The following is a 125,540-nucleotide window of genomic DNA, read 5'->3' on the forward strand; positions in this document are numbered from 1 at the left end:
GAAAAATTCCCACTGCAAACAAGATCCCCAAAAGACTACTGAATTCTAGGATCCCACTTCTCTTGGGGTGAGCAACAAGGTTTCAGGGAAATTCCAAAAAATGTTACATGCCACAAAAGGAATTTTTAGACTTGATCTGACAACCTGAAGCACAAAACTCCATAATTAAGACTAGTCAAGTAATTACAGACAACATGGCACCAAATATCAGCAAGGACTTAAAAAAAAAAAAAAAAAGAGTGAATTTATTTCCCAAGTTGAAGTGAAGTGACAGCGTGGGTGAAAGAAAGAGAAATGCATTTTCACGTTTCCATTCATTATCTTAGCTGCACTTTTAGTTCCTATTCACATTAATTTAGAGAAATCTTATTTAGGACAGTCTTTATGTTCTGTAAATGATGATCAATGTCATTCAACCTGAGGCCAAAATAATAGTGATGATTAAAGATTACAGATTATTCACAATTTGCAGAGATCTGAAAGTTGCAATTCTCTTGTAATAGAGTACACTGCATTCTCAAAAAGGGACAAAATTCAAACAAATGTCAGCTTCATCAACAATGCTTTTGTCTTTAGGATTTTATGAGAGATCTTTCAATGCATAAATTCCCTGCCCAAGTAATTCTCTCCTAACACTGACAAAAAGATATATATATATATTTCTTTCATATTTACACAGTATACATATTTACATTTTTAATACTACAACTGCAGAGGAAAAAAACTGTACAGATTTATTATCTGTCTTTAGATGCTGCAACAGTATTTTTTTCCTTTGAAAAATTTACAAGTCTTTTTCTGGCCCGTTGATAGCTAGATGCAGTCCACGTTGTGCAGGCCTCCATCCATAGTCAAAGCACCAAATCTAAAATAAATAAATAAATAAAAACATTAAAACTCACATCCCAACATACATATTATTATCCAATTATTACATCAGAGAATAATAAAAATATAAATAGATAAAATGGTTTAACTTGAGGCTAAGCTCAGCTCTACCAGCACTTTGCCACAAAGCTTTTATTAGATGATGATCGTATTTTTTTACCAGCATGATCTTCATCATTAGAAAGATTACCCACTGCTGACAGCTTCCATCTGCAATAGCTTCCTTAGAATGCAAAGTATTTCAGCTGTTCAAACAACAGCAAAAAACAAAAAAACAGCAAAACAAAGATCATTCTTTACATGATAATGAAAATACTCTCCCAGTATTGTAAGAAATACATCGGTTTTTCTCTCTTCAGTTTACGTAAGTAACCTGCAAAATGGATTTAATTCAGGCTGGTATAGTTTCACAGCTGTTAAAAGTTGCATCTAGAAGTGAAGAGTTAAAAGACCCCAGCAGACTGCTGAGGTACCAAGTTCAAATTCAGAAATACTGAGTTTAAATTCAGAATTAACCTTGCTGTATAGAAGATATTTCCATTAGCTAAACAGAAGTTACCTTAAACAAGAATGACATGACTGCTGTGTCAGACCCGTCTTACAGTAATGTTTCAAGGTTCTGAAGAAAGCTTGTTACATCTTAGATCAGCAGTTCAAAAACATGTTTCCTGTCATCAAATAGATTACACAATTGTCCCTTAAAATGCTTTCTGGATCTACCACATGTACCACGTTACGGCTGTTCCAAACATCAGTCAGAAAGGAGAATGGTGGCTTGCCTTTCCAAAATGTGATTGTTCTCAGCCAGCTCTTTAACAACCCCTTCCATTTCCTCCTTCAGTTTCTTCATACTGCAGTAACAAGAAGTGAAAGGAAGGTCATAAGAACAGTCGTCTACTATAACCACTCATCACCACGAAGCTTTCAGAAACTTGCTATTACATGCAAAAGAAGGGAAAGATACCAGGCTGGTTATTCAGCAAAAGTGATTGATAGGTAGATACATTAGCATTGTCCCCTACTAATTTTCACCACTTTAACAATGTAAAGGTTTTTTTCTCCTGCAATAAATACAAAGTTCTTGCTCTTGACAGCGCAGTCACTTAAGCTTTGCACTTGCAAAGCGGTAGTCTACCATGAAAAAAAAAATATTTCACCTATATTAAAGATACAGAATATTACATTAATCCAACTAAGAAATTCTTACCCCAGAGTCATTTCCACCAATGTGTTTGAACTTGGATAGACTGGATTGATTCCATGTTTCATCCCACTGGAAGCTGCAAACAATTTTTGTGGCAGAGCATCTTGTAACTACAAAAAATAAAAAAAAATAAAAAGCAAATATAAATTACAAGGTGACTTGTCGCATGTATCTTGGTGCCCGCCTCAAAATATTCTGTAAATTCTCCATTGCCATGATGCCTCACAAAATCACTGCAAAGGGAAGCATTTGACAGCTTGCAAGTGCAGCTCAGCATGGTAGGTTTTGCATTGGTGTGACCTACAGTTTCCTAATTTGTTCCATCTTAACTACCTTATATTTTGATAATAAACTCTGTGAAGGAGGGGTTATCTATCTGCTATGTTTGTAGACATCCTGAGGCAGCAGGAGCTTAATAACTGACATCTGTAGTGCTACCAAAATAGAAACAAGTAAAACGCTGCTTTCCCCTGTTCCTTACTAGCCTCTACATCATCTTTTTTTTTTTCATTTACATATCCTTAATAAAGAAGAGTAATTTTATTTCATGAAAATTTTGTGTGTCCTAAAATTATTTTTTTATTGTTTTATTTTTTGGAATCACTGTTCAAACATTACAAAATATTTTCATTCATGGCACCAGCAGGATTACATTAGCATGTATCCTTAAGTCTCTGTCCTCAGCTTTCAATACTAGAGTAACGCTTTTGTTTCACAGAAGTATTAAAATAATTCTCTAGGTGCCCAGATACTGCGGAGTTACTCAGAATGTTTCTTGATGAGTCCAAATCCACTTGCACAGACTTTTTTTTTTTTTTTTTTTTTAGGGACTGCTAGCCCTACAAAAACAAAAAAGTCAGATTCAAAATAAGGCTGACTTCTATTCTACTCTTCCACCAGCAGTGAATCTACTGCAGCCAACCTTAATACAGCCAAGCACTCCTATATTTCATTTAGACTGTACTCATGTAATTAAGACACAATATAAACACCACTGGTAGTAAATGACATGGAAAACAGATTTTTATTTCCTCAAACACTTGACATAATTTAGAAGCATTCTACCTCATTTATATAATCCTGGTATTTGGATACCTCCATTTCAATATCAAAACACTGGTTGCTGAGAGCCAGTAACTGTTTCCTTATATGAAGCATTTTCCTAGAGGAAAGAAAAAATTAAATTTAAAAAGTGCTGCAGTCAACGTTGTCAGATATTAAAAAAATTAGTATCTTGCCTTGTCCAGTCCTCAGCCTTGTCCAGAAATATCTCATATTTGCTGACACATTCCTCTTTGAACAAAGATACAGCTTTTGTAGCATGCAAATACAGCTTCTGCCTGCAACACAGGAACAACCACAACATGGTTATACTGTTTTCAGAAGCCCATTCCCCTCATTTGCAGTCTGAAATGTGGAGAACTTAAAATCCCTCCAGCCAACTTTCACTCAGGTTGTTTTAATGCATGAGAACTCAGCACACGGCATGAAATGCCAGGTTATGTTCCAAAAACAGACCTTGGCAGAACAAAAAGCTTTATCTGTAGCATTTAGTTTCAGTTATTTGCATGTGAACAATTTGTCAAATATCTTCCTGCAGTCAACATTCACCCATGCAAGTATATTTAAAGAAAAGAAAACCTAAACTGAAAGCACAGACACTTTCATTACTTTTTATTTGCCTTGTGCAGGCTCTTGAAACCTTCACCATACGCAAGTAACCCCTCGTGCTGAGCAACACACATGCAACAGAGACCCCCGTTTGGGGGCCAGCTTCAATGTGTGAGGAGCCAAAAGTGCAAGGGAAGGGCAGGAGAACAAAACGGAGCGCCGCGCTGCACCGGGGGGTGAAGCTCCCGGCTCTGCCCCTGCCCTCTCACCGCGTCCAGCGAGGCACCCACTGGCTAACGGCGTGCGACTGGTTTGCCACATCATGTAGCACAGAAAACGGCCCGTTTGAGAGCTGCTCCCGTGCCTATCCGGGGGCAAGCACTACAAAGACCAGCCACTCGGGGGGAAATGTTGTGAAGACCTGTCACTCTTGCTAATGGAACAAAGTTCTCAAGCTTCATTTTTCAGATGGGCAGAGCTCGAGCTACAGCAGTGCAGGACAGCAGGTCACTCACACAACCCACTGCAGTTTCTCTGTGCGGTCAGTCAAGTAAAATTGGATGGAATTGGGATCTCAATCCTGAGATGACACTGCTTTTCAAAGCGATGGAAATGAAGCCTATTTCAAGTTTTCCAGATACGAATGTAAAGACACATTTTGATTGCTAAAAAAAATGTCTTAAAAGCCTACTTTGCCTGAGGGAGTACAGCTTTAAAATGAGCTACAGATTGCGTCCCTTTGCTGGCCAGTTTTCCAACCATCTCCTTAAGAACATAAGGCTGGAAATTCTCTCTTACACCATTAAGTTCAATCCCTTGCTATTGTAGGCAGTCGTGTTCAAGTCACTTTCAGTTTGTCAACATCTGCCTTAAAATTAATTAGGTTTCTTGCCCCTGCTGTGCTTTATCTTAAGGGGATGTCTCCTCTGCTTGATAGTCACCCCATTTAGCATTCTCTGGGGCAAAATCAAGTAACCCGGTGGGGAATGTACAGTGTCTTCTGCAAGTTACAAAGTCTCTTAACTGCTATCTGCATTTTTTACTCCCTAAGAAAAACAAACAAAAAGACCAAAACAGTAATATTTTTTTCCTAAAATAGATATGTCCAGATAAGGAACAAGTATTAACACCTGCATTTAAGAGGCCCATCAGCAAATGAAATTCACTGCAAGAAGCCATGTCATTGTAACATGTTCATTTTTCATGTATTTACAATGTTTGAAGAAAGTTCAAAATAAATCCATTTCCTGAAGAGCTCAAAAAAAGCTTTAAAATTAATAGCCACTGACAGAAGAGGTTGTTGCCAATAGCACCCGAGGGACCTGCACAGAACAATGGTGTTTCCTAAAGGTAACTTCGAAAACACTTACTTGTCAAACTTGTGAATTTGTTCTTCATTATAAGAAAGCCCTAGAATTAAAACAGATAACCAAATATTGCAATTTAATTCTGTTAATTGTATTTATATAAAATTCCAATAAATTTACTCATTTGCTATGTGTTTTCCTCCTCCTGTTCTTGCAGGTAACGGGCAGTAATATACTTTCTTCCAGTGGTGCTATTTGAATTTCTGAAACTAACTGTTCTTCTATTCATCCAGGCTTTGAGATAGTACTCAACTGAAACAGCACTAGAGATACACCCACTCTTGCTGATTGTTTCCCCATGGCTACCATAAACAGCTTAGTAGATCAAATATTGACCTGCCTTTTACATTATAATTTATGTTAAAAGTAAATCAAGTTACTTACTACGTTCTGCTTTGTCTTTTTTGAACTGATTATAAATATCTGTGATGGAACATAGCAGTGCCTGCAGCCTCTCTGGACTAGAATGACAACAGAAAGAAAATGACATTTTATATATAAACTTAAATACATATTGATGAGTTTTATGAACTACAACTCAATGTAAAATTCAAAATATTTTAAAAGAACAAACTAGTTACTTACTTTCTGTCTTTTGGATGCATGCCTTCCTGGTTTGCCCAGTTGTCAGCCAGTAATCCACCAGGAGAAAGTTTGTTTTTAATATCTTGAAGACTGGTTTCAATTGTGCTCTGAGAACTGGTGAGCTACATAAGAGCAACAAAGTTCAATCTTACTGGCTAAGGTGAAAAATAGCTTCAGGCTGAAAACATACCGAGTACCTTAGTGCTATAAACTCATTTTTTTAACCAATATTAATTAAAGCAACATGCCCAGTCACGTACAGAAACTCTGCCTAAGTTTCTCCAAGACCAAATAATATATGGCATTATTTCAAAAATCATCTTTGAAGCTGTCATTCCAACTAATTAACATTTGTTTTCATTCAAAATCCTCAACAATAAGTTTCTTCCTTTCATATATCCTCTACTTGCTTCTATACCTGCTCTTTCAGTATCTTAACAATTCGCACAATGACTATTAATATAATTTGAAACAACCAACTCTCATACTTCAAACAACCAAGACAAAAGTGCACGAAACACCTCATTTTCTACAATAGAGAACTTTATAGTTGTTTTCCCCAGAAAACCAGTGTATAAAGTAAGTTTCATTTTTCCTTACTTGTCTAAAAATTAAGATACAAATTTTACAGTAGATCACACTGAAGTGTGTGTGCATGTACCATTTTAGAAAGTTAATGAGGTAGCTCAGTATTCTTCAAGTAAAGGTAAAAAACTGCTTCCAATTGAAAGATACACTTGGCGCTTTCATTTTTTTTTTAGCTGGAGTGTTGTAGTTAAAGGGATTGTGCTTACAAGGACCCTGGGCTAACAACAGGATGTACTCTTTTTTTCAGAAAAATATTCACAGCTCAGCACTGGCATTTTAACCACCCCTGGCAGCACAGAAGTAACGATGACAATTCAAAATCCCCACGTGACTCTGTACGTGGATTTTTCTCTAGAAAAAACACATTTTGGGAATGACACTAGTTTTGTAAGATACTTACACGCAGTATTTTTGTATGTATCTCTGAAATTTCATCCATTTCTGATGTTTCCAGGTTGATCTGCATTAAATTCTCATATCTAACCACAAAAAAAAGAGTGCTTTGAATACATCCAAATATTATTTGGATCTAAAGATTAACAAAAACTACCACTCTCCTTATATGAATTAAATATTTATCCACCAACTATAAAAGACAAACAACCTTAGAGGTCATAAATAACAAAGGAAACATTTTAGCTCAAGAATTCTTTTTTTTTTTTTTTCATACATTCAGACTGTTAGGAAAGTCATCTGCAATTAAACAGCCTGAAAAGCCTGTCCCTTCGTAAAAGGCTGGAACAGGACTTGCTGGCCAGGCCCAGCTCTCCCAGCCTCTCTCTCCAGCATGAAAGATGCTCCAGTCCCCTAGTCATCTTAGTGGTCCTTTGTGGGACCTGCTCCAGTAGCGCTGCGGAGCCCAGAACCGGACCCAGTGCTCCAGCTGCGGCCTCGCCAGGGCTGAGCAGAGGGGAAGGATCCCCCCTGGACCTGCTGCCAACGCTCCTCCCAACGCACCCAGGAGGCCCTTGGCCTTCTTGGCCACGAGGGCACATCGCTGCCTCATGGCCACTTCGTGGTCCACCGGGACTCCCCGCTCCTTCCCCGCAGAGCTGCTCTCCAGCAGGTCAGCCCTGGCCTGCTGCAGCACCTGGGTTACTGTTCCCCTTTCCTGAACTTCCTGAGGTAAAGGAGATGCTGCTGGATGCACAGGACCTGGAAACTGTCCCCTAAAGCAGGGAAATGCTCTCTCCTGAAGTCCAAGGGGCCTTCTGCTGGGTCCCTGCAGGATGAGGAACAGGGAGGACATTCTGTGCAGTGTACTTTTGGCTTCCTTACGTGCATGGTCTGTGACAGGCAGAAAGTGGGTCAAATGCTATTTTTTCCAAGGGGTCTATTTTACAGAGCTCTACCTCATTCATTAAAGATGAAAAGGGACTGCAATAAAAGCAAGAATAACACTGTAAGATAGTGCAAGTCATCTAAACCAGAAATTCCAGATTATAAGATTTAGTCTTTTATGTTATGAATGCTTGATATACGACCAGTTTTGATCTTCAGGAGCAAGTGCTCATTGCTACAATTAAGGGTTAAGGAAACTGTTTTTAAGCACACAAAATAATATGTAATAAAGCAATTTGAAAAATCACGGTCTGAGCACCTCCGTTTGACACCAACTGTGTCTGTGGATATTTCTGAACTTCATTTCTATACATTTTGAGAATAAAAGTCTCAACAGCTTGCAACAAGTAAGACTTTGCAACCTTTATAACTTTACTGGTGATCTCCTAATGCAAATTCGTAGAAATATTTAGAGCTGTTGTATCTCCTATATATAGGACATTAAAATTCCTTCCATGGGAGAAGTGCTAAGATCTTAAAGGTGTGAATTTGACAGTATTTAAATTCATTCTTAATAAATGCACACAAGCAAAATATGTGGCAAAAGCCCTATGATAAGGAAAGGTGCTATATCCTTTGGTCAGACTTTACCATAGCTCCTAAGGTCAGTAGCAGCAAGTGAGCTGTGACAGAGAAGAAAGGAGAAAAAGAAGATACTCTAGCCAATAGTAACTACTACTTCTCACTAAGTAAAGGAGCAAAATTAACACTCAAGTTGGAGCAAGCTGATTACTCGAGCTGGTGTTTAAGTCACTGCCACTAGCAAATCCATTCCAATTCAAATTTAAATTTTGTGTGGAAAAAAAAATCTGTAAATAAACATAACTTAAAATACAGTTGTCACTGAACACAGAAAAAACACTGCATTCAGTGCTTCTACTCACACTTTCTCAGCTCTCTCAATGTTTCTGCTGCAGAAATCCAGCTTGATGACAACCTCTGCTTTTCTATGAACCAATTCATTGTAATCGTCCTTGATTATTTCTCTGGAAAAATGAAGGACTAATATATAATAAAAAGTATTTAACTGCCATATTACCAGCAATCAGTAATGCAAGAATGTATCTACAGTTGTGACTGCTAGTAGAAGTTACTGACATTTAGAATTGCTTTAGCAGTACTGTCATACAAGACTATCTTGTGCAAGCCATACAAGTTGTCCCTGCACATTACTGAAGATTATATTTAAATTAATCACAGAAGAAAGTCAAATAGAAAATTTCACAATTTCACAATTACGAAAATTCATCAATACATCATGCTCAGTGCAACTCAGGCAAGTGCTTACATTAGCCATCGTATTCCTTTTCGCATCAGTTCCTGGTAAAGCAGCAAAGAACTGGCCACTCTGCAGGCGTAACACACGATGCCTGTTATTGCCTGGGGGAAAAATAAGCAATATTAGTTCTAACCTGGTATTCTCTTAAGAATCTTTTAGAGTCATTTAATCACAACGAAGCAACACAGATTAACAAAAGAAAGAGTAACATGAAGATGGTGGTACAAAACACATAACTTGGCCCAAACATTAGTGAGCAGACAACTAAACACTCCTTATGGAGGCAGAGCTAGACATGATAAATGAGTTTTTCCAGCTATGCTGGAATATCAGTTAGGGATCAAAATAAGTCTCTGAATGACTCCTTACTTATGTCAAGGTTTACTTTAATTTTCTGGAAAGTCACAAGTACATTTGTTCAGGTATTAAACACATACATCAAAAGAAACTTATAAAAATGATACATTTCTAAATCCAAAGGCTAGGCCTCTCTTCTAATACCCCACTCACCTAATTCCCCATTTACAGGCTTGCTGTACTACTTAGAAATTATAATTTAAAATATTTTAAGTAACTAATATCAAATGACAACTTCCTACTTAATAATTTGAACGACTTCTTGCTTTCAGAAAAACATATGCTTTTAAGACTACTCTTCCTGAACACAATATACGACCATAAATGATAGTCGCAAAGTTAACTGGCAATGCACATTCGGTTGTTTTAGAATAACAACAAAAAATAAAACTTCCACTAATTTTCTCCCTTAGAGATTCTCAACATCTGCAAGAGAGGCCAATGAAAATTTACTCTCCTGAAGAGTCCTAGAGATTCCTCTCTGTTGAGGAGAGAAAAAAAAAAATTTCCATGTTAAGTATTTCACCATCTCAGGGGAACACAAATCTGCTGTGAAACTGGCTAACGTCAGGACTCCCAAAAAGCAGGAAGCTACTCCCTTCCCTACATCAATGCATTACATAGTAACAAAGCATTGGGACTTTAGAAGATTAATTAAAAAAAAAAATCAAGAGAGATAAAATAATCTTTCCATTGCAAGGATTTCTCAGTAGGTGACGTTTTATGATTTTTCAAAAGCATGCTTGGATAAAGTTAATGCTGGTCTAAATACTAATTGCTAAGAAAGGTGAAGTCGGACATTGCCACACAGAAAACAAGCTCCTCACATAGCAGGAAAGCTCCTCCCCTTAGTAGGAAAACGAAAGTTTCTTTTAAACCTATTGGTACTAGTAAGAACACATCTCATTGCACTGGAGGCAAGCCCGTGAACACAGATATCAACACGGACTCTCCCCTTCCTTGCAGGGGAAATTTTGTTTAAGTAACGACTTGCGGAAACAGTCCTTAGCTCTTTGTGTGTTTGATTTCCAAAGAAAACAGTCAAATAAAGTTGAGGACTTACACAGTTTGGAGAGAAATAATATCACATTTAAGCAGTTAAGTAAATATTTTGTAAATAAAGTCTGGCTTTAGCAAAATACACTTTCAAGACTGCGTTAACAACTAGTAATACATACATCTCTGTCAATCAGAATCCTCACTAGCACATTAAAATAGTTTTATTAGCGCTGTTAATCTCAAAAATCAAGCAGCTTTTATTTTGGTATTGTTATCTGAGACAGCTACATAAAATAAAACAGTAACAACTCACTTTTGCCATACTGGCATCCCCATCCAAATTATAACGTTGGTGTACTTTAGGAAGCAAGACTGAAATATAAAACAAATATATCTGTATTTTCTTATTTTCAGCAAAAGACCTAAAAGAACCTTAATACAATAACATATTAGTGTATTTTGCATATAAAAATAAATATAAATACTATATAAACAGTAATATACCTCAGAAATACTTACTAAAACTCACAACCACAGCTGAGTCAGAAGCCAGGACTGTAAAGAGCCTCCCATTTTGTTCCACTGCCTCTATAACGCACACTTCTACAGGAGAAAGCCTTGCTGGGTCACCCAGCTCGGCATCCTCTGCAGCTGCCAGCAGCAGGGGCTTAGGGAAGCATGCAAAGAACAGGGGAAAAGGGAATTCCTTGGAGAATTCCTCGGAGGATTCTCCCAGCTTCCCACAATTTGTGGTTCAGAACTCCCCAAGAACCAGCGAATCAGCTCCACTGATTTACTTATATCCTTCAGCCCTATGCTTGCTCTTACGGGACAAACTCTCTTTTCTCTTATGCCACTGCCATTTAGTGTCACTAGGACTCCTGGGGACAAGAGGACCTCACTTATACCTTTAAAAACTCTCAGCATCCAATACCAACCAGATCTCCTTTAACCACATGCCAGCTCCCCGCAGGGAAAGGGGGCCTCCAGCATGGGGTCTTCTCTGCACCCCTCACAAATGCAAAAACTTCCTTTTTTCTGCCATGGTATTATCTTCCTTAAGCAAGGGCAAGTTGTTAGCATCTCCTCTGGTAATAGACAGACTAACCACATTCAATAGATTTGAATCCTTGGCATTTTCAAAAAATAAAACATAAACTGACATAAAACCAGATGTCAACTGGTAACTAAACAACCAAAACTACTTGCAAAGGAGAGCTCTAAGACGGAGGAAATGACTCCCACCTACCTTCCTCATAGATGAGTCCAACAACGGTCAAAGCCTCCCTGCTCACTACAATGATAGGATTCTCCTCGGTAGTTCTGGGGAAGAGCTGTGCCAGCCTGCAAGGCTCCAGCACTAAACGCCGACCTTCGTATATCAGTTCTTGATTCTGAGATGGTATTTTGGTCTGTTTGTAGACCAGCTCGTGAAATATAGCAGCTCTACGGTACAAACAATATACTCGGTACTGATGAGATTCACTAAAATACAATAGCTTAGCAACTCACAGCTTTTACATTACTTTTTAAAAAGCTCTTATTTCTGTTGAATTAAGAGTTGCTTTTAGGTATACAGCGTTTGCTTTGTAAAGAGAACAAAGAAAAAAGCAGTGCTGCCTACGGCTACAGCTTCCTCTGTTAAAAAATTAAAAGCCATTTCCTGCAAAATATAAAACTCCCCTCTACACCTCTGATTTGCCACCAAAGCACATTTTTTTTGTAAATGTCTTTGTAAACAAACTTGCTTTGACTTGGAATTCTGAAGGTTGGTACAAACAGGCAACGGCAAATGAGAAAAAGGAAGCACGCTCCCCTTTTAACACCAGTGCTTGATGATCATAAAACAAAGTCCCCATAGCTCAGGATCCTAAACACCTACAGCTCCTCTTGGAAGCGCTGACGTTCACGTCCGAGACAGGTGATGCTCGTGTCTTATATCTCAGATGGCAAGATAAAAGGGTTTTGAGCACGCTCATTGAAAAACTATCTTGCAAATAAAAGGATTTAATAGTAGCATGTATGAAGCTGGGTTAGTAAAACTCAAGCACTGTAACACATAAAGGATTAATGTGTTCTGTCACTGATTAAGACTGAGTTGATTCAGCCTTCACTTGCTTTATTTTTACTGGAAATACTTTATCATCAACATTGCAACTTACACCTAGAAAAACTGTCAAGGAAAGGCAAGTGAATTTGTTACATTGGTGACTTTGGGCCGCACTACTACTAGACTGAATAAGCGTAAGGAAATGAAAATACACAGAGCAGAGAATACTTACGTATTATAGCTGTGAATATAAATTTTGTGCAAGGTCATCTGCTGTAGTGAGAAAATGTGGATTATTACTCGGTGCAGTATGTCACTTGTCTCTGCAAAGAACTGGTCAAATCCCCAGCATTTTTCCTGGTCTGCTTCAAGAATATTTGCAAGGACAGGCGTGAGAAGCACTTGCAGACCCCTAGAGTACACCAGGAAGAGAGATGACAAACTGCAGTATTTCACTGGACCTCTGTCATGAATGTAAGTCTATCTTTTACCACTTGACCAACACTCCAGAATTCTTCTTGACCCCCCACTCTGCTCAATGACAGAATGTTCATACTTGATCTATTTTCCTTTTAGGCCTGACTAGGAAGTATATTTTCTCTGGTGTTTTTCTTCTGTTCATACCACTTTATATCCATAGGTGCTAATTTGCAAATCAGACGTCATAAAATTATTTGGATAGTTTGGAAAAAAACAAACCAATAACGCAGGGATATATTCTATAGACCTATAGAAAAGTTCAAAGAAAACAACTGCAGCAGCCAGACCTCTGTTCTAAAGACCTGATACTGAGGGAATAACAAGAAAAGCCAAAATAAGCAGCACCGAAAAGCTTAAATGAGCAGTTCAGACTTACTTTGAAAGACTACAAGAAATGGGCATCTCCCAGCTCCACTCAATTGGTCCATTTTCTGCTTTCTGAATTCCAGAAATAGCTCCGGAAGGCTTTCCAGTGATTATTTTATACCTGTGATATATTAAAATATATATATATATAAATATTCAATTACTACCTCCAACATATAGGTCTAGAAAACTTATCTTAAAAAGGGAATTAATAATCTAAGTATACATTCTGAACTGAGAGTAAACATTAGGCTACGCTGCTGTTAAAGGGTGATACAAGAATTAGGGAGTTTTATTTACAAACTGACAGTCAGGAGTGATGCTAAGAGTAATCTTAATGAAAAGGAAACAATATGGGCTGTGCTAGGGAGACAATTTTGTCCATCTCAGATTTGACAGAAATTTAGGAGACTTAGCAAAAGAAGCTGAAGTTTTTCTCACCAGTGTTAATCAAAGTTAGATTTCCAAAGCTGTTCAATTTCGGCATTTACCTGACCAATTTCTAGCAAGTTCTGTCACAAGAGAGAACATTTAGCTACCAAAAAGTCACTTGGGGAGGAAGAAGAGTGATGGAAGGAATGAATATTAGCCAAGCTCTGAAAAACTGTTTTAGCTCACATAAAATTTGGCATTTGCCCAACTTTGTACCTAACAAGTTGGTTTTCCTCAGATTTCTCACTAAATGAATCAAGAGCTTTTTCCAACAGAAAAGTTCAATTGGGCTCTTCTTTTCAGAGGATGAGTTCCATCCACAGCATAATCCAGATCCTTGCTTATATATAAGTGTATAAGACAATAACAAGAACATCTGTGGGAGAACCACAGGATGGGCCATTCCTTAAACCAAGAAAATGGGAGTCAGCTATGACAAGGACTACCAGCACAAGGGAGCTACTGGCAAACCAAGAGTTCCTAAATACCTTTGATTAGATAAATAGTATCTAGTTAGCTTTAGCTCTAAATACAATGCAGAAAAAGAACAGAATAGAATTATATTATGATGAGGCACAACTTCTGTTTCACTTTCAGGCTGTATCTCAATTTCAAGCACAGTTCTGTGAATAAGCCTGTTATGTGAAGCATTAAGTAAAAACATGATTCTGCTACTAGTAAAACATCAATTTAAGGGTAGTGCATGTACTACAAGGCTTTCTGAAAGGACAGTCATTCAAAGGGCAACAAAAATGTGCAGCACTAAAAGAACACATTTCAGAATACAGCAACTTGGTCTGAATATCCAAGTTATAAGTGCCACGGAGCAAGGAACCAGGCTGGTGCAACAGGGAAGGAAAGATGTCTGCAAAAACACCACTATTTTCAGCAAACTCTCACATTTAACTCCAAATGTCCCCCGCAAAGTAAATTTGCTAAAGAAGAACATTAAAGAATGCTACACTTTAAATATTTCCACTATTATCATACTGTTCACTGAGTGAGCATCAGAAGTATTCTAATAAAAGACTCTCATGAACTTTTCCTTATTTATGAATAGGTAAAATTATCCTTCTAAATTACCTACATCACTTCCTTATTTCTACGAGGTCCTTCAAAAGGCCGGAAAGGCAAACTCCCTGTTGCAGCATGGTAGAAGGTCACCCCTATGCTCCACAGATCAACTGTTGCTCCGTATTTTTTCTGATGCTCTTTCCTCAAAACTGCTCGCTCATACATATCTGGATGCTGAAGAGAAAAAAAAAATCAGATAAAAAGAACTTAGAATTCCTTTATAAACAGTACAAAGAACAAAATCCCAACCTAACTCGCCATTCTGAATATTTACTTCTTCGATCAAAGAGTGAAGTTATTTTGCATTGTAGAATTTGCTTAAGTTTGCACAAGCTGTTCCGACAGAGTTCCAAAGGTGCTCACTATGACAGCCATCCTTATTAATGTTTCCCAAGCAACTTTTTTTTTTTTTTTTTAAAAAAAAAAAGGACGTAAAATTAGGCTAATGGAATAAAACATTAAAGATGAGAAAAACAGTAATCCTCCAGATGGATTTGAAGCAACACATTAGTATTTAGTATTAGATTTACAAAAGGTCCATAGCAGAGGACAGCACCAGTTAAGATATTAAGTATGAGAAAGCGTTTTTGGGGACTGGCAGGAAGAAAATTTAGTCTAAAATGCTTGAATTGATGCCTCAACCAGGGTGAAAAAAGTAGAAAGTTATAAAAACAATTACAGTATGAAGATGTGAGTATTAATTCCCAACAGTCTGAACTTCAGCTATTCAGCTTTAACCACAGAAGACCCCAGGCTTCAAACATTACTGCACCATAAAGTAAGATCAGGCGGGCTTACTAAATACTCCTCTGTGCCATAGAGAGAAACAAACTGTTCATCATCTTCCAGCTCTCTTGCAGCACCAAAGTCTGTCAGCTTGTAAACAGACTGCCCATCTTCGCCTATAACACGCATGATGTTGCCTGGCTTGATGTCGCGGTGCACTATCCCGTTCTCCCGGAGATGATTCATCCCGGCCACTTCAAAAAGAGCAATCCAGAATTACGTGGAGGCACATGGACACAGACTGCACAAGCTCCAAAACTCAATGCAAGTAAGACAATGCATTTTACTTCCCCATGGGGAAAGGAGGACAGGAAAGGACAGCAGATTAATCACAAGAACAGAGAACAATGTAAGCATCTTGGCTTTTCTTCACTCCAGAAGTTAAGTAACAGTAACTTTGGCTCTCAGAAACATCTTTCCCACAAAGTAACTGAAGAATTTTTTTTTTTTAAGAGCAGGCAGACAGGAGTAAACCTCCCTATTTCTTTAATTCTGAGACAAGCTATCACAAGAGAACAGTCCAATGCATAACAATCTGAAACAAAAAAACCATTTAACCAGTGTTTTAAGCAAAAATGGCTTCTTAGTGCAGCTACTTACACCAATTTGAATAAAGGAAGTGACTCTCTATGAGCATATTCATTTGTTAAATTAGTTGACTGTCATTCAAATCCCCTGTCTCTTGTTATTTTAAGATAAACACAGCTGGCATGAGTTTGTTTTAATCAATACATTAGACTAAAATACATACCCACATCTCTCAAAACAATCAAGAACTCAGTCTCTGGCAAACCAAAGGCATTAGACGGCTCTTCTAAAACAGTATATAAACTCCCACATGGACAAAATTCCATAACCAGTACTTTATGTCCAATTGTTGACTGGAAAACGACAAAAAAAAGTTTATGAATAACGTAAAAATGGTATCAGAAATCACGTACAGGCACAGAAGCTTATTTTCAACTACAACAAAAAAATCAATAGCTAGATTTAAAGACAACTAACAGCCTGGGACTCGAAACAATGTAAAAATCAGTTTGCACCTCTTTACATTTATTTTTTTCCCCATTCAAAATCAGAATAAGAAAGCTTCCAAGCCTAGGTCCATAGGGAGCAAGTAACAATGGAAAAACAGGAAACTGCAAAAGGAAAGAGCAGAGAGCAGCATTTCTTACTCTTTTCTCTAACTTTACCAGCTCTGCATCTGGTGATTTCAACTGATCCATCTCAGTTTGAGCACTATGATTGTAATTCATACCTAGACACAATTCCACACGTATTATGCCCTTTATTCAGTTGGTTACAAAGCAAAACCACAAAATTGTCAGGAGTACTTAAATATCTCTATGGCTTTCACATGTTTACTGTACTTGAACTATACTTATCGTGTTCACTCTCTGTCTTAGCAGTCCATATTACATAGTTATATATATAAATAACTTTAAAATCCTAATTCAACATAAATCTTAGGAGGGCAGCTTCTTGAGCTGGCTCTGGTGAATCAGAATCTACACCTAAACACTGAAAGCCAGCATATTCTTGCAAAAAAAAAAAAGGAGAGGGAGTCATTTATAAGAAAATGTAAAATGAAATGTAAAACTAAAAATTTACTTTATCCTTTATAAGTGAGGCTATAAACAAAAAGAACAGTTGTTGTGGTTACTGCCGTATACTTCGGACCACATCATTACCTCTTCTTCAATAGCAAACAATTTGACTATGTTTTTATGATTCAGTTTCTTCAGTACTTCGAACTCTCGCATCTGAACATCCACAGGACGAAGGAAGCTTATGCTGTTAAAGACTTTGACAGCATATAAATCCCCATTTTTCTGTTTGGAAAAAAAAAATCAAGTTGTTAATAAAACAGAAGCATGAGATGGCAAGTGCACACATACCCAGAATCCAAGCCTTCCAAGAAGTATGTACCAGCATAACTAGATTGGAATCTGCACAAAACAGTATTTTGTGTAAAGTTGCAAATCAACATGCTAATAAATATATATGTGTATGTATGTATCAGTCTAGCTTAAAGTAGACTAGAAGTAAGGGGAATAGCAGAAGGGAAACTCAAGATAAATCCACAAAATCTAAGTTTTTGTTTGTTTGTTTGTTTTTAATACTAGCTAGAACAACACAGGCCACATATTCCAGAATGACCCATAAATTCAGCTGAAAAAGAAACCTGTACCCACCACAGAGACAGGCAGCTACTACAATTAAGAATTTTGGCCTGCTTGAGTTAGGAGACAACTTTAGGAAGCTGAACGTTACTCTCTTTATTCTTAACACTTACAAAGCGGTATTTTACGTTTTTAGATGAAGGCAGTGCCTAGCACTCATGCAAAACCATGAATGGAAGAAACAGGTACCCAAGCATTTCCAGCCGTTCCTGGCAAGTGCTAGGGGCACAGCCAAGAGCTGAATCAGAAAACCAAAGCTCTTGACTGAGACGAAGCCCTAACTCTTTTGCACGCCCACGCCACCAGTTTGGTGCGCGACTGCAGCCCGTTTTAGAGCGGCACACGGTGCCCACATTAGGGACGGGCTGACACCAGCAGCCTTGTGTGCAACAGCTTCTTCTCAAGGTCTGAGCTTTCCTGCCTTCTCACCAGGCCTGCAGAACAGCACCCTCGGGGGCATCGCTGCTGCCCAAGGACTTCTCTTCTCCCCTTGACAGGAAGGGCGAGCTGTCTTCTCAGAGCAGCAAGGACCACGAGGTGCAAGCACAAAACTGTAACAAGCTGCTCCGAGGGAATCCCTGCGTGGGAATTCTCTGGGCCAGGGAAGCACACAGCGCGCTAGCTACTGCGCTGTGCTCCTTTACAGACATAGACATGGAAAGCAGAGAGCACGGCAGCTGATTGGAGGAACCTTCACATTGATTTCAGAACGTGACCGCTAAAAACGAACCTCACCACCACAGCTGGGTTCAGCTCCACTTTGTGACACATACCGGGAAACTCCAAGGAATTAAATGGCTTACATAACCAAGGCCATATTAGCTCCTCTGGTTATAATACAGGTAGCAGCACACAATTGATATGGCAAAATTGCTAAAAGATGCGCTGCTTTGTACGGGTTAATCAAGGTATGTGCCACCCACGAAACAAAGTTTCAGCCACACTGCAGACATGCACCAAGAACCGACTTAAATAATACACAGCCACTTCCCTAGGCATGGTCTTGTACCACAAATGAAATGTTCTTAAGCTGTTATAAAACCACAGAAAACATGTTTGAAATAGAACCAGAAAGACAGCAAGAGAAGGTAATTTAACAATGACTAAAACAACATATGATGCAATAAAAAAAGCTAAGATTCTGCAGCAAGGAATACTTTCTTCCATAAAACTGAAAAATGAAGAGTGAAAAAATAACTTTAGTTATTAGCATCTTAAGGCTAATAATACAAATTATAAACAAAACAAAAAGAAACAACCGTATAGTAGTCTAATTCAATGGATGAACACATCAACAATTAAAAACTACCGATCCGTTTTATAACTGAATAGTTATAAAAACTTAGGCCTAGATCTTAAACAGCTTTTCCTGATTCCACGACGCTACTCACATATGAAAACCTTTCAGCTTTACATGCTACCCAGCCAGCAATTCCTCACAGACCTTGTGTCGGCCACGAAAAACATTTGCGGTCGCTCCCTGTCCTAGGATGTCAGATAAGAGCCAGAGATAATTTGAAGTGCTCTGCATCTTTGCTCTGGATTAGGCAGTTTTCTTCTTGACCTGAAAAAGGTTAAATAAACACAATTATAATTTATTAAAATACATAAAGAGGACTTTTAAATTAGAAGAACTGAAACGCAATTCCAAAAACAAACTGAAGAAGTTAGGAACTAAAAAATTTGGTTTTACAGGGGTTAGGTAATAACTAGTCACGACGATGATCAACTTGTTGGAACCATCAATCCGCACGAAAAGAAATTAAAAGACGTCTCTCCCTTGTTTCTAAACTCTGCCCCGTGGCAGCCTGCGTTAATGGCAGTCGCTGAAGGAAATAAGCAGCAGCTATGTGGTATTAAAAAGAAAGTAAAACCAAAAGCCTTCCTGAACACAGAAACATCAAGGAAGTGGTGCAATTGTGCTCCAGCCTCCCCAGGGTTTCTATCACACCCAGGCAGCACCGCAGAGAGGCAGAAACCATCACGCCATTTCAGCTGAACACGTTTCTATTTGTTGCAGTTTCTGAAGTTGGATTTTCATCTGGCTACTTCCTCCTTGTGCTGGATGTGCAGTTTCTCATAAACCTGTACCAGGTTACTCCGGCAATTTTGGGTAACAGAAAGCACAGACACAAGACTAACACTTGACCTCAGTCCAACATAAAATTCAGGACAACTGGCGATTACTGTAGATGTCCAAGAACTGTATCACACAGGCATCTGCATCCAGGGAGACATCTGCAAGAAACCTTAATATATAGCCCACTCTGAGCACCACTTGAAATATGACCTCTGAATACATTTTTTTTTTAAAAATGTAATTAAACCTAATTGTAACATGCCAGGTGGCACATTACAAGCAAATGTATTTTGTCACCTAGTTAGATGCAGTATTCATCACCTTATACCAAAACTCAGACACACAACAAACCCTTTCTAAACAGGCAAGTATGAAGAAGGATCAAGCAAACACAGTTTCTTTTCCAATATCTCTTAAAATCCTATAACTTTAGCAGTCAATTAGAAATGAATCATCACATTGTGTATAAGCTATGACAGAGATGTCCTGGTTTATACATGAGATCAGCTTTCTTCACCCTCTTGCTTTCAAATTAAATTTGCACTGGGATCAACGGGTGAAAACAAATAAAAATGATTTCATCCATTAGACTAAAAGGAAAAAAAAACAGTAATTACTAGTGAGTTCTCAAGATTCACCCTTTTTAGTAATGAAACTAGATACATTTAGATCAATGTTAACCTCAGGAACATATCCAGCTCCAGAGTTGCACTATTACACTTGGCTGCCAAAATATTGTTGTAATAATAGCAAAGTCACGGCCTTCAATTCAAAAACATAAAGTCTCCTCCAGCTTTGACTTTCATCTTCAATTTATACCTACATATATACATATAAAGCAACTACCACAACGTATTAGAAACCTTTACCTCTGTTTTCTTCCCTCTCCCACTCTGCAGTCACAATCTCCCTTTTTACCTTAATTCAGTCCTCAGCACTCAGCGTTTGCTGACATGCTTTTCTCTCCACATCGACCATTATCTACCCAAATTCCTTCCCTCACCAGGAGTTTCGCATTATAAGACGTTAATAGTAAGTCCCTAACTCCGCGGCTGGCCCCTGGCCGAGTTTAACCCCGAAGTTCTCGTTTCCCCGCGGCACCGGGGCGGGCGGCCGCTGCGCTCGCGGATCCAAAGGTCCCCCCTGCCCGCGCGATCCTCCCGGTGACTCAGGGCTATTCCGGGGCTCCAGGGGCAGCTTCTTCTCCTAACGTTTTCCCGCTCCTCCCTCGCACAGGCCGCAGCAGCGCTGCGATAAACACGGAAAATTCGGGAGTTTCCCGCGGGAGGAGGAACTTCCCGGTGCCGGCTCCCCAAATCCGCGCCCCCGCTCCAGGCCGGGGCTTCCCCAGTCCGCGCCCCTTCCAGCCCGCGAGGGAGCGATGGGGCCTCCCCACGCGAACGCGACCTGTCGGTTACTTGTGGACGGCAGGTATTGCGTTAAGGGGCAACGGATGCCATTTTGACGGCGGGGCCGGGCCGGGCCTGTCCGCCCCGCGCCCCCCGGGGCTCCCGCCGCCGCCCCCGGCCCCGCGGCCCCACGCACCGAGGCTCCTCGCCCGCCCGCGCGCCGCTTCCGGCTTCCTGGGGCGGCGCCGGCGCACGCAGGGCGGGGCGGGCCGCGCGCCGGGAGGGGCGGGCCGCGCTCCGCGAGGGAGGGCCGCGGGATCGGTGTCGGTGGCGACCGGTACCGCTCAGCCGCGCCGACGGCGACCGCCCGCCGCCCCAGGGGGTGTCGGTGGGCGCCCCCCGTGGGGTCCGGACAGACCGCGCTCCGGGCGCAGGCAGCGGGCGAAGGGGAGCCCGCGCGTGGGGCCTCGGTACCCGCCCCTGCGCGTGGGCCGCGGCGGCCCCCGCCGCCGCCAGGGACCGTTACTGAGATGTTTGCAAGCAACTGTAGGCAATAAACAATGTGCACGACTGAGGGCGTCAGCAGCAGGAAAGCAGCAGCACGGGGAACCTGGCTCTTGCGCTCCCTGCCCTTGGCAAGGGGCAGGGGCAGTTCATGAGCAGCAGTGGTAAAAAGCACCTGGATTTTGGATACAGGGGGAATGCTGCTGCTTTCCCTTCATATTCCAGTGATTTTTAGCTTCCATACAAACACCCACACTCCTAGGGCAGTAAAAGTGTAACAGGGGGGGCTGCTATAGGTTGCAGGTATTGAAGAGGTGTCAGACAAAAGTCACTATGAAAGCTTTAATACCGAATGTCAGCATACTCCGGACCACGCCAGGCTGTGGAGTATTGCTGCAATTACAGTCTTGGTATAGATTAGTGCTTTAAAATGGCTATTCATTACAGGAATGCTTTTTTAAGGGCTGCAGTTTGATATAACTCAACCAGGGTTGTTAATTCAGTTTGTTAATTCATTATTTAAGGCAAGATTTTACTTTCCCTCCCTCCACTCCTCACTTTACACTACAACTCTAGAGAGGTAAGAGGGAAGAACTGTTCCTACAGCAACTTGAAGTCTGGATTCCCCCCAGATAATATCGAGCACAGTGTCTTAATATCTAAGACCCTGAGCTTTAACCCCTAACATTGAAGGTCCTCAGCTAAAGAACCTCAGGATGGCTCACAGTTTTTGTGGCTCACAGCAGATGTGCAATAGTAAGAAAAATAAAACACACACACACACACACACACACACTCATTTTACACTGGGAGCCTTCTAGCAAGTCACCAAATATCTGAAATATGATTAAGTGATCCTAATTTGTCCTGGACACAAGGATTGTTATTTCACTCGGAAAAGGGAAGGGTCCAAAGGCTGTGGAGCAGGAGTCCCCCCATCCCAAGTCTTGGCTTCCCCGGCCCTGCGGAGCATTTGAGCAGGCCGAGACCCGCAGCGGGCCGCCCCACGGGCGTGAGGCAGTTCTGCCTATGCAGGCAGGGCAGCTGCAGTCCCTGAAGAGGCTGCACTCACGGGACCCTGGCGGAAGGGAAGCGAGGGGACAGCAGCACCAACAGGGTGGCTACAGGGCTGTCACGCTCCCAGCCACCCCGCTAACCCTCGCCAGACCCATTGCCGAACCAGCTGTTCACATGCAAGAGGCCCAGGTAACCACGTGTGCTAAGGGGCTAGTACAATCTTCGTCACAGGGAGCGCTGCTCTAACAGGGCCTACAGTTAACTGGGAATATGCACGAGATCAGAGCCTATCGCCTCAACCCACCCACAAACGTCAATGCCAAATAACTTCAGAGAAAGAAAATGGTTTATTCACCATCCTCCTCCTCCTCCCTCTCCCCCAACGCCTCCTCATAAATTTTAGACACTTGGAGAAGATGTGGAGAAATCCTTGAAGTAAAATGGACATAATACCATCCCCTGCACTAAGAATAGGTTGTTTTTTTTTTTCTTTTCTACACCTTGGATTATAGCAGACACAAGCACCCCCAGGCACAAGTCAATGATAACAAGTTACTTCCAGAATCACAGAGAAAAGCAAACCAGCTGGTAAACCAAAGCTTAAGACCATTTCATTAACAGATCCCCAGTGAGCTGCCTCTTGCAAGAGCCTAACAGCACTAGGGCTCATCTCATCAGCACGCACAGCTAAGAGCTGCACGAAGCAGAACTGCAGGACGCCTAAAGCTACTAACAGCAGGAGCAGGAAGTGCTCCCAGACTGCAGCACCACCCCAAGGCACCTCCCCAAGGTCAGCGGTGGAGGAAGGCGCAAGGCTGCTGTCCACTGCATGCTGCTCTACCACAGCACTCCTACCATCTAACAGGAAGTCTTTTTCAGTCCCATCAGCCCATAAGTTGCTACAACTTTTCTCAGTACAAAGTCAAGCTTTCCACACTCACTTTGAGGATCTATGGAAGCAGCATAGCATATTTGGGATTCTTCCCTGTTCTTCATTGTTTCACTCTGTCTACGCTTCCTGCATACCTGGATGGCTTCCCCTTGTTTGCCAGCCTCTTGATAGTGCTTCTTTGTAGGCGCTCCTAAAAAAATCCTGTCCCTACTATCAAGAATACTCCTGTGACTCTGGAAATGCCCAGGTAACTTTATATACATAAGCACAAATCATGCACTGCAAACCTTCAAGTCCCTGAATTAAAGCATTAGCTCTAGAACATGAATCTAAGCCTGATCTTAAAGAGTTGATTTCCCATAATATTCCTATATAAAAATGCAACTGAGATGGGTCTAGAGAAATGAATAGGTTATCCTTGAATTCAATGAAAAGAGAAGCTGTCTTGCAGACAACTATTTGGTATTCAAAAGCATTTTAAAATAGTACATAGAAAAAAATATCCTTGTATTTATGTGACATTAAAATTACTTCAGAAATTTATCTAGGAAGGTTCATCTTCTCACTTCTGGTTGTTCCCCTGCACTTACCTTCTAATTCATCTTCACCTTACAGTTGGGATTACCTTCTAATGCATCTTCACCTTACAGTTGTGAATAACCTATACCTGTCAAAGGTGGGCTAAAAATGAGCTTTCACATATGAGTCTTCAGCAGGAAAGGTGAACAGCACACTGCTTCCACAGACTGATCATTCTCTCGCTCAGCATTAAAGTGACTCCAGTATTGAAAAATTCTTTTCAGGTAAGCTTCAGCTGAAAAGAGAAAAATGTTTCTCCATTTATTTTTCTCTAGATTAAGACAGCTGATAGTGTCATTTGCATGGTTGTGTTTTTTAACAGTCAGGAAATGAAAAATACTGCAGCAGTGATAGTTTGCTGCAGCTCTACTGAAGAGAAAAAATTGTTTTTAAATGGCTTAAATGAAAATTTAATTAATCCAATCACTACTCATGAAGTTACTATTTTAAGCACAGAAGTAGTAGTAACATAAACTTGTGTTAAGAATCACTGTGCTTTCCTGCTGAAGTCAGTTTTCCACTTATACCACTAAGCTAGTATTTTGTTTGAATGAGTCAGATTATCTTCTCCCCCTCCATCATTCAGCACTATTACCTACAATTTTTAAAAAAATCTTCAAAGTCCCCAGGAGAGATCACCAATTTAAACCACCAGCATAACCAAGGGTATTGATCTTATTGATCAATATTTCAATATTAATCATATTTCATTCTTCCCACTGAAGCTTTGTGAAATGCCAGATAAAAAGCCTAGTTCATTTCTTAATCTTGATGCCTTCTTTGCAACAAATGGAATACAAAACATGTATGGAAAGGTTTCTACTGTAGAAAGCAGTATATTCTTCCTGGCAATTCCACATTTCCCATGCATTTTGTTTCTTGCTCAGTAAAAAGCCTGAGCTGCTCTACGGAATATATAAACGCCACATATATACAGAACATAAAAAGGCCATGTATAAAACTAAACATGGCCATGTATTTTAACTAAAACAATATGGACTAAGAGCCAATGGAGAAGGAACACTGACTGGGTTTCCCTTTTCATCTCCAAGCAGGCAAGAAACCATGAGGGCAAGAGCACCTGCCCTTAACTCTTGATGAAAATTTAAGGCTTAAGGTCTCCAAAGAGACTGGGCATTCTGTCACAAAGTCACTGTGCAGAAAGGCAAGACCAGAAATACCAGTCATGAGACAAGCCTAAGAGCAGAATTTTTAATGCCATAAGCCCCTAAGCGTATCAAGGCTTTGCATTTTTGGTAACAGCAGAACGAGTAAAATAGCATCACACAGTAAAATAACTCATGTGCCTACGTGTTGCTCAAAAACATGAAATATTTATCAAATTTTAAAGATAAATTTTGAAAAAATATTTGATAGCAGCCACCATTATCATACTTGAGGGTGTTTTTAATAAGAAAACCTTGTATTGTTAGAACCCACATCTTCACCCTGAGCTGTACTACTGAAGTCCAAAGAAAACTGGTTCCTACTACAACTATGAATGGATTTGAGCCTTTCTGGTACTGGAAGTCTGCAGAAGAGTCAGGAATGCCATTAACCTTGGTAAATACTGGAAGTTTAAAGTAATTGTCTCAAACATGAAAGCTGCCATAAAGACTTAGGTACAGACTCAGGCCCTATTACCCTACACTGAAATCAGTATTTCCCACTTTTCTCCCTTTTAACAGAAGTTCAGCTTCAGAAAAGTTACATTTTTGAAAATCTTTGGCAGTTATGTCATCGACTATGCCTCAAACTCAAAAACCCCTTTTTTCACGGTCTTCATGGCATCTGAGTGAAGTTATTGTCATGGAAAGTATTGCAGTTCTCTTGTAATGGCTTGGCACAGAGTATGACAGAGTCAAGCCCATGCGGACAGCCTATGAGTGGCTCAAGAGGCTGACAGAACCTCTGCAACCTACAATACCACGTACTTCCCATTACTGAAATAGTGCTATTAATGGGAATTGTTGCTACAGGGCAGACATCCAGATACTTAAGGCAAGAGGAAGAAAACATTTTGAGATGTATTCTACAGTTACCAGTGGGAAGCTCAATCCCATTCTCTTACTTTTTGATCAGACAGAAGTTTTTTGTTTGAAACATCAGCTTATATTGAAAATATCTTTGTATAAACAACTATAATACTACAAAGTAGTATCGATACAAAACACATCAACATCAACTGTTCTTTAAACTGTTAAACTTTATTATAAATTAAAATTTCTTTACAAAAAATTGCACATAATTGACCACTCTTAGGTTCTGATGCACTGGCATTTGCAATAGTTTCTTTAATCTTCAAGTTTAATAGTCTCTGCCGTGAGTCCAATGCAGAAAAGGGCAGTAAGCAGCCCTCTTAGAGCCTTCAAGTGCAAGAAGCATACTTGTGGCCACGGCAGTTACACTTTCCTTAAAGAGCGGCTGCTTTTGTTTTAAATCCTGTAATGAAAAAGTCTCAAAAAGGTTTAAAAAAAAGGTAAAACCCAAAGTGGACTACTCATTTTTGTTTTTGTTTTTGTTTTTTTTTTTTAAACTGTAAACACAGCCCAGTAAATTAATCCCAAACACAGATCTCTCAGGCATCAGCGAGAGTGTCAAGTGAATCAGGAACAGCAAAACAAAGAAAACAGAAAATAAAAGGAAAACATAAAAAAAAAAGTCTGTCATTTTGATTAACTATACTTACGTACATGATGTTATGAGAATCTGGCAGGGCCCAGAAGCAAGGCCAGACAGGGAGTTCATTTATCCAGACAGGAGGCTCGTGTTACTTGTTTCCAGGTTCAAAGAAAGCAGGCTGGAGACTTGATATGCTCAGCAATACTCATCTGCCTTACACAGATCTTAGGCATGGATCAGCCTGAAGAATCATTCAATTGATTTTGGCATTTAATAGGACTTGGGGCTGACCACACTCAGTGTTCAGTGATTCTTGCTTTCTGTTCTGTATGTGTTTAAATTTAAAAGCTCATCTAGGCTGACTCCAACCTCTTGGCACTTGGAAACTAGTTTTCTCAGGTTATCAGTTTTACCTCCTCCTGATGCTTCAAACAAGAGTTGCTGCAAAAGATGGGGAAGCAGATATAAGATTTAGCCAAAGCTTGAGCATCACCACATCTATGGATATGGGATATGCAGAAAATTTGTATGAAACCTCAAACTGAAAACAAAAGGAGAAAACATTACATCTTTCCACAGTGTTGCACACAGAGGTAACTTCTGCAGGGCTCTCTGATATAAATGGTGGACCTGTAAAATAAAAACAAATATTAAGTCAGCACAACTTTGTATATGCAAAACATGAGTGATTTGAAGCACAGAGAAAAATGGTTGCAAGATTTTTTATACAGTTAAAAACACAGGTTGCAAAGTTGAGCATTAGGTTGCTACTAAAAACAACAGCTAGTTTATGGCTGGCCTTAATTCTGATCCCTGCATGCACATGGCTGATTCCAGGAGGACATCCTACTTTTCTTCACAAGACTCTTCCTTCATTCATATTCATTGCACAGAACAGAGCACGTTCATGGAATGAAGCAGCTAACTCAGTATTTTTCTTTCTGCACTCAATATGTAGTCCCAAGGTCTTGCTTCCTGCATACCATCCCAACTCTGTAATGACAATAAGTGTTTCCATAGGCTTTTTCCCCTACAGTATCTATCCGTGTTTTAACAATCACTATTTAACTGCAACACCCTAAAACAAGACTATTTTCTAAAATTAAAAACAAATTTAGAGCTAGGAACGTAGGACCAAGGACTTTAATGCATAGGTGTAATGGAGCTATATCTAACATTTGACCTTAAATCTAACAGGCTAATTTTCTATGCAAACCTTTTATCTTCACTTTCAACAAAAAAATCTTCCAATTTTGAAAACAAATAAAGCAGGGATCTTGTAAGTCAACAGCCTCATTAGGCTCAATGGCTTAAGTGGTGTCCATCTAATACAATGACTGAAACAGGAATCTGTGACTAATTACAGCAAACACTACAGAGACAGAATTAAGGCCGAATAAGCAATCATATCTTTGGTATCTCTTGACTTTGAGCTATTTGATTTTATAAACTGAATAATAAGCTAGTTGGAGGTGCCTTTTTTTCAAAAAGGAAAAAACATACAAGGAAAAAAGAAAGGTTTCACTTGTGAATCTAACAGCTATGCAACCCATCGTGAATCCACTAGAGCTTCAGTACTGTTTCAAAAGTAAGGCTTGCAGAAGGAGGGTGCCAAGAGGCAACTACTACAAGAATGACATGTATCAACATACTGTATTACACAATGGCAGAGAAGTAGCTTAAACACCACAAACAAGTGGTGAGTCACAAGCACAGGGCCTCACAATCCCCCAGTACAGAGCATCTGTATCCGCAGGCAAAACAGTGCTCTCATGGGAACAGCAACAGCAAGAAGATCCAGTCCACTTGAACTGAAACGTGATTCATATAAGGTGAATATTTTCCCCCTGAAATACTAGAAAGCAAGCCTGTGGGCTTTGAGGGAAAAAAATCGAGGGTTTGCAAGAAAAACTCTCTAAAAGATGAGATCCTCCCTACATATATTTGCTTGTCAGACCCATCCTTTCAAATGCAGTCGTTAGTAGCTTCCAGCACAACGTTGCCCCTTCACTCTACTGCACTTTAGTTCTAGCCATCTCCTTCAGGAGAAAAATAGAAGTGGGAGAACACCATGAATCTCCAGTAAAGGGAAGACACACATGAACAGCAAGTGCAGGTACTAATAATATACCCCATTCTAACTCGACTGACAAAGGCATTTTACACTTCAATCATTTCAGGGTCTACACAATATTTCAGCTACCCAGAACTCTTGGGTTTGAGTGCTCATGACCAGTGCTCTGGATAAAGTCAAGGCATGAAAAATCTTTAGAGAGTTTAATGATTACTCATTTTAGCAAGCTGTGTTGACTTACTTCTCTTTGTCCCATTAGAAAGCATTCGGCAGCAATGGCTCTGAGAAAAAGAAATATATAGAAATATTTATTCTTGAATGATTTTAAATGCCATTAGTGGCAGAACACTAACTGTGGAATGGAATTACAAATTCCTTGAGCAGAAACTGACTAACCTCCAATGATCTATAGCGAAAAGAAAAAAATAACCATTTTTTAAAACAACCTTACATGAGCAAGACATTTCAGTGGTTCCCCATTATGAACAAACACTGAAGAAAAAGAGCAGTTCAGCATCACTGGATAATGGAGATTACTGCTATTGTGATATATAAAGGGGAGGGTAGAGAGGAGACAGAAGTCAATAATTGAATTATAAAGACACCTTGTAAACACATTATTCGTATTTTATCTGCATAGTATCCAATTACATGCTTCCCCAAGAGGGGAATTCAAATTCTCACTTAAAGAAGCAACAGTACCTCTTTTTGTTGTAATGAACAGTTACTGTTTAAATAATAAGATGAGACTTCTAGTACAAGCCCAATTTGAAGGACATTTCAGATTTACCTTTGTGATGTAAACCTTACAAACAAAAGCAATATCTATGAAAACAGATGTATGACTGTTGCATTACATTTTCCAGATGGCCAGGCATGTTGGGATATTATATGTAAACATCTTGGCTTGCAGTTTCAGAATTTGAACATTGCTCTCCTCCCAGTATCGCAGAAGCAGCCTGTAAAAAGCATTTGTGAGAAAAAAATATCACTCTAATCACTGGGAACAAAAAAGCAATCTAAAGACACAAACATATTACACAAAGTACATTATACCTAAATCCAACCAAAAGCTGCAAGTGAGGAAAAGAGCCAAAACAACAGCACATAGTATTGATTGATCATGTTCAGGAAACAAAAAAGGAATAGTTTGGAAGAATATCTATAGAGAAATCAAAGAAACCATGAGTTTGGCACACTGCAGAACCCATCTTTAGCATGTGTAAGGTAACTACATATCTGCAGGAAGGCTAATCAGTTTTGAGGTTGGCATATACTGCACAGTCAGAACTCTTCACTCATTTGATATGTCCACATTGTTTAAGGAAGCCCTGTGTTCCTCCTACACGGAACCACAACTTGGATAAGAGTTTACATTAACGTTTTTTGTTTTCCATTCATAAGATTTTTCAAAATTAAGGACAGTGCCTCTTTGCCAAACTGAAGTCAAGTTAAAGCTCAAGGTAGCACTATTACACACCAGCATATCCATTTTGTTTGATATATATTTTGGAACTGTTTTAAATAACTCATGAACAAATAACAAGATTTTAGCAAATTTGGTTCTTTACACAACTGAAATTTTGACGATTTGCACTCATATATAGTATACTATAGTGAAGGTTATTAATAATTCCTTTACATAATTATAGTCTTTCTGCATCTGAAACAGAATTCTGTCAAAGGTAAAGAGACTGAGATGTCAAAAAGCACAATACGCCTCAAGTAACTTGTACTAACAGATTTTTTTGTAGTACAAAACACCATGCAAACCTTGCATAAAAAACACCCATTGCTAATAATAACATCTAACAGCCAGAAGTTTGTCTTAATTACAAGTATTTTCACATACCTCAATGCGAGTCCAGGATTAGTAGGCATGATAGAACAAAACCGTTCCAAGGTTTTGGAATGCTGAGACTTTGGAATGCAGCTCAAGTAAAAAAGAATTACCTGTAAAATTGGAATTTTAAACATTAGTATGTTTTATAACTGTCTAATTGTGAGAAAGCCATAGAATTAGAAGCCATAAGCATTATGACTAAATTCAGTTACCACAACAGAAATAATTTCAAGTACAAACCTCACCCCTCAAGGATAGCAAAAATCAATTCATGCAAGTAATAAATGCCAACTCCCTAATACAGATTACAGTCCCTCCAGGTTTAACAGGTGAAAAAAAATACTGGATGCAAATAATATGGAACCTAGGATTTATACAAACAAAATAAACTTCAGAAGTGCTCAATTCAGGCTCCTTCCTCTTGCCCTACTTTATTTCTCAACCACTATAATTTCTAATATCAAAACTAACAAATTGTGTCTCCCCTTGTTACAACTCTAAACTCCATCCTCTCTTCCTTCCCTTATGCAGTTTTTCTCCATCTAAGAAAGAATAGTTTGTCATTAACAATTCTGTCTACACAGAGTCAAAACAAGTTTTCTTTTTAACTTTCATTTTGCCTTAGAACACCCTTTGTCCAAAATATTGATGCTAGCTAGTCCTTAGCTACTGACTCAGAACACTACTCTCCTCAGGTCTTTGTTTCTTTTTCTAGTAATTCCTAGCTGTCAGTGTGCATAAGTTAGTGGTGCTTTATTGCAATAAGTATGCTATATCAATCTCTCTGAAGGTCATCAGTCCTTTAGTTTAATTAAAAATATCCAAAGAAACATTCCTACCTTATTATGAAACTCATAATTAGTCCAATAATCAGCAGTACTAAAAGGAATTGGGTATCGTGTGGGGACTGTAACCAAACATCTGTTCACTAGGTCAGTAAAAAGCTTGAACTCTTGAACTTTGTTGTTGGATCCAACAACTTTGCTATTGATAAAAACAAGGTAACTAGAAAGGAAAAAAAAATAAAAATAAAAAAGATGTTTCTGGTGATCTTCACTTCATTGCAAGATTAAGCTATTTTCCTTCCTTGTGAACTTACTCCAGCCAAATGTTCTGAACTGTTTCCTGCTGCATCACTGCTCCCAGAGCTGCTTCAAAAGCATCCAGTGCTTCACCAACAGTAGCATGAAGTGACTGGCACAAACTGTTCATAAAGGTTAAAAAAAAGAGCTGTAACACAAAGCTTGTTAAAAAGTAAAAAGAGTAGGAAACAATTAAGAACTTGATATTTCAAGATGCAAGAAAAAAACACCCTTTTCAGTTTAGCATCATTACAGACTTTTTTTTTTGTCAGTCAACTTATTAAAATGGTAAAGTATTAAAATGGTAAGTATTACTGCATGTAATACACAGTACAGAAACGACACCGTTTAGATATATATTTTTTTAAACTTTGTTTAATAGAAACAAAAACCTACCTATTACCGTCTACACTGACAAAGTACCTTTTTACTAATCCTTACAACATGGAGGTTCTGACTGCTCCAGAACAGAGACAGATATTGAGCTTCCCTCTGGAAAATCCAAAACAGTCAATTCCAAAGTTACATTAAAAAGAAACCACACTTGAGAAATGGTATTGCAAAGTGGAAGGAAGGGGAAAAAAAAAAAAAAAAGAAAAAAAAAAGAAAAAAGAAATCAGTGTTCTGAAACAAATACTCCTGGGGAATAGGGGTAAAAATATGCTGACAGAAGAAAGAAAAAAAAAAAAAGCCACACACACAGCCTAAACACTTGTTCCACATCTCAGACCAACATAGAGGACCTTTTCAAAAATGGAAGCAGAAGGAATTTTTTGTCCAAGATTCAGTCAACAATCTTTATTTCAAGGTATAATGAACAAAGGGCAAGACTGTCATTAAGTTGCAAGTGAAAAAACATCCTGAGGAAGACGACGAGATTACAGAATAGGAAAGGGCTGATGGGGCTACCTTGCTACAGCCTGTAGAAAGCAGAGGCATTCTGCCCAGGGCCACACAGACTATCAGAATTCCTGACCATAGCTCTAGGGGAAAGCAAGACAATAAACTAAATCACCAGGGTGCTAATCTTGCTTAAAAGGAATGTAAAATACGGTTCCTTAATCTTTTCAGGCTCTGATAATTTACTCAGACTATTTTCAGAGTGATAAAAGACAACTTTGCCATTTGGCCTCTACTCTTGAAAAGACAGATGGCACAAGCTCAAATCCATAAGCATTTTATTGTGACAAAACTCAAGCAAGGAAGCACTCAGCTCTCCATCAGCTTCTTAAGTAATTTAGGGATTTATTTCAGGAGTACCAATTTATTTCTTACAATGAGGTGCCTAAAAACAGATGCATCTGAGCTTAAGTTCTTTAATAACAAGATAATAATAACCCCAAGTGTCCTTCTAACAACATTTCTAATATGCAAGTATTAACCTTTAAAAAAGTGTACTTGCAAAGAAAAGACAACTAGGCTCAATTCATTTAAATTGGAATTCATGGACAATACCAGAAGAAAGTATTAAGATAATTTAATTGAACCTTATACAAAGATGTTCTTTGAAAACACTCCCCTTCAGCTGTCCAACAGTTAAAAACCATCAGTAACAGAGTTGAGAGAGTTCTAAGGAGTCCTCAAATCAGTATCTGAAAAAATATTCCTATCTTTGTCCCTTCGTTTGTCTGGAAAGCCAAATAGCTACTTCTGAAAATGGCAAACGCCCACTTCTTAAGCAGTAGCATAAATCAGCATCTCAGCAACCACTTCAGAAACTAGTAAGTTTTCTTTAACTGCCATCAGGGTAACTAATACGATCTGCCAGGCAGTCCCAGATATTCTTGCTATCAAAAGAAATGGTGGGAGAAACAAAGAGGAAGAGAAAAAGTTATCTTTACACGACAACAATCATTCACCTTTACACATCACTTCTTGAGATGAGGTCACTTGGCCATACTCCTGTAATAGGCAGGATCATTTGTGAAGAGTTCCGACTTTTATAGCCTGTGGTTACAAAATCCATTAACAGCTCAAACAGTGGGTCAAGAGAGATGGGAAGACCAAAACTAAGCAGAAAGTTAATAGGGTGGAAGTAGGAACTATGGAAGAATAAAAGACGACAACTGACAGCAGGAATAAATACAAGGAAGGTACTGCAAGTGACTTAAACCAGAAACCTCAACTGATGATTTTATGAAACGAACACACCTGTCACTGGCCAAAACATGGAATAATTTCTGAAAGATTTCTCAAGTGTAGAATTTGTGGTGATGTGCAATTTAGTTCCACAGAACTGTCTCTGTTCTGCACCAGCCAGGTAGCTTCTCTAAGGATTGGCAAACCACTTAAAGCACCTGAAGTGACATACTTCAGCAAATAATGATCATGTAGTTTCACACTTAAACTAAATTTACTCAGACCCAATAGTTACTCCACAAATACTTTAGAAAGTCTCACCAGTAGATCTGCCACAGATACGGGATTTGCTGATTTACAATGTCATCCGTGAGATGTTCTTTATAGAGGGGTGATGTAAATTCTATTGGCATTGGAAAATTCAGGAGATACCTACAAGAGAAAGTAACATGTGATTATTCACTACATGTAAGGAACAATGAAAAAAAGCAGATGTAAGACTTATTTCTGAAATATAATTCATAAAATGTACTAAAATAGTAAAAAAAAAAAAAAAAAAAAAAAAAAAAAAAAAAGACTCACTATATTTTTCTTGGATTATAACTTAACTCTCTCCAAATATATATTTTAAAGCATTTACTCATTTTTTCCTTATGCATAAGGTTAAGTATTTCTTTAAATCTGACACGTCATTTTTCCGCATAAAACACATCAACTCCTAAGATACACTTATCTACCAAAAAAAAAAAGTGAACTGCATCTAGATTAACTTTAGTACTGACACTGAACTTAAGAGGAATAAAAATTAACACCTAACTTGGCATAAGTTTAAGTAAAGATGGTCTTTCTTGGAAGCCTCGGAAGAGGCATTTATCTTTCTTTGACTATAGGGAACATTTTAGAACTTCAAGGAGTTTCCCTCAATCAAGGGTTTAAGAGCCAGGGTCAAATTCAACAGACTGAAGACCAACCTGTGCCTCTTCAGCATAACAGTCCTAATTGAGAGTGTGCATGTATTTACAAACTTAGGTCTTCTTCAAGTGCTTAGATAAAGAATTTCAGGCATGCTGTTTTTGGCCCCCAGCTTGGGGGGAAAAACAGCACTGTGGTGCAGATAATCAACAAATTTCCATCCCCCAAATCCAGGCATTAAACTTGCTGATTATTTTATCTCCAAGTTCTTATGTTTTAGATATTTGTGCAACACCACCAAATCATAATTTGTTCAAGCTTTAGGAAACTTGCCAAGTTAAAAAACAGTCTCAAGAGCTCTAAAAGTCTCCCCAAATAAAAAACACACCTAAACATACCTTAAGAGATCCATGGGACTGTGTTCTTGACATGCATTCTCAAAGAAAGCTGCCACAAAATCTTGCAACAATGGAAGAATACTGTCTGACCTTCCCTGTTTTTTTAAATTAAAGAAAATGTAAAACAGACATCACATAAGATATCAGCCTAAAAATGACAAGAAGAATTTAAGCACCATAAATAACAACTCCTGTCCCTATCTCTGCAGTGCTCCCTTGCCCTCACTCTCTCAAGAATGAAATCCTACTTGCTCGCTGGCAGAAAACAGCTGAAAACATACTACAGTCTCACTGTTAGGATTTTTTATTATTCTTGCATAAGGCTACTGTTAACACTGGATTAGAACCAATGATCTTGGGTCTAAATTCATGTTAGTTAAAATACCTCTAATTACCTATTAAGGGGTCATAAAATTTGTTAATTCTACTTTTCACATCTATAAAAAGGAGTGACAGGCATTATAAAAGTATTATACACATTAATATATTTGATAACTGTTTTGAAAACACAAGCTACATAAAGCCACAAGACTAACGCAAAAGGGTTCTGTGATAAAGTATTACCTGAGAGATGAGGAATTTACACATTTGATAAAAAATTTCTGCATTCTGAGGATTCCTCTCAAATGCTGCAATCCACACTTCATAGGCCCTGTCACTCTGCTCTATGTGCAAATACAAGGAGGCCAAACTCTCCAAGAGCTGACAGTTGTTAGGGCAGAGCTCCAACAATGATCTACAGAGTTCTATAGCAGACTCCCACCTCAAATAAAAATAAAGGTAAGATTAAAGAAAACAGAGTTCAATACTCTTAAGTGAAAAAAATGTTTAAGAACAACTTACCTTTCAAGAAGCTTCAGCAAAGCTATTTTATTTCTGTAGAGAGGAAAGCAGACAGCTATTCTTTTGTCAGCGTCAAGGCTTTCATCAGCACATGTTTTAATTGCATCTTAAAAAGAGAGGAAGAAAAATCAAGCCCTTAAATTTCAAGTACTTTCCAACCTATTTGAAGCTGTCACATCAAAAATCTGCAATACATAAACATGTAAATTATTTTCATGAATACTGCTCTTCTAAGCTATGAAGAAGGGGAGATGACAACCTTTGGAAAAGGTCTTTACGAATCGCCACCCTGAGACCAAAAAAAAAGAAGTCTTCCAGAAGTATAATCCACCATGTGTTTAAATCCATCCTATCAACATAGTGTTACAGCTACATTACAGATGTAGAACAGAACATTTTATTTAAAAGTATACGCCAGTATTTCCAGCATGGGTGTCGAAAGCTGTTGTCTCAGTAAAACTGCTAATATAGGCTATTCTGTTATGCTGGGGAACAAAACAAAGTTACCCAGTACTGAACCCTGCACCTACCCTCAGGTCTTTGTGCCCTGCACTATCATCTGCAGCAAAGCTGCTTTCTCAGCAGCAATCCCAAACTGCTGCTCACTAACACACAGCAGGTGCTGGTGTTCAGATGCCAATATGAAAAACTATCAGGTCCCGGCGCAAGTCAACAGTTTTTCTCCCAGTATTTCACTTTGAAGACAAGCACAAGCTTTGGCCTGCCTCTTCTCAACAAGCACACACTAATCTTTCAAAGAAATAGCTTTCCAACGGACATACCTGAAAATGCACAGGCATAGGGAGAAGAAAGGGAATAGCAGTGGAAGCTTGGGGGCTTTCCTCACTTTCATGTTCAAATCACAATGAAGTATTTACAGGATGGAGCATGATGGCCTGCAGTATTCAGCAGCAATGCCACACTGCCTTTAAATTGCAAAAGGTGGAGAGTATTTCTTGATTTGTAACAAATGAGCAATGTACTGACTAGTTTGCTTCCCTACACTTACCTTCAAACACAGCCAGCAGCGTATCAGGATCTGTTTTCACATCTTGAATCGTTTGCCAGGGTATTACAAATGGCTCTTTGCTCATTATCCTTGAAGGACTGGCATTTGCTGGATCGTAGAGCTTGGCAGGGAGAACGTGGAACTCCATGAGGTGCACATAAACCAGCCAAGCCAGGCAGCGGTCGCTCCCAGTAAGGCGCTCCGACACTGGCTTCTCATTTGCTGATTTTAAAGCATTCTGTACAAGTTAATAGGAATCACAGGATTACATTTTAACCATGAACTCTGTAAGATCTAAGAATGAGAAAAAGGAACAAGAAGTTGAAATATTCTAGGTATTTAATATGCAAGGACGGGGAATAAGCAATTCCCTAGAAGATTTTTGGAAGTAGTGCTCTAACTATTAGCTACTCAGGTAGCTAATAGAAAACCAGGGAACAAAGAAAAAGGTACATCCAAAGTTTACACTGCCATCATACTTTGCAACAGAAGTCTCTAAGAATTTCAGCAACTAAAGAGCTGAGGGAAGAGCTCTTCCAAAGCTGCAACTGCTGGAGGCACAGGCACCACAAAGACAAACATGGGAAGCCAGTTAATTTGGAGGTTACCTGCAGCAGAGCAAGAGCATTCTGATGCCTTCCTGTGAAAAGGCTTAAGTGAACCCGGTACAGAAGAGTCTCCAGCAGCTCAAAGGACAGAACATCGGGGTTTTCTTCTCCCCCTGACCTCTCCATTAGGAAACGTAACATCCTCCCACACACATAGTCTTTTCCATCAAAGGAATTCTCCAGATTCAAAAACTAGAGAGAAATTTCATATAAGGAAGTCAGAATAAAGTTTCCAAGTTAAAGTTTAAAAAGCAGAAGAATCACACCACAGCTTTGTATGAAGATGGCTTCTGCCACCCTACAAACTGTACTTCCTTCTACACATCAAACTGTCATACTAGGTCTCAAATTTCAGCTTAAAAATTAGATCAAAATTCAGGTTACTGATCCTTAAAGATCAAATACTTAGAGCCATAGAAAATTAAGGTAAAACAATGTACTTTTTCAAGAGAAACCAAACCACCCCCTATTCCCCAAACTTTTCCTCAAGAAATGCAACACCTTGATTTTTGAATATCTGAGAAAAAGTGGCAATTTCTACAAACATCCTTCAAATGAAACTTTGAAATACTTCATTTTCTGAGCAACATCTGCAGTTTTCAGAAGACTCTGGTGTTAACTTAAATCAGCCTTTCCCTTTCATACTTTTTCCATTGTACATGCAAAAATCCCAGGGCTTCTACAGCACAGATATTTCACAGGCCTATTACTTACTGTCCACCAGATTTGATAAGAAGGAGCATATTCCACTGCTGTTTCACACATTTCCTGCATCTCTTCCTTGGTTCCTCTTTTTGAAAAGAGTCTGAGGTAATGACACCAAATCTCAGAATTTTCTTTGTTGTTCTCAAGGGCTCGAGCCAAAACATTTAAAGCAGAATCTAAACATTCAGATGATGAGCTGTAAAAAGGAAAAAAAAAAGTCACACCCACTGAATTGCTCCACTACATCATAGTTTTGTTAACAGGACTCATACAAGATGAAATACAAAAATAGATGATTGTAACTAACAGGACAGTGACAGCTGGTCATTAGGTTAACACATGCTGTTCTTTACACCATAAATTCTCTAAAAAATATGAATTATAGGGCATGAAAAGTTTTTTTTTCTTTTTAAAAGAAAAAATCTGATTCAAAGGTGCTACTAATTCAATTAAAATGGGTAATATTCATCCATAAGCAGAAGTCTCATTCTGAATCTGTATAAAGGGACAATTCAGATCATATTCAGATCATATTGACTCAAAGCTTAAGTAAAAATATTTCCAAGAGTTAGTCAGGTAAGTTAGATGATTTTTGTTAAGATTTAATTCACATTCTGTATCCACCAAAGCAAGCCTTTATTCCAAGTTTCTATGCATGTCATACAGGTTTTCTTTGTTCCTAGGGTGCTACTTTTTGAGCTAACTCATGAGCTGGTACCACTAAAGTCATACAAGATTAGCTCAAACAGCTGACTACACTGCAAACCACGCAGCTAACCCTTAGTTTATAAATATCAAACTTCCATAAAACCACAGAAAACTTCTGAGGCCACACATACTCTAAAAATAATTCTGCCTAGACAGTTAGAATGGAAAAAAATGTGTTTCAAAATAAGACTAAAAATGTACAAGACTCAAACCTTTGTTCTCTCTTCTCAGCACTGCACATTCAGAAAAAACCTTCTTTTCTTTGGCTTTTTCCAGCTACACTTCACCTCAAACGAAGAAAAACACCCACGCTCTTCCCCACTTTTTAGATTATTCTGTTTTTTTTTCCTAAAAGAAATCTTTTAGATTTTCTTTAGAAACCCAAAAGTAAAGAAAACTACAAAAAAAGAAACTGAGTGCTCAGTGGGTGATTTCTACATAGAGCGAGCTCTATGGCAGAATTGTCCTTGTCACAAATCCTATGGATACAAGTTGTTTTAAACATTTCAACCATTCACACTGCAGAGAAGACAAACTCATTTAAAGTTCGTTGATCTGTCTTATCCCCAAAAGAAAAATACTGCACTGTAATCTTGGGAATCCATGAGACTGCGCTCTTTTCAAACTCAAACAATGATCGCTCCTGATCCACTTCTATTCTGAATCAAAACCTACCTATACTGCCAGTGCAATTTATTACCCAAGTACCACACTTCACAGAGTAGAAAACTTATTTTAACCTGCCTTTAAAGTGATAAATTGTTATTTTGCCACTGAAAGTTCTTTCACATCAGAAAAATTGATTATAATAGCCAGAGTAAAAGGAAAAAAAAATGCAAATCTAAAAATGCCAAAGACTTACCCTTCATTTTGATTTAAGTATTTGTATGCAAGTTTAATCCAAAGTTGTACATCACAGGGGTTTTCTTGAACACTTGCCTCCAAGTTGGAAATGTCATCAGTCTCACTTGTAAAATATCGAACATCATCTGGAGTCACCACAGCATCAAGAGCTGGAACCTTTGTTTTATGTTCCGTGGGGTGAGCTGCAAATAAAAGTGGTTTCTTTTCAAAATGCAAACAGCCTGTCAGGTTAGAGCTGATATATATATATTTTTTTACAGGTTTCAAATACACCATCAACCATGGTGAAATACAGTTATTTCTGCACCCTCTAAAATTCTGTATTGCACAGAAAACTAGTTGTGCTTCCAAGATGAGGGCAAGAAATTAGTAGCAAAAAGGTGCTTTTATCAAAGCACACACACTGAGGCAGCTCATTGGGTAACATTAGATAGGGAAGAGATCTGACAAAGTTTATTTGCCTCAATTCTGAGCCTCTCAAAATCCTTCTTATAGGATTTGCAGGCAGAACCTAAAGCGCTCACCTGCATGAGTCACAAGCAAAAACTTGTGATGCTCAAAGCAACATTCAAAACTTCAAATACTGAAACAGCTTTTCTCTCCTGGCCTCAATTCGAAATACTAACTTTATCCAGTGTAAACTGACCAAATACATGGAACTTGATCACTTCTTATGGTTCTGAAACATCAACTAAGTCTACAAACAAAGCTGCAACACTCTAGGGAATGATTGCTTATGCTCCTTTCAAGAAGGTCTAAATTAAAATTCCATCTAAACTTCTAAATGTGTATTCTATTAGCATAAGTTAGAGTACATATAATTTCTTTAGAATGAATTAGGGTCAAAACTGCACTCAAAAAGCAAAGGCAAAGGGAAGTTTGCATGAACGAAGTAAGAAGCAAAAAAAGAAAAAGAAAACAAAAAATTTTCACTGAAGGACAACTTTAAAAGTTACAAGTTGGGAAAAAGCAGGTTGGTATTTTGTCCTTTGTGTGCTACACTTTTGGATTACCATATTTAATAGGTCCGAGGAATTGTTCCTCCTCACTGCTGCTACTCTCCAATGGAGGTTTTCTCCAGTACTTGGGTCTCCATTTCCTCTTATCTTTCCACGTTGTAAAGGGAGGTGCTGTATACAACCAAAGTAGTAGAAATTGTCTTTTACTTTCCCATACTCAAAATGAAGACTTTTTTCTGATAATAATATTAGACAAAAACATTATTTGAGGACTACAGAAGAACACAAGTTTCACTAAGGCTTAAACCTGTTAAGGTTAAGTGCATGTTTATAAGTGCATATTTTTAATGTAAATGTCATAGAATCATAGAATGCTTAAAGTTGGAAGGGACCTCTAGAGGTCATCTAGTCCAACCCCCCTGCACATGCAGGGTCACCTAGAGCACGTGACACAGGACTGCATCCAAGCGGGTTTTGAAGATCTCCAGAGAAGGAGACTCCACAACCTCTCTGGGCAGCCTGTTCCAGTGCTCTGTCACCCTCACGGTTAAAAAAATTTTCCTTAAGTTCATGTGGAACTTTTGGTGCTTCAGTTTCCGGCCATTACCTCTAGTTCTGTTGGTGGCCACCAGGGAAAAGAGACCAGCACCATCCTCCTCACTGCCTCCCTTGAGGTACTTATAGACACTGATCAGATCCCCTCTCAGCCTTCTCTTCTCCAGGCTGAACAGGCCCAGCTCCCTCAGCCTCTCCTCATAGGGCAGATGTTCCAGGCCCCTGATCATCCTCGTAGCCCTGCGCTGGACTCTCTCTAGCAGCTCCACATCCCTCTTGTACTGTGGAGCCCAGAACTGGACACAATACTCCAGATGCGGCCTCACCAGGGCTGAGTAGAGGGGCAGGATCACCTCCCTCGACCTGCTGGAGATGCTCTTCTTAATGCAGCCCAGGATCCCATTGGCCTTCTTGGCCACGAGGGCACACTGCTGCCTCATGGTCAACTTGTCGTCCACCATGACACCCAGGTCTTTCTCCGCAGAGCTGCTCTCCAGAAGGTCGGTCCCCAGCCTGTACTGGTGTCTGGGGTTATTCCTCCCCAGGTGCAGGACCTTGCACTTGGCCTTGTTGAATTGCATGAGGTTTTTCACCGCCCAGTTGTCCAGTCTGTCCAGGTCCCTCTGGATGGCAGCACAGCCCTCTGGGGTATCGGCTACTCCTCCCAGTTTGGTATCATCAGCAAACTCGATGAGGGAGCACTCTGTGCCTTCATCCAGGTCATTGATGAATAAATTGAACAGGACTGGACCAAGGACTGACCCCTGGGGGACACCAATAGCCACAGGCCTCCAACTAGACTTGGCACCGCTGATCATCAACCTCTGAGCTCTGCCATCCAGCCAGTTCCTAATCCATCTCACTGTCCACTCATCTATCCCACACTTTCGGAGCTTGCCCAGGAGGATGTTGTGAGGGACGGTGTCAAAAGCCTTGGTGAAGTCGAGATAGACAACATCCACCGCTCTCCCCTCGTCTATCCAGCTGGTCATTCCATCATAGAAGGCTATCAGCTTAGTCAAGCAAGATTTCCCCTTGGTGAATCCATGCTGACTACTCTTGAGCACCTTCTTGTCCTCCATGCGCCCGGAGACAACGGCCAGTATGAGCCGTTCCATCACTTTTCCGGGGACGGAGGTGAGGCTGACTGGCCTGTAGTTGCCTGGGTCCTCCTTCTTGCCTTTTTTGAAGACTGGCATGACATTGGCCTTCTTCCAGTCCTCCGGCACCTCCCCCGTTCTCCAGGATCTTTCAAAGATGATGGAGAGCATCTTAGCTATGACCTCTGCCAGCTCCCGCAGCACTCTGGGGTGCATCCCATCAGGGCCCATGGATTTGTGGGTATCGAGGTTTCTTAGGTGCTCTCTGACCCAAACGTTTTTCACACTAGGCTCAGAAATTATTACATTACTTTATAACAACCCTACTGTCTTGAATTTACTGTAAGTACAATTTACTATACTGAGACAAACGAAGAGACAAAGAAAGGAATATTCTTAGGTTATGAAGTCATTAAAGTATCTATATAAACAAAAACCCAAGTCTATTGTATTTAATGTATGAAGAAAGTTACTTACTATGACCTTTACTCTCATTGACATTGCTAGCCAGAAGAACAGCCATCTGATCCACTGACATTCGATCTCTGTTTATACCAAAAAGTTTTTCAACATATTTTTCTGAAATAAGAAATTTTTTTTATCTTAAACACATAAATGAAAGCAGGTAAATCAAGAGCAATTCAACCACCCAGGCCTCACCAGTGAATTTTGACTGCTTTAAGCAGCATGGTAGTTTAACATCCTAGAACACAAAAATGAAAAGTGAACAAGTTATGGTTAGGCAGTTTGCCTGTGTCCCAACAACATTACTACATAATTCCAACTTTACCAAAAAAGATTAGTTCCAGAGTCACATAACACATTCCCTCATGCATCCCGATCCCTTATTCTGAAAGCCACACTGGATATGTATTTTTTTTCAGCACTATCTTACACATTGCATTATATTAATCATTAAAATTCTTGAACTCAAATCTTTTAGGAAGGCCATTCCCTCCAGAAATCAATCTCTGAAACTAAAAGTGAGGAAAGTATTATTTAAAAACCTGTTGCAGCGCTGATTTCATCATCAGTGCTTCTTTCGGAACAACCGATCAGCTCTAAGTTGTAAGACAGAATATCTTGAAACAGCTGCTTTCGGCTAAGAGTGCAATCTTTCATGTGCTGCCTGAAATAAACAAGAAAATAAGAAGTTAAAATAGTTTAAATCACAGTTATAATTTTAAAAGGCCTGTAATTAGAAAGTTGCTTATAGTATGTATGCAAGTGATACTCATTGAAAGCAACATAGTTTGCTCTGAAATTTCTAATAAAGATTTCTAGGCCTTCTCTAAATTCAAGTTTGCATCATTACTTAAATGTAGTTCTCATTATTTCAGTACAGCCCTGTTCTTTGAAATAAATCTCTACTTTTCTAGAGGTCTGGTTTTCTACCGATGCAACACAGCATAACTATGTTTATCTGAACCAGAAAAGTCTAAAAAAAACCCAAAACCACAGACCACTGTGGATAAAGGATTCAAAGTTTTATTTGATACAGCTAGAGCTGATTCAAAAACTCTGACACAAAGAGGAGCAGAAGACAAATGACGTTTACTGCTATTGTATTGTTCCAATAGCTACGAGTTTCCAAATTGAGATTGATTCACATCTATTTGTTCTTGTATGAACTTCTTTTAATATATTGGACTTGGTTCTTCAGCAAAATATTTTTAAATCTGATTTATCATTAGGCTTCAAACAAGCAACCTTAGCCAATATTTTCCTGGAAAGCCTGAATTCCAGTATTACAATCACATAATATTCACTGCATGGTTTATTTTGCTTAAGAACATGAGATATATTCCTACTGTGCTTTGCAGTACTGATCACTCCCTTTTGTTCCATTATAAGTCCGCAGTTACACTGACGCTACAAAGCAAGGAGTCCACTCTAGAGTACCAAGTACTGAAATAGTGAAGTATTCTCTAGCAGTCTCTACTTTGAAAAAAATAAATTATACATTTTTATATATATTATAAATATATATAAATACATATACACACATATACATAAAGGGCCTTCTTTCTTCACAGACTAGTTGCAACCTTCTTTCCCTTCCAGCTAAGTATCTGCAGCAGGGTATGAGCATTTTAAAGTTACTTTTCTAGAATCTGCCCATAGGCTCATAAACTCAAACCTTTCAAATAAACGAAGAACATGTTTATTGGTCTGCAAGCCAGATAGATATCTGCAACAAACATTTACATCAAATGAACAAATTAAACAGAACTCACCATTGACAATCATCATCATTACACGTGCCCGTTAAATCAAAACGGCAGAAACACTGTTTTGGCTCAATCATATTGCTATGAGTTACAGAACTGAGGTATAGCTTTTCCTTGGTTCGAAAATATGGACTAAACCTAAAATTAAACAGTAAATTATTACGACAAAGCATATAAACCAAAACATCATTTTTATTAAACTAAAGATTTTAAAAAGTTAATATGTCATCAGTACTAAGTCTCATATTTCCCAAACTGTACTACAATCAACATTGCAGACTTTTGAGGAGGAGATGAAGAAAAGGTGGGAGAAGGAAGAAGAGGAGAGGGAGAAATAAACTATTTCTCAAATTACAGATTCTGCTCTATCACCTTGTTCTCCCTTAAAAATAAAAAACAGTCTGAGCTGAGGAGAGAGATACTTGTTTTTAATCTGTAGCTCAAGTGGATATTGTCAAGTTCAAGACTCCTAACTCCTTCAGGAAGCAAGGTTTTCATAAACTACATTAAACACACTTGTTTACAGATAACCACTGCTGTTCTAACCACTGCTATTGAATTCAGTTACTCCAGAGAGCAAATCCACTTACAAGAACCAGAATGCAATAAACTATAAAACCAGCATACTATACAGAAGTAAGGAACCCCACATAACAGGTAGAAAGTAGCTACAATTATAAGATTCTCTGAATGAGAGTTGTCTCAGGATAGTCAAATTTCTAACTAAAATTTATCTTTAGCATCAAGATGTGTACAAAAGAAGAATAGTGAAGACTTTGACAAAACTATCGCATATACACAGAGATAGAAAGAACTGTTATAAACCTCATACCTGTAGGATTTAAATACTAGAAGGGGGCTATGATATGGTCCAAATGGAAACGGTTTAATTTCTGTTTGTTTGTTTTGCGATGTAACAAAATCCATATCCACTGAAATTTCCTAAGAGGCAGATGAAAAAGATAAATAGCAATCACAGTAATACCTAATTAAAAACAAACAAACAAAAAAAACCACCACACACACCGCACACACTCACCTGACCACACAACAGGTCTTCCTTAGGCATTACAAAGGCAGTACTTTTTATTAGCAGCTCTTTCAAGCTGTCAGCTTTAGCATAAAGTTTTTTCAATTCTTCAATGTTCAACCCAAGGAATAGCTCAGGCTCCTCCGCTGCCTTTTTAGAAAGTTTATTCATAGTTTCTTGTTTTGGGGTGTCCATATGTTTAAGATTTGGCTTAGTAAAAGAATTGGATTCTCTGAAAGATCTCCTTCGTTCTCGGTTTGAATTAGACAAAACTTCATCATCAAAGTAATTTTCTTCACTGTCCAAAGAGAGTTTATCCTGCGTAAGATCATGAAGTGATGGCTGAGGTAATGCAAATTCAGATTCCTCTTCTATGTGAGGGACAGTATTTGATTGCTCCTTGTTTTGAAGTGCCCGAGCCTCTTTTAGCTTCTGAATCTTCAGAGCATATTCATGCTCCAGCTGCTGCAGTCGTTTTTTCTCTAGTGCAATCAGTTCTGCTGAATGCTTTTTTGGACTTGATGCAGGGGAATTCTCCAATTTCAACATTTTGCTTGGCTGAAAAGAAAGAAAAGTTCCCTGAATTTCACCTTCATATTTACTAATCTATTGAGAGGAGGCAAATTAGACATAGGCAACACATTTTACTCAGTTTATAAGACCGTATTTCAATTCTCTTGGCAGATGATTTCAATAAATGGCATGAAAACCACGAAGTTATAATTCCATTGACATACATGCAGATCTACATCATGTAGAAGTTCTCTGAAGAATTCTGATCGCATTTTAAAAGTGTGAGTTACAAAATACATAAAAGAAAAAACCTGATCAAACATTTACATTGTTTTACTATATTTTGATTTTCAGAAGAAAGAAATTAGAGCCCACTTCAGTGTCTTTAATACTAGACAGTTTTAACATTGTGCTTGAGGGCTACAGGCTGGGAAGTTATGTCCCTTCAGAGAAATACAACTTCTCTTATTATCAATCTATTTATGGCTTTCCCCTAAAAAAGAAATGGGAGCTTAGAGCAGTTTGGTTTTTTTTTTATTTAACTGTTTAATGCTTTTTCTGCTCAACTATTTAAAAATATGGATCAAAGATTAAGATTCTTAAAGGGCTTTTGGAAGTTTTTTCCCTATTTGCCTGAAATACCATTTGAACTACATTTCGTATCTAAAATTGCTACTGCTTTTCAAGTACAGTGTGGCTTAAGAGCATGCAGCAGACTTACTCCAAGATGCTCCTGCTCCAGTTTTCGTTTCCCTATTTCTTTACTTGCTACTGCTTTTGCTCGAGCAAGTTCTTCCCCATACTTTAATGCCAAAGCTTTTTTTACTGTAACTCGTTGCTGTACTTTATGAATCTGAAAAAAAAAAGAAAAAAAAAAGAAAAAAAAAAAAAGAAAACGATAGTAAGATGCAACTTTCAGGCATCATCACATAACAAAATGTAATAAAAAGACATTGGAATTGACATACTGATTAATCCAAAGAAAGCCTAGTTCCCCCTCAAATCAAAGTTTCCATTCCAACATTTGTACCTAAGAACACAAAGACTGCAAAATTAAAGTTACTTGTTCCTGAAGTTTCTTGAGAAACATCTTATTAGCATTTAGGATCTTCTCTGTTGCTTGTAGCTGTTCAGCCAGCTTGTTAATCTTATTTTCAGCAATTCTAACATTTTCTCTCTTCTTTGCCTCTTGCTGCAACAAGTGTTTCAAGACAGATTCATCCTTCATCAAAAGGAGTCTAAAAATATAAAAACCATAACAAAAACTTTCAGAGTGGACCTTGTGTCTACCATTGCTTACCCCAAATCCTCCTTATCTAAGCAGGAAGCTCATTTTCACCTATCAAACAAAACTAAGTTTGTCAAGACAGTCTTAACATCTACAAGACAGTATATATTGACAGTAGACACAATTTCAGAAGTCAACTCAGCCACTCAGTATAAATCAGGTTTCAACTGTAAGGGCAGGCAGAGGATAAGCGAGCGGCAGAGTTCTCACGCTGGATTTACTTTTACAACAACCCCAGAACCTACCTGCTTACTCAAAGAAACAACCTGACCCATTCCTAGGGCACGTGCGCCCCCTCCCAGAAGACCACAAGCCATTATTACAAGGCCACAGCAACAGTGTTTAAAGATGCATCAAAAAGAGCAACACTCAAGACGAAGTGGGTGGATGAAAGCAGGGAAAGCTTGTGCCTCAACTTTTCTCCAACAAAAAACTTGTTCGCAATTCCACACAGCAATAACCATGCGACAAGAAAAGCAGAAAAGGAGTTGACAAAGCACCTATTTCCACAGTAAGTTGGAGGAAGGGTGAGAAACAAAGCAGCATATTTAAGGAGAAAAGGAAACATTTCAAACAATATACCTATTATGAAGAAAATACTAATTCATTTAAACCCAACAACCGTAGCTCAGAAGCAATGAGACATTTTATTCTCAAAGCAAGTGCATGAAGTGAAAAGCATGTTTGTGTTTTCCTGTTTCATAGTTACTGTATTAATGAAGTTCTAGACATGGAATGAAAACAGTGGAAAATAGTGTGAAAAGTCTTATTTACAGGTTACCATCAAAAAAAAGTGACAGCATAGGCTGACTAGTTCAAGAAAACAGAAAAGCAAGGCTAGTTCTATTTTAAAAGTTATTCACTGAAAAATGTATTTACAGATTCATTCCTAGGCAAAGACAAGAGTGAAAGACTTACTTGTTTTTCTTAAGCTTTGCTTCTGCTTCCGTAACTTGCTTTGTCACTACTGCTATTCTACCAATTCCATCAACTTCACCATCAGAATTTGCAGGGGATGTGTTGTTCCTCAGTGGGTCAGTTTTAATTAAACGTTGTTTCTCACGACTACAACACAGATGGTAAAAGCAAAGATGTTCAGCAATTTCACCAACATTCACTTTGTTGGCTATTCCAATTGCTTTACTATCTCTGAAACACAAGATTTTTAGCTAAAGAAAGCTTTCCAGAACTACATTCAACTACTGTCAAGTTAGTTCAAAACCAAAGACTTTCTTTGGTATTACTAAAAAATCGAGGAGAAAATTGAAATAAAGGTAATGGTAAGAATTTTGGACTGTTTTTCTTCCAATTGCCAAAGCAGATGAATAAAGTACTACAAACAACATATATTTTAATTTAGTAACAATAAAACTGATTCATACTTGGCAATCTCTTCTTTTAGGAGTCTGTATTCTATCTTCTTATCTTCTGGTAAAGCCTCTGGAGTTCTCATGGGATCATTTTCTTTTTCTGATTTTGAAGATGCTTTCATTTTTGAGGCCTGTTATAGAGAGGTCCAAATTAATACAAGTCACAGAAGTTCAAAATATAAGTTTAAAATACAGCTATTTCTAAATCATTTCAGCACAGATTGAAGGTTGTTCAAGGCAAGCTGTTCATCTTTTAAATCAGACGAGTTTTTCTCCCTTCCACCAGCAATTAAAAATAAATTCTGGTTTAACCAAAAGATATATATACTTTACAGAAAGTATCTTTCATAAACAAAAAATGCTTCAATTGGCTTGTAAAATACAAATTACAAGGTAATGATCCAGACTATTGTAGTGTATTCTTTCTTCCCCTTTCTGATATAATCCAGCATTTATCAACACAGTTCTAAGCTTTACACTCTCAATGAGCAGCAAAATCATTACCAAATCACTACCAATCATTTTAAATAAGCAAATACTGGAATCATTTACCTCAACATTTCTCCTTGCTTCTTTTATCATAGATTCTAGTCCTCCAAATACACTATTAGTTGAGTCAGAGGGCTCTCCATCAGACTCGCTATCATCCGAATCATTTAATGTAACCACAACAGACTTGTGCTTTGGAAGCTGTCAGGGAGGAAGGCAAAGGAGAGGGAGAAAAGAACAACGCTTTATAGCAAGAACAAAATATGAAAGTAGGTACAAGTGAGTACATGCTTACTACAAGACAAGAAAATAAGGAGGTTAAATCCCTTTATTAGCGTATGGCACAGCATGACACACCAATTGCAGGCTGCACCAAAAACCAGTAAGATGTGCAACCCCACTAACGATCTAGTCCCAATACTGCAACATGAACATTTGCAACGTACTCCCAGTTTTTTGTAGCATTTTTATGGCTCCACTGTCAGAAATTCAGACTTTCCTAAATTTACACTTCATAATTTGTTTCAGTGATAAGGAAAATTAACATTTGCAAGCAAGTTTTGTAAGCAACTGAAAAGTAACAATCAAGCCTGCATGAGCAATGCTGGGGCAGATGTGCAGGAACTCTCCTCGCTTTGCCACACGCTTCTGATGCCTCCTGGGCAAAAGTTGGACTTAGCTGATTTGGCAGCAAGCTGCTCAGGCGGTTAAATTGGCAGAACACCAACTGTACTTGAAGAACACATGTAACAAGATTAAACACTTTTTGGCAACACTGCAAGCTGAACCAGCTCAATGAAGATCAGATGACCGCCAACCCCAGCACAGAAAGATGGAGAAACAGTCAGACTATCTTCATTAACTTAAGAAGTTATGTAGCTGCAGCCTGAAAAGAGGTGATTTCGAGTCACATTTCAAGTCTTCTTCCTCAGGTGCCTCTGGCAATTAAATTCAGTTACATAAGCTTAACCTCCAAATCAGAACAGGAAGTCTCCAAGTGTCTTTTAAAGCACAAAATAAAACCTATTTTTAAACTGGGAAATATCCGCAGGTGTAACGAGCCTCTTGATGCTGTTCTAGGACATGGCTTCAGTCTGTAGTGAACAGATTCCAAATGTCCAGGGAATGCTAAAATGTCCAAATGCTAAAAATGCTTGCAAGAGATAACTGAATAAGCAAACCCATGTCAGGAGGCTATTTCACTAGACAGAGGTCTTCAACTGCACAGGAGAAGTGCCAAAGTCTGTAAGTCAAAACCTGTTCTGAAATATGGTACTGCATACTCAAGCATGCAAAAGCTATAAAGCTCCCCAAACTACGTAATCAGATTTCAGAAGCCTGAAGAATCTGCATTTCAGCAATCTTATTTTTAAACTCCTGTGCATATCTAAGTACTGACCACATAGCAAAACTATCAATTTCTAAATCAAAAAATAGGTTCTCATGAATTCTTGTTACTAAAGGCTCTAGTAAGAAATACCAAAGACTATGACAGTTAATAAAAACCATAAACAACACAAATGATTTCAGTAGGGCTTAAGCTAATAGGAGTTACTGTTATTGTTTCCACATTGAATTGTTTTCACAGTGAAACCTCTTTTGACTGGTCTCCTGCCAACATTAGCTTGACCATAGCTTCTTTGAAATAGCTTGGGATATAGAAAATTTTTATATTCAAGATGTGTGCATTTTAAACAGATTAGTATTTTTAGCCAGTGCAAATTAGTCAGCTCTACCAGTTATCATCTATACTTATACTAGCAATCATCAAGTTAATTAACAGTTCATATGTTTAATTGATGCTCCAGTGTTCTGCACTGTATCACTACAAAAGCTTTTATGTATTTGCTTGTTCAGTAGAACAGGAAGCAATGTCTTTTTTTTTTTTTTTTAATAAAACAACAAAACAAATATTTGCTTACTGTGATCACTGCTCGGGGAGGCCTTGGTACTCTGACAAACTTCGTATTTTGGACCCGTGGCTGAGACACGGTATTAATACTGACTGCGGACAGATTGCTTCTTGGCACAGACTGCAAGTGCTCTGGAACAGGAGGTGAAGGCGGACCACTGTTACTTGAGGTTTCCTATAAAATAAAATAAAAAAAACAGTCATTAAAACACACATTATACATAGCTATTTTAAGTAGTATGCTTAAAATAGATGCACCCTAATCATAATTCTGAGTTCTAAGAAACAAATGAAACACTATAAATAAATCCTGTGATTATGCCAAAAATGCATGCAAGAACACAGAACTCATTCCCAGGCCAACTACACTAAAGACCTGTGACCTCAATGCTGCCAAAAAAAAAAAAAAAAAAAAACCCAAAAAGCAACAAACAAAAAAGCTCTAAATTTTCAAAACCATTTTATGCTTCTCTACCTTCAAGTTTCAGAATTCCTTCAGGAACAAACAGAAGCTGAAACTTACAGTTCAAAGGACATCTTCAATTGTTTATTTTTGTTTCTTTTGGGAAGACTTTTGGGTGATAGAAATTCAGGAAATTTGTTTTTAGGCAGCAGAAAACCAGCAAACAAACAAAACACCACACCACACACAACCTGAATGAACAAAGAAACCCCACAAACACACACAGAGCACAGAGTGAAGTACCTCAGATCGAAAAGCTCGTCTGTTGGCTAGGGACTTGAGTAACTCTTCTCTTAAGAGCATCTCTTCTTCCTCATCCTCATCTGCAAATGGAGGTTTTGGTGGTTGCTCAGGCTCTTCAGGTGGAAGAGGTGGGAAAGGTGGAGGGGGCTCAAAAGAAACACAAGAAAGGCCCTCCACGTAAAGTTGACTCAAAGACGGTACTGGCTGAAATTAAAAGGAAAACAAGTGTTGGAAAGCGCTGTGACTTACTGGGTGTTTTTTTTTTTTTTTTTTTTAAGGATTATTTATCAGAGGTGAAATTACAAAAATACTTCACAGTTTAGAACTAATTATAGCTGCAGTGGACTCTAACATTAAAAGTGGTCTAAATCCCGACTGGTTACCAAGACAGTGGAAAGAGTATGTCCAAACTCACTATAAATGAGAAGTCAGAATTAGAGGTCATCTAGCCATAGGAATGTGGCTGACCTAGTAGGTTAACAAAAAAGCTGGTAGGTTAACAAACCCAGTAACCTAGTAGGTTAACAAAAAAGCTCTTGAGATATTTTTACGAATTCATCTTAGCCCTCCCAATGAATTTATTTTAGTCAAAAAAATTGGAATATGTCATCTCAAGGGAGAGAGACTTTCTTTCCTAATGAAAATAATACACAGAGAAAATGGTGGAAAGGAAGATTCCATTGTCACATGGACTCTTGGGTGAAAAGACAGACAGCACATAGTAAACAAGCAAAAAGTTTGAAAGAAGGATTGTAATGAGCTACAACTTGTTTGTTTTCTCTAGGTAACAAGCTAGAAAGTAAGCACCCCTACATATAAGACGTAGGATTAAAGCTTAAACCTTCGATTTATTTTCCAATGTGCTCTAGGCAAGTTTTGCTTGCTGTTATGAAATCGTTAGTTCTAATAACAATGAAAAGAAATTTTTAGTTCAATAGAGAACCTCCTTTGAATTGCAATTTGCATCAGCCAGAAGTAGCTCAGTTAGGCTCAAACTAAGTCTATCAGCTATTTCAAGGGAATCAACAAAAAGTTCAGAACTGTATTAAATAACATTTAAAATTAAGCTTCACTTTAGAACTAGAAACAAGACTAAATGAGAATTGCTAACATTTTCAAAAGTTTCCTTCCAAGATCACTTACTGGAATTGGAGGTGGCAGTGGCAGAGCAATTGGTGGTACTGGAGGCGGATAATACCCTACTGGACACTCAAAGAAAGGAGGCTGCACTGGAGAAGAAACTGTAATTAAAAACAAAATTTATCAAACATAAGAAGCTGCACAGGTAATTATTGAACATCAACTTACACTTACAACAAAATGAACAGAGAACTGCAAGAGAATAGCAACAGCCAACAGAAAATATGCCTAGTGAAGCTTCAGCAAGACTGCACTTTTTTTTTTTTTTTGGCACTTTCAGATGGAACAAAGTAGTAGTTTAAATGGATCCCGAATTTAGACTCATAAAATAATCTAGGTTGTAGGAAACCTCTGGAAGTCATTGGACACAAGCCAGATGCTCAAAAAGCAGGACTGGCCCCAGATCAGGTTTTGCTCAGGGCTTTATCCAGTCAAGTTTCATCTCTTCAAGGATGCAGACAGCACAACACTTCCATGCAACCTGTTCCAGTATCTGACCATGCTCTTTGGGAAAATCTTTTTCCTTACATCTATGACAGATCACTGGAACTGGTTGCCAAGAGAGGTTGTGGAATCTCCTATGAAGGAATCCTATGCCACGTGCTCCAGGTGACTCCGCGTGTGCAGGGGGGTTGGACTAGATGATCTCTAGAGATCCCTTCTAACCTTTATGATCCTATGATTCCACGATGATTCTACTTGGAGTTTCTTTTATTACAGTTTGTGTATGTTGTGTTTTTGCGTCCTTCTGTGGCACACTCTTCTGAAGAGTTTGCCTCTGCCTTCTCTATAATCACTCATTAAGTAGGTAGAGTGCAGTAAGAGCTTTTCTTATGCTTCTCAAGACAAACCTAGCTCTCCCAGCCTTTTCTCTTGCATCATGTTTTCGGTCCTCAGTGAACTTCACTGCCATCCACTAGACTCCTTCCAGTAAGCCAGTACTTTCTCATATTGGAAACAGATGCAGGGCTCAAGTGTTTATAAGAGCGAATAAGCACTTCCATTAACAGTCTCCCCGCTCCCAGGGATAGTGTCTGAACTAGAGCACAGGCGGCAGTGAGCCTTTATCTCCCAGAGACCTGCTGCTGCTGGCTCATGGTCAGCCTATGGTCCGGCAGCTCCTTTTCTGCAAAGCTGCTTCCTACCCAGCTAATACTCAGAGGACTCTCCTTTCTGTACAACGGAAATTGTACAGAAATTTTAGAAATTTCCAAATTTTACAAATTTTACATTTGGAATGTAAAACAACAAATTTCACATTATTGCAATTTCAACAGTATACGCCTGAAGACCTTCAAAAGATCACAATAGCAGATATGCTGAAAAATAGCCTGCATAAAAACAGGTCAGTATTAGCTGGCCTTAAAATATTACAGTTCTATAGCCATATGAGTGCATGTCATCTCAAAAGAATGAGTTTCCTTCTCATGTGATAACTCGTTTCATACTTCTTAGCCGTTTTTAATCAACCAGCATATTGGAAAACTGGAAATAAGACTTACCTGGAGAGTTAGTTTCACTATCTGTATCCATAGCAACTTCGTCATAATTATCATATTGATATATCCCTCCTGAGTAGTCCGTAGATGGCTTATCTAAAGACCACCTCAGGTCTGTATCTGAAGACTAAACATACAAAAAAACATACTTAATTTATCTGTCTTCTATGATTCCTTTAAAACAGACTAACTAAAGGTGAATTTTAGAAGGCAATCAAATTTTGTCTTTTAATTGCTTTACAAATACAATTCTATTCCATGTATACAAAAAGAGCCAACTGAAAACTATTTTTTAATCAAATTCACAGCAGGTTGCAGTTTTGGATCTGAGCAAGGTCTGTATCTTGACAGATTAGAAAAATACTACAGAACCAAACCATAAAGAGGTCGTACTTTGAATAAAGTCACTGAAGCTCTAAACACAGAATAATTTTGAAAACATAGAGAAAAACAGCAATGTAACAGCAATGAAACCCAAGAATATTTGGTTAATTGATTTGTATTAAATTAGACCATTCTTTGGTCCTCATGATTCGTCCCAAATACCTTTACAAGGAGAATATTTATCTGTTACTGATTTGCATGCATACAATTCATGAAACCAAAGGGAATGCCCATCTAAAATGGGATTAAAGCACTATATACTGAAATACTTTTTTTTCTTTCTTTTTTCTTTTTTAAAGACGGGAAGGCAGGGAGGGTGGAGAGGGAGGGACTAGGAAGAGCAGACAAGTGTGAAAGCAGAAACCATTCGTGAACATACAATACTTGAGCACAGTATAAATTAACTACCCTGCTTCTTGACCTCCTCTTTCCCCCAACTAGCTTCATGAACCGATTGTACTGCTCTTCTTGATTAGACAGGTCCCTGATTTTCCTGATCTCCTCTTCTCTTTTTCTTCTCTCCTCCTCCTCCTCTTGTTTCCTCTGGTCTTCCTCTTTCTGACGCCTGTCTTGCTCCTTTTGCTGCTGTATCTTCTTTGATGTCTTTGTCTGTTGTTTCCTCAAAGCTTGCTTGGCTTTAAATAAAGAGAAATGAGATTAACTATACCTTATCTATAACCTTCTCCAAATCCTACATTCTTCAGGAGCCTAAAGTATTCTGTGGATGTCAGGGGTTCTGTATGAAGGATCATAATATACCATTTTTTTTTTCCAGAAGACATACTACTGATCATTTCTTAATAAAATAAAACAGAATACCTGTAGCACTGGTTTTCTTTGTTGAGTGTGCCTTTGTACTGGCTTTGACTTTCTGTGTTACAGTTCTTGTTTTTGTTAATTTTTCCTTGCTTTCCTTCATCACCTGCTGTTCTTTCTGCTGCCATTTTTTGCTAGCAGATTGGAGGGCAAGGAGCCTAAGCTGTAATTCAGACATCTCCTCCTCATCATCAAACAACTTTAAAAAGGTGGAAAAAATAAGAAAGAAAAAAACAAAAACAAAGTCAAGAAAATATAATTTAATAGTGTACTATTCAAAAAGTCTTTATAAGTCTGCCAACAAAATGTTTTAACCAAGGCAAAGTTTAAAAAGCCTACTGTAGGAATCAGCATTGTTTCTTAAGAATGAATTAAGAATTTTCTCCTAAAATGTTTCTTGACCACAATTTTTGAAAAAAGTTGTCCATGTCATAACACAATATATCTCAGTTACAGAGGAATACTTTCTTACCTTTTCAGATGTAACATCTGAAGCGCTAAGCTTTCGCGCTAGTGTTTGTTCTTTGCCTTCTGCACCTTTCAAAACAAAAATACCATATTTTTGAATGAGTTATCTGTGATAAAACTCAAAAATAAAGGACTACACTTTGAGAATTGATTTCATAAGAAATTAAATCATTGAGAACGAAATAGGAAGAATGAAAGAATGAAATAGGAAGAATGAAAGAATGAAATACGAAGAATGAAGTACGTTGAGAATTAATTTCATAAGAAGATACTTCATATCACTGGTTCACGGCACAGAATAGGACTGGGTATGTATGAGCACATTAAGAATCATTTATATAAACTTAATGCATCTGACAAATCTACATCATCAAGATGCCATAAACCAGTCTTTTTTAAAAAAAACAATTCTCCATCCTGAGGTTGACATGTGCTTCCTCTAGAAGCAAAGAGAGTTTCAAAAAAAAAAAAAAAAGAGCCAAGGGGAAAAAAGGCTCCCCTCCAGCTGTTTTACTCTGTCATCTCTTATTAATTGCTGTCCTGAGCATTTCAGATTCCACTGGCAGCAATTTCAAGTAGTGATCGGTCTACTTCAGAACTAAATACAATGGCCCAGAGCTGGAATAAGAATACACTTGCACCATTCCATCGCAAAGAAAACTTAAAGGAGTCACTCTTTGGAAACAGATAATAAATAGTAATGCTTTCATTCTAAGCATTACACAGTTAATGTGTTCAACTATCCAGAAGCCATATATGCATGGAACAAGAAGCAAGAATAAACATCTATACAGAGTTTTGGAGGTCTCTTCCTTTACCAGCATTTTTTCAGAGGAAGATTCTTTCCCATAATTCAACCTGGTAGAAAATAAAATTGCACTCAGGCCAACTTTTAGTCTTCCCAAAAATCTATAAAAAGCCACATTTAGATAGACAGGCGTTAAGATGTACAGTCTAAAATACACCAAGACTTTATACCAAAACAAAAATGATATATAACAAATGCTGAAGACTTTCCTGCTTCTACATGGGTGCACTTTTTAAACACATATGTACAAAAAAGAAATATCTAATAGCCATGCATACCTGAAAAAATATTCACAACATTAGACAAAAATATTTTCACCATTCAATCCCCAGATGAAAGCAGAGAGATGCTGATGGTACTCATTGTGATAACAGTTTCTGTGATGTGCATAGGGATATAGTACACAACCTAAACACCCTTTCAGGCCAGAAGAGGAAGAACAGCCTAGGCAGTAATGAAAAGTCAGCAGGGCATTTTGTAAAGCTTCTACCAAAAGAGTTTGAGCTGTAGAGAATTAAAACTCAGGGAAGTTTGTTTCACTTTCTAGAACTAAGACAAGTTCTTCAACAGCCTACAGAGACATCCAGTATACTGGATATATCTACTTGAAATAATTATCATAGGAAAAGTGAATGCTTACTATGTGTAGAATTATATAATATACAGTTACCCATCAATCTGTAGCAACTAACATCAGCTATTCCTGCTTTGGAAACCTGTATTAATATATTTTTACAAAGCATCACTCATCTGGTTTAAACTGATCTTTATTCAAACTGTTTTTATGCAATCCATTAAGTGGTGTACAAAATTTAAGATGCTCTTAATATGCAGACTGCAGCATCTATTTCTACTTTAATATTACCTGCATTCTCAACTTCAGTGCTCTTTACTACTACTGTTATTTTTCTTTCAGTTGCTTTACAGGCTTTGTCACCTATACTCACTCAAGATACTAATCATTCTAATTTTCAGTGTTCTAGTCTTACCCTACTTCATCTCATCTCCTTACTAATTACTTACTTGTACTCTTTCTTAATCCCTCCATTTACTATTGTGTCTTCCCACTCAAATTGAGGGTTTAGGTACATTAACAAATTGGCTAACATGACACATGATATGCATTAGTGCACCCTCAGCCATAGCACACCTGATTTACTGGAACTAGGTGAAGCCAAAGAATAGACAGTTTGAGCTAACTGCCTTCATTTGCTACAGAATTAGAAGAAAACCCAAAGACTTAAACCGCAGGCCAGCTGAACATGGCAACTTGTTTCTCGCTAATTAGTTCACATATCTGAAATACCATCCTCTTCACCTAAAGTCCAGAACTATCTCCATTTTATTCAACATGCTTATTCTACCCTTCAGATATATTTCTTCTATAAACCTTTTTCTATTCCTAGTCTAGTGAGAAAGTCTTAGAAGCACTTGCTACCAAAAAAAAATACATCTATTAAATATAGACAAAGATGTCTAAAGACTATCTTCCTTTTCAGTTCAAAATAAGAAATATTTTTGCATCATCAAGAAAGACATGAGTAGGCATAAGGCAAATCAGAAGGAAAATTCTTAATTGGAAGACAATGATTTTGCTGTGAACAACAGTTATAATCTCCAAGTTTCCTCCTCCCCTTTCTGCCAAACTGTAATAAACGACGTGTGGGGCTTGTTTTGATTCTTTTATAATTAAAAAAAAAAAACTAACTGCACTTGCGAGCAATTTTAAGGAACTAATTAAAATACAAAGGAAATACTCAAGATTTTAAGTGATAGATGTAACATTTTTACATCAAAATCAGGCTGATAGTTTTAAAAGGTTCTCCTCACACCGCCTCCCAGTGAAAAATAATTACAATACTATTGTAAAGAATCTTTCAATAAAAAGCTACATTTGACCTTTATAATAGTAAAAGGTTGTTACTGTTTTAACTCTAAGTTTCTTACAAAAAGAAACTGAATGTTGTATATGTTATTAAAACACTTCTGGCTTAATTTACTTTTTTTTTTTTTTTTTTTTCCCCTCTCTCCTTTGGAAGAAACATGAGTGGGAATGACTAACTAAAAAATAAAAATTAATGATTGCTCTTTCAGGAGCTGTAATTCAAAGACATGTTATATCCAGCTTTGGAGCGCTGCATTATTTTTCTTCTAAAATTTCTTTGCCACTGAGAAGACCTAACACTTCTGCTGACAAAAATAAAGAGAGGGATTGTGCACCCAGAAACAGAATTTATCTTCTTGCACGAAATTTCTTCTTAACTCGATTTGGTGTGGGCAACTAAGTTTATAACTGTGAGACAACATATACATAATATATGTAGGTAGACGTATGTTTCTTCATTCAAATGCCCTAGAAGCAAGCTCCTCGCATTAATCTTTCTAAATAAAACATGCATGAGATTTATTTTGTGATATAAGCATCCATTTCAGACTTTTGATTATAAAAAAGTTAATTCTTTTAAAAATGCAGCAAACCAGTATACTCATTAAAGTAGTAGTCCATTCCCAAATGGATAATAATAAATAAAAGATGTTTAAACAGCAAGCTAAAATAATTTTACAAATACTTACCTTGGCTAGATTCTGTGACTTCAGATTTTTGTGATGACTGCTTTGTTCCTTCTTTCACTTTTTTTAATCTGCTCCTCTCAGCCGGAGTAGGCAGTTTTTGTCTGAGAGGTTTCAGTTCAAATGCCTGAAAGGCTATAACCTGACTTTTCTCCTCAGGAGATACTTCTTTTATAGCATCTGCTGTAATACTGTCATTTTCTACAGTTATTTGGTCCTCAGTGTCCACAGTTTTATCATTATCTTGTTGCTCAGTTTCTTCCCTGTTGCTCAGAGCCAGTCTTTCATCTTTATTAATGTATTCAAGCTCAAGCTGAATCTGCTTATACTTCAAGAGCAGATCCTCAAAACTTTCTTCTACAGAATTTTCATTTTTGGAAGAGTAATTCTGTTTTCTTGATGGGGACCTTCCAAAAGTTTTGGCTGAATTACTAGTTAAGAAAATTATTTATAACCTTAAAACAGCAGATATATTACTAATACAGACAAAATTATGACAAGCAGAACTTAAAATTCATTCTCATACATTGCATTTCAATTTTACCTTAGGTCCAGCTTGAAAAAGTCAGTAATAAAATGCTAAGAGCAGCAGGTTAAAAATAATTAAAAAAACCACACGTACACTATTATGAGACTCCTAATGTATTTTATATATATACATAATAATCACACATTATATATATTGGGAGTCTTCTCTCTCTTGCTCACATTGCGTCTTTGGGAACAGCAGCTCTAACACTAAGAAGCTTCCACTGCAGCTCGCCTGAGAGTCTAAGTCAGACTTCCAGAGTTCATAGCTCTACTACTGGCTCCATACTTGACACTTTGAAAAAGACTAGCTAAATTCATTCCTATTTTATCCTTTCATAAAATGCTATTAACATCTAGCCACAGCACAGTTAAAAGCTGAACTGCTGCCTAATAAACAGGGTGAAACATCAAACAATCACATGGAGAGGGGGGCAAGAAAACAGGAAAGGGGCTGAACACTGGCAAGTCATCCAAGGCAGGCAGTGGAAACACAGCTTGGCCATCTGCATCCAGAAGATCCTTCTAGTTCTCCCTACTAGCAGTCCAGTTTCTTTTACCTTAACCTGAGACTTAGAAAGCTAAATCGCCCGGTAAAAAATTAACCCGTGGAAAAGATATTTTAGACCACTGAGTCAGATCTGATTCATTCAACTTTCAGTGCTAACAGCTGACTCACCAAGTAACTTGAAATGCTTTTTTACTAATGTCATAGCTTAAAACAATAAATGGAGTAAAACTCAAAGCTAAAATAGATATTCTTTGAATGCCGATGAACAGAGATGACGATTTTTTGTCTTCTGCTTACAACAGGTAGCATCAGCTTAGATGTTTCACTATGTTAACTTTAACACAGGTTTGAAGAATCTTGATATGCATCCTATAAAAACAACTTCTGTAATACCACTTTTTTTTTTTTTGCTATACAAAAACTCCAGCACAAAAGCCAAGATTTTAAGAATTCTACATATAGAATTCAATACTGAATGGAGGGCTGAGACACACAGATATGAATATAGGGAAAAGTTCAGAATTCAATGACAATCAGAAAGTCACATTTTGTCCCATGTTTCAGGCTCAAAAATCCACAATTCTCTCTCTAAATAAGACTTTCTGCAGAACACTAACACTTATCCAGACACCTTCATCTGACAGTTTCTAGAAACTGGGGGGGAGCAGGGGAAGTCTGTTAAGTGCTAGCACCCACAGAAAAAAATCCTGCCGCTGCTACACTCCCACTTCTAGTCACACACTCCTACACAGCATGTGCAGAGTACTAGTTCCAATAAGGAAACTAAGGGTAAGAGAGATATCTGCATGTTTTTTTTTCTTTAATAGATATCTTAAATATTTCACTTTCCATGCAGAAAGCCACACAGCACTCCAAGCCACCAGCCTTCTCATAATGACTGATCGAGGGCCTCTTCTGAAATCACGTGTCCATAAATTATGCCCCTACTCCACTAACATCAGCATCTTATCTGGGAATTGTGCAATACCAACTCTTCTAGGTAAAAGGCACAGGAAATACAGGAAAAAATGCAAGTAATACGTTAGAGATATTCATGATTCTTCCTTCACTGCACAGCCCATAAATAATTGAATGTCATTTACTGAGGAGCAATAGCATTGGATCATTCACTCCAATGCTTAAACAGAAGATAGTATCTAAATATTAGGCTTAAACATATACATATTTTTCTCATGTGTTTCTTTTGCTTTGAAAATGGAGTTACCAGTTTCTGAATGCTCTTTTAGTTATGAGGGACAAAGAGATTTTATATTAACATTAACAACCACTGTGAGCTCTGTTAAGTGTGATGACCATTTGCCCCACAAACCACTGGCTCCCCAGAAAGTCATTTTCTGGTACTTAGAGCAACACTGCGAATTAAGAGACTTAAAATCTATTTTCAGTACTGGAACTGTCTTACTGCATGACCTTGGGTAAATCACATCTTCACTTGTTCAAGGCCTCAAGAGAAATATTCTCAAATGCAAAGTTCTTATAAAGACTTCAGTAAGCTTCTAACATTACCAGAGAAAATTAAATAAGAATATGTCTTTACCACTAGCTTACATGTTCTCTTCGCATGCCATTAAAAACAAATCTAATGACATAGGTAAGTGATCTTGGATCCAAAATAACAGAACAATCCAATGAGCAGCTTTCAAGGCCCAAAGCCCTGGCAAAAGCAGGAAAACTCCCACAAGCAACATTGCAAAATTCCACATGTGCCTTTATACAGAAAAGGGGCTTTCCCTTATTACCCACCTCCCTGCATAAAACATAATCAGAGCACACAGGCCCACCTCAAGTTTGGTTTAAAAAATAGCTTCGAGCTTAACTTGAGCAGTGTGTTAACACCCTCTGAAAGGGCTGTAAGCAAAACCGAAAAAAACAGCTGGATCCTCCATTGCCCAATGCCGAAAATTAACTGAGCCCAAGGTTTGAGCTTTACACCTATGACTCCATACAACGGTAATTACACACATTGCGCAGACCCCACTCCACACAATGTATGCTCTCCGGGCTAAAAAATGAGTAAGCAGCCGAAAACCGTGCGACTTCGGCTTTGTTTCAGCCTGGGATTTCTCCTGGCGGGGCCTCTGTCCCCCGCACTGATCCCGCTTCCCCGCGGGGGGAGGAAAGGGAAGGAAAGGCAATGCAAGGCAAGAGGCCGGGGCGCGCTCGGGAGCCGCCCCGCACGTCTCAAGGATACACTTGCGCGGCGAGGGCTCCCTCCAGGCCTGGCCGCCGCCGAAGCCTCCGCCGCCCGCTGCGGGCGGCCTGCCCGGCGCGTTGCCCCCGCGATCGCCGCCGCCGCGGCTTCTGCCCCAGCGGCCGCCGCCGCGGTAGGGCCGCCCGCGGAATCGGAACCGGTCCAGGGCGTTGTGGCTGCGCTCCCAGAAGGAGAGCCGCGGGCCGGGCTCCGCGTGCGGGCCCGAGGGCATCCGCGGCGCCGGCAGCGGCGGCGGGTGCGGGCGGAACGGCTCCTTGGGCCGGTAGCCGCCGTGGCCGTGCAGGTGGCCCATGTCCGGCGGCGGCTGGTGGCGCGAGCGGGGGAAGCGGCGCGCCGAGGAGAGCGCCGCGCCGCCGCGGAGCGCGGGGGGCGGCCTGCGCCGTGAGTAGGGCCGCCCGCCGCCGCCGCCCGGGCCGCCGCCCGCGCACGGCCACGAGCCGTTGTTGTCGTCGTCGCTGATCTCGCCGTCCTCCAGCTCGCCCTCTTCCTTGGGCGAGAGCCCGCTGGGATCCAGCGCCGCCTCCGCCGCCGGGGCGGCCGCCGCCTCGGCCGCCGCCATGGGGCCCAGGCCAACGGTCCCGGCGAGGCAGAGCTCGAGCTGCGCGGCTGCTCTCGTTTCCTGCGCGGGGCGGCGCCTCCCCTCGCCTCACGGTCCGACCCGGCCCCGCGCGCCGCCGCCCGGCTCTGCCCAGCTTTGCCCGGGCTGCGCTCGCGAGGCCGCGCCCCGCCTGCCGGGAGGGGACAGGACGACCGTTACGCAGCTGATAGAAGCGGCCTGGGCCCGGGGCGGGGGGAAGGGCCCGCGCGGGGAGTTCTGGGTAATGTAGTTCCCCGCTTCGCCGGCGGAGGGGGCGGGGCAAGGCGCTGGCTCGGCCTATAGCGGCCCGGCGCTGGGGGCGGGGGCAGGCGTCCATGGTCGTCTGGCCGCCATGTTGGGGAAGGAGGCGAGCGGGGAGGCGGCCATCTTGTGGAGTGGGAGCGCGCTGCTTGGGCTGAGGGTGGGGAGCGCGGCACAGCCATGGCGTTGCGTGCCGCTGCCTGCACAGGAGTCTCAGTGCCAGCTCCTCCTAAGGGAGAAAACGCAGCTGGTCCTGCGGCTGTCGCCCAGATGCTGGACAGGTGTTCTTAAATCTCCAGTTCCCTCCTTACGTGCTGCTGCTGCAGAGGGATGTTTCTGAGAAGCGGGCTCGGCCTGCTGAGGTGTGAGGTGCAGGTCAGCCCCAATGGCTTCTGCAATGGGAATGAAAAGCGAGCACCCGAGAGGGTAAAGCAAGGAGGGAAGCTCCTGCAGAATGATGCCCTTTATTTGATTTATCTAAGAGTACTCTGATGCCCGCTGTCTCTGCGTTTTGGGGGCTCCCACCTCCTGCTGTGGTGTTGTCAGGCAAGCAGAGCTGGCATACTTTGGCGGAAGAAGAAACGTTTAAAATAAGCCCCATGGCTTTTATAAAGCAAATGTGTGTCTTACAGAAAAGTCACAAATCCAGACTTTTAAAATACTGAGTTTCTGAGAATTTCTTTTTTATTGGGCATGGGTGCTAAAAGTCTTTGCAGACTTGCCAGGTTTCTACAGCTTGGAGAAGACTGCTGTCTTTTTGCCGGGTAAATGTAGAAGGATTTATTCCATAGTTAATGTGCTGCCTTCACATTATGTCACACCAGTTGGACTTCTCAATGTGAGCTGGTGTTTTGCCCGTTTCCTTTGTCCCAGAACCATTATACCTCTTTATGGAAGCACTGCTGAATTAATAATAATGAAGCAAATTAAAGAATGAAGCAAACGAGATGTGCTTTTATTTTCATAACCACCCGTCTTGTCACAGTAGTGTCCTATCTTGTGTCAGCCTTTCTGTTTAGATGGATATTACATTTAGAAGTCATGCTTAATAGGTGGCTCATGCCATTTCAGACACCCCTGTTATTAAAGATGTGCACAAAGGGCTGGGAGATACGACACAGCACCTTCTGAAGACTTTGGGAAACAGAAACTGGAGATGAGGCAGGGTGTCCAGCACAGCTATCCCAAGGCAGCTCCAGCTCTCCTGAATGTGGCCAGTCATAGTTTTAAATAAGAAACAAAATCCCTTCACCTAAACTGCAGAAATTTCCTTCCTGATAGATATTTGTTTACTTGGGAATTCAGGGGGTTGCATATATATGTAATTTCACTTTCTAAGTGTTGCTATAAACGATAATACAGTTTCTAAGTGTTCTAAGTGGTTTTGTCTCACTGGCAGGAGGTTAATATTGGCGTCTTTCAAAGTGAGAAGGAAAGCTTGTAAAGCTGTAAGGTGCTATCAGAGAACCAGCAGCATGAGAAGTTAACCCAGTCTAGATACACCTTTATATTCATTAGACTGTTAGAGAATAGAATCACAGAAGCATTATGGTTGGAAAAGACCTTTAAGATCATCAAGTCCAACTGCAAGCCCATCGCCACCCTGCCCCTACGCGCCTCAGCTACACGTTTCTTAAACAGTGCCATGGAAAGGGCTCCGCCGCTTCCCTGGGCATGGCCAGATTCCGTCCAGCAAGTCCCTGAAGTTAGGTTTTGTTATGTTTGAATTTCAAAAAACTAATGCATCAACTTAATGCACTAGTGGTGATAAGTAAGGGCATTGGTAGAGTTAAATTCTTTCCTGAATGAAAAGGCATGTATAAACAGAACATGTTGATCTGAGGTGTTTGGTATCTACAAATTTGTAGAGTCTATAAACATTTGAAAATTTGGGAAGGTCTTGCTGTTCAACAGAAAAAAATAGGAAACTTCCATATTTATCCCATAGTATTTTCATTGCGTCTGTTGCAAATCACTTTGTAACTTTAAAAGTCCATGTAAATATATTTTATGTGACTGTATGCCTCTATGCCTTTGAAAGAGGTCTGAAATTGCATCAGGAAGAAAGGTTTCGTGTTAAATACTGGATGTATCTTCAGGAAAGTGCGAACGGATTAAGAAAATATATGTCTTAAAACTTGAGTATAAAATCTGATTTCTTTTTGATGGCATTCTGTATTATCTCCACCTCTAAACACAGAAAAACAGCAAAAAAAAAGGCATTGTAGCAATTGTATATCTGTGAAAACTGTTCATAAGCAAAATGCCTCAACACGATTAAGTATCATGTCAGCATAGACATGATGAAGTATATATATAAGCTTTGGAGCTCAGACTGGAACCCAGGGCTCCCCCTCCCAGCCTAACCAATAGAAAGCCCCAGCACCCAACCGTGCAGTTCAGGTCTCCACATGAAAGGCCAGACATGTAGCTGTGCTATGTTCCATTAATATAACATTTAACTGAGGCCAGTTCTGGACTATTTTGTTCTCTCGCTGCTTTTAAATGTTAATTACGATTGTCTGCTATCAACACAAATAAAACTTAATCTAACTAAAAATAAAATTAATTCATTTTGCATTACCGTATTGACTGCATTTCATAGAATCATAGAATCATAGAATGCTTAGGGTTGGAAGGGACCTCTAGAGATCATCTAGTCCAACCCCCCTGCACACGCAGGGTCACCCAGAGCATGTGGCACAGGGTGGCATCCAGGTGGGTTTGGAAGATCTCCAGAGAAGGAGACTCTACAACCTCTTTGGGCAGCCTGTTCCAGTGCTCTGTCACCCTCACTGTTAAGAAATTTTTCCTTAAGTTCCTATGGAATTTTTGGTGCTTCAGTTTCCAGCCATTTCCTCTAGTCCTATCAGTGGCCACCACTGAAAAGAGACCAGCACCATGCTCCTCACTCCCTCCCTTGAGGTACTTATAGACACTGATTAGATCCCCTCTCAGCCTTCTCTTCTCCAGGCTGAACAGCCTTTACTGGCTATATAAACTATATCCACAGACTAGACATGTATTAATGGTTAATGTTTATTCATACTGTTTTGTTTTCTCAACTGAAATATACAGCAGCTGAACTATTATAATTTGTGCATGACTGTACACTAAATAAACCCTTCTGGAACTAACTTGCATGCCTTTTAGGTTTGTTTGTCCTGGTACTCAAATGATTAATTATGATCTTAAATGCTATGGACTCTATGTAAATGAGGATTTTGTTTTTCTCTAATTCACTAAAACATGAACTGGCAAAAAATGCGGAACAGGTGAAGGAAAAGGAGATGACTCTTAAATGTTTCTTCATGAGTTTCTTTGACCAAATTTCACAATGAAAAGAAGGGATTCTTTATGGAACATATGGCCTTCAAAGCCATATGGAAGTATCAGAAAGTATAAATGAGACAGCAAAATTGAGAACAAGAATGAAGAATTACATTCAAAAAGAATGCCTGGCTGCACAACGATGGATAGAAATGACTTGCTTCATCAGAAACTTAAATCATGTTTTAGCAGGAAACTTATCTGAGCAAATTAGGTCAAACAACTCCAGAAGTCTTCCCTTTGGATGAGGCAAAAGGTGTTTTACAGAAGAAAAATAACACTTATAAATGCTTTTCAGTCTGAAAACATGTTGTCATCTTAATTATGATATTTAGGAATCCTGAATTAATGCTGGAAAATGAATCATCCACACTAATATGCTCTCAGGCATTTATGCAGTGATAAGAAAATTAGTTCTTACGATGGCTCCCTTATTCATAACCTATCAGTTACTAATGAAAGCTTCTTTAAAATCTGGAAGATCATGATTCTAGATTTTCATATCAGCTAAGAATAATGTCTTGTGGAAGAGCTTGTTCCGTGAGTTCACAGCCTTTCACAAAGTGCAAATAGGAAGCGTTCTCTGCGGATGAGGCTTTATTTTTTAGGAAGATAAACTCATCACTGCAGATAGCTGAGGTAGGGCACTCTCCTATTATGCTATTATTCAGGTAGCATTTAACCTATTTCTGTTACATGTTACTTAAAAAGAGCTGCAGTCTCCTCCAGGGAACTTCAGTCCCAGGTGCTTTTTCCCCTGAGATGTAGGATTTATTTTAGCACTGAGGAACTCCACACTGACTACGCAGGCTTCTCTAAGGCCTGTTGGGAGGAAATGTGAGAAAGCAGGATTGGGAGCTGACTCACGTGCCGTTCCCTCTTCAATGCAAAGATGACTTTAGGCTTTTTTTCTCTTGAGTTTATATTGTATGCGGAGGTAACAGATGCAGCCTCAAGTTAACACCAAGGACTGTGGTGAGTGTGGAATGCATTTTTTTCCTGTGACAGGATAATTGCTGTTAGTTAAGCCTTCAAATTATGTACATGTATAATCACGTTTGATCAAAATAAAGAACTAGAAAAAATGTGTTGTTTTTCTTTAATTTCTCCTGAATTCTTGTCAACCAAAAATAGGTTGGAGTGGGTTTTTCTTCAGATAAAAGTGTTTGTTGTTGTTGTTGTTGTTTTTCCCTGTGGCACATAGATGCTACAGGAATTGTCATGTTAGAGACACTTGACAGACCAAACGACTGGGGTCATGTTTTGCACTTTGATAAGTATACTATTACACATATAAATCATCAAGTACAATTTCCACCACATCAGGATTTTCCATCTTCCCGAACACTTTTAAAATACTTCATGTAAGTTATAAAGGCTCAAACTGGCTTGTGTTGAACTCATGTTAAAGGCAGCAACTATTACTAGAACAGGCAGAGGTAGAAGCCAGCGCTCTGCAGTAAAGTTGCTAGATGTTTGCAGCCTCAAAATCCCCAAACCCTAGGGGGACCGCCAGCAACCTCGCAGGGAAGCAGCTGGGCTTCCCTGGGCCCTGCAGAGGCCGCAAACTGCACAGCCAGGTTTGGCCAGTCTTCTGCCCTTTACTCTCTACAAATAATGTACCAAAACTGCCTTTTTTTTTTTGTCCTAAGAGCAGGCACTGCCTTGGATTTGTGTGTATACACAATGTTGGAAGTAAAAGAGAGATGATACAAAGCTCACAGGAACTGCACAAGACTTTTCCGATACATGGATGAAACTTTGATAGTATCCTTCTCTGTCTTCATCAAGGTAAACAGTAACTTTCTTTTTGTTAAAATGCTGCAGGAAACAGTGAGGAGCCATATGCTCTTACATGTGGGTTTATTTTTGTTGCGAAAGTTTACTGTAATTCTTCAAACCCAAAGAATATCCATGGACAGTTCACGCTGGAGGTACACAGATTTTCACAGACAGAAAGCCAGTCCTATGGCATGTATTTACTCTTTTGTTTTCTTTTCCACAAAACCAAAATTCTGTAGGCTTTGTCAAAGCTTTGAGGAAAACCGGAAAAATGCATTCTTAAATCAGTGAATTAATCTGGTTTGCATAAAACCGTAAAGATTTTCAAATACCTCTTTCTCTCAAGTTAATGGAGAAGGGAGATTTTCTCCACGGATGTTTCCGTTCACCTGACATTAACTGACCTCAGAGTGGGGACAAACAGCAAAAATCTCCCTTGGTTAATTAAAGAGTCACACCACAGACTAGCCTTAACTTTGGTGACTACAACACGAAGAGTTCCGAGATCGTGAATCAGTGAATATCACAAAATTAGCCATTTCTGCAAAAGCTTTGATTATTCAACCAGCCAGCTACTACTAGTGGCTCAAATGTTAGAGAACTTTTCATTATTGTTATCCTTAGGTGCTTACAACTAAATGTTATATAGTGGAATCAGTGGTTCTAATATCAGTTTTCAGGAAAAAAAAAAAAATCAAAAGCTGTTCTGTGTCTCTGGAAGAGTTATGGGGTTCCTCAATTGCAAGACAGAAATTGAAATTCTTTGACAAAAAAATAACTTCGAATCTTTAAGCAGAAAAGGAGTTTTACTGTAGATACTGCAGTTTTACTGCAGACTTTGCTTGGAAAGACTGGAATGATTTTGTTTAGGCCTTACAGCTAAATGAGTAGCTGATGGAAGAAAAGTTGGACACACAAAATTAGTTTTGTGTGTCATCAGGCTTACAGGGGGGAGGCTCATAAAAGCAGTCTCAAGCTTCTGGACTGAAGCCTCAAGACAGAAGAATGCAAAATATATTTAAAAAAAATGATTCACCCTACCAAAATAATCAAGGATGTTTAAAGTATTCCTTATTTATATCTCAAGATTTCTTGTTGGAGTATTTTGTTTGAATGCAAGTCTTCTTCCTTTCTGCATTTGTGTTATCCAATGTTTATGTCATCTAGCAAGACTTGGCAGCCCTAAGATAACGTCCTAGAATCCTGTTGTTATGGTGATGTCCTAGACTTCCCAAACTGAAGTAGGTCAGCTTTGCTTTTCCAAAAACAGAACATCATGTTTCATTTAGTTCTGCTACGATGATGCTGGGGAATAAATTCAGCTTCTTTTCATGGATTTAGAATACATCTAATTTTTTGCAGAGCTAATAAAAATGCAGTCTTTGCCGAGATAAAAACTATGGTACCCTACAGGGTTTTGTTTAGGGCACACTGCAACTTCAGTACCGACTTATGACACTGGGTGGATCTCCAAAATCATAAGAACAAGAGAAAAAAATCTTTTAATTGCCATGGACTTGGCAGGAGAACAGTGGACTGGGCTCCACCCTGTTTGTTTCTTGCTTGGAGCTTCTTGATTTCTCCACTCTTGATCTGCCTCATAACAGGACGACTTGCTGTAGCGTTGTGCTCTTTGTGACTGAAAGAATGCAGATAAATTAATTTATCAAGGCAAAGAAGAAGAACACAAATTTTCCTTTTGATCAGATACTTCAGCTGTCAGAAGCATTGGGAATCTGCAACTCTTTGACTTAGGACTTAGGCCCATCCGGCTTTTGAATTATTTTTTTCTACACCAGCTGTACTGAATCTGGACTGAGCAGAAGTCTTTAAAGAAGGTAAGGAGGGTTTCTGCTTAACTTTGAGTGCACATGATTATAGCCACCTCTTCTAGGTAAATGTGCCTTCCTTGCTCTGTAATTTTGGTTTCACAGGAAATCTTCACATTTCTCATATAATCATCCAGTTTCTAAAGTGAAGAGGTCTTCAGCTCCTTCACACTGCTTAAAGTAAGATGTGCAGCAGTTTGTCCTGGGGGACAAGAAAAGTAAAATAATAACAATAATAATAAAAAAATTAAAAGGCCTAAAATGCTTATTGACAAAACCAGAAGTATTTTATTTGAAAGAGTAAAGTATTTAGTGTTACAAAAATTGTGCATTATTAAAAGCATATCTCCAGAAATCCAGCTCGTTGGCCACAAAGAGTTTGCTGCTTTCATCTATACACAAAATGTTGTTAAATCTCTAGTGCATGTAACGACTAAGTTATACTCACTTTTCTCCAAATAAATAGTATTTATGTGATTTAACAGTGGACTCTAAAACAACTCTAAACAGCAATGCAACATAATTTTTTTTTACATCCAGCCTTGCAAATACATATTTACAATATACTGCAAATCTAAGAAGTATGTGGTTTTGAACTTACCTTATAAACATCCCATCTTTATAATAATGCTGCGGTGTATGTAAGAAAAATAATATGCTTTAGAAAGATGTCAGACAACATTGCTGTCTCTAGTAGGTTTTTAATAGGCTACTATTAATGTGTAGGCTCTTTTTCTGCCCTGACAGCAAGTTAATCCAAGGCTTCTAGAATTTATGAATGTATGGAAGGCTCCATAGTGCTACAAATCTGTTCAGAGACACTCTTCAGATGGATAATTCCCTCAAGAACTTTCCCTTACAGTTTCTTTCATAGTTACAGAGATAAACATTGACACTTGATTTTATCATTCATTCTCTTCTACAGAATCCAGAGACTCTGGTTAGGGCTCACTGCATTTTTGACAAACATTTAACAAAGTCTGTGTGGGAAGACACAGGCAAATCATCTGCTTTTACACTTTCTTTATTCAGTTTCCCATGTGGCCTTGAACAAGACATTTACCGATATTATTTCCCTTCGTCAAGCCTGCCAAAATGTAATGCTTGTGAAGTTTTTGAACTTCTTCTGATGGCAGTCCTACAGAAATGCAAAATATCAATTCAAAGAGAAATTCAGATTAGTTTTGATACTTCATTTTCTGCTTATGCCATGTTTTGGTAACCTAAAAATGTGGAATGATGTTGCTTTGAAGTTGATTTAAGAGCAACTTTTACATGCTTCACTAGATTTTAAATGATGAATTAGAAATTTAAACTAAAAAAAAACTATTAAATATATAAAAATATATAACTTCAGAAAAGAGTTTTGAAAGATTTTTTTTTCTGTGCTTCACTTGATAACCCTGAACTTAGTATATATGCAGTAACTTCTAATTTGCCTCTAATCAACCGTAGCAAATACAAATGAAGACCACATTAAATAATGAATGAAGTGAAGCAATGACTACTTTCTTTCTCTTACCAGAACTACCTGGAACACATCAGTATTCACCATATGATTCAACTGAAATGAATGTACTTATCACTGGAAATACCAATTGTAGCCCTTTCATCCCAAATCAGGCCAGACTTATGCAACCAAAGTAATATACGCTAGCAGGGGCCTCAGTCATCTGCTGTCCTCTGACATCTGTTTTCTCTGTCTACCAGTTTGATAAAGGCTGATTTTGCAGCCCATCGTTGTTCTGACTATTGAGAAATTGAGAATAATTCTTCTTCTGTCTTAAAAGAAATATCTCTACAGGGTAGGGATGATCCATGCCCCAGTCATTTTGGGCTTTACCATACAAAAATGCCACTTCTCAACTAATTTAAGTATGGCGTGGGATTCAATCCCTACTTTAATAAAACACAAGTGCTAATGTCCAGGCTGCTTATAAAACAATAATTAGTGAGAAAATACATAGTTTTGATGTTGTTAACAGGAAATGAGGAAAGAAGAAAGGCTATGCGAGCTGGGAGTCTGTGAGGAAAGACGAAGTGAGCTGGGGTGGTTTAGCCTGGAGAATATTGAGAGAGGATCTGATCAATATGCACAAATACCTGAGGGGAGAATGTAAAGAAGAAACTCTTCCTGGTGGTGGCCAGTGACAGGACAAGGGGTAATGGGTACAAGTTGAAACACAGGAAGTTCCACCTCCATGTGGGGAAGAACTTCTTTCCTGTGAGGGTGACAGAGCCCTGGAACAGGCTGCCCAGAGAGGTTGTGGAGTCTCCTTCTCTGGAGATCTTCCAAACCCGCCTGGATGCCACCCTGTGCCACGTGCTCTAGGTGTCCCTGCTGGAGCAGGGGGGTTGGACTAGATGATCTCTAGAGGTCCCTTCCAACCTCAACCATCCTGTCATTCTGTAAACAGCATCTGCGTTGAGTTTTGGGAACATTGTTTAATAGACCACAGCTTCACTGACTTGAGTGGTGTTACATCAGTGTACAACCATGAAGGTGGCTCCCCTTGGTTTAGCAGCAGTCCTTCACCCCAGCTCCACGTGTGTCTCTGCTTTGTTGCAAAAGCATCCCAGCCTCCTTGATGTGGGAAGGGTGATTATAGCTTAGAGCAACTGCACTAATGTTGAGAAAAAGGAGTAGGAGAAGGAGATATGAAGTCATGTTCTCCCTGGAGCCCTGGCAAGTGAAGCTGTAGCACCGGTTGATTATACTGGCAATCCACAGTGTAAATTCAGCACTGTTTTATTTCAGATATAGATAAACAGAGCTTATAGATAAACTTGCACGGCAAGTCCCAGTTATAAGCAGTTCACACAGAAACTGCATTTTGGTACTTCAGCCACTGTTTAAGGAAAGTTTAGTTTATCCTCCTACTGAGATAATTTCTGAAATGTGAGTTATAGATTTCCCTGTTGCTCTTCACCTTCAAGGGACTTTCAGACTTGTCTCCTTTTCAAAATATAACTATAGGAAATAGTTGGACTTGACAGCCTATGTTTCTGTTGTTTCTGTACTAGGAAAAAAAAAAAAAAAAAAAAAAAGCTTAGGCATTTTACATTTTTCTTCCCCACTGGAAACTGTTGGTGTGTTAAAACATACCAGTTTTGATTAATTTGAGGGGAGTAGATGGGATCTCCTAAAATCAGTCTGGAATGTGGAAAAGAAGAGAACATCCCTTAGATGTTCCTTCGATCATCCCTTAGGACAGCCAGTAGTCACGTCTGAGGAACTCAGTTAAAAACAGCAAACCCAAATTCAATTCTTATTCTGTAAAGACTAATAAAGATAAGTAAACCTTGGTCTTACACATTGCCTATGATTTTCAAGCCGTTAAATCATTTGGGAGTGAATGTAATTTTTTTTTCTTTTTTTCTGAAGCTGACACTTTTCCCTTTTTTATTTTTTTACATGAAGCCACCATTTTCATATATATATATATATATATATATATATATATGTATATACAGATTCAGCACAACAATGTCATAGCACCCATCTTCCCATAAAGGACTGCAGCTTATCCTCCCAGGCACCCACTTGCACCTGAAGTCAATAGAAGTTTGGCAAACCTGTAAGAATTCAGGCGTAACCCTAATCATCCGGGTAACAACATACACTTTTTAAAGAACGTATTCGGTATCTAGATTTAGGCTGGGTCATCCCCTCTCCCCCAGTATCTGACCACGAATTTTAAATATATGAAAAATCTACACATCTGAAATCATGAGCATTACTTACAGGGATAGGGATGCTCTCCTCCCCAGTTCTGCTAAGTACCACAGAGACAAACATGGCATTATTCTTTTGCTAAATCTTAAGTCTAACAGCCTGATCTATGTAGAGAAATCTAAGTGTATGTGAAGAGTTCCCTCAGCTCTACACAATTGGCCTAAACAGATGAAACTGCTGATTTGAGCCACCACGTATGACAAGTTACACCCTCTTGCATTAAGATAGAAGTGGAAGGACGTGTGCTTTCCATGGGCTAAAAATGTATGTGTCTTGGTGATTCTGAATTGTTTAAAAGTTATCTAAAAGCCGGACACCCCTGTTGCCTCACATAGCTATTAGTCTGTCAACACAGGCTGTGCTCTGCATAGCAGGATGATTCAGAACAGCAGGGCAGTTTTGGAGCCAGTCCTGTGGTTGCTCTTCACCACACATTGGTGTTCATTTGGAAGAGAGATGTTGGGGTGGAGGACCCCAACAAGCCAGTTCCCCCTTGCAAATGCCCTCCCAAAGAGTCGCAGCATGAACCTAACATACGTCAATGGGAGGTAGGGGAGAGCTCCCTAACACCTGATGTCATTTGATGCTCTACAGAGATCCAAAAAGAGGCACAGAAATAGGGCTTTTTGTAAGAAAGACTTTTACGTGTCTGATGGCAATATGGGCATCCCCCTTCCACAGGGACCCAGAAAAAACTATGTAAACTATCTTCCTTTCTGAAAGTTTCAAACTATCAGTATAGTAGAGATTTGCTGTATTGGGCTGGGTTATTTCCCATGCAACGTAAACTCCCCAGATCAAATATACTGGAGATACGAGAAGCCTGAACGGCATCTGCTTTCAAAATAGTGATCCTTTCCTATTTCACTGAGTTACTTGCTAAAGTAGACAGACATAGCAAAAAGTAGGTCACACATAATAAATTTCTACATTAGAAAAAGACAATTTCCTGGATCATGTGTATACAAAAAGTTATCCAGGAATACAAAACTGCCTCTAGGCATATGATGCCCTAAAAAAGTCTACCCAACTGAGGAAAAGGGAAAAGAAGGAGAGGAGCTCTGCCTCCAGAAGTATCCAAGAATCTTCCTCAAAGATTAGTTTCATCTAATGAAAGGGACTGATATAAATAGATCATTTCCATCAACTGTAAGCTTGCAAGCAATAAAAAAACCCTCACAATATCATTGCAGTTTTGGAAACATTCATTGTATTTGTTAGGTAGGTGTTTAAAATGAAAGCATGAGAAATCTTTCACTGTTTACAGTTCACAGATCAGGGAACAAGTTAGGGAATAGGACTGAACCAGCCAAAGCCTTTTATCCTAAACCCCTGGCACTGATAGGTTTAGAGTATTTGCAAAAGGTTTGCTGAACTGGAATAATAAAGCTACTAAGTTCTGCCTTATTTCTAAGAAGAAAATGAATGCTAAAGAGTTATTTTTAATTAGCATGCATACAGCAAACATGCTATTATCTTCATTTTGTCATGCTGCCTTTACTCATCCCACATTCATTTCTCCTATTAAATCATCATATTTATTTTTCCTTCCAGACTCTGCGCTGGTCTTGTTTTGCATCGTATAGATCTAAGTACAAGGTAAGAAAAAGCTCTTGATCTAAATACCTAGGCTATTTATATATATATACATATACATACATGTATATATGATTTAAACTTGTCATTTTTTTCTCATTTCAAGGATGTATTTTCATATGAAAATGTAGGTAAAATGCTTTCAGATCTGTTTGTCTCAAGGAACACTTTTTTTAAGTTATCAAGCTCATTAGCTACATCAGTGTGAATAAGAATGTGTTTTCTTAAAAAATGTTCATTAAATGTTCACTAGAATGTATTAAATATGCATAGTACTCCCCTTACTGATTCAAGACTGTATTTTAAGTATGTGAATTCTAAATCCACAATATTCTAAATATCAAGATGGACTTTTAAAAATATTTTGTTTAATTTGTGCCCATTAAATATGTTGCCTTTTTATTATTGTTATTATTATTGGAGGGCTTAGTAAAAACAAGGGCAATACACAGAAAACAGGAATATAAACATAGTATTTGGGCCAATACTAGACACTGCTGTAGGCTCATTCCTTTCGAAAACGTAGCTACTTCTTTCAGTTTCCAAATAGAGAAAGAAGTCTTCCTTTTGTTCTCAATTGCTAATTTAGTGACATTTATCGTGTACTAAGCAAGTTATCTCTTGATGTGGTGTTCAGGAAAGTATGCTTGGCTTATATAATTGAAAACACTGGAGCAGGAGGAAGCCATGCTTGACAAAAATCTCGAAGCTGAAGGAGTTAAAAGTAAAAAGACAGAGCTGAAGTCAACATTCATGCGGTAACTGCTATAGTATCCATGATGACAATCACCTTTGAAACATAAGCAACGTAGTGCAATATTCTGTTTTACTTTTCCTGCTCACAAGGACTGTAAACAGCAGCAGCTTCTATGGCTTAAAGCCAAGATACAAAGTCTGTGGATAAGCCAATTTATTTAATAGAATCGTATTAGGGATGTCGCTGTAAATCAAGGGAAATGTTACGTAACACATGTATGGGAATTATGAGGGAAGGTGAGGGGTGGAGAGGTCCCCAAACCTGCCTCCTCTTGGCACCAGCTGTGTGTTTTTATTAATTGTACTCACACAGTTGTACTCTCCCACCATTGCCAAACAGGGCTCTATGATTTCTGCAAGAATTTTTGTTCTTCCACCAGAAATCCTAGTATCTTTCTATGTCACAGTTTAGAAAACATGGAAGTGATAAAAAAATAGAGCAACACTGAAGCTAAGAGTCTATTCCGAATAATAAATTTTGGGGAATTCATTACAGCTAAAAAAGCAGTTGTGTAACCAGTCTATGTACAGCAGATCTTGTTCTAGCTTAAAAGTTGGATTATCTAGCCTTTGGCAGGAACATCTAAGCTATGTTGCATCAGTGTTATCCTTCAAGGGTGTCCTGTTCTTACAAGATAGCACACCTACTCAGCCTCTGATATTTAGATTTCAAATTCAGATCTCAGACTGTGATTTAATGAAAATTTTGGAGGTCAGAAGGACAAGCTAATAATCAGCTCATCTGCATTAGTATTAAAGTTTTTGCGACCTGTACTTCAGAGAAAAATTTAGTGTTTCCAGTTCTTATAATCAACAAATATAGCAGAAAATAAACCTGTCCAACCTTGTCTAAGGCGCATGATCCAATTAGTTCTTTTTGGCCTGGAGCCCAAAATACCTAGACAAGGACTTAACAAAAAAAAAAAAGGAAGTAATGAATGGTAACTGAACTTTTCTTTCACAACAACACAAAATATATCTATGTTTCTGTTGCAAAATAATCCAGAAGGTGGATAGTGGGATACACTCTATTAGAAACTGCAGATGCTCCATGAAACATAATAGCGTATGCCTCAGAGATGAATCAGATGCCAGTATGAGCCAGAAACAGTCTTAAATTATCAGGGAGATTATCATCTCTTGCACAAAGATTATACAATGCAATTATTAAGTACTTGCATTCCTCAAAGATCACCAAAGCCTGTATCAAAGTGTTCCACATCTTAGTACATGGAAAACATCTTTTACTTCACTTTTATTCCTCTCACTCAGTAAATAAAAATACTTTCTTCAGTTCTATGGAAACAAGCACACCTGAGGCTGCTTATGCTCATGAAGTTACTCGTCTGTATCACCTGTATCAGTGCTTGCAAAATGACACTTCTTTTATTATATACTTCGTAAGACAAATGCTGAATGCATATATATTAGTTCAGAAATATGTTGTGTGACTCTTCAATTCTTATTTTATAGATAGCTGCCCTGAAATGAAGGGAGGGTTTTGGAAATGTTTTTCTTGGTTTTCTTAGCTTTGTAGACAGAGCCTCCTATGCAGGGAAGCTGCTGCTGTGGAGTCCTTACAAAGCACTTGTTTGTATTGATAGTCAAGTGTTTTGCAAGACATTTCTGGCAAGCCATCAGAAAAGTAACCAGGCAGGTTTGGTCCGTTTTCACCTCAAGTGACTTTCAGGAAACCATTCACATCCATCTCCTCCTTGCCTTAATGAACCAAGAATTTGAAACCCCAACCCAACGCTGCTCTGTATCACTAATTATCAAACATATCACCAACCACCACCACCTCACAGCAGAGTCATTGTTTTTATTGTAAAAACAGGCAAATCAGGCACAACTTAGCACAGTTCCTCCTTGGCCTTGGACCCAAATAATGTTATTTGGGGAGATTTAGACAGGCCTAGGGTCAGGGCGGTGGGGGGAAGGAACACAGAAGCTCTGCTGCCTGCGTGTCCCCGCGGTGATCGTTGGCGAGAGCCGCGGGGCAGCAAGGACGCAGGTAGCGGACAAAACGGCGCCCGAGAGGGAAGGGAAAAGGAAAGGAGAGGGGAAGAGGAAGGGAGGGCAACGGGGCGGCCGTTGGGGCGCGGCGCATGCGCGGAGCCGTCCCCGCGCGGCGGCATGGGCGCGGGCTGCGGCGCAGGTCGGTGCCGGGGCCGGGACTCCCGGAGCCTCCGCGCGAGGCGGCCCGGGGCGGAGAATGGGGGTGGGGGAGAGCGGGGGCTCCCGGCGGCCGTTGGCGGCTCCCGGCGGCCGTTGGCGGCCCGGCAGGACCGGCGTGGCTGATGTCGTGCGCCTTGTGCTCCCTCCCTCGCTCTCTGCTTCTCTCGCAGGTGGTGTCCGTGTCACTGGCTGCCCATGTCCTATTACCAGGAGGACTTCTTCAAAGAATACCTCAAAATGATGACGAACATTGTCATCCTGAGCTTGCTCATATGCATTTCCTTGGCCTTCTGGATCGTGTCCATGACGGCGAGCACGTACTACGGTGAGTTCAAAGGGCGCGTGGCGCGGGGAGGGCCGGCCGGCCGGGCACGGAGGAGCCCGGCGCTGCCGCAGAGCTGCCCGCCGAGTCCCGCACGGCTGTGTGCAGGCAGCTGTTTGCCGTGCGAGGCGGCTGCGGCAGGCTGTGGGCTACTGGGTGTTAGCTGTGCAGAGGGAGGGATGCTGGTGCTGCCTCTGTGCGCTGGCGTTTTGGTTCCGGGACTGCATGAATGCAGCAGCGCTGCCTTCAGCTTCAGTTCAAGCCTGGAAGCATCTGACTGCTTTCCCAGAGCAGGTAGATCAGTTCTTAAGACATCCCCTTGTTTCATGCAGAAAGAGCTCCAGTGTTACTGCACTTTTGCTTCTGTAAGAGTGCTTAGGGTTGCAGTATGAACATGGGTAGGTGACCTGGTGTCAGCCTGGGTTCAGAAGGAGCCAAAATTAATATCCCACCAGTGGGACTGACTCTTGCAGTGTCTATTGGATGCGTCTACCACATGTCCTTCAGGTTCAGTGCTTCAAGTTCTGGGATAGGACACTAGTTCTGGTACATATATTTCTTGTCTGGAGTTTCTACTCACCTTGCAGCGAGATGCTGGGCACACACAAAGTGTACAGAAGCAGACTTGGTTACCAGGTTTTGCTAACTTTATTTAGAGCTGGCTGAGCCAGATTTTTAACACACTCTCAGTTACCTTTGTATGTGTCTGCTCTGTGCTTTCCATAGGTCTAGCTCTTTGAGTTTTCCCACTGTTTAATATATCCCAGTCCATGTTATCTAATATATTTGAGAATGAAGAGCAAAGTGAGAGGGAGTGCTAGTATCAGAAGTATCAGGATAGGGATTGATTAAAAAAGGAGAAGACTTCACACAAATCCTCCTTCTTTTAGAGGAGGATTAAGGAAAAACAGGAATGTTTATCTTGCTATTCTCAATCTGCTTGAGACTGCCTATGTAAAAACCTTTGCTTGAGAAATGGTATGAAACCAAGAGCAGGAACTGATTTAAGGAAGTAGGAGAGAGAGCTTCTCTAAATTTAGCTTGCAAAAATCATGAAACTTCCAGTCCTTGGGAACATTAAAGAATCCATAAGAATTCAGTTAATGTCTTCTCTCTCTATCTTAATTAAGGTTTAATAGAAAGTTAATACCGAGTCTTGGGTTTTTCTTAGAAAAAATACAGAAAAGTCAATTTAAAGTTAGTCTTAAAAAGATGAAAATTTTGTTTGTTAACCCAAACAACCGAAAAAGAGGATCTCTTAGTTCTTAGAGGACCTCTTAGTACAGCTTGTGTTTAAGTTCGTTTCAAAACTTTCCTGGTTCATGCTTAGCATAACTGGGCTGCAGCATTGCAAGTTTCTTCATATACGCTCCCAAGTTGTACTCTTCTTTCCAGTTTTTGAGTTAATCCTTGGCTATAGGACTTCCTTGAACACTTCCAACAGCTCCGTGGGTTCGTCAGCACTTAGAAGCTTACTCTTGCCGAGTGAATTATGTTTACAGCAACAAAACTATATTTGTGAAATAGGTCTGTCCTACTCTGAATGAAGGAGCGTGTAAATCTACAGACTTACGAGCTCTTCTGGCAAGCGTTGTAGTCAAAGACCATTATGCATAGCAGTCTTCCATCAAGACAAGCTGCTCTGCCTCCATGAAGTCTTTCTTTTGTGAGATTGAGGCTTCCTTTAATGCTAAACTTGGCACATCTTGGTGTCTGTATGATGGACACTTGGTAAATAACTTCTCATGTGTTCTCATTTCTTTTTGTAACTTGACAGGAGGGAGCATCAAATTTATTGGATCGGTTATATATATTTTCATTTATAAAACAATCTCATATAAATTATATAAGAATATATATTTTAAGTGGACAGTAGTAACTCCTTTACTGAGCTTATTGACTGATTTTTATTTCACTATTTTCGAATCCTATAAGGAAAAAAACATGTTTAGGACACTGATGGTGTCTTGTTTCCATAAAGATAAGTTGCTATGGGCACTGTCGTTTTTATGGAGTGTTGTGGAGTATTTTGAATAATGAACTTCAGAGTTTTAGATTGATGAGTTTTAATATTGTATGATTAGTAGTGATCTAATGGTAGCTGAGTATGGGATTTTATTTTCCTGTTCTGCAAGTTCTTCTACAAGTTCTTTTGAACTCAAGTCATAATATAGGTAATGATTTAATGTAATGACATAATGACTTGAGTGATGAAGCAGAACAAGCAAACTGGAAACTCATGAAAGAAAGATATTTTTATGAGGTACTGTAGATATACTGAGGAGAAAACAGCTTGATTTTTATTTAGGTTAATTTTGCTTACAAAAGGGGACCATGTGTAATTTTGCAAAACAGCACTTTTGTTTTCAGGTTATACAAATAGTCCTGGCAGTTTAAGTAGTCACGTTTAAAACTGACAATAATGATGAAGGGTTTTAATGATCAATAAGTGTTATCCAAGCTGTGAAACTTTTGGATGCCACTTGCTTTAACAGCCTTCTGTAGGGCTCCAGACTAAGATGTGCAATCAGTTGCCTATACTGCTGCCAGTTTGGAAAGAGATGCGTTGTGGTTATCAGCTAAGCCAAATCTTCCCAAACTTTGAGAAAAATAGGAGCACAGAACAAACAGAAGTGCTGGTAGGTCCTCAGCCTCAGCCCACCTGAGGAGAAATCTTTAGGTGGCAATTAGGTGGCAACTGGACTCTTTAACAGCTGTGTGTAGTGCTTCTTTAAGAAATATGAAATGTATAGAGCCCTTTCTTTAGCAAAAATCATTATGTAGTACCCTCTAGCTTGCTGAAATAAGCTTAATTCTCAGTTAGTTTTCTATTTTTAGAGTTTTTAGTTCCAGCTGAACGTTGCTAGAACTAGCTCCTTTTTCAGTGAAGATTTAAAGTTGCTAAAGTTCTAAAAATATCCATTGTAAAGACAAGAGCTGTGGCTCAGGTGTTGTGAACTATGTAAATTCTCAAGGTTGAGGTGGTGTGCAAGAGCTTGGCTGCCATTGACAGTGGTGATCTGTTGGTGATAAAAGAAGAGATAGTGAGGGAAAGAGCAGAAAATAGCAGGACAAATACATTTTATGCCACAGCTGTCTATAAAATATTGCATGACCGAAGAGACCAGCAGTCTGGTTTGGTGCAAGCAGAGAATCAGTTGGAAGAGAATTACACCATCCAGGTTACTTAATATAGTCTCTCTTTTTTTCTCTCTCCTTCCTCTTTCGTTTATTGTCAGTCCAAAATCAATAGATTTTCAGCACAGAAGAAAATCTTAGTATTTTGTGATTGCAAATCCCTGGTTTCTCCTCATTATAAGAACCACATGCAGGGAGTTCTGAGCTAGGCAGATTTGGACTTGACCCATTTTGGTGGTTCTTGCTTTCAACCAGATAGAACATGTAAACAAAATGTTTTGTATGACAATATGTCATAAAAATGTATGACAATGTCATACATTGTCATATGACAATGAGTATTTCTTTTCTAATACTGCAAAAGAGTATCTAAATGTTCTTTCTAGTGTTAGTGCAAGTGCTCATTAATAAAATAATTTAACAGAAAGAGTAATAAGAATTCAGAAGACTACCATAATATATGTAGTTCTTTGTAAGATTTGGCTTAGGAATACAGTTAAATGCTTTCCCTCCTTCAATTTTCAGTCTGAAGAGTGGTAGGAGAAGTGGAGCATAATGAATTAGTGAGATTAGACAGTAATTGATTTAACGAGGCAAAGATGCTCTGATAGACTGATGATTTTTCATAGTCCCGCAGGACAGGATCATGCATTAAATCATCATTGACACAGAATTACATATGAACTGCAGAACTTGCTGATAGTTTTATTATATGGCTTCAGATATTACTGCAGCTGAACAAAGCACTTAAGTATATTAGGTATTATGTAAAATTTCTGAAGTATCTTAAAAAAGCATATAATATTAATATCAAAGTAATAGGAACACGAGCAGTACTTCTGAAGTCTACCGTCAAGCAAAGAGAAGTAGCCCTTCTGTTAACGTAGCATTAAAATTCAAATTAATAAGGTAGAAAACAAAGTGACAAAGTTAGGCACATCCTAGCAGTAACTGAGAATATGTGTATACTGCGAAAAGTGATGAAAAAGACTTCCTGCTCTCAGTAGCCAAGATCTACCAAGCTCTATAAATTAATTCTGGTTAACACATCTTGTTGTACAAAAGCTGAAAAATGGAAAAGAATGAGTAGATAATTGCAAAAAATGAGATATTTCTGAGTTCTGTTCATATATACATTTCTCTCCTGAAGGGTAAAGAGGTTTAAAAGAGACTTTCAATGAATACTGGAAGAGATTTGCTTTTTGGATATAAAGGCAATGAAAAGGCATTTAAGGGTGATCTGTAACCACTATGTTTAATTTACTAGGCACTTTGCGACCTATTTCTCCATGGCGCTGGCTTTTTTCAGTCTTGGTTCCACTAGTGATTGCTACACAGGGTTTTAAGAAGAAGAGTCTTGATCACAGCGGTGCTTTGGGAGGTATGTTTTTTTCCTGAAATTATTAAACTACATACTCAATGAACTAAATTAAGATCCTGTAAAATGTCTATAATATTCCTTTAAGGCTTTCCAAACTAGTCCTATAATGGCAAAAATGTGTAAGCATTTGTATCTTGAATTCATACTTTTTTTTTTAAACCTATTTATATAGTGGTTAGGTTTTCTGCTGCTGTTTGTGATTCTTTTGTTGCAGGTAAGGTAAAGAGACATGAGGTCATAGATACTTTGGACCCCGCAGGATCATACGTATTTTGGGAGAAACTGCCCAACACGGGATTTTTGTTTTGTTTTCACATACCTAGAGATAATGGAGTGAAAGAGGCAGTGGTAAAGAAATACCACAAAACTGAGGTGTGTCAGCAACTTGTCTGCCTGTAGGATACCAGTAAAGACAATGAGGTGGTTCTTCTGGATGTTTTTTGCTTCCCAAAATCATAAGGAAGTTAAACTTTAAAGAGATTCTTGTTTCGAGAGAGTTTTTCCTTGACCAGATTGCCCTCGTCCCTGAGGCATGGTTCATGGCAAGGTTCATGCCGAACCTTTGGCGGGAGGTGCTTGACCTTCGTCTCACAAAGCTGTGTGAATTGATAGTCAGTGGAAAGAAACAGGATTGCAAATCTTTTCCTCTCATCTTGCAAGTCTCTTCTTTTGTCCGTGAGTTAAGAGGCAGTGTTTCCTGATTAGAAACCATCTCTGCTTTTCTGCCACACTTTTACCTCTTAAGGTATTTCAGCTCTGTTAGACACCTCATGCTGGCTTTTAGTTTAAGTGCTGCCAATTTTCTTTCAGTCCTTAAGAATTGTAATATCTGGATGAGCAGTAAGAATTGGACCTCTCTGTCAAAAGTGTGGAGGAGGAAGTAAGAAAGAAGTATGTGTAGGAGCTCAAATATCTAAGAAAACTACACCAAAAATGGCAAAAATAAGTGCCAAATATGAAAATGAAGAATTGAAGGGAAAAACAGCAACTGTTAAATTGTGAAGGGGGGTTAACCAGACTAGCTTAAAGAGCCCCTGACAATTGAAATGGTCCCCAACCTGGAATTAAATTTGCTGGTAGAGCTACAGCCACAGCTGTATGTCTGCTTCATGTACAAACAGTGCATTTTTTTTTTTCAGGCAGGGTGGGTGCGTACATTTTGATTTAGATACACTTCAGCTTTTTCTTGCTGCCCTATAGTTTATTTTTGCACAGCATTTCTGAGTATTGGCAATACAAGAGAAGGTCTGCAAAAAAAGGAAACTTAAGCACTAGGGAAAATTTAAGACAAATTGTTTTTTAAAAAAAAAAAAAAAAAAAAACTTCTTTTCAGTCAAGATGTCCTTAAAGTTCTTCTAAGGGTATTGGGTACTTCAGCAGTTCTCTTAGTGCATGATTGTCTTGTTGAATGTTTATCATGCAGATATCATTGCGCGTATTTATGAGATTCAGAACTGTAATTCCTCTGCAAAGTAGTAAGTCCATGAAGTAACTTTTTTTTTTTTTTTTTTTTTTTTTGGTAGGGCTTGTGGTTGGATTTGTCCTTACAGTTGCAAATTACAGTTTCTTCACTTCTTTGTTTGTATTTTTTGTTACTTCTTCAAAACTTACCAAATGGAAAAAAGATACGAAGAAGAAAATAGATTCAGAGTACAAAGAAGGTAAGTCCTAGTATTAATTCCTTTGCATCCTCTGTGGAAAGTAAATGCTTCCTATTTCCCTTTGTTTCAGTGGGTGAGAGGAGACACCACTCTCCCAATAAGGAACATTGTTGTTTCTCCCACCCCAGAACATGAGTTGTTGATAACCTACTTGGCTTCTGTGTACCATCTAGTTGATAAACTGTTAACTAATTTTTGTTTTGAATGCATGTGTCTCTTTCTTAGTTTTAGGTGTTTGTATTTTACTTCTACCTAATGCTATTGTGTGTAAAGGTGTTTTGCTTGCAAATGCTATTTTTTCTTTTCCCTTTAGGTGGGCAAAGGAATTGGGTGCAAGTCTTCTGTAATGGCGGTGTTGCCACTGAGCTGGCCATCTTATATATGATAGAAAATGGCCCAGGTGAAATTGCTATAGACTTTTCCAGACAGTACACGGCATCATGGATGTGCTTATCCCTTTTGGGAGCATTGGCATGCTCTGCTGGTGACACGTGGGCTTCAGAGATTGGTAGTGTAATGAGCAAAAGCCAGCCGAGGTTGATAACAACCTGGGAAAAGGTTCCAGTAGGTAAGGAATTATCCATCTTACCTGTTCATATCTTAATATTTTATTGATTTGTTTTGACCTGTGTATCCAACCTAAAGTTCCCTCCAGAAAAAACCAAACACCAAAATTATGGGATTAGGAAATTTTTATTAGGAATTAATTCTCCAAAATTGCATTTATTCAGCTTTGTTTTTTACTGCTGTCTCATTTTGATAATATACCAGTATATAGTATGCTATGAGCTAAAATCTTTCTAAGTGAATTTTGATAATCCTTGTTTTTGTTTTAAAAAAGAGGTAAATGTTACAGAAAACTTGCTTCTTAACCAAATAGTCATTTCTTTTAATATCTTATGAAGGGCAGGTTGGAAAACCTTCCCTCTGTGGAACCTGGTCTCCACAGTGGGTGGCATTGCTGGTGACTGCTGTGTGTTTTTTTTTTTTTTTTTTTTTTTTGAGTCTTGCCAGTGTATTGATCTGAGTTTGGGATCTTGTGGGACAGGATTTAAAGTGGTGTGCATTCTTTTTTATTTAAGTACTACTCAGTTTTCTGTAAGCTTCAAATACCTTTCCCTGGATTTTGGTCTTACCTTTAAAAATGTCTTGATAAACCTCTTCTGAGAGAGAGATTGTTTTAATAGTGTGCATGCTTGGAACTCTCTATATGTTGGCAAAAAAGCCTGTAAATGTCTGTTTGTAAATTAACTTGACTGTGTTTGATTTAGGTACTAATGGAGGAGTCACTTTAGTGGGCTTGTTCTCAAGCTTACTTGGTGGCACAGTGGTGGGTGCCACATACTTCCTAACACAGGTCATTTTTGTGAGTGACCTGGATATATCTGCTCCGCAATGGCCAGTGATTGTGTTCGGTGCAGCAGCCGGCCTGCTGGGCTCCCTTGTGGACTCCTACCTGGGAGCAACGATGCAGTACAGTGGTAAGATTATTCTTCTGTCTTCCCCCTGCGCCTGTGTAACCCCCAAGTTGACTTTAAAGGACTGGGGAGATGGTTTGTAAGTTGAAAAAATACGGAAATAGTAACACAAAGGCTGAAGGAGGCCCAAGTGATGGGCATGATAACGAAAAGATCCAATTGCAGGTGGTGCAAGATATTTGTATCTTCCTTTGACCACACTTTGATTTTTATCTTATGTTACTCTCTCCTGTCCATCTGAAATTATATCCATATTGTAAATAATCAAGCTAATGGAAAGATTTTGTGTTATCCTTCATATCTCTGCTCTGAATCTAAGTTTTGTCAGCATTTGCATTATGTATTTATTAAAGAAGTCCCCTGTTTTTCTCTCTCAAGAAAACTTGCTAAACTATAGCAGTGTTAAGAGTTAAACCATGAGGATTTGGCACTTGACTTTTGGTAGCCATTAGCCAAAGCTAGATTTAAATATATGATTTAAAGGTAACAGCAACCCCAGATGTTTAGTCCTCAAGCAGATTTGTGTTTGTTTTTTTTTCCAGAGTTTTCTGTGTTGTTCTTTCGGTTGGTTTTGCAATAAAGCCAGAGGTCATAATGAATTACCAATGTTGTCAGTATTAGCAGATACTCAAATCTATGGGGAAACATAATGCTGGCGTAAAACATGCTCATCTGTTCTGCAGTGTTTCCTAAAGCCAGCGTTAAGTATGTGCTTCTGCACACACCTGGTTAGCACTTCACTGTAGAGAGAGCTGCCATTAAGGTTTGATGCTTTTGTCACCAAATGGAATAGCCAATTTGGCCAAAAAAAAAACAGGGTAACTGTGCTTGCAGGATGACAGCTAATGAAACACAGTGCTCAGTGTATAGCTAGATATGTTGAAATCAGCCTTTATTAGGAGTTTGTTTGCTGTCCGATCAAGTAACTTCTATTATTTAACTTTGAAAACAAATACATCTTTTTGACAGGAATATACATTCTTCCAGTTAGTTGCTTCTGTTCTGTGCAAAACATCATCTCTTGCTTTAAAGTGGCTCTTGGAAAAGCTTAACCTCTTCTGATTTTGCTCATGCTTCGTACCTTTTCTTGTTATGGTCTTGTGACAAGAGAGGTATAAATCTTCAAAAGAAGTAACTTCTAATGTAAAGTATAGCATTTATATCCAATTATTTGAAGCTGTTAAATTAAACCATAATTTAGTTAGTTAGGTCAGTTGGTGCCTTTTCACAGGGGTGTTGATGCTGTAATTTTAAACCAAACATTTTGGGAAGTTGCATGCACTTGTTTACCAAGCATCTTTTCAGCTTGGTTAGCTTTGTAATTCCAAGTATTGTCTTTTTCTCAGGTTTTGACAAGAATCTTGGCATGGTTGTCAACCACCAAACAAAAGACTCCAGGCACATCTCTGGAAAACCTATTTTAGACAACAATGCAGTAAATCTTTTTTCTTCTGTCATCATTGCCTTGGTGCTTCCAGGTGTGGCATGGGGCTTCTGGCCAAGAGGTTGAGAAGGCTGCAAGTTGTTCTGCATGGGATTTGTTGCTGCTTGGCCTTGCTGAAAGCCTCTCTGGAGGCTCTGGAGGAGAGGGCTGTGCAAGGGCAGAGCCAAAGGATCTCCCCTCGCAACCTCTCTAGGCTGGGAGCTTCATGGGGCACTTGCCGTCTGGGCGGGCCAGGAAGGGCTTTTATCAGGAGGCTCTTGCAGCTCTTTGAGTGGGTGTCAATCACTGCCAAGCGAGACAAAGCACTTGATTTATCCTCGTGGAGCTCAAGTCGGCTCTTGTATTTTCTACAATGCACACAATGTGAAAGAGCAAGAAACTGGAATTAGAAGCTTAATCTACAGCTACCAGGATGGGGAAATATTGCGGCTACTGCCCAAGCCCAGCGCAAAGTACTCTACAGCTTGAGGTTGGCAGTGGTGACATGCGTGAAATCAATGAATTCTGGTTTAGTCTTTCCCATGATCTCCTGTAGGATGTAAGATTTTGTAGAAATATTTTGAAATTTTAAAAAAGGTTAAAAAGTATTTGAAACATAAGACTAAATTTAAAATAAAAAACATAACATTTTTTTCCAGTAAGAAGAATAAATATATTTTTCGTTTGGTACAAATCTTTAAATTCTTTATTTCCAAACTAAAAATATAAGGATTGTTAGCACTGTTGTAATGTGGTACTTATTAAATTATCTAAAACTAAATATAACACTTCATTAATTTTTTTTTTTTATGACTTGGCATATTGCCCAAACCGCTCTCTCTGGGTTCTTCCTCTGTAGTGTAAATTTTCTCCCTTTTGGTTGGAGCCGCTTTTCAGAAGGGACAACCTCTGCAACTACTTTGATTGAGACTGTCTTCATTGGGAATGGGGAGAGTCTAGCGTACAAAACATTTCAAAATGAGATTTTAACTTCTAGTGCTCAGACTGCTCTATTAGAATGGTTCATCTTTAACTATTAATTATAGAAGATACAGAAGTAATTTAGCACAGATTTTACTGAAAAACTAATGAATACCCTCTTCATAACTTCTCACTGGACACATTCAGAAGGTAGAGTCTGTACAGTTAACTTAGGAAAAAAACCTCTTTATCTTGATAGATAGGTAGATGAATATTTTACATTAAACATCAGATTTTAACAAATGCACTATGTATGTTGCCTGTCCTAATTCACTTCGGTTATACACGTGCCACTCTTTTATGAGAACATCATAAATATACCTTCCATTTTGAGTGTACTTGATTGAAATCTGACCTATATAAAACTAGAGGTTAGCACTGGAATATCTAGACTGTGATATCCAGTTATGTATACAGGATTTCAAACTAGTGAACCCTTTCTGAAAAGAATAACTTTGTGGCTGCTGTACTTCAGTGTTCAAGGTGCAAAATTATAAAAGGAGAATATGCACTTTAACTATAAACAAAAGAAGTTTTTATGCATTAATTGTATTTATTCTGCTTCTAAATAAACACTCTTAATCTTTTAAAAGATTTTATTAATACTGTTTGGATTTCTGGAATTAATACAATGAATTTCTGTAAGATAATTTTTCTTTTGATTACATGGCTTATATTTTTAAATACTTTTGATTCCTGAGACAAAATACATTTTCAAAGCCTGAAGTAGATGTAGTCAATTTTTTATTAATTGGGTCGTACTCTTGAGACAGCTTGCAGCAGTGAGAAGATAGCTGTGGGTTTAGATTCACAGCAGCAGGAAATGCTTTCATCTGTCACCACATGAATTAGTGTGATCTGAAAGAAGTGCCGCAGGTAGGACTTTCAAAGACCCTTATTCAGAATTTTGTCATGTTTTCTTAGCAATGACACTGGATTGCTTTTGGAATTCCCACTCCTAAATTTTCAGTGTTTAGGAAGATCTGGGTGCTCTGATGTGGACAATGTTAGCCCCGGGAGTGGGACTAACATTGGAGTTATGTATTACTTACATTCACCTCGTTTCATTTAGTAGCTGTTGAATTGTTAGTGTGTTTACTTTGTTTTTGAGGAGAAAACACAGGGAGAAAGTTAAATGTCCTCTAAAAGTGGCGTGTGTGTTTCGGAGTGGATATTGGGATCAGAGAGGAGCAGGCGGGAACAGCACCTGCCCCCGCGGTGTGTGGAGTAAAGGAAGTAAAACACAAGTGATGGAAACAGGAGGAGTTACAATAAAAATAGAAGGGAACTTCTGGAAAGGGTTTGAAACTGCAAAATAGGTCAATGCACCAAGCAAATTACTTTCATCCCTTAGAAACATTTTGATGTTTATTTTCTTTTGGAACTTTGGGAATATTTAGTTCGAGACACCTGTCACTAATTTTCCTTTCATTCTGAAGCTGCACTAATATTGCTATAGCATTAAGAGGATACAGAGAGAGAGAGATGTGGTTTTTTTTTTTTTTTAACTGAATGCTTAAAATTATGAAGGATTGAACCTTGTTCTTACTGTGATTTTTAGATGTTATGCAAGTTCAACTAAAAGTGGGTTTAACTACAGTTATGACACAATTTTTGCTTAATAAATAACATATACTGCAGTCTCCTTGTGCATGAGAAATTTTTAGCCAGATTTAGCTTATGCTTGGTGTATTGATCATGATACTGGTATGACAACCACTAATAGTAAGAATTATTTTTGTAATTCTTTTTATTTTGCTGTTTTGACTGACATTTAGGCATCTGCCCTTTTTGACAATAAAGGGTCGAACACCCTAAAAACTACCGACAATTTACAGAAACCGATGGGGAGCTGGATAAACGAGGCAGGAGACTGATGCTCTGTTAAAACCTGTTAGGATGGGATGTTACAGTAAGTGGCACTTGTTTTCCCTCTGGTCTCCTGACAATGTTTTGAACTGCACCCAGCCTTTTTTAAACTTATCTTAAGTTGCAGCAAGACACCCTTCCTTGAGCAGGAGTTAATTTCCTCTGCAGAGGGTTTATTCACTCCAGTCTCTGCTCCTGGCCAGTGTTGGCAGTCGGTCGGTTGCTCCAAGGTAGGGCCAGCTTGTGGGGGCTCCTGTTCCCAGGTCAGACCTGGGTGACAGCTTCTCCCTTGGAAGGGTGGTTTCGCTGTGAGCACTGTGCAGCTCTCTGGAGGATGTGCCCTGTGTAATGGGGAAATGCATGAATTTGCTCGGGCTCTGTGGATCCCTGCACGGCTCCCAGGCTTGGAGCCGCCTTCACTAACTTCTAGTGTGCATCCCAAGTGAAGGTGGCGTTTGAGAGTGTTGAAATGAAGCTGTGAGGCAACTGACTGCTTGTGCTGAAGTACTGCCAGCTCTGCTGAGCTCGGAGTTAAAGCAAACAACAGCAGAGAGCAGCTCCCACCCACCATGGAGGAACAGGTGAGTGTAATGCCCGTGCCCCTGCAGCCAGAACGAGGTGGCAAACACAAGGCAGATGCATAAGGAAGCAGAGGAGCAAGGTTCCTTGAGAGTTTCCATGAAATTGGTGCTACACAGTTGTAAGGCCACGTCCTCATTACTTTGCAAATGTCTTTGATGGACCATTTTTGTGGCAGAGCTTCTAGCAGGATCCTTTGTGCTGCTCTTGGAGCCCCGCGGCTGCCTGCGGAGTTAAAACAGGATCGGCTGCAATGCAGGAAAGGGGGTCGGAGCGGGGCTGTAGGCAGCTGCCTGCAGAGCCACCTCTGCCCCCTCACGTGGTTCATTCGCCTCTTTCCTGCTGCTGCTCTTGTCAAACACATGAACCCGTCATTACCCAAGAGGAAGCACTGCCAACGCCATCCAAATGGGGCTCCAAGGGTCCAACGGGCACCTTTAGCAGGGCTGGTGATAGTGTTAAAGAAGTGTAAAGGCATCCTGCACTTAGAGTATATCGGTGGATGGAAATAAAGCAGTCATGGAAGTGTTTTGGGTCTTGTTTCTCAATATTCTCCAGCAACTCTTCAGTAACTGTGTTTTCTAAAGACTCAGCAATGAAATTAGGAAGGTAAAAGGGCATCTTTGGCTTCTTGTCGCTGGGCACTTGCCTCAATGACTTGTGCAGTTCAGCCCAGTGCAGGGAAGGTGGTGACTTTGTCATCATGATTTTTTTGGTACTTGACATACTGATTCTGCATTATTTCATTTGCCAGCTTCCTAAGCCCTGAATTCATTCCACCGATGGAAACTGCTGTCGTTAGATGCTCTCCCACGGCCGTGGCGCTTTGTCTGCTCTTCTACGTCCCCTATAATGCTGTGGCATCCTAGTCTGCCTTAAAGCACTCAGTGCCTTTGGCTTTGCTGCTCCCACTCCCATCTTGCTGTATCAAGTGTTTCATCCTAATATGCTTTAAAAGCTCTAGAGTTGCTCCGGCTTCTGGTAGGTGCAGTAAGAAAAACAAGAGATGAACATCAGAGTGAGCGTTGCCATGAAATGTGTCTGCCCCAGAGGGCCTGTAGTTAAGCTGTGCAAGTTGTGCCCTCATCCCCGCAACGGGGTGAAGAAATTGCCTAGAGCTGTCAGCATAAGGCAAAATGGGAGTGTATTTTATTTTATTGTGCTTTAAAGTTCGAAGTTAAACAAAAATACACTCATATTGGGTTGCTTGTAGATTTCTGAAAAACGTAAAACAATCATGGATTTAGTTTGCATTGGATTAGCAAGTATTCCATTTGCACTGGAGCAACGCATTTCACTTGAATTCAGTCATAACCTGAAATAACAGTGTAATCTGGATTTCTAACAAACTAGATTTCGAGCTAAATTCATTTTTATCTTCTCTAGCAAATCCCAGCTTTTTACCATATGTTTGGATATTTTTTCTACAGTAGAGAACCAGTGGCCATCTCTCTTTGCTCACATACCTTTTCATGTGTGGAACAGTCTTCATTCTTAAGGGATAACAAAATAAAGTCTTAAGAAGAGATCAAGGGGTGAACTCATGGACAGATTTGCAAATGCAGAGGGACCTGCTTGGACCTGTTCTTCCTGCAGATGTTCTTGTGTTGGAGAGCACAGGACTGACCAGTCTGATTACATGGAGCCCCACATTTGTGGACTTGTGCTCTTGAATCCTACTTATACAAACTTCTGCCACCCACTGCAGTCACTTTTACCACAGGAAATTTCTTCTTTTTGTTTACCAAATTTCAGCATTTTCATAGCTTAATGATTATATTTCACTCTCTCACACACGAGTCATGCTGTATCTAAGATTTCCCCCACTCTGTAATAAGGCAGTGTTGTTACCCTACTGCTTTTCTTGAGATTTTTGAAAAAACTCTGAGAAAAGTAAAACTTCCATGTGCTCTCTCAATACTTATACTAAAAATTAAACAGAACCATTATCTGACATTTAGGAAAATCTGATGCTAAGAAAACATTTTAAATGGCCATACTGAACAGGAGAAGTGGATTAATGCAAGAGCTTGTGTCACATTAAAGAATTCACATGAAGGTATCAGCTAATAGCACCCTAAATTGCAGTAGGCACTTGATAACATTGATGCCCAGCATATGAGCATTGCCCTGAAGAACCAAAGATATCAACAGTTCATTCATATTTAATTAATGTTCACATATAGCACAGCAGTAAAGTATTTCTGGATTTAACAGGCACATAAAAAAGTGCTTTTTGACATCTCTAACATTCAAAAATTAAAACTGTCAAGACTGTAGCCCTCTATGAGGACTAGTCATTGCTGAAGTTAAAAGTTCTGCTGTTTTTAGAATTTGTTTTACTTGAAAGGAATGGTTTTTTGCCTCATACCATTACCAGGACAATATTTTGTTCAATGGCTACTCATAGGTTTTGCCTGAGAAGCAAGCATTAAAAGCTTTAGCTCCGAAGAATCTTTGAAAGTTCAAATGGAGCTGAAATCGTTGAAACTTCCTGTTAAATCTATGATATCACTTTAATTCTCTTAAATGACGCCTGCATGCACGTGCAGATCTACTTTATATTTTAAATTAGAAGGTGAGAGAAAAAGGACTAGGACAGTAATGAATATCTATCCCTCTGTAGCCATGTCTACACAGAATTTACAAATCCAAAAATACCACTCCTCCCATGTGCTATTTTGGGTTGTTATCACTTGTCCTTGACCATTGCAACGACAAACAGAATTTTTACAGTCTTAAATGTCTGCAGCCTGAGAAATATATTCCTTCCTGTTTACTTTCTCCCATTAGCTGAAGAATTCAGGCTTCTTGGTTCCCTGCTCCCTTTATCTCGTTGTGTTTTAGTGACCCAGCTCCCAGCCTGGGCCCTGCAGCTCCTCTTTACTGCTAGTGAATGTGGCTGGAGAGGCTCCCTTCAGCAGCCACAGGTACGCAGGCAGTGGCTGCACTTCTGTCTGTGCTGCAAGTTTGATATATTCTGCTATTATTTTTCCTTTACTAACATGGGCAGTTACTTTAAAATACTATCTGGTGTTCTCTGAGGCCTCTCCCCTCCCATGTGGAAGGTGGTCCACAAGGGAAATGTAAAGCAATAAAGGCTGACTGCTAGGGGTGAGAGTTACAGGAAGCCAAGCTCCACGGATGTGCTACCATACTGAGGAGTGCTGGGATACCCTCTCCTGGATGGAAGTTTAGTGCAAAGAGATTCCTTGAGGCAGTCCTAAGGAATCAGGTCCCTTACAGAAGCCAACAGCTGGTCCTGAGTGAGACACCACCAGCACACAGCAGGCGCACAGCAGCACCAGCGTCATTTTACTCTCAGCAAGGAAAGTTGGCACAAGCAGAAAAGCCTGTTGGCTTTGCCAAGCCACCAGCACTTACCTTTGCCTTATTTGCTTAATAATGATTCTGCAAAGTCTTCTTATAATAATGATAGCACCTTATTTGGGCTATGCTAAAGCAGCCTCAATTTAGTGTCACCAGTTGGTTAAAAGTTTCCAGCAGAGTCAACTTCCTACACTTGGTTTTCACCAGCAGATTTCTGCAAATCTTGGCACAGCTGATAACACTGTGGCCGTTCTGCCAGAGTCAATAACCAGATATCCTAGCACAGCTCTACTTCATCTGTGCTTGATCCCATTAGGTGCATTGCAGCAAGATTCAATCCTGTAAAATACTCAAGCACAGTGTTTATATTATTGCTGTCAGTTCAGGTCATCCCTACCTCAGCACAAGTTCCCTACGTGAGAGGGGCATTTACAAATAGGACTAGAAGTGTATCTGAGCAAGCCGTGACTCTCAAAACAGTGTGCCTACTATTTGTGTGCAAATACTCTTAGATATTGCTGCATATCTAGTACTTAGGCACTGGCCAGACTCCACAGTGAGAGGATGAGAGGCACAAACAGGCACAAACTGAAACATAGGAAGTTCCAGTTGAACATGAGGGAAAACTTATTTACCGTGAGAGCGACTGAGTGCTAGAACAGGTTGCCTGGAGGGTTGATGTGTATATTTCCATCCTCAGATATATTCAAAAGCAAAGAATTCAAAAAAAAAAGGGGGGGGGGGGGAGGAGGGAGGGAGGGGAGAGAATGGGACCAGCCTCCCTTTAGTGGTGGCCAGCAATAGGACTAGAGGAAACGGCCACAAACTGAAACACCAAAAGTTCCACAGGAACTTAAGGAAAAATTTCTTGACAGTGAGAGTGACAGAGCCTGGAACAGGCTGCCCAGAGAGGTTGTGGAGTCTCCTTCTCTGGAGATCTTCCACATCTGCCTAGATGCCACCCTGTGCCCCGTGCTTTAGGTGACCCTGCGTGTCAGGGGGGTGGACTAGATGATCTCCAGAAGTCCCTTCCAAACTTAATGATTCTATGATTCTGATTCTATTCCCATATGAAATTTTATCTTGTATAAATTACATATTGGGAATAGGCAGACACTGAAAGGCAATCTTGCTGTACAGATGTGAGGACCTAGGTAGATATCATACAGGATCAAGAGATCTTGGATGGTTCCTTGATATTCTTATTCCTCGATGCTGAAAATACTTGGCAATTTATAATGAAGTATCTAGTATTAATGACAGACATGGATTTCTGCAATGAAAGATCCCACGGAGTTTAGCGAAAAGAGCAAATGTTACTACTATATTCTGGATGAATTACATTCTGGCTACACGCAGCCTCCTTAGTACGTGTTCTGATAGGTTATAAGTTCACAGAGCTCTTCATTTCTTCCTCCTCAGCTTTTCTGCACTGTAGGTTATCCTGTAGGTTCCTTTCACTGTGGTTCTGTGATGTCTGGTCATTTTATCCACCAGTGAAATCCCCCTAGTCTGTACAGAAGCAAACATCAAAGCTGCCAGGGAATCTTCAATGAAAAGAGTGACCAAAGAATCAGCCTTTCTCTTTTCAGCATTAACCTTTGGACAGTAGTAAGCGTCATCTATACAAAATAAAGGCTTTCTCCTGAAAAGCTCCTCAAAGGTCCGCAGACGCGCGGCCTCGGCGCTGGGAAGGTCCCTCTGCCTTCGGACAGGAAAGCTGCTCTGCACCGGGAGGGCGAGGGATGTTATGGCACCCTTGTGGCGTCAGAGAGAGCTCATAATTTTGCTGATGTACACAAGCAGTTGTTGTACGTTTCCCCATGGAAACAGTTGATTCAGACAAGCAGTTAATTTCAGCCTTCACCTTTTAAACAAGCTGTTTATCCCGATTGACGGTTTTCCTCCTGTCTGCCCTTATGAAGCTAATGGACTGTGGGAAAGAAGTGGAGCCCAAGGAATTGCTGACATTGCCCTGGAGAATTCAGAATTACAGCTCAGTGGGAAAAGAAGGGGAAAACTACTAATCACTAACAACACTTACAACTAATCACTTTGATTTTTCAACTTCTAGGCAACAAATTTTCATGTTTTTATTTGTAGCAAGCACTGTTTATTAAACCAAGTTCTGAATCCTGTCTTAATGACATCTAACGGAATTACTAAGGAACAAATATATTAACTAAGGATGCAATCTTATTTTGAATAGAAGTGCTTATAAAGACACCTCGGAAAAATGCATTTTCCACAGACTTGTTTTTTTTTGCCGCATCTTGGCTTTTCTAGTTGGCAAGAGCTGCTTTTTGACAGAAATATGTTAATAAATCTGTTTGTTCTTTTTTTAGTGAATACAGCAATATGTCTTGTAGCCATCAGTGTCTCCACAAGGGGAAAAACAACAAAAATACCACAAAGGATCCTAATCATGGATTAAATAAACCTCGTTCACAGGAGACCTGCTGTTAACAGTCCCACCAGTCGCTTTTCCTGAAGAGCGTGTAACTGATGTCTTACATAAGCGGTTTTACTCCTCCGTACAGATTCAGGTAAAGCTTCAGATGACAGAAACTTAAGGGCCGTACTACTTAGATAAAAAATAAGCTCCTTGTTCCCCTTCATCTACTGTGAAAGTAGCACAACCCATCTGGCCAAGCAAGCCTGGATGATGCTGAGGGCCTTACCGAAACAGTCGCTGTAGTTGTTCCTTCATAATCTCATCATTTACTCCAGGTAACTCCTCTGTAAGTGTCTCCAGTTCTGGTTTCCATAGCTGTGTCCCAAGGTTTTCCTGCCGGCTGCTGCACAGCCCCAGCCCTGCAGCCGCCCTGACCCGCACATTTTTGGGCAGATAGAGCCAAATAATGGCAATGCCTCTCAATTCAGCCCAAGATTTCTAGTGCCACAGATCCCCACAGGATATTTCCCTGTACGCTCACTAAGCCTCACTGTATACTTCTTTACCATCCAAACAGAGCTTGTGTCAAATTATGCTTTATAGATTTAGGAATTATGCTTTGTAGGTTCATAAAAAGATTCAGAAGAAGACTTTGGAGCAGGAAGAGGAGAAGTACATGATTAGACAGTACAGCAAGGAAGCTTTCAGCTACTTAATGTTGCAAAGAGTAATGAATACATTTGATCGCACCTGTCTTGTTGGCATCTCCTTCTTTCTGCGGAATGAGTCAAGTACGACAGTTGAACTATAAGTGGGGCGGATTTGAGCACTAAGGACATGACTACAGGGCTGAGTACAGAAGGATACGTTTATTCTGACATGTGCTCTGACACAGAGGGAGAAACCTGAGTGTGTGAACCTGCCCAAAAGCAGGGCTGCTGCTGCCAGCAAAGCTGCCCTGTACCTGGAGATCTGTGAGGAGAATACAAAGTTTTGTCTTTGACAAAACCTGCCCTCTTACCTATTTGCTTCTTCTATAAAACTGTTATTTATTGTTGTGATTCAGAAGACTAATAGTTTAAAGGAATATTTTATGAAGAAAAAGTTTGGGTTTTTTTTTCCACCTTTGTGATCAGAAGCGACTGTCACCTCAAACTTACATATAAATTCACCTACAAACTTCTTGTCTTAAAGGTACAATATTATTAACTTCATCTTCAGGCTAGGGAGGTCAAGTCCTCTAGAAAGGATCATACAATGAGAGACAAGGGCTCTCTTTGGAGGTTAATCCCCTTAGCCCTTTCCTGTAAAATTCCCATTAGTCCACAGAGTTGACAAGGTCTTAATCCTGAAATAGATCTCAAACTGAGCAGCTGTCCAGGAAAAAAAAAAAAAAAAAAAAAAAAACACCCAAAACTTCCATGGTTTGTCCTTGGAAGGCAGCCCAGAACAATCTGATTTGGGGTTCAGGATCTCAGGGAGGGGTTGAGAGATGTTTTGTTAGGGTGGAATTAGGGCTATTACCATACAGTTAAAATAAAATAAAACAATAAACCCAAACAGGAACACAGACCACATCAGTGCTGGACACTGTGTGGGTCTCATATCATTTATCTGTGCTTTCATCTTCGTAGTGAGTGATGGACTCGCTATGAGTATTTTATGTCTTCAGCACTAAGAGCTGCTCTCTCTCCCTCCAAACCTGTTCTCTCTATGGCTTCAGTTTCAGGCCTGAATGATGTGTAAAATCCCTCTCTCCAGGTGCAGAGGCAGCACAGGAACCCGCGCAGACACATCCTGCAATGGACATCTTCCCTACAGGGACACGGTCCCTGCCAGCTGGAGGTGCAAACCTGCCACCAACGATGCTTTTTACCCATTAACCGCTTGATATAAATAATCTCCAAATAAGATCCCCACATGAAATGCTATTTATTCTCACATAGTGACTGTAATTGGGTTAATCTTACCCCTAATCTCAACTTTTATACATACAACGTACAAACATACACATATAGTAACCTATAATATGCATGAATGCAATATGCGTGCACATAATAAACTGTGCCTATTATCCAGAGGATATTTAACTCACTGCTTACATGCTGCCTCCTTGGCGTTACAACGGAACAGCAAATGTATGTTGTGCTTATGTTCACAGATACATGGATTATTTTGGCCAAAAATATACCACTCCTGATGGCTCTGTGTGGTGCCTGTTACCACAAGAATATAAAATATGTAACTCCTGCTGGCCAACCTGGAGTTTAGTGAGAACACTCATGGCAAGTATCAACTTAACACAAGAGGTTTTCTGTCTCTTAGAGAGCTGAAATGACACACGTAACAGCAACCTAGCTCCTCATACTGCCCTGAAGCATCAGCTCCTTCAGACTCAGGGAGAAGTCATTCTGACTCATTTTCCTAGCCAGAAAATTAGACCATTTCTGTCTCTACAGCTCTCCAAACCAGAGGTTTTACATTTTAAAGGAAAATATTAAATTGCTCAAAACAGATCATTGCTTTTAATGGATGGAGTCTTCTGACAGGATACGTAATTGTCCTTGATGAACTATATTCTTTTTTTCAGTTCTGTCCATGTGACTCTATTGAAATTGGGTTAGTTTAATAAAAAGAAGTACTAGAAACATCAGAAATTGCATCTTTTTTTTTAAGAAGATGATGAGAAGGAAAAAGTTGACCTATTCCATTTTATTTGCCCAGTCAGTAGAAACCAAAGTGCTTCCTTTAAGAATTTATATAATATTCCTGCCATCCTGTACCTTTTATAAAATATTTTAAAATGCAGGACCGAATAGGAGCAATGTTTTAGCACGTATCTGTAAATGCTTATTGTTTACAAGTTCATTGACAGTATCTGTTTTGCAAGGCCCTTTAAGGAATATCACAAAACAAAAGGTCTACAAAATTAAAAGTATTTCACTCAGAGTACAAAACCAGTTTTTTTACTAGTGGCAGTGATTGAACATTATTATTAAATACAGACCATTTCCTATCTGTTTTTTTCTTATTTTGAAGGCTGCCTTAGGATAAAGTGCTTCAGTTTAGATAATATAGTTTTAGAAAACCTCCACTTATTTCTGTAAATTGTATGCTAAAAATTTTTCTCAAAACACATGATATTTTAGTAAGATGTAATTCTCATTTGTGTCATTAATCATTCTGACCATTTTAATTTAAGCAATAAGTATGGTGAGTACAGCATTGAAAAAAATAATTTAATAAGTTTCACAGTTGGCAGAGAAGGTCAATCTGCTGTAAATCAGGCTTGGTGACTGTCTGTCTGGAATATAACCTCTGTCTTGCAAAGTAAGTAAGTCCCATAAGCTCCCCGTCAACCTTCATGCAAAGCTGTCAGGCGATGAGGCATCACCTGATTCACTTGGTAGCTGGTGCTGGTTTAAAAACACGTCTCGTTTTGCAGAGATGTGTGAACGGTGTGGGAAAATTGCTTGAGAAAGGTGAAATAAGAGGAAAACTAGGGCCTAGCAAGTTATGGCATTACAGAGGCTTGCTTGGGGTGAGAGGCAGTCGCCCCTTCTGCGATGGTTGGTGTGTATGGCATCTACTTCTCCACAATTCCCTCGGCAACACAAGCTGCCTCCAAGCACACACGAATAAGAGTGAATGAAGAGTGGAGCAGAATGGAGACACCATGGCCAAACTTCGCTGGATTCCCTGCGGAGGAGGGAGCCTGATGGTGCCGTGCAGCTGAGGAGTGAATGGAGGGTGGAGTGGAGTGAAGACACCGCGGCCAAACCCTGGTACTCCCTGCAGAGGTGGCACCTGGTCCTACCACACAGCTGATAAGCCTCATAGTGTGATGTCTGGTGCTGGGGGGCAGATCAGTCCCTTCCAATGGGCTTTGCTCAAACTTCTCATTCTAACCTCATTATAATACCAATACATAACCCCATCCCAAAAGTCACCTGCCTCCAAGGAACGACCACTCCTCACTGATCATGCTCTCTAGATCTTCGATTGACTTGAGAAGTTTTTAAACTAATCAACAACAAAAGTAAGTATGATTGCAGTCACTCAAGCTCCCCCGAAATGTAAAAAAAAAAATATGAAAGGAAAATTAAGAGGGAAGAAGATTGAGGAAAGACTCCATGGTGACTTCTGGGATAGGTTGAAGGGCTGAACCCCTTTCCTCCCCTCGGGTCAGGACGCCACCTGAGGAGACTCCTTGAGGCTGAGAGTCCTCTCCCATCTTCTGGGGTGAGGGATGATTGCGCATTTGTGCATCAGAGCTAGCTAAAAACCCACGCTGTAGTAGAGAATTTTCTGTACTGACATCCGAAACCTGTTCTCTAAATGTTGCATTTGAATAAATCATGCTGTTCATGACCTCAACTACTTGTTTGGAAGGCGGTCGGACCTAGAGTGGACAGACTGAATCCGGTACTGCCGAAGCCGGGCCTGCAGCTACCACCGTGTTTGATACACTTACTAAGAGATGAGTCCAGCCGCCCCCGGTCCCTCTAACCTCTGAGGATCGGCTGGAGTGCAAGAGGATTCATCTCTTGCCAGATTTGTCCCCACTTCAAATCGCAACACATGGGCAGAGGATGAGCCAAGTGCAAGCACAAGCCTATACACAGTAGGCAATGCCAGACAACCAGTGTGTGAACTGCTTGTTTGCTGATGGTTGGGATGAGGACATGTACTTCATGTAGAAAGGTTTCCCTGACCCAAAGCAGCCTGGTTTTGCCAAGAGAAGCACATTCCTCGCCCCACCTATGCAATCATCACTGCATAACCGTGCTAAGTAGCACTGAAACAACTGTGATTTGGGATGTCCCTCAGGCATCCACACTTTCTTTCTATGTTCCAGCTCCATGCATAGCATCTGCTGGATTATTCACTAGCTGTTCATCTAGTAAGTACAAAATCTCTGGCTCATCTGCAGTCAGCATACTGCAAAGTCTCACCCCTGATCATCTTGCCACATCAATCTGCATCAGTAACCTACGGTCTGACCAGCTTCCTCATCTCTTTCTATAACAACGAGCTACTCTGGCAAAGAGTTCCTTCTTTTATATACCCTATCAAGCAAATACTGACCTGCCAGCAGCTGCATTGGTCTTCCATGTTTGAGAACACAAGCAGAAATGTGTTTTTTTTTTTTGGTGGTGGTGTTTTGTTTTATTTTATTTTATTTAAAAAAAAAGGTTTGTCAGGGACTCATATTAGTCTAGAGAACCTATAATTAAAAAGGTTTTATACATATATATGTTTCCTTCCTCTGGAATTTCCCTGGTACATGAGCATGTATTTAGAATGAGCACTTCTGCTTTTTTTCCCCTTTTCATTCTCTGCACTGTTATGGCATATATGGCATATATCTAGAAATGGACTCTGTGAGGAGGGGGGTGTCTGCTTTCATTCCTAACACATTTTCAAACCTATGAACTCTACGAGCATTTGGTTTACCTCTTCCGTCTACCTCTTCCACATGACATTCTGCCTGCTGTGTCTTAAACGTCTACTAATTGCTTAGTGGTACCATTTCCCCCTCCCTTTTACGTCACTGATGCCCAGGGAATCATCTTAAATGCCGTGATTCTCTTGGTGCATTAAGTCCAAAATAGGATCACCACATATTGTGTGCTCTGTTATTTGGGTTAAGAAGTGGAAGATGAGGCATTCCTGAATTTCAGCTTGTGGTAGCAGACGCCCCTCACGTCACTTACTCTCCTCCTCACACATACAGACAGAATATGGACAGTTTTCTGTAAAGAAAGTCACACTATTTTTTGGTTTGATTAGGGTTCTTTCACTGATCCCCAGCAACTCTTGGGTTTTGCCAGTTGAAATGATGTGTTCAAGCTTCTCTGTATCTGAGTTGTTAACAGTGCTGACACAAGTTAGAGCTTCTTCAGAACAAGTTATAGTGTCCTATCCTACCTCACATGCACTTTTGCACAAATTTTTATGCTTGCAAAATAGTTTAAATATATTTTTTCCAGACATTCAAATTGTCCAAGAAAACTTCAGAAATGCCACTCATTATGCATTTCTTTTCATCGGGGAAATTTTTAATTCCTCTGGTTTGTTTCCCAGGCTGCTAGGATGAATACCACATTATGTATACAGGTTTGCAGTGTATTTATTCCCTCAGCATCCTTTGCAGATTTAGTCACCACACAATCCCTCGGGCTGCTCACGCTCGTTGCCATCCAAGAGGATTAATCCTCACCAGTGAAACCTTCCAGCCACCACTGCTGCAACGTGGACGCATGGACCATGAAGCCCAGAAATCCTGTTTGTACCAGCGGAGACCCCAGCAATTTCTGTTGAGTATTTTCCCCCTTTCCAGCTTCTGGGAACGCCAGGGCCTCAAAGGCACCCAGAGCAGCCTCAGCCCTGGCCATGGAGCTGCAGCTCAGGTGGGGACCAAGCTCAGCCTGGCAGCAGGAGCTTGTCTCCAGGAGCAGGGAGGCCGAAGAGTGGGATTGTGGAATAGCGCGGGAAGGGGGTTTTATTCACACTTCCGCAGGGTGCCGATCTATCCATTCCAAAGCTTCGCAATCAGGAGTGTCTGTATTTGCAGTCCTGGAGAGTCTTGCTGCTGTGTGCTGCATTTTTGCCCGGGAGAGGCATGTTCTTTGCTGCGAGTCCTCAATAATTAAAATTCACATCAAAGGCCTCTGGGAACTGACATGGTTTGTGAGAACAGTTACAGCTCTCTCAGCCCTGGGAATATCCGCACTACAGTTAGGACATTCCAACAAAAGGCACTCTCATGGAGGACAGGGCTTGTTTAACAAACATATTTTACATGTTAAGTATTTTAATTCCTATAATTAATATAGTACATCTGCACATGAGGTGTGAATATGACAGGAAGAACTTAACTTTCTTTTTTTTTAAAAAAAAAAAAAAAAGAAGAAAAAAACCTTAGGAAAAAGTTCCTCCTCGTCCTTTTTTTCTCTCATACCTTTATTCGCTTCACTCTCCACTCTCCTTTTCCTTGGGTAAATCATTAAAAAGAAGAAGCGTATAAAAGAATCAAAATAAATGAGTATAACTTTTACTTGATGGTTTTCTTTAGGGTGTTTTTGTTTTTATTTTTTTATTATTTTGGGCATTCTTCTTTAGAATATTTTTGTTTGTTTGTGTGTGTGTTTTTTTTTGGAGGGGAGCTCTTGAGCCCCTCTTTCTCCGAGCTTTCCCTGGTGGCCCTGATGTATCTGTGAATTCTGCCCGTTCCTCCCCGCTTCCACTGTCCCTTTCACTCAGCTGTTCTTTACTAATTCAAGGAGCAATGGACTTAAGGGATGTACAAGAAGAAGAAGAAGAAAATATTTAGAGCCTGAACAACACATTTAGAGCCTGAGCAGGCTCAGGTGCGAGAGGAGGGCCTGAGCGCACGGCGGGGCCAGGGGCTCTCTGCTCTTCCCACACGAGCCCAGGACGCTGCTTGTCAGCAAGAGGGGCCATTACAAGCACATGGAGATGCTGTTCAGCACTGCCAAACGTGTCTCACTGTACGTGTGGAAAAGATAATATAAAGCAGCAAAGGATTTGTAACTGCTCATCCTAGAGGGAATGACATTTACAGTTTCTCTCCAACAGGGAGAACTGATTTTTTTTTAATCGATACCCTTTTCTTCACAAGAAACAAATAACAATTGTGCCCTGCCAGAAATCAGATTATATGATTTACTTGTTTCTACAAATTAGGAGCAAATTTCATGGTGCCAGAGTCTCCAAGCACATTACTGAACCTGTCAAGTATATCCCCATGGCTATGCTGAGGCTCTGGCAACTGAGTGAGTGGGTAAAATACACTCAGGTTCTTACTCTTCATCTTCAGCACCTGAACACTTGTCTTTCTTCTGGCAACAAGCTGAATCTTTTTAGTTCTTTGACACTTCTCAATACTATATTTGTGTTGGCCATCATTTAAGTAATCTGAAGAATGAAACTCATCCTAGAAAAAAAAAACCTGCTATGTTTTTTGATGCAGAGGTTGATGTTACTTGTGATTGCCATTGGTAGAACAGTGTGAACTATCTCCCCTTCTAGACCAGGTTTCTGTCATTTGCGTTAGAAACACAAATTCACACATTTCATTCACTGAAGTTTCCTTGTGAAATAGCAAATATATCTTAAAAGATATTTTCATGAAGTTTCAATCAAGTAAAATAGTTAACTTTTCCATTTTCATTTCTGTCAGAAACTGTTACTGACTTGATAAAACTCAGTTGTTCCTCTGAAGCTGTGGGGAAAAGTACATGTTGCCAAGTTAGTTGGGTGTTCCTCTTGAAACAGACTTATCTGGAATTTATCTGATTAAAATTATGTGTCCACAAGTTATCTGAAATGAATCCACCTTAAGTGGCTAGTGACTGTATACAACTCAATCCACAGATCTCAATAAGCCAGGCATATCAGGTAATGGTAAACAGTAACATTTTCTGTGGCTGAGACAGAATTTTCTGTTCTTAGCCAGATCACCCCTTTTATTTTGCTTAATACTGATGTCTGCAGTTTGGGATAATATAGTATGTAAAGTTTTGGAGAATATAGTGCTTCAGACTTCCCATCCAAGAAAAGACAGTAAGCAGAAGTTCCAAGAGAGAGAGGAAGACAGAAATGATGAAGCGCAGCAGCCACTCGCAGCAGCAAGTACTGTCAGCGGAAAGATGCAGCTATGGACAGCGTACCACGGCAAGGGATGCTTAGAGAAATCTGCTAAAACTGGGCTGCAGTTGTTTCCTTGGGCTCTGTTTGCTGTTAGAAAAAGGACACTCGCAGTTACGCTGTCAGCAGCTGCCCCCGGGCCCATACAGGATTCACACGGGGTGTCTCCCCCGCAGCCCTTCTAAAAGGCTGCGCTTCTGTGCAAGCAGTGGGAGCCAGTCAAGCTTTTCAGACACCAGTTAATTCTTTCTCACTGAAAGGTAGCCTATATTTCCACCGTAGTGTTTAATATACTAACACACTTGACTGAAGATTGATGGAAAATCACCCATGCAGGAAGTGTCAAAACTCAACAGCTACCCTTCTGACCAACAAGGTTTAAATGATATATGGATCATTTCTGTTTGAAGGAAAACTGCAAAGGATAAATCAGGCTTTCTTTAGTCTATTCTTCTTTCTTTATGAAGAGTATACATAGAACATAATTTCCCTGAAAACACACGGTCCTGCGTCACTTGGAGTGACCCGCTTGGCCTCACAAGTAGCCTGCACCCTTGAGCATTGATTTCCATCATCCTTGCCAACCTTAATCCAGAACTGATCTGGCTTCTTTGATTCAGCCTGGAAGAGGAATAACATCCCAGTCAGTTCCACTGGCTATTGATGGAAGACATGAATAACAGAAGCCAGTATTGCTTTCCAGCAAAACACATTTTTTTAACAACTTATGGAAATCATTTACACACCCAAAAAACTGCAAATTTATTCAAAGAAGATAGTTTGAAGATTTTGTCTACATTTTTTTTTCTTCTATTTACTTTATTTATATTTGGAGAAACTTAAAAGGTTAAAAAAAAAATCAATTTTGTATGTGAATATGATACTGCTTGATAATGATATTTCTTGCTCCAGGAAACTTGGTTTTTCTTCTCCTGGTGGCATTCTCTATTTTTTCCCCTCTATTCCTTCTCACATAACACGGCATTAATATTATCTGACAGAGAGAAAAACAAAACAAAACAGAAAAGGAAACTGCATTGTGATGCCTTTCATAAGCACTTTATTTTTTACCACTAAGCAATGGCTAAGAGAGAAACTAATCACAGTAGCTGGGCCTGGCTTTCCATGAAGGCACCGCATTCAATTTGACAGGCATTAAGCCAGCGCATCCAACACCGCCAGAGAAAGACCCCTCTTGTCAAGGAACCTCTTAGCATTTTTTTCTCATGCCTTTCTCATTGCTTGCTCTCACATCTCTGTTTTGCTATGGTCGGTTTAATGACAGTTGTTACCGGCACTGACGCTCTGCCCGGCACGAACTCTGTGACTGCGTTTGCAGCAAGTCTTGTGCAGACAGCAATGTTAAAAAACGGACTGCTATGTGTGAATAAATCCTATGTAGCTTTCCCTCCCTGCTGATATATTGTCACTAGACATGGTAAAGCTACTTGTTCCACTTAGGCCACAAGTATCATTGCAGATATTGTTGCATATTTGCCGTTTATGTTTGAGCGGCAGATTGGGATTTTTGGAAGCTTTACGAAGACCAAAGCTCTAGCTGAGCCCTCAAGGCCAGCAGGACCTCGCCAAGCAGCCACCTGCGCCACAGCCAGCGCCTCCGCGCTGCCGTTACGGGCAACGGAAAAAAACGGTCGCTCCCGTGACGTGACGTGATGCAGCGGGGCCCCGCCTGCCGCGCGCGGGGCCGAAACGCAGGGGAGCCCCTTCCCTCCCTCCCTCCCTCCCTCTCGCCACCGGGGCGCGCAACGGCGACATTTTGTCAGCTGCGCCCGCACTCGCGAATCTGCGGGTGGCGACATCTTGTCACCGGGCCCCCCCACCGCCCCCACACTGCGGCCGGCCCCGCCCCTCCGGGTTTTGGGCGGGGCTTTTCGCCTCCGCCCCTCCCATTGGCGGCGGGGTGTGGGGGGAGGCACGTGACGGCGCGGCGCGTGACGTAGGAGGAAGAAGACGCCATTAGGGGACGGGGGGAGGGCCGCCGCTGGCCGTGGCATTTTGGCTTTCGTTTCATCCGCGGCGTCTTTCGCTCCCGTTTCCCCTTCCCCGCGCTGCCCGTTCTTCCCGGGCCGCCGGGCGGGGAGGAGGAGGGTGGCGGCGGCGGCGCCCCGCGGCGCGTTGATGTGAGGCGGCGGCGCGGGCGGCGGGGCGCGGATGGCGGCGGGCTCCGGCGCGGCGGCGGCCGCCGGGGGCCGCAGCTTCTCCTTCAAGGTGGTGCTGCTCGGCGAGGGCTGCGTGGGCAAAACCTCGCTCGTGCTGCGCTACTGCGAGAACAAGTTCAACGACAAGCACATCACCACGCTGCAGGTGCGAGCCGCGCCGCCCCCCGGGCTCCCCCCCGTGGCCCTGTGGCCGCCCCGGGGCTCGTTACGAGGAGCCGCGCTCAGCACCGGGGCTCTCCGTGTTGCTGTTGAACCGTCGCCTTTACGGCTTCAGCGTAGCTGGCGTGACCGGTGCCACTCTGTAAATGGTGGCCGTCCTCAGCTGACTGTGCTGGAGGCCTTATTTTGTTTTAAAACCCCTCAGATCTAAGCTTGCAGTGCATAAATAACTCTCTTCTATTCTTAACACTAACTTTTTTTTTTCAGTTATGTGTATGAATATGTTCTTTTGAATGTTGGGAGGTGGAAGCGTGATTTGAAACTAATGTTGTTATTGTAATCGTCAGCAGTGGACTGATGACTAAGTGTTTCATACGTGCTCCACTTCTGATAATTATAGACTGCCTAGTGTTCAGAGCCTTGGTGCTAGTCTTTGAGAAGAGCTACTAAAAATCATTTCTATAAAATACCTTCTATAAGTTACAAGATCATGGTATGTTTTTTCAGGTTTCATACACAAGAAAAAAAAGCCTCTGAATACTTATTTGCTTGTCACATTATTTGCTTGGATTTTGGACTGGTTCTCAGTGATGCTGTCAGCTTAGTTACAAGCACCTGGAAAGTGCTGTTCTAGTCAGGAATGTGAGAGACGGTGTCTGCTTGAAAATATTTGTGATTCTGCACTATCTACTGTCTTGATATGGCATGTTTGTAGTGTTAAAAAGCAAAATCTCCAAAGCAAATACTTGTGTGACTGTAGAGGTCTTAGAAACCATGTTTTAAACTTTGCATCAGGGCTTGTACATGAAGTTTGTATGGTGGACTGCCTCTGCTCATGTAACCTTTTATCTGCAATTATGCGGCAGGTTTTCTTAGTAGTTGTGACCAGATTGGTTAAAGCTGTAATGCAAGCTATTCATAATAAATGCTATTTAAGTAAAGGAACAAATCCTGCCACCATGTGGGCCCCTGGGGGTTTTGGAACTGCCTTTTAAATTCTCGAATGTGGAGTATAGAATAGATAGGTGGTCGAGGCAGAAAGCCTCAAGGTGGATGTGAGCTATTCATGTACCTTTTTGAAAGATCTTTGTGGGGCCGGGTAGCTTGGAAGTGTGCTTAATAGTGAAGCTTTCCTTTAAAACAAAAGGAGCATTGGGGGATGTGCTGGAAACAATATGATGAATGTTTCATTAGCAAATGCAGTTGCTCCTTTTGCCACTAAATAGCAAAAAAACACATATTTTAAACTTTATTAGCATATGTTCATATTCTGGAGTTGGAAAGATCTGTTGGTAGGTTTACTAGGCATGAGGCATATGGTGTGATATTTCTGGCAGGCTAATTGCAGCTCTGATTGCCACAGAGGTAAATGATACTTCATATGGCTAAAGTATCTAGTAGCTTACAGGTGTTGGGATACAGTTGTGATTTTCACCTGAGCTGCAGCATCAAGCAAACAAGAATTTTTAAGAGTGTATTGAAATGGTCTGTGCATTTTGACATCTCAAGCAGAAGCTGGGATGAATGCTGCTTGTCTATTAACCACTACCACTAGTTAGTCATTTTGGTGAAATCATTAGTGGAAGATTTAAAAACAAAAGCAAAAAAATGAGTTGGAATACAGACCTATTTCACAGATGTCATAAAATGGAGCTTTAAATGGCAGGTCAATGAAATGCTGCCAGTAAAAAGCCTCTCTAGATGCTTTGGCTTGGGAGCTTCCTTGTTTTGGACAGTCTTGGACCGTGAGGATTGCTTGTAAAGGAGTGGAAACACGTGCTGGTGCTTGAAATAGAAGTTTTGTCACTACTGCAATTTGGCTCTTGTTTGCTACCTCAATGTTGATAGTCAAGTGATAAAGCTATTTTTAATTTATTGCACTGTGTTTTTCAGTTCTCTTTGCTTTTCTATTGTGTCTCAGTTGCTGTTGAATCTTAGTATACCAAATGATAATAATCCAAAAGTGCATATTATTGTTTTTGTTTCTTCTACAATAGTAGAAGAAAGGTCTAGTAAGTCATATATACTTCCACTGGCAAGTTAAAACATCCCTTAGTAAGGCAGGGAGAAACTATAACATGTGACTAAGCAATGGTGTGATTTTTTTTTTTTTTTTTCCTGCAAGACATACTTTTTTTTACCTTTTTTTTTCCTTTTTTTTTTTTTTAAAAAGGACTTAATCTGGTGAAGTGGCTTTGTTTCATGACACCGGTTAAAAGTATTTCAGCAAGTGACTCTTGTTCTAACAAAGTCAAAATTAGATAAATATTTAGTTCCTGATTCAGCCAAGGACTCACAGTGATGAGCCAGATAGTGGGGCAAGTAGCTCTTGCCCACAGTACTTTGTGCTTTAGAAAAGCGAAAGCAGCTCTGCCTTGTGCTTTATCCCAATGTGCTTACAACAAAAAGCAGTATGGTGGGGCCCGCAAATCTGAGACGTTAATTTGGTGATGCTGCCTGGCAGGGAATGTGGCCTAGAGGTGCCTTCCCTTTCAAGGGAGAGAGCACCGGAAGGCCTTAAAGTGGGCAGTGTGAATCTTCTTGCTGATGGGTATCTCTGCTTTTCCACTGGAATTCTAACACTTCAGCATGTTTTTAATTGTGAGGTTACTCTGTGTAGCACAAATAGGACCCCCCACCCAGTGCTCGTAGCACATGAGTACTAGTGACAGGGAACTGCCTGCTCTGTGCCTCCCCCCCGCTGCCCTCCCCGCCCAGCTAGATGGAAACTAAGATTTGGAGCTTCCTTATATAGACAGGAACTATTAGGCAAAGGTTAGGAAGCTGCTAGGACATGTTAGATTAGCTTGAAATCATAAGCTTAATATTTCAAAGGACCTCTTTGAATGGAAACAAAGCTGCTGATTTGCCACGTATCTGAAAGAAAACACCCAGCATGTGGAGAAGCTCACACAAGGAAGCTGTGTATCTTTATTTTCCCTCCTCCCTACAAGACATGAGTTTAACCTATATTATCAGTGGTGGGGCCAGTTAGAACTAGTTCATGTAGATCCAGGTATTGAGGTCAGTGTTTTATTCTTTAAATGGTTCTCAGCTCTAAACTGGTGTCAAGTGGTGTATATTAGAATTACTGCAGTAGTAATAAGTGATAGTTTGAGAGTCAATTTATTTAGGTAGATACTTTCTGCTTTTAAATTACTGCAAATGAGTGCAATGTTGATGCCCTGATGTCTGAAATATGAAAAGGCCTGCAAAATTTCCAATACAAGAGAGGTCATATTCTTGCACCAGTCAGACATTGCTGATGCTGATTACTTTGGGGAGTTGCCTAGATGGGAAAGTTGTCATGGGTGGCAAGACCTCCTTGGTCTGCTTTTTCAGCTTAGTGCTTTATGCAGTGTTCTTATGCTTGGTTTGTCCCTGTGTCTGATATAAAATAGCCAAGAGGTTGATGGCAGTGAGCTGCTTTCTCCCTCTGCAGTGATTTGCTCTCAAGAGATTCTCTTGTGCCTGGATCTTCCTGTTCCATTCAGGTCCTTTTACCTCCTCTAACAGGGTGTGGTGCACATGTGGAGCTGAGTTCTTGAAAGTTCAGGGATTTTGTACAGGCTCGTTAGCAGAATGGTATTTAGCTCCTCTAATTGTATTATCCTTTTTCTGTAAGTGTATAAGTATTCTTCAGACTGCTCATACTATGTGGATCAAAATAGTATCTTACTTGAAGCTGGTATGAGATTTCTTGTTTTTGAATTAACTGTAGCCTCCTGGGTTAGGTAGGGTTTTTCACATGTGTGTGTATATATACATATGTGTATATATATATATAGTATAGAAAGGAGTTGCTGACTGCAAGGTGGAAGTCAAAATTGATGCTTCACCCACCAGTATGTGGTTTGGTATGCCTGTAGCCATTTGAAAATGCTGAATTTTCTGTGTGTTAATTACTAACATTGTCTAGACTGTATCATTTGGAACAGTTTTGACATGCTTTGCAATAGACTTTGTTCTAAACTGGACTGAATGGGGAAACTCACTACCCCAGAACAGTAGTTAGGGGTCTTCCTTATGCTTTGAACCTTGAAAAACTTCTTAATGCATTTTTTTCTTCAATAAAAGGTTCAAGTCTTGCCACTTGCTTGATGAGCCTTTTGATTATCTCTGACTTTCAGAATGAAAAGTAATAACCTTGCTCTTATGTGAGACAAACTTTCCCCTGGGGATACTGGGGAAAAGAATCCCATGCTTTTTTTTTTTTCCCCCGATGTGTATTTGTGTCTTTGGCATAGTGTGTCGCTGCGGCTATAAAATACAGTGGTTATTTAGAAGTAAATATGACAAACTTGGCCCTATCTGTTAGGTCGAGAGCAGAGCCTGCTAGTAGCATTCTTCAGCTACGTCAACACAATGGAAAGGAATGAAGCACTATACATAGCATCGACTGTTTGTACAGCATCTTCCTGAGGTTTTCTGCTCATTACCAGTTAATAGGCTTCTTAGTTAGACAGCTTTTCATACAAGCTTGCTTGTGAACTTCTTCATACTAATGCTGTCCATGTTTTGAGCCAGGGATCTAAGACTTTAGATTAAGCTCAAACCTGATGCATACTAATACAAGGGACAAGTACAACAGCCTAATGTGCCCTTGCCACTGTCTTCTGTCTCTTTTACAGAAGATTTTGAAAAGCCTACTCCCATGTATGTAAGCTTGGGTATTTAGGATAGCAAGTAGTCTGCTACTGGTGTTTAAAAGAACAGTGTTTCTAGCAGGAGCATTGGTGACCTGAAGGAGAGGTATTTAAACAAAATTTATTTAGGAGTATAAATCTGCTTCTGTATGTGTTATGTCAGACAGTTAATAGTGCAGGTGTCTCTTTATGGGCCAATATCCAAAACCATGATATTAGAAACACAAAAGTCTGTATTCTGAAGGGTATAATATGAACCCTGTTTCTGTGAAGCATTTTCTACTTTTTGGTGCAGAAGTCCAAAAACAGTTCGTACACACTTAGCTCTCCTCAGTCTGTAAGAAATGCTATGCATAGACTTAGGCGAAAGTAAATAATGCTCAGAAGAGCTCTCCCACAGATTTGCAGCACATGTAGGTAGTCCTATAGTACAGTGCCTCAATAAATATTGGCAAGTAAGCTATACTTACTGTGTTTAACCTATACTTTTCCCCCAGTGTTGGTGAATTACAACTTTTTGGAGCCACTTGTAAATTTTTGTTTTTTAAACTTGGCTGTAGCAGAACAAACTAGGATATGAAAACTGGAGACTGCTCAGACAAGGGATCCTTAAGGCCCCCTAGCTAAAAGACATTCTAGTTTGTGTAGAATTTTTTATTTCCCTCTAAACCATTAAAGCTTTCCTCATGTTTAAGACTTGCTGCTGCTATATTGCCTTATTTTGAGTTGGATAGCATGCTATTCTTTTTTTAAACATGCTCTCTGTAACCGTTTGTGATGTTGACTTTCATGCCAGCCAGCTGAAGACTGTAAGGTGGTTGAATACAGTGGCCCCAAGGACCAGTTCTGCTACCTGCTCTTGAAATGAGTTTGTGTGTTGTTTTTTAGATCTATGTTCTGTCCTCTCTATTGGTTGCGTCTATATATATATATATATATATTTATTTTAAGATTTATGGAATGCCGTGAGGGAAAAGGGTGCAAGTTATGTCAAAGAGGAGATGAAAGACTTTGAATCAGTTCCTTACCTTATGTCATACAAGCGCCAGAATTCCTGTTAGGAAGGTAGCACTAGAGTAGGATCTTCCCTAGCCAGCTGCACGTTGGTTTGGCAGAATGGTTGTAAGATCCTCATTCTGGAGAGGTGATTTCACAGCGGTTTAGGCTGATATAAGCCTAACTGCCATCAGCTTCTGTGTGGGTATTGGTGCTCATGCAGTTAAATGGCAGGCTGGTTTTGACAGCTGTTCTGGCCCATATATTTTTTTTCTTTCCACCCACCCAAAGAGATGGTTTTTGGTTAGTTCAGTGCCTGATTAGTGCTCAAGCAGAGGCCTTGCTGAGCTGCTAAAGTCCAGTCTAAAATGATTGGGGATCAATGACCTCATTGATGTCTAAATGCAAAATGAGGTGAAGCTGAATGGCAGGCTCAGTATAACTTAGGAGAAAGGCAAAAGCAGCTCTTGGCAACCAAATTGACTAATGATGTTAACTAGTTTCTGCTGGACATCAAGATGGGAGAACATCTTAATCATCACCTTTAAGGCTAATGCTTCTTCTTAATAAACTTGTTTTAGATCCCTATCCCCTTTAAATGACTTGTAGTAACAGAGGTGGTGTCTGAAAAGGTAGTTTATGGCTCTGAGAGGAACAGACATCCTTTTGAGTTACTGAAATTAGGCTAAACTTGCAATATATTCTGGTCCTATCAAATAAAAGACAATTTAGCTGCTCTAAGAATGTGCTTGATTATGTTGCTTTTGAGGCCTCTTATGCGCAGGCCAGTCCTGACACTCTCCTTTTGTGTGTACACTTTTTTTCCTCAGGTACAGTTAAGAGGAACATCCTGAAGTTGCAGAACAAGACTAGAATAAAACAAGTGGCAGAGAGATTTGTGAGCTCACTTCAGAAAACCAGAGGAAAGAGCAGGGGACTTCTTACCAAATACTAATGCTTTGAGACTTGCAGGAAACTATTTTGTTTTAGTAATTTGCTAATAGTGAACTACTTCACTTCCTGCAAATTAAAAATTCTAAGCAGTTGAGGTGTGTCCCACCAACTTCATATACTCCAGTGCAAAGTCCAAGCTGAACTTGGAGCATGTCAATATTTTGAATTACACTTTTTCTGCATGGCCTTCCTCCAGTCCTTCCCAAATCATTCAGAATGACAACAAAAAGTAGAGAGTAAGCCTAAGCTGGATTTCTTTAGAAAAGACATCTGGCAATGTTTAGTGAAATGACTAACTAGCTTAGTATTGACCCAGCCTTCTGTCTTAAATATTTTGATCCAAAAATCTGTTCTTGATTGATTCAGATGTGTTTATTATTAAATTAGTCTAAGGTCAAATAAGACATACTTGTGTATAAAACTGAACTCTAATTAATCTGTTTTGCTTTCCAGGCATCTTTTCTTACTAAGAAGCTAAATATTGGTGGGAAAAGAGTAAATCTTGCAATATGGGTATGTTTGCTTTTTTATAATTTCCCTTTACTCCAGCAGACTAATTTTCTGAGAAATTACTTATGGTTAATCAAAGTCAAATTTTATACACCTATTAAAGGGAAATTTGGAACTGATAGCAGTCTTTTGACTGCTATTATTTTTTTAAAATGATAATAAATGTGTTTTAACAACTGCAGGATACCGCAGGTCAAGAAAGATTTCATGCCTTGGGGCCGATCTACTACAGAGATTCTAATGGAGCAATTCTAGTATATGATATAACAGATGAAGACTCTTTTCAGAAGGTACTGTGACCGATTTGGCCTGTTAGCAAGATGTAAATGTGCTTGGTTTTGTGTTATCAAGACAATTTTTTTTTCTTGGAAAAAGAGGAGTTAGATTTGCATAAGTTATTGTATAACTACCTCTATATGATGTCCTAAAGTAATTTTAGGTTCTTGTAGTGACATCTTCTCACTACTTAAATTTCCTTGAAATAGCAGCGCCAAAGTTAATGCTCTGACCATACAACTTCAAAGCAGGAAAACAAAGCGCGCAGCTACCTTTTGCTACCAGCTCACTCAACATTCTTGTCCCATCTGTTCTCTCAGAAAATTTACATTCTTAAAAAAGCTTAGTGCAGTGGGTATCAGTAAGTTCCTGTTGATAATCTCATGACTGACCTAAGAAATAAATGCAGAGTGCAGTGAACTTGTTCTTTGGAGTGGGTCTAGCACAGTGTGTGGTGAGTTATGTAAAACAGTTATTCTAGAAATGAAAGCCACTTGTTACTAATTCAGCTGTAAGCTTAAAACCTGTTGAATACTAGAACTAGAGCTGTGTGTAGCTGTCTGAAGAATATTCACTAAATATTTGTTGCTCCATTCAATTCTGTCTCAATTCATGAAGGAAATAGGTCAGTTCTGCAATGTCTAAAGCAGTAATTTATCAAAGTGAAAACCAACTTATGTCTGTTCTCCCTGCAGGTAAAAAACTGGGTTAAGGAATTAAGAAAAATGTTGGGAAATGAAATCTGTTTATGTATAGTAGGTAAGTCCTTTTTAGTACATGGTTCTAGTGGCTGAGTTAGAAACACTTCTTTCATTAGTTACACTTTCAAAACACTGCTCTGATACCTTATGCATGTGAAGGGATAAAAGTATTGTGAATCCCGTGTTTAAAATTCACTTGGAGCTGAAAGTTCCAGTAAATCACAACTGAGGAAAAAGTAGGAGCTTTAAAGCAAAGTTTTAAAGAAGGAAAACTGTTTAATGCTACACCTTCGTCAAGGTACAGACAGGTTATTGCAGGTTGCTGAGTTTAACAAAGCAAAACCTAAATCTCCATTATATTTTTATAGCCGTACCAGAAATCCTCAGAGTCCATGTGGTGTTTACATGCCTTCAGTGGTGGGGGTAGGGAGAATGAGAGTAGAACTTCAATTGTAGGTTCCAGTGAAGATGTTTGACTGGGAGGTGGCCTCCGAAGTCATTTTAGTCTACACCAGACAGACTAGTGTGGGATTGTCCTTCTTGTGTTGGCTTCTATTTAAAAAAAAAAAAAAGAGGAGCGTGGGTATGATTGAGATCTCTTTAGGTTAATTTTAGAATACAAAAACTTGAAAGATCAACTTGTCTCTAACAGGTAACAAAATAGACTTGGAAAAGGAGAGGCATGTTTCAGTGCAAGAAGCAGAAACGTAAGTTACCATCTATTAATAGAAACAATCATTGCAGAATTATGCTCCACTTGTGATGCTGTTAGCAAATGGCAGGCATAAACCAGCAGTGTCTGGCTTCTGCTCCTTGTTCTTCTACTATCTGCGTCCCAGAATGCCTTAGTGAATTGTAATTTGAGAATTGTATTTCATTCAAGTCAATATCATAGTGCAAATGCATTTGTAGAGGTCAAGTTTTCTTTATTTCACCTAGTGTTTTTTTTTCCTTTTTTCCTGAATTCCTGAATCATGGTTATTTTTATCAGATGATTCCATTGTGGGCTAAATCAGCCCACAATGATTAAGCTTCAGTGAAGGAGAAAAGTGTTGTAATAATCTTTTTGCTTCACTTAAAATATTGTGGTTTAGAAAGATTGAGTCCTTCAGTGCAGTGAAGCTCTTCCATATCTGCATTTGTACAGGTATGCTGAATCTGTTGGAGCGAAACATTATCATACTTCAGCTAAACAGAATAAAGGAATTGAAGAACTGTTTCTGGACCTCTGTAAAAGTAGGTATTATGTCTAGTTTATTTGTGAAGCACTCGGTCACAGAAGGCTGAAGGCTTGTGGCATATTTCCAATCTCATGTAAAAGCCTTAATTTAAAACCTTCATAAAAACTTGCATCAAGTTTTGTTTTTCTTCAAGCTGCTTGTGTACCTGAAGAGCTGTGGAAGCTCAATGTGTGAATGCTTCCAATACTGCAGAATTACAAAACTTTTATTTTTCCAAGCCACTATCTCAATACATCTGAGCATACAAGATCCATACAAGAGCTCTTGGATCTTTGGCCTATTAGGAATAGGATTGAGAATATTTTCTTAAACAGTGCCAAGTAACAGCTGAAAACTACTGACTACAAATAGAGAGACACTCTTGCTGAACTTAATATCTGTGTATGTAACTGAAATGGATTAAGATCTTAGCTGTAAAAAAGGGCAGTGGAATGTTATCTAATAAATGTCTTCATTTACAGGAATGATAGAAACTGCTCAAGTGGATGAAAGAGCAAGAGGGAATGGTTCCAGCCAGTCGGGAACAGCGAGGCGAGGCGTACAGATTATTGATGATGAACCACAAGTACAGAGCAGTGGCGGGTGCTGTTCTTCTGGATAACTATAAAACTGTGCATCGTTGCCCTCAATATGAAGACTGCCATATTCCAAGTCACGCATCCTCTACCAATGGAGTAATAGAATTAACAGTATTTAAAAATAATCACTTATAACACTGCAGAGACCTTAAGTGCTAAACTAGTGGCGTCTGTGACCAGAGAATTGGCATTTTCTACAGTGGTTAACAAAGCAATTACCAATGGCCTTTTTACATATTTTTTTCTTTAATGAGGAATAATATGCATGTAGAAAAGACCTACTTAAAGGCTTCATTTATATTCTTTTAAATCAGATCATTATTTAATAACTTATATACATTGTTGTTGGAATGGTATACGTTTTTGCAGCTCTTTGTATTTTGTGGTAGATGGAATTGTATCACTTCTAAAATGCAAATCCTTTTTTTTAATTAGCAGATATCTGAAGTAATATTTTTGCAGGGCTTCCACAAGCCTATAACTGTCAACTACTTTGATATACTCTGTCCATCCTGTATGCCAAGCTGGTAAAATACATTGTAAATTACATATTAAATATTTTATCTGCTTTTACAAGTTCAGGTGCAGAAATATGTACATCAGTCTTGTCAGTAATTGTGAAGTGAATAAGTCAGTGAAAAGATGCAAGCTTTTCATGTGTACTGTTGAAATGCTCCTCCTCCTCCTTGAAAACAGTCTATTTTCAGTACATTCATAGCTGCAGCAACTTTTCAAGCCTTTTTTTCTGGCAAGAGCAGTGTGTAGCTTATAACCTTAGCAGGGAGGAAATGCCTCTTAGGCTGCTGTTCAAGGTGGAGGTGTTTGACCAGCACCCATAACAGTGGGAGCATGTTTAGATCTTGCCTCTGCATTTACTTCAGCCTCTTGGAATGTCCCCTGAAGCCAAACCAAGTTTAGCCCTCGTCTGCCTGGTAGCCAGTAAGCCAGAGGCATGGTAAAACTCGTAAGGTGTGTTTAATATATGTGTCCCCAGACAGCATTTTAAACTATTAATGAGCATAAGGGTTTTTGCATTGCAAGGCTTGAGTGAACACGTGAATTAGCATTGACTAGAACCACTTCTGATTTTGAGTGAATATGCAGGAGCTGTAGAACTTGCCAGCTGCAGTTGTAACTTTGGGTATACCAGGCAGAGCTGAACTTGTTCCTGACTTGGTCTTTCTCTTGTTAAGCTCTTAGAAGCCCAGTTAGGGTTTGGGAGGAGGGTTTTCAGAAACACGGTGTATAAATCATTATCACAGAAGGATCACAAATGGTGGCAGTTGAAACGTCAAAATGTTTTGTGCTCTGACTTTTTTTTTTATCTAAGTTGTCATGCTTGGAAAAAACAGTAAAGGTGACGTCTGTGACAAAATAGAATATTCCTTGGCCTTCCTTTTTCTGAAGGGCAGAATTGGTCTTGCATACAAATACACTGAATGGTGTGGGAATACTCTAATGCACAACCGTAGTAGTAACTAACCAGTCTGACATATAAGAAGTGTGCTGTCTTCAATCTGTTTTTTCTCTGAAATAATAGATGGCTTTGCTATAAACTGCTCCTGATGCCTTTTTTTTTCCCCTCTTTTTCTGCCTGACCTGTGGTGCAGGTGCTTTCCCTTTGGCTACTGGGGGTGCTCTTCTGACATGGTTGTGTGTGTGATGGACAAAGAGATCTCTTCTTGCTAGTGGAGATAAAACTGTTTCTTGCCTATGGAGCTTTGGTGTGAATTGAAACTCCTGCCCATGAAACTGTGGGCACCTGGTCTAAATACATATATCAACATTCTTCAACATGGTGTTAACATCTTGATATTGTATCTAAAATACCTTGCCAAAGTTAAGCAGGTTAGTTACTCTGGAAACAACACTTCCAAGTCTGTATGTTGCATGGAAATCCACATTGTAAGTGATACTGTATTGATGCGAAGAGCGAAATGAGTGAGGTTCTGTGTTCAAGATTGGAGTGTCCTCATTAGAGTTCTAGCTTTTTCAAGGTCTAACTTGGAATTTGTGAAGATTTAAAAAAAAAAAAAAAAAAAAAAAAAAAACCTACATTTGATAAGCAGGTAAGGCATGACAGCTTTTGTCTGCCCTGGCGCGTGCATGTGTTCAGTGCAAGGCTTTCTCTACCCCATTGTTACGGACAGCTGTGATATTCTGGTCTAGAAATCAATGCTTTTTACCCAGGAGTGTTATGTCCTGACACTTTGAAGCAAGAGTATAGGCTGCTGCCCTGTGCCTGCAGCCCCATAGCTGCTGCAGCTGCATAGCTGCTGCTTTGGTGCCTTCTCTTGGCTTTCTGCAGCTCTGCTCAACTAATAAGAGCTAATGCAGCCCTGCTGGCACTAACTCTCCAGGCTCTTGCAAAACAGACTATTCGTGCTGGCAACTTGGTGTGGGAGGATGAAGCTGTATTTTTGTATCACTAAAACATTTTGATAGTTGGAGGGGGAAAAAAAAAGTGCTGGCTACTATTCTCAGACTTGCTGTTCTTAATTTCAGCGAACTTGCAGCATGGCATATTCTGAATGGAGACTTGCGACTAAGCCTCAGTTTGCTGGGCTTTGTTACTCATGAAACTGTCAAAATCTGCGTGAAGAACATCAATATCTTGCAAAACTCCCTGAATATGGTTCTTACAAATGAAAAACCTCCTGCTGGGGGATGGGAATTTGATGACTACATGTTGCAATGTAGTGTTTTGGGCAGCTGTCATAAAAAGACTGCAGTAAGAATTCATGTGACTGTTGTTCATAAACGCTCGTGGAACACGATTGATCCTTGTGTAAAAAGAAGGAAATAAACCAGTGAAATGTTTCTTAGCTGGGGGTTATCTGAATTCTTAGCTAACACAGTTCCCTTTAACTGCATGAGTCAAGATTTAACTGTGAGCCTCTTCCTTAATGCTGCCCGCTGCTCTGTGGCTTGCCTAGGGTATCTGCAGTTCTGTGGACTGAAAAAACTGACTTGGCCTGTGTTTCCGAAAGGATTTGGAAGGAAAGGAATTGAAAAAACAAGTGTCTCAAGGTGAACAGGAAGCCAGTGAAGCTGGTTTCTAACACACATGCGAAAACAGTGGATTCTTTAGACTGATTAACTACAGCTATCTCATTCTTAGCAGGCAAAGTACAACTGTCCTAGGAAAAGAACCTTTGTGTTAGTAAAGACATCTAGATTATTTGGACTAAATTCATAGGGAAGTACAGGTTTAATTCTTGTTTGAGCAGGATGTGACTTAAGTAACCAGATATTACTGCTGTATTGGTTTTGTTCCTGGCTTGATTTTAAAGATTTACTGACATCTGACATGGTTCCCTTTTTTCTATGTCTTTATACTTCTCTGAAACAGAAACTTACTGTTCTGTTCCTGAGAAAACAAAAACTATTTCCACTTAGTGTGTACCTCAAAGCAGTTTTTAGCTTTATTAAAAATAATAATAATAATAAAGTCTTATCCTTGGCTGAAATAGTTTAACATACCGAAGTCCCAAAAAACTTGAATTCAGTCCTCCACATTCATTGAGTTTTTTATGGGCATGCTTTTATTTTATTGCACTTAAGCTACAGATCAGGAGCTAAAAAGAATTCAAGGCAATTTGATTCAGGCAAATAATTTGTAAACCTGTTCTAGACTTGTACATGGAGATGAGTGGGACTATATCTAGAGGTTGGGAGTAATCTGAAATCTGCTTTGCAATCACTCAAATTGGATTGTGACACCTTAAGTTCAGATAGGACTTAACTGCATTGCATGCAGATTGATTTTTTTTTTTTTTTGAAAGTGTGTGTTCAGATCTCTAAGTAATTGGATGTCATCTTAAGTGCAAAACAGAAGGTGCTAGTAATGACGCTGAGCTGGTCAATTCTTGCTGGAAAAATATCCTGGCAACTCCATCAGTTGTAACTGTTCCCTCTCTCCCACTGCACGCCCCACCTTTTTTTTTTTTTACTAATATATATAACATTTTGGGTAGCTTTTTTTCCTGTGTGCGCCTTTCTCTTTTTTTTTTTTTTTTTTCTCCTTAACTGCAGGTGACTTCAAACACATTTTTGGAAACAATGCAGGCCTATTTAAAGCTTCATAGAATGTGTTCATTTGATGTATTTTGAGTGAACTGACTTTGAATTAAGTTTTCATCAAAACGGACTCTGTTAATCTGAAGTTTGCATCAAAGTTTAGGGTTTTTTTCTCTTAACTTGTCAGCACAGATCCTCCTATGATTCTCGTACTACCACTGTGTCAAGGAGTCCCAGATGAAGACCGAGATCCTAGGCACTAACTGCACCAACTCGAAGAAGATATCCTGAAAAAATCAGCTCCATTTTAATTATGCTGTTTGGGGGGGTTTGTTTGTTTGTTTTTGCTTCCATTGAGCTTTCTGGGAGATTACTCAATATTGAGAACACTGTTTTTTTTCTACAGAGGAACACTTTCCATTTCTTGAGAAGGCTTTTTTTTTTCCCCTTCTAATTTATTCAGTCTCATTGATCTTTTGCTGGGATTTTTATATCCTTCCTTTTAAGCCCCTCGGAAGCAACCCAATACCAAGTACAGCAAAAGAGACTAGTGAGTATTGCAAGGTCTCCCTTACTTTGTCCTAGCAAGTAATCATATCCTGTCTGCAAAATGACAAAATGCTGGAGAAAGATGAAGCACTGGAAGCTTGAGAAGGAGTTCCCGCTGCCTCTATCAGTGCCGGAATCCTGATTCTGGGCTACTGAAAGCGACTTAGAAGGAATCAAGTCCTAGTAGAGGTAACAGGGACACCTTTCAGCATTCCCAATAGGCAGAGCCCAAGGACTATCTTGTATTGCCAAGTAGCTGATAGCCTATGGCAGATCCAAATTCCTGTAAAAGATCCTTTCCGAACTTTTGAAACTCTTAAATGGTCAACACTTCTTAAAGTTGACCACAGTGCCGCTCTGCAAGCGGATCAATGGGCTCTGCGGATCAACGGGCTTGATCTATTGTGCAAGAGAAGGAGCAGGTTCTTTTCAAAGCAGGAAGTTAAGCAGCTTTAATGAAGCAGATCTTTAGTGGAAAAAGAAAACAACATTTGAAGATGTGGTGCTGGCATTCCTATTTCATGGTGCAGGTCACTTATCTCAGTGGATTTTTTTAATGTGGCTTATCAAGAATATTCTTCTCTGAACTTCCCAAAACATGTTAGCAGGGCTGGCACCAATACTGAAAAGGACACATCATTTTAATGGTCCTGGGTAACCTGAACAGAATCTTCCTACAAAACTCAGTGTCACGTTTGGGCATATTTTAGAACAGATACAGTCAGAAATAGCACCTATGCCCCCTCACAAACATGAACTTTCCTAATTCATCGCTGCAGCTGCAATTCTGAACTGTCTCTTATGCAACAGTCCACATCACTGAAGGGACTTCCGTAATCAGTGAAGCAGTTTCAAATGAATGATTATACAGGGAGAAGAACTGTATAATTCATACCGTGAATGTGTATAATTCATACAGTGTTGTACTGTAAGTATGACACATTCTATCCATGAAGATTAAAATCTATGTAGAAATTATACTACTAAAAGTGGGGAATAGCTCTACAGCTATGTAAAAACTATTGTGTTGAAGATAAATGTAAGAAAATAACTAGAGGGAGGCTTAAACTTGGTCCTGTCATATCTGAAAATTGTTATTTTCTATATATCCTTGAAACAAAGATGGTGAAAATTACTGGGACAGAGGGGTTGGATTAATATATATATATATTTTTTTAAACGAGGCTTTTAATGTTGTACATGCAAGAACAAACGTTTGAGCCATCTGAGCATAAGATGCCAAGATGGTTTTAAGAGGCAACCAGATGCAGAAAGGTTGCTGCAACTAATGTTGGTTTATGCCTCGGCAGTGAGAACCGGGTGACACCTAAACGCAGTTGGATTCTCAGGCTGGTGTCTGAGAGCCTGGCACAGCTCCCTGCGGAAGGCAGTTGCTGTTGATCTGCATTTGCTGGTTTAATGGTAGCTTTTCTACTAGCAAATCCTCTGACCGCTGGGGGAACAGCAAGAAAGTCAAACATCCAACCAGGGATCTAGACTGGGTATTTATTTACCCTGGGTGATACGTTCATGTCATATTTGTGCCCTAAGTGTATAGTGGGTGCTCATGAATACTTCCCTAGTGAATATTTTTATTCAGTGCTGTGGATTTAAACTAGATGGATAAAATGAGCGTAAGCAGCAAACAACAGGAAAGACAGGACATCCTAAGGGGAATTTGCACAGTTCCTGCCTTGGCCATCCTTATCCTTTTTTTTTTTTTTTTCCACTTTATAAAAGATGGTAGCTAAATCCCATTAACTTCATGTTAAAATGTATTTTCTATTTGAGAAGTTTGTTCATGAGACCCTAAAATTCCAGGAGCTTTTGGGAACAAATACAGTTTCTGTGCAGATTTTTCCCACACGCACATACTGCCAGCTTCTCATGAGGAGTCTGTAGTCAGTAGTGAAGAGTGGGTCTGCACTTCCTCCTGTTGTGGGGCAAGGAGAGGCCTGGGGCAAATGTTTCCAACAGCAGGAAGCAGAGTATCCAGTGAATGACTGGGGCAGCGGCTTAAGGATTTCAGGTTATGTAGGAAGCAGATCTCTGGAGTAGCTGGTGAGGGTTAGTTATAGAGGGAAGCAAGTTCGGGGTTAGCAGCACAGGCACCTTGTTAGCGCTGCCTTGTGAGCCGCTAACGGGGAAAACAACTGCCCACCCCACCTCGGAGCAGCCGTTCCGTTAGTTCCTGCTCTTTCCGGGAAACGTTGCCTGCTGCTGGTGGTGTAATGTCTATGTGCAAGGAATAAGGCTACTGTCATTTGTCTTTACCTTCTGAATTCGTAGTTTTGGCAATAGCAGTCTGTGCCAGTCAGCAAACAACAGATCGGGTTCTGTTTAGTCATCGCTCTCGGATAGTTTCCAGCTAGCCTCTCTGGAGGCTGATGCAATCCAGGGCTTTCTCCCTGCATGGCAAATGCAGAGCGCTTCATGTTGGCATCTGCTCTGCTTGTTTGATACTTGTTTTTCTTTTAAATTATACAAAAAGCTATTGTAAACCTGTAATCAGCTGTGTTAACAATAGTGTTCCCTTAAACAGGTGTTGTATGTTTTGGGACCCTTCATATTCAGGGGTTCTATTAG

General features: G+C 39.7%; 4 protein-coding genes across 5 annotated transcripts; 2 read left to right on the plus strand and 2 right to left on the minus strand.

Annotated features, from left to right (window-relative positions):
* Positions 1-510: 510 nt before the first annotated feature.
* Positions 511-19,252, minus strand: TBK1 (TANK binding kinase 1). Its single transcript, XM_010222271.2, has 20 exons — positions 19,035-19,252; positions 17,099-17,239; positions 16,159-16,288; positions 15,420-15,601; positions 14,635-14,795; positions 13,126-13,236; positions 12,502-12,681; positions 11,469-11,665; positions 10,533-10,591; positions 8,873-8,964; positions 8,469-8,570; positions 6,644-6,722; positions 5,656-5,777; positions 5,455-5,531; positions 5,074-5,113; positions 3,331-3,432; positions 3,158-3,254; positions 2,096-2,202; positions 1,668-1,739; positions 511-865 (listed from the first exon to the last, which is right to left on the minus strand). The coding sequence occupies exons 1-20, from the start codon at positions 19,119-19,121 to the stop codon at positions 814-816; spliced, it is 2,190 nt and encodes a 729-aa protein (XP_010220573.2). The 5' UTR covers positions 19,122-19,252; the 3' UTR covers positions 511-813.
* A 6,947-nt stretch (positions 19,253-26,199) lies between these two features.
* On the minus strand, positions 26,200-63,511 carry ZFC3H1 (zinc finger C3H1-type containing). The gene is made up of 35 exons (XM_010222277.2): positions 62,849-63,511; positions 59,601-60,020; positions 56,223-56,287; positions 55,754-55,949; positions 55,343-55,569; positions 54,554-54,677; positions 53,055-53,152; positions 51,912-52,115; positions 51,216-51,380; positions 49,357-49,494; positions 48,817-48,935; positions 48,353-48,499; positions 47,210-47,384; positions 46,868-46,999; positions 45,643-46,191; positions 45,436-45,545; positions 44,610-44,741; positions 43,380-43,501; positions 42,850-42,951; positions 40,772-40,888; positions 39,757-39,940; positions 38,196-38,382; positions 37,482-37,673; positions 36,874-37,111; positions 35,865-35,970; positions 35,586-35,784; positions 35,022-35,116; positions 34,033-34,143; positions 31,650-31,754; positions 31,390-31,555; positions 30,560-30,660; positions 29,565-29,666; positions 28,949-28,988; positions 27,201-27,263; positions 26,200-27,074 (listed from the first exon to the last, which is right to left on the minus strand). Exons 1-35 carry the CDS (start codon positions 63,426-63,428, stop codon positions 26,937-26,939), a joined length of 5,949 nt encoding a protein of 1,982 aa, XP_010220579.2. The 5' UTR covers positions 63,429-63,511; the 3' UTR covers positions 26,200-26,936.
* A 7,084-nt stretch (positions 63,512-70,595) lies between these two features.
* On the plus strand, positions 70,596-88,895 carry FAABTP (fatty acid amide binding transmembrane protein). Of its 2 annotated transcripts, none has more exons than XM_010222273.2 (8): positions 70,596-70,657; positions 75,939-75,983; positions 79,085-79,239; positions 83,642-83,755; positions 85,279-85,416; positions 85,730-85,984; positions 86,688-86,897; positions 88,241-88,895. In XM_010222273.2, exons 3-8 carry the CDS (start codon positions 79,110-79,112, stop codon positions 88,402-88,404), a joined length of 1,011 nt encoding a protein of 336 aa, XP_010220575.2. In that variant the 5' UTR covers positions 70,596-70,657; positions 75,939-75,983; positions 79,085-79,109; the 3' UTR covers positions 88,405-88,895. The 2 variants fall into 2 exon arrangements, with proteins under 2 accessions (XP_010220575.2, XP_088379067.1); XM_088522941.1 differs by having other exon boundaries at positions 88,373-88,895.
* A 19,403-nt stretch (positions 88,896-108,298) lies between these two features.
* On the plus strand, positions 108,299-119,941 carry RAB21 (RAB21, member RAS oncogene family). The gene is made up of 7 exons (XM_088522978.1): positions 108,299-108,469; positions 115,533-115,592; positions 115,772-115,879; positions 116,561-116,624; positions 117,219-117,273; positions 117,714-117,802; positions 118,269-119,941. Exons 1-7 carry the CDS (start codon positions 108,317-108,319, stop codon positions 118,406-118,408), a joined length of 669 nt encoding a protein of 222 aa, XP_088379104.1. The 5' UTR covers positions 108,299-108,316; the 3' UTR covers positions 118,409-119,941.
* The last annotated feature ends 5,599 nt before the right edge of the window (positions 119,942-125,540 follow it).

The sequence above is a fragment of the Tinamus guttatus genome, unplaced genomic scaffold, assembly GCF_059628265.1.
Source record: "Tinamus guttatus ecotype Peru unplaced genomic scaffold, ASM5962826v1 Tinamus_guttatus_pri_ptg000171l, whole genome shotgun sequence".
In the NCBI taxonomy this organism is placed as follows: domain Eukaryota; kingdom Metazoa; phylum Chordata; class Aves; order Tinamiformes; family Tinamidae; genus Tinamus; species Tinamus guttatus.

Coding starts and splice junctions, on each gene's coding strand:
- ZFC3H1 (XM_010222277.2), bottom strand. CDS start 63,428: ATGGCGGCGGCCGAGGCGGCGGCCGCCCCGGCGGCGGAGGCGGCGCTG. Junction 49,495..51,215: donor CTCCCCGAGCAGTGATCACA/GTAAGCAAATAT, acceptor CCTCCCTGACAG/CTTCCAAAGCACAAGTCTGT. Junction 31,755..34,032: donor TATCTGTGGCAGATCTACTG/GTGAGACTTTCT, acceptor CTTTATGAACAG/TTTGTGCCAGTCACTTCATG.
- RAB21 (XM_088522978.1), top strand. CDS start 108,317: ATGGCGGCGGGCTCCGGCGCGGCGGCGGCCGCCGGGGGCCGCAGCTTC. Junction 115,880..116,560: donor ATGAAGACTCTTTTCAGAAG/GTACTGTGACCG, acceptor TTCTCCCTGCAG/GTAAAAAACTGGGTTAAGGA. Junction 117,274..117,713: donor TCAGTGCAAGAAGCAGAAAC/GTAAGTTACCAT, acceptor GCATTTGTACAG/GTATGCTGAATCTGTTGGAG.
- FAABTP (XM_010222273.2), top strand. CDS start 79,110: ATGTCCTATTACCAGGAGGACTTCTTCAAAGAATACCTCAAAATGATG. Junction 79,240..83,641: donor GACGGCGAGCACGTACTACG/GTGAGTTCAAAG, acceptor TTAATTTACTAG/GCACTTTGCGACCTATTTCT. Junction 85,985..86,687: donor CTGGGAAAAGGTTCCAGTAG/GTAAGGAATTAT, acceptor TGTTTGATTTAG/GTACTAATGGAGGAGTCACT.
- TBK1 (XM_010222271.2), bottom strand. CDS start 19,121: ATGCAGAGCACTTCAAATTATCTCTGGCTCTTATCTGACATCCTAGGA. Junction 11,666..12,501: donor TATATTCACAGCTATAATAC/GTAAGTATTCTC, acceptor TTTGTACCGTAG/AGCTGCTATATTTCACGAGC. Junction 8,965..10,532: donor GGGATGCCAGTATGGCAAAA/GTGAGTTGTTAC, acceptor TTTTTCCCCCAG/GCAATAACAGGCATCGTGTG.